Below are 144,179 nucleotides of genomic sequence, written 5' to 3'. Positions count from 1 at the left end.
GTTAACTACGTCCTATAATCTCACAATGTTGTTAGTTGCTTGTTCTTGCTTCTTTCAGTCTCTGTCTCTCTCTGTCTCTCTGTCTCTCCATCTCTCTCTCTCTCTCTCTCTCTCTCTCTCTCTCTCTTTCTCTCTCTCTCTCTGTATGTGATTTACTCTTACTTGCCTTGGCTTCACAGAGTGATGTCTCATTAATTTCTTCACTGTAACTGTAGCATGATTTAGGGGAGGCTAAATAATAGATATGTGTATTCAGACTATTGTTTCAACAGAAAAGCTTAATCTCTAACAGACTATTAAAACTATGGAACTTTCTAGGTCTACAGTGAAATAGAGAGAAACCTTCAAGTTTCGAGCGTGACATCTATGCCCCTATGCCTCACCATTCTCAGACCAATGTGCATCTATTAAGTCATACAGTTTTGATAGTCAACACCGAAAGCAGTCTTTCTTTGATTATAGACAGCTCTTTACTATGATGCTCATTGAATACTAATTGACCAATTCTTTCCATGTGTTTGGACTGAAATGTTGTAGGAGGGGAGATGGCACAAACAGAGCAGGAAAGAAACTTAGGCCAAGAGAGGGTAAAGCTCCAGGTTACATCTCAATGAAGGCATTACACATTTCTTACACCTTCTGATCTGTTTGTCCTTAAGATCATCACAAACTTTAACTTGGGAGAAAACTTTGCAGAACTTTATTTTGTAACTTCACAGAAGAAAAACCTCAAACTTACTGACTTTCACTTCATGGGTAGCAATTAAACACTTTTACATTGTAATTTTGCACTCCTACAGAATCATATTTTTCTTCATTTAGTAAGTATATACCTTAAAGATGATTTTAGTGGTGAATTTTACTCGAACTAACCCATGTTATCTCTATTACAAATTATTCTTGAATGAAAAGAAAAGAAACACTTAATAAATATTAATGTTAGTAAGATCCTTGAACATTTCATAAATATTCAGACATGAGAACAATCCCAGAGCCAGTAAAATATGATAATTTATGTATTTATTAACTATCTTGTGTGAATGATTAGTTCTGCTATCAAACAAGAGCCACAGATTATAATTTTATGCTTCCTAATAAGTAACGACAGTGTTGACTTTTTATAAACCTGAAAAATAACTAAGTATTCTAAATAACTTTCTTTTTAACATGTTACTTTTAAGTTACAATCGCCATCCACTTGTGTGTTTGTGCACATTGTGTCTGTGTATGCGTGTGCACATTTGTGCGTGGGGTGCACAGGAGTGCTTGTGAACGTACAGGTAACAGGAGGGGAACTGGCAGGGGATTTGCTAACTAGGCTGTGTCTGCCTCCCTCGCACTGGGATCATATGTTTGTTTGCCACATCAAGCTTTTTTAAGTGTCACCTAGATTGAACTCAGGTCATCGCACTTGGAAGGCAAGTAACGTACAAGCTTGTCATTTAGTCCTGTTCCTTTCAAAATGTATCATTTACACATATGTGTACCTTAAATTTTGAGTTTCTGTCTATCTCTCTCTCTGGCTTGCTTTTTGGTTGTTCATTTTGAGGCAGCTTCTCACGACCCATTGCCTAGGTTCTTGAACGCACTTTGTAGTCGGGCTGTTCTTGAACTTCTCGTCTTCTGCCTCAGCCTTCTTTAGTGCTGAGATTGCAGGTGTGCATCTCAATGCCTTGCTCCTCACACCACTGCAGCCCTTCTTGCAATGTGGCTGGATCAGTAAGTCTTTATCCCTTCAAGGGCCATATCTTTATAAATTCAGATGTCTTTATAGTACTAAAATGAGTGCTGTGGAGGCATCTGGAGAGTAATGGGAATTCACAATGTTTTTGGAATTTTGGGGTTTTCCTAAATTTTTAATGTATTTCTTCTGTATCTAATTTCATGACAATTCTATTTTAGTAACTCATCGTTATTAACTTTTCCAAAGAACTGAATGTAGTTTTCATAGGAACAGCTGTATTTAGCATGTGCATTTTTTCGAGTCATATTCTAGTTAGAATAATGAGTGTAACTTTCATAAGCTTGTTTGGGTGAAAATATAACCGATTTCAAAATCGGTGGAAACAGACCAGGCCCGATAGAAAATGGCTGAGCAGTTTCCAGTATGGAGTCTGCCACTGGGTTCACCTGCTTTGCATTTAGTGGGACATGGGGATCTTTGTCTACGCTGACGAGTCCAGTGGGTTGGGGTCTTAAAGGAGATCTTTCACTGTGCCAGGTCTCTGAGCATCTTTTAAGGGTGATGAAGAGGTGACAGAAGGAGAACGCCGAAATGATCTTGCAGATGCAGGGTGCTTCCTTTCATTAATATGCAAATCTAACATAGATTTGAGCTTATGCATAATTTAAAATTGCCAACTAAAACAAGTTAGACAAAGTAATTTTATTTAAATTATGTCATATGCTACTACTATTTATCAAGTTTGTGTCATAAAACGTATCTACGAAGCTGAAACGAAAGATTCCCTGGTGCTCTTGTGGAGCGTGCTATTGCTTTTGTGTGCCTCTGTGTCTGTTTGACAGCTGTAAGTGGGGTTATAATGCCTGCATGGAAACATATTTTCTGCACATTCGAACTCAATTTTCTTCGACAATGCTCTGGAAAAGGAGATAGGAACAAATGAATACACTAATCCTGGATATTTACTATTATTCCCTTTGAACTGTCTTTATCTTCTCCTTAATCTGATCTTTCCTGAGCTGCTTAGTCCATTCTGTTCAGATTATCCATGGAAACAATGGAGAGGGAAACTCTCAAGATAGGAACCCATACTAACAATGTTCTCTGCCGTTAAGTAGCATTAATAGCATTTGTATACATTTTTGTTAGAATGATTAACTGAAGTACTGTATATAGAAGCACGTAGAGTCGTAACTTATACGTGATCAACATTACTTCTGCCTGCTGCCTTATCAATAGTGTTGTTATATTATTGTTGTTACAGAGGGTGCCAACCGTGTTCCTCATGGAGGTTCTGAAACTTGTGCTGTTCTCTACAGACCCAGGACTGGAGAATGGATACACCAGTGAATTTGTAGACACACAGTACAGGCTGTTTTTCTTTCTTCTTTCCTTTCTTTTTTCCTTCCTTCCTTTCTTTCTTCCATTCCCTTCTCTCTCTCTCTCCTTAATTCTTTCTCTCTTTCTTTCTTTCCTTTTTCTTCTTTGCCGGTTGCAGTCTAGATGCTGCCCCTCAGCATTTTATTTGCATAACTCATCCTCAGACATACAACAAACACTGTTACTTTATAACTCACAGTTGTGAGGAAGTCTTCCCATTGTGATCATTACAAAAGCTAAGCTTCTATCTATAGAGAATAAACATTCAGAGCTATTTCTTTTTGTTCTTGCCTGATCTTCATGGATGCAAAATTAGAGCACAACTTTAATTATTCATTTCTGCTTTGATGGTTCCATTCATTTTTTATGATTTTGGGGAATCATTTAGGAGAGCTAATTCACTTGTACTCAAATGAGATTTCTGTTTCTGTTATACTGCTAACAACCTTCAAATGAGTGACATGTCTTAGTGTACATTTTAGCTCGTAAAAGTGCCTAGAATTCTTGAGAACATCTAAATGATTTTTTTTGTTTATTGTTAAGTAATACAAAAGATATCCTGAAAAGGAAGGTAGAGAAAACAGAAAATTGGCACAATTGATAGATTTTTAAATGTTTCAACTGTCAATACACTTAAGCTAGATATGTCTATATATATTTTTTTAATACTGTGGAAGTAGTCTTCTTGATGTCCATGTTATATGACACTAATATTATCATGCATAGCGATACCTCAGTTTTTCACATTTTGGCCTCAAATGTTAAGTTTTATATCACATGTGGGAGAAGAGCCAAGCTTTGTCTTGTCTGTAGAATATTTACCTGTGGAAGGCCCTCTTAATAAAACAAATAATAAATTGAAAGAAAAAATTAGATGCAAATGTAAATTTTGTATAGGCCAACAAATTTCAACTTGAAAGTTTAAGCAGCTTCCATAGCATACGCATGTTTTAAAAGCCCAGAAATAATTTGTTATATTAAATAACTGAGTTACAAATTTCTACAGTAGTCCTACATGCACTTTAATGATGTCGTAAAGACGAACTGTCCTCTTGTAGTCTCTATGCGTATCCCAGAAAGGTAATCCATCTTTTTTTTTCTAGTATGATGATTGAAAGCTGTTCATTAATACCATTGGAATTTGTCCACGTGAGGTTTTGCTCTAAGACATATTTATAGCACTGCTTTCGAGTTTATGTGCTGGCTAGTTTTATGTCAGTTTGACACAAACTAAAGTCATCTGAGAAGAGGGAACCTCAGGTGAGAAAATGCCTCCTGGGGTGAGGAGGAGGCTGGAGAGATGGCTCAGGTGGTAAGAGCCTGGCTGCTCTTCCAGAGGTCCTGAGTTCAATTTCCAGCCCCTGCATGGTGGTTCAAAACTGTCTATAACTGTCTGTAGTCCTGTGGGATCCGATTATCTCTTATAGTGTGCAGAATTATATACAGACAAAACAGCCATATATGTAAAATACACAAATAAATAAAATTTAAAAAATAAAATAAAATGCATGCATAATATCAGGCAATAGGCAAGCCTATAGGGCACTTTTCTTAATTAATGATTGATGTGGGAGTGCTCAGCCAATTGTGAGTGGCAGTGCTACTTCTTGGATAGAGATGCCGGGTTCTATAGGGAAGAGGCTAAACAAGCCAGTGTGAGCAAACCAGTAAGGAGCAATCCTCCTTGGCCTCTTCATCGGCTCCTGTCTCCAGGTTCCTGCCTTGTTTGAGTTTCTGTCCAGACTTCCTCCAATGATGGCCTATTAATATGGAAGCCTAATCCTTTTCTTCCCCAGTTTGCTTTTTTAAAAATTAATTTTTTATTTTTAATATTAGTTATAGTTTATTAATTTTGTATCCCAGCTGTTTCCTACTCCCTCATTCCCTCCCAAATGCATTCTCTGTCTCTCATCTTCTCCCTACCCCTTTCTACTGATAAGGGACGACTTCCTCCCCTTTCATCTGACCCTAGCTTATCAGGTATTTTCAGGCCTGGCTCAAAGTCCTCCTCTGTGGCCTAGCAAGGATGCTCCTCCCTCAGGTGGGGTTGGGGGGAGGTCAAAGAGCCAGCCATTGCGTTCATGTCAGTAACAGTCCCTGTTCCCCTTACTAGCATACCCACTTGGACACTGAGCTATCATGGGCTACATCCAAGCAAGGGCTCTAGGCTAAATCCGAACTTGGAAACAACCCAAATATCCATCAACAGAGGAATGGATACAGAAATTGTGGTACTTTTACACAATAGAATACTACTCAGCAAATAAAAACAACAAAATCATAAAATTTGCAGGCAAATGGTGGGATCTAGAAAAGATCATTCTGAGTGAGGTATCCCAGAAGTAGAAAGACACACACGGTATATACGGGTATATACTCACTTATAAAAACTAGACCTATAAGATAGGATAAACATACTAAAATCTGCACACCTAAAGAAGATAAACAAGAAAGAGGACCTGGGGTAAGATGATCAATCCTCACTTAGAAAGACAAATGGGATGGACATTGGATGTAGGAGAAAACAAGTAACAGGACAGGATCCTACCGCAGAGGGCTCCTGAGAGACTCTACCTAGCAGTGTATCAAAGCAGATGCTGAGACTCATAACCAAACCTTGGGCAGAGTACAGGGAATCATATGAAAAAAGGGGAAGTTAGTATGACCTGGAGAGGACAGGAACTCCACAAGGACCAAATATATCTGGCCCCAGGGATCTTTTGTGAGACTGTATCCCCAGTTTGCTTTTGGCCACGTTATTTTCTCATAGTAATCCTAAATAGGATAATGTACAAATATAAGAATTCTAATAAATTCTACTCGGAAGATTATTATAAACTATTATGTTGTGGTGATAATTATATGTATAGCATTACCAAAATATATTCTTGAAAAAACTTGCATTTAAATTTGTAGCAGCTTGATTTGTAATAGCCAGACGCTGGAAACAGCCCAGATGCCCCTCAGTTGAGGAATGGATACAGAAATTGTGCTACATCTACACAATGGAATATTGCTCAGAGATTAAAAAAAAAACAAAACAAGGAAATAATGAAATTTGCAGGTAAATGGTGGGAACTGGAAAAGATCATCCTGAATTAGGTATTCTAGAAGAAGAAAGACACACAGGGTATATTACTCACTCATAAGTGTATACTAGACATATAATATAGGATAAACATACTAAAATCTGTACACCTAAGGAAGCTAATCAGGAAGGAGGACTCTGGCTAAGATGCTCATCCCCATTCAGAAAGGCAAAGAGGATGGACATTGGAGGAGGGAGGGGAACAGGACAGGAACCTACCACAGAGGGCCTCTGAAAGGCTCTATCCCGCAGGGTATCGAGGCAGATGCTGAGATTCATAGCCAAACTTTGGGCAGAGTGCAGGGAATCTTATGAAAGAAGTGGGAGATAGTAAGACCTGGAGAGGACAGGAGTTCCACAAGGACAGCAACAGATCTAAAAATTCTGAGCACAGGGGTCTTTTCTGAAACTGATACTCCCAGCCAAGAACCACTCATGTAGATGGCATGAAACCCCTGCACAGAGGTAGCCTATGGCAGTTCAGTATCCAAGTGGACTCCATTGTAATGGGGACAGGGACTGTCTCTGACATGAACTGATTGGCCTGCTCTTTGATCACCTCCCCCTGAGGGGGGAGCAGCCTTACCAGGCCACAGAAGAAGAAGACAATGCAGCCACTCCTGCTAAGACCTGATATACTAGGGTTAGAGGGAAGGGGAGGAGGACCTCCCTTTTTAGTGGACTAGGAGAGGGACACGGGTGGGGAAGAGGGAGGGTGGGATTGGTATTGGAAGCTGTTGACATCTGATCCCCCTGGATCTGGAGATGCAGGCTGTTGTGAGCCACATGCTAAAGAAGAGGAGTGCCTGCAGGGACAGACTGCATAGACCCTGCTGAGCATCTCCAACCTGCATCGTAATTGGCATCAGTGAGAATGGCACCCTCCACTCATAATTTCATATGTCTGAGAGCTAGCAGATTTCGCCATGAATCAGTTTCTCATTTCATACATTTCAAACCTTACCGATTCTCTCTTACCTATGACTCCTGTACTAGGAATGGTAAGCCCTCCCCCACCCCACTTCAGCCACAGCTGCTTATTCACATCAGTAATGGAACTTTAATGATAGATGTAAAAGGTGAAATATAAATCTATTACAACTAAGAAAATACGTACTCAAACGATCTTCTTTTAACCAGTTTCTGAAATGTAAACGGCGACTTCATTGCTCCTTGGCTCCATGTGATTTAGGATCAGGAAGAAGTCAGAAAGGGGAAAGATAGTAGCTTGTCTACCTGGTTAACAATAAGATACAGTGTTTCTAAAACTTTAGGGAAGAAATTAGTGGTTGTATGAATACTTTGCAAGGGAAAGACTAGAAACTACATAGTCTGTCTAAGTGAGGCAACCAAGACTCAAGCTTCTAGCCTGTAGTCAATTTCACATTGATTTTAGGAACTTGTGAGGGTCAGCTTTCCAAAGCTTTCTCCAAACTTAGATATCCAGCATTGGTCTGTGTGCATGTGTGCATCTCCTGTGCATGTGAGCCTCTGTGTGTGTGTGTGTGTGTGTGTGTGTGTGTGTGTGCATGTGTGTGTTTGTATGTGTGCTCTCACTCTGCCTTTTCTTAAAGTCAAGTAAGTTCAAAACTATATTATTTGTGACCTAAGAATTGTTCAATTTCTAAAGCATTGATACTTTGTGGATTATTCAAATCTGAATGCTTTCAATAATTTAGACAAGAGGAGGTTAGAGAAGCATGCTTTGATCCAAGAAATGAAAGGAAGAGCTAGTTCACACTGCTGAAGGAAAAAGAATGAATGTTGAAAAGCTAGGAACACACTGACTTTACCAAGTGCTCTATGTGCAAAATTAAACAGGATATTGGTCTCCTAGGTCATGAGTCTTGATATTTCCTTGTAAAGTGGGGTTGAATGGATGAAACAATCAACTGAAAATAGCTTGATTCTCAAGAGACCGAAGCATAATTCTAAATATTAACATAATGCAAAATCAAACCCTCTTCAGCCAGAACACTTGTGCTAGGGTTGTAGGGCTTCTCTTCCTATCAATGAGCATGAAAAGCAAGACAGTTTGATTATGAAGGTACCTGGTGAGTGTGAATTAGAGTATGGAGCGAAGTTTCTCAATTAGCAGATGTTGAACCATCATTTACCATGTCTGTTGGCTACAGTTTGCTTTGCTAGATGTAGTGGTTCATTTGTCATGTATTTTCCTTCTGAATAACACAATTTTCTTAATCTTTATGGCATAGCTATGGTTTAAAATACTGAATTAAATTTGAGAGGGCTTTGTTATCCTTTAAATGACACAACATATATGTTTTATGTTTCAACATTTCTTTTATACTTAAGTAGTAACACATGTAGTTGACAAACAAGAAGACTTTTTTTCAGTATGAAAAGGCCACTGGCCCCATTCACTCACAATCCCAAGTCTTTCTTATGGAACAAACCCACACATGTACAAATAACATCCTTAGTAGAATTTTTTGATTATCAGTTTCAGATATTTGCTATTAAGTTTTTTACAAAGTTAAAGATTTAGCTTTTAGCTACCTGGTGATCCTCAATGTTTCTTCCATTCTAGTATGCAGTTCTGCTCTATAAATCTTCTCTTCTGAACCCGTCTCTTTTCTAGCTCCTGTTATTTGTGTTTTGGTTTTTCACTGTCAAGACTGGACAGTTTTCTATAGCATCTGAAAGAAGTAATTAAACCCTAGACTAATAATGTTCCCATTCTGTCCGTGAGTTGACTACTACGAAAAAAAGATTTAGGGGCCAGGAAGATAGATCAAAGTTTAGGACCACTTGTAGCTCTTGCAGAGGACCTGGGTTTCCCAGAATCTACCTGGCAGATCACCACAACCTGTAGCTCAAGTTCTATAGAGTCATTAGTCCTCTTCTGGCCTCTGAGTGCACCAGACATAAACATAGTGCGCGCGCGCACACACACACACACACACACACACACACACAAATGTAGGCAACACTCAGACATAAAGTTAAAAAATAAACAAAAAGAAAAGATTAGAATAAGGTACAAATTGTGCCCAATGCCTGTGGCCTTTCAAAACCCAAATATTTCTTAACTCATAACCTTCGGGAAAGATGTCTCAATTTGTGCTATCCTTCTGCACGCCTTTGCGTATGTGTCCTTCAGCTCTGAGCACAATTGCAAAAGCCTACCAGGTCAAGACAACCCATACCACTGACTTTTTTTTGTTTTGTTTTGTTTTGTTTTGTTTTATATCAGGTAGACAGTGTGATGTTATTTTCAACTGAACACGAGTTCTCACTGACTTTAGCACAGACATCAATAATTTCATGCCAAAATGAAGCTAGAGAACTACATGATTCAGGTAATGTTTTTTCTTTAACCTTGCAAAGTGTGAAATCTAACAACAACAAAAAACAGGATGGTTTAGTAATTATACTTCACTGAGTGCTGTTTTCCCCCTCTTTCGGTTCAGTGCTTTGTCTTGTTGTTACCTCTTGTTCTCCATGTTGTTCGCTCTTAGCAATAATGCTACCCCTCCTCTCTCTGTCCCATTTCGTACACTGTGGTTGGAGTCAACAAAGCAGGATAACTACAGCAATAAACCTTCTTCCTCTGGGAAATCACAGTAACTCTAAATTCAACATGTTAAAAGTTACAGCCATCATCTTACATCCAGTCCAGACCTTCCTGAGACCCCATCTCAGGACATCACATTCCAGTGGTAAGTTTGTAGAAAGCATCCCAGGTTCTGTTTTATTATTATTATTTGTTGTTGTCGTCTGGTTGTTTTTTTTTCCCCCTCTAATCTCCTTCTGCCTGCTGTAAGTCATTCTCTATTGGATCCCATAAAAAGCAGGGGATTAGAGCAGTTTCCTCTGTCTTTGTGACTGCTACCTTGGTTTGGACTGACCTATTCTAAACACTGAGAAATCACTGCTGTTTAACTATGTGGGCCTAAGTCTTACTCTCAGGTAGAATAAACTTTCTTATATCCAGACCTGATTACATAAGTTTTTCCCCTATTGTGTAAAGCCTTATTGCCTTTTAAGTGTATCAGTGGAAATGCCTCAGATACCAGGCCTATCTGAGGCCTTGCATTGTATCTTTGCATAGAATCTATTTAACTCACCAAGTCACTGTTTTATGAACAGACACGAATAGAAGGAACATAAATTGCCTCACTCAGATGGAATGGTAAGTAACTCTCTAAGGCATGTTCATAACTAATGATTGATGTGGGAGGGCACAGCCCACCATGGGTTGTTTAAGAAAGCACACTCAACAAGTCATGGGAATTAAGTCAGTAAGCAGCATTTCTTAACGGTCTCTGCTTCTGTTTCTACCTCCAGGTTTCTGCCTGGATTCCTATCCCCATTTCCCTGGATGATGAATTCAGGTGGTATGATGAAGTAAACCTTCTCTAAGTTCACTTTGGCTTATGTTTTATCACATCAACAGCAAGCACACTAGAACAATACTTTTCACAATCCCCTTACTCCAGCCTCAGCTTTCCTAAGACATGTGGCCATTGCTTGGGATCTGGGTTTCAGGTAAAGCTAGCACAAGTTTGTTGTTCCAGGAGATGGTCGGGGTTTATAACAGCAAGCAGAGGGTTAGGTCATATAGACGTTACAACTAATGATCAGCTATGGCAAGTTCTAGATCATCAACATAATTTTTAAAGGAATATAATTATGGAAAATTTAACTAATCAAGCTGATTTTGAACACTAATAATGTTATGACAAAGAAAAGAAAGAAAAAACAAACAAACAAACAAAAACCAAAACCAAAACAAAGATGTCTATATGGGCAAATTCAGAGCAAATCAGACTACAATTCAGCTATAAAGAACTAGGAAATCATGAAGTTTGCAGATAGTAGACCTAGAAAACATTATACTGAATGAGGTAACCCAGAAAACAAATGTCTCATTCTCTCTTTCAACTGCTTTTCCTGACACCAAATCTTCAGATATAAGTGTAGTTGTCACTTCTTTTCAAAGGACCACCACAGAAAATCACAAATGGACATAATGCAGAAATCAACATATTGTTGAGCCCCACTATATATCTATACTACACTCCTTCATTTATGGTTCAAGGAACACTACAGAAGATGGGGAGAAGGGATTTTAAGAGCCAGAATACCAGGAAGTCTGTTGGGAAATAGTCTTTCCTAGAAATGCCTATGTATAAACAAGACTAAATCAATGGCAATATCATTAGATATGGTAATGTAGACGAGGGAAACTCATGGATTCTGACCCATTGAAAAAGAACTATAGGAAACTAATGACTCTGGGAGAGGGAGAATTAACCTCTTCTAGGGATAAACCCCCGATAAGTTGATTAATACAAAGTGGTCATCCCTAAAACCATGCATACATAAACAACAAAATGAATTCAGCAGGTTGTATTTATATATTTGTGTATACATATGCATCCATATATATGTAGGTAACAAATATAATCAAAGAAAAAGAGGCTATTAACTTGAAAGTTGTAGATGTAGAAAGTGCTGGGTGGAAGAAAAGGAGGAGAAAGTTATATAATTTCATAAACTAAGTAATCCAATTAAAAATGGGATACAGAGCTAAAGAGAGAATTCTCAACATAGGAATATTGAATGACAGAGAAACACTTAAAGAAATATTCAATATCGTTAGTCATCATGTAAATGCGAATCAAGATGACACTGAGATTTCACCTTACACCCATCAGGATGGCTAAGATCAAGAACTCAAGCAACAACACACACTAGAGAGGAGATGGAGAAAGGGGAACTCTCCTCCATTGATGGTGGGAATGCATACTTGTACAGCCATTTTGGAAACCAGTCTGGTGCTTTCTCAGGCAATTAGGAATAGTTCTATGTCAAGATCCAGTAACATCACTCCTTGGCATGTATCCAAAAGAGGCTCCAGTATACAACAAGGACATTTGCTCAACCATGTTCATAGCACCTCTAGGTTGTAATAGCCAGAACCTGGAAACAATCCAGAAGATGTCCCTCATTTGAGCAGTGGATACAGAAATTGTGGTACATTTGCTCAATAGAATACCACTCAGCAATTAAAAATGAAGAAACCATGAAATTTGCAGTCAAATGGTGGGACCTAGAAAAGATCATCTTGAGTGAGGTAACCCAGAAACAGAAAGACACACATGATATATACTCACTCATAAGTGGTTATTAGACATATAATACAGGATAAACATATTAAAATCTATACTTCTAAAGAAGCTAAACAACAAGGAAGACCCTAGGGAAGATGCTCAATCCTCATTCAGAAGGACAAATGTGATAGACATTGGAAGCAGGAGAAGACAAGGAACAGGACAGGAGTCTACCACAGAAGGCCTCTGAAAGACTATATTGATCAAGGTATTGAAGCAGATGCTGAGACTCATAGTCAAACTTTGGGCAGAGTGCATGGAATCTTACAAAAGAAAGGGAGATAGAAAGACCTGGAGGGGACAGGAGCTCCAAAAGGACACAAACAGAACCAAAAAAAAACTGAGCCCTGGGAGTCCTGAAAAGAACGATACCCCAACCAAGGACAATGCTTGGAGACCACATAAAACCCTGGCTCATTGTAGCTCATGCACTCAGTCTCCAAGTGGGGTCCATAGCTAGGGGAGCAGGTGCTTTCTCTGGCATGAACTCAGTGGCTGGCGCTCTGATCACCTCCCCTTTTGGGGTGCAGCCTTGCCAGGCCACAGAAGACAATGCAGCCAGTCCTGATAGGCTAGGGTCAGTGGGCTAGGGGAGGTGCCAAGGTGGGTTGCTACCCCTTGGGGGCCTCTCCTTCTTTGAAAAGAAGGAGAGAAGGGGGTTGTGGGGGGGACCAGGAAGAGAGGAGAGAAGGGGCTGGGATCAGGCTGTCAAGTGATTAAATATAAATAAATAAATAAATAAATAAATAAATAAGTAAAATTTAGAAAAATAAATTCTAATATGTGCTTTTAAATTAAAGTATGTGCTGTTTTGAGGTTTTGAACCAAGATTTAGGCACTGTCTGTCTCTTTAAGATAAAAAAAAAAAAAGACTGTATGGTTGCAGGTTCACTTTACAGGGTACAGAAACACTGAAAATTAGCAGCAACAAGCAACAGATAGTGAAGGTAATTAAGAAATTGGAGAACAAATTTCTTATTCAGAAAGTTTGTGTGTATATGTGAATAAGTTTCAGAATATTTCAAATATCTCTCCGAGAGAATGAACTAGTAGATTTAAATTAAATAAAATGAACTAGTAGATATTAATTTCAAAACCTGAAACAAATTTATCACAATGTAGTATGTCTGAGCATACCCATTAAAATCATTATTTAGGGTCCCCAAAACACAGAAAGCAAAACAAAGACTTATTTCACATTGAAGAAATTAAGATATTAAAGCTTGTAGAAAAGCAGCTTTTTGGCCACATTTCCATTCATAAAAGTCAAGTGTAATGCCTGGTAGTTTAAAGAGGGGTTACAAAAACTGATAAAATATTTAGGGTTAGGGTTAGGGTTAAATTTTATTGCTGCATTTTCAAAGACAACAAATTCTGAATGCTCAGAATAGCAACGAGAATAAAGCTGTTGTCTAATTTATTACTTTCAAAGCAGAAGTCTATTTATACCATCCCAAAAGATACTCATTTTTTTTTCTATTGAAAATACTTTTAGAGAATTGAGCAAGGATATTACACGAGCAAAGGCGTATTATCCATCCTTTCAGGAAGCAGGTACCAGGCAATGTTGGCATCTACATGGGGCTTTAGCGACATACAGTGAATAAGAAACCATGCCCATAAGGAATGCACAGTCCAATGGGTAAAAATAAAACATTGCACTCCCCCCTTCTGTCTTTCTCTCTCTCTCTCTGAGAAGCCATTCTTCTGAAAAGAGGGATAAGTCTAAGGGCTTCTCTCCTCTGCCACATACAAGCTGAGGAGCTTTCCTTGAATACAGACTCTCACTATAAAGTAATTGTTTTTAAAATATCTGTTCTACAACCCGGGTAAAGTGTGCATGGTGGCTACTTCTTTAGGAACAGGGTTTTTGTTCTTTTTCTTTGAGGGGGGATCTGGTACTATCCTGTATGGCCTGAGTATCACGTCCACTCAGGTCACAGAGAGCTAACCTATCAACACTGTACTCAGATGTGAGTCAGAAGTGACTCATTATAGCTAGAATCTTTGAAGGACAGTCTTATTGCCTATGAACTGTTTCAGCTCTTGCTCTCAGCTCTGACTGTCTAGTAAGCATCTCTGAAAATTCCTTCCCCCACTGACAAAGGAAACTGGATTTCTCTTACTAAAACACATCTTTTTTTTTTTTTCTTTTCCCTTAAAAATTGCTCAGATTGGCATAGCATATGCTGATTCTGGTTATCTTTACATTTTACCTAGAAAATTGTTAAACATCTAAAATATGCACAGGCAGTGAAGGAGCGAGTCAGGGCATGGTTCTATTTCCTTCACTCACAGCTTACCTGCTGCTTGCAGAAGATGCCACTTGTTGGTTTTTATCTGAACACAGCAGCATCTCCCTCTTTGCACTAGAACTACTCTTTCCTGTGGGATGATGTTCTTTCTCCTTTCCATGGATTCCGTGAAGGAGTGTCAGTGCAACATTCCATGAAGGAATGTCAGGGCAACCCCTACGAGATCTACCGAGTTGAACCACTAGATCCCACAGGGTGAACAAAATCACTCTTGTGGGATTCATAGTCTAGAGAGAAATAAGTTCCCTCCCCCCAGGCTCTGCTAGAGTGAGATGAGGTGAACCTGGTAATTGCATTCTTTGTAACCAGCAGGTCTGCTCAATTTCTTTTTCTGTGACAGGAGGGATGACTTATACAGGTTCAAGTTGATATTCTTAGAGTGGCAAGGAGTCTATCTCCATCAGAGGAATGTTCTAGAATAACTCTACTTGGGAGAAAGACAGTTTCTACAAACTAGAGAATTTCTGTTTCTGAGGTTTTCAAAGTTGTAATTTTCCCATTTCCAAGCATTGCAGTGTCTTGTTGCTGCAGAATAAGTTTAGAAACTAAAACTAAAGTTTTTGACAGATTTCTCTTCCCACAGAGAAGCAAATGTTCTGTGGTTGAGATAAAAAACAAGCATTTAGAAGTTTCTTCCTTTTTACTTTTCTATTGATTTGGCTAGTGTCTCTCTGCCTTTTAGTTAGTTTGGCTAAGGGTTTGTCTATCTTGTTGATTTTCTCAAAGAACCAGCACTTCATTTCATTGATTCTTTGATTTTTTTTTTATGTAGTCCAAATTGGCCTGAAATTCCTTCTTACACTGTACACTCCTGAGTGCTGGGATGTATCTTTATTTTTTATTATTTTTTATTTTTTAATTTTATTTTTCTTTATTAATTACACTTTATTCACTTTGTATCAGCACCCCCCCCCCCCCGTGGTTCCCTTACTCCTCCTGTCACAATCCCTCCCTTTCTCCACCCTCTGCATACATGCCCCTCCCCAAGTCCACTGATAGGGGAGGACTTCTTTTCCTTCCTTCTGATCCTAGTCAACTAGGTCTCATCAGGAGTGGCATTACCAGGCCACAGAAGAGGACAAGGCAGCCACTCCTTTAAATTTTTTTATTTGTTTCTAATTTATTGATTTCAGCCCTGAGTTTCATTATTTCCAGCCATCTACCCCTCTTGGGTATGTCTGCTTCTTCCCCCGCCCCCCCCCCAGGACTTTTAGGTGAACCATTAATTTACTTGAAAGAGATGTCTCAGATTTCTTCTCTAAGGCACTTAGTGCTATAACTTTCCTCTTAGCACTGCTTTCATTGTGTCCCATAAGTTTAGGTGTGTTGTGCCTTCACTTTCATTTAATTATAGAAAGACTTTAATTTCTTTCTTTATTTCTTCCATGGCCCAGCTGTCATTTAGTAGCGAGTTGTTCAGCTTCCATGTGTGTAACGGCTTTTTGCTATTTCTGTTGTTGTTGAGGTCCAGCTTTAGTCCATGGTAGTCAGATAGAATACAAGGGATTATTTCAATCTTCTTGTATCTGCTGAGGCTTGCTTTGTGACCAACTATATGGTCTATTTTGGAGAAGGTTCCATGAGGTGCTGACAAGAAAGTAAATTCTTTTGTGTTTGGGTGAAAAGTTCTATAGATGTCTGTTAGGTCCATTTGATTCATGACCTCTGTTAGAGTCATTGTTTCTTTGTTTAATTTCTGTTTTGTTGACCTGTCCTTTGTTGAGAGTGAGGTGTTGAAGTCTCCCAGTATTAATGTGTGAGTATCTATGTGTGGTTTAAGTTTTATTAATGTTTCTTTTACAAATGTGAGTGCCATTGTATTTGGGTCACAGACGTTAAGGATTGTGATGTCTTCCTAGTGGAATTTTCCCTTCATGAGTATGAAGTGTCCATCCACATCTCTTGATTAATTTTGGTTTTATTTATGATAATATCATAAATGTATATATTCAAATTGTTTCTATATGAAACCTACAAAATATTCTCTGTAAAAGACATGCTTTTACTATTATTGCCTGTTGATTTTGACAATACCATGGGCCTCTGTGGCACACTTCTAAAGTTAAGAGAAATGAATAAGTGTCTCTGAACTGTTTAGTTGTATGTTTTCCCCATTGCCTGTTCTATGAAAGCAAGAACACTTATTTTGATGCCCAGATTCATGCTTCCCCAGTCTTATGGGATAGTTTCTATCTTTCCAAATATCATACATTCAAAGGAGTCTTCATAACACAAAGAGTGGATAAGGCAAATTGGAATTAAGGTTCATACTGAAGTTACCTGCTATCCAGGTGACCCACAGACTATGAAAAATGATAAACACTTTGTCCATATTGCTTAACTATTTAACTGTGACCTACCACTTCTAGGCCTTAAGATAATATACCACAGCTTGGTCCCAGGAATCGGGACAACAAAGGGAAGAAGGAAAGACAGACACACAGGCACTTGTGCTGACCGATGTACAGATGTGTTCACTATGGTCAAGCGGAATCTTACTCAAGACTTCATTCACTCGGAGCTTTGTCTGTGTTGTAGTAAATAAAAATTGGCAAATATTGTTTATTATTAAAAGCCTATATCTACAATGGTGGTTTTATTTAACCCACTATCAAACAATAAAAGATATAGATACCTTATAGGGCTTAGATAAGCCTTATTTTAACTGGGGCTGGGCAGATATTAGCCCCTAACTTACATTGTTACCTCTCAGCTCCACATCCCATGCAATTTGCTTTAATCATTCCCGTCTGGGCTACTTTTCACAATATTTCCATAAGTACTTGCACATGCGTTTTTGTCTGGGCCACTCCCCTCTGCAACTTTTGGAGTTCAGTCCTCCTCTCCATGGTGACTCTTCCTTCTGCTCCTCCATGCCTGTCTCCTCCGAGACATTTGCGACAACTAAATCCTAAGGAATGATGGACAGGGCTTCCTTGCTGCAATTTGAGATGGCACAATTGGCCCCAAACTTAGAATTTTCTCTCTCTCTCTCTCTCTTTTTTTTTTTTTTTTGCATGATTTTTGTTTGAATATCTTTGTTTTTCTCTATAGCGGGAAATCGAAAGTGTTTTTATTTGTTGAAATTAGTAAAGTACAGGAGACAGAGACAGGTGTATCTCTGTAAATTGTACAGCAACCTGGTGTACACGATGAAGTCAGAGCGGGCCCCCTGCTGAAAAGATAAAGGCCCTTACGCAGGGCAGTCTAGGATTCAAAATGACACCTTTCCCCGCTAAAGTTACTAGGTAAGTTTTTCTTAATAATGAATAACAATGTCATTACTCATCTAGAGGAAGGACATACACCGATCTTGGGTTTATATAAGGGGAGGATGGGTCTGTCATCTCATTCTATTGGTGTTTGGTCCTTTTTTTTTTTTTTCTGGGGATATACGGGTTCTCACAGGTAACATGCAGTTCTGTGTTTATATACGCATGGGATGGAGAGGTAAAATGTCACGCTGTATTGCAAAGCCAGCCAATCTTCTTAGGAAGTGGGGCTCCCATGGCTAAACTGGTCCCGAAAAGCAATTTGGCCTAAAAGGGATATTCTGCTGGTCAATATAAGTACCCAAGTTAGGCTGGGAGATGAACATGAAAGCTGCATGCTTTCCACAGCCAAAGACTATTAAATGCTGACTGAGATGTGTGACGCTGCTCTGGGCAGCCGGCTTATCCCTATAGATGCAAGGTTCTTGTGGGAGACAGGTGGTGGCTCAGCCTGGTGCGAGAGGTTCCAAGGGCCCAGAGGAGGATATTTAAATAAAATACTGCAATTTTCTCAAAACTTATCTATGCCATTGTTTTAAATGACATAGATAAGTTATTTTACAGTTTGGCTTACAATCCAGACTGGCTTATGGAATAACAGATGTCTTTCTTCTGTTCATAAAAGAGCAGAAAACCATGCTTAATTGATCTGTGCATCCTGCACATCTCATAAATTTATAATTTTAGGGTTGTGTAATACCAGGGAAAACTTATATATTTATAGAACGAAAAAACTAGATACCAGTAAATTTGGATGAGACCTGACAAGATTCGTCCAGAAGAATGCTGAGACACATTCATATATATATGAATATATATGTGTGTGTCTATGTGTGTGTATGTGTGTGTGTTGCACCTCTGCTATAAGGTATTGGACCTACTAAACTCATTTATAAGTACAAGGTTCACTTCTAATGCTTTTAAAGCTGCTTTTACAAACTGTTTACGATAGTTAAGTAATGCAAACTAATGATTAGTCAATCAGACCCATTGACATGTCAGATACTAGTCTAGAGTATAACAAAAATGTACATCCTAGGTTAAACAGAAAGTAAATAGCTAAAACCAAGCAACATGCCTACTCAGATTTAAGATAAATAGAAAGGTAAATATGAATTTGCATTATAGAAAATATATAGATAAACATCTTCAAACACCTCAGAGACCTACAGAATATGACGACAAGACATGTCAACTCCTGGCAGAGCCCAGCCTAACTCGAAAACGATATGAGCATCAGGGAACCTCCAGATGGAGTTGCTTCTAAGTGGCAAGCCAGTCATCAGGGCAAAGAAAATGCCCTCCTTTCTACTACAGACACAATTCTGCCTAAAATGGGCAGGCTTGGATACAGGCAAAGTTGACTGCCAAGCTCTGTCAAGACAGGGTAAGCAAGTCTTTCACAGTTCCTGCTTCACTAATATTTTTGTCAGATATACTGGGCCAGAAGGCTGAATACAATGCTGCAACATTATAGAGAATTTTGGATGACTGTCCAAATAATAAACTGACCGCCATTTTAATTTCATTTTGAAAGTTGCTTACCTGCACTTCCTGCTTTCTCAGATATAATTTTATTCCTTTTCACATCTCTGATGAGGTTGAAGACTAAATAGTTATAGTATTACAATTAACCTTAGTTATTTAGGACTAAAGAAGATATTTTACAGTTCAGATAGATGTTTTTAGGTCTATAGAGACAAGATATGATAGGAAATAATTTAGGTACAAAACTGTAGACTCTCTTAGATAACCTAGACAACATTTTCTTCAAGGCTGCCAAATACACTTAGACCAGGCACACTATATATGAGTCTTACCTATTGGTTTTTATAATTGTTTTGTTGGTATAATGTTCCTGTGGAATGTATACAATTTACCTTTGTTCATTCAAATACTGATTTCTCTATCCCACTCTCTGGTTTCAATCTGGACATTGCATTGTGATGATTATTCTAAGCATCATCTGTCTCACGTTCGTGTAAATATGCCACCATTTGTTCTCTGTAATTATCAATTAAACAACCAGCCAGTGCTGTGCAATGGAGAGAATAGGGTGGGACATCCTGGTCAGGGGGGGGAGGAGAGAGAAAGGAGTGAGAGGAGCCTGGGAAAAGAGAGACAGGAGAGTAGAGGACCTGGAAACACCAGGAGTGATGAACCAGACTTATGATATGAATAAAAAGCAAGTATAATGTGGGGAATCTGAATGGGAGGAAGCTATGTGGGCTTGGAGGCTTAAGATGAAGTAATTATTGCCCAGCATTGTGCTCTAGGTTTATTAAATAAATCCTAGTCTCTGTGTGATGATTTGGGTATACAGCTGGATTAGGAATAACCACTGTTTAACTAAAAGGTAAATCAATAATAAATATTAATAGTCAGCAACATTGTTTCATAAGTTTTCTTACTGTGCATAGTTAAATTAGACAAAAAGAGGGATTGTAATGGTTCGGTCTGTGCTTTGTATTTGATTGATAATTATTTTGCCCCTTGAGGTCTGCTTGCTGTCGTTTACAAGCAGACACTCATGCACCACAAAATGACATTTGTAAACTTTGCATCCAAAATATCCATGAGAGGCTGAATAAATGCTTACATACTTGAGCAGGGCAGAAGTTAGGGAGCTGTGGCCAAGGCTTGAGGCTTGGAGAAGTAGGAGATCATGGGAAGGAGGAAGAGACAGGTAGAGGGGAGAAGAAGGAAGAGTCACTGTGGTTTAGAATGGAGAGAACCACGTGAGCAGGGAGGTGTGAACTCTGAGAATGGCCTAGAGCAGAATAACCCAGACGGAAAGCATGTGCAAGTATTTACGGGCATATTGAATAGAAAGTAACCCAGATAGGAATGGTTAAACAACTGGCGTGGGATATGGACTGAGAGGTATATCTATCCAGCCCCAGGTAAAATAAGGCTTATCTAAAACCAATCTGGTGTCTGTGACTTTTACTGTTTGGTGGTGGGTTAAATAAAAGCACCCCTTTATTTATTTATTTATTCATCTATCTATTTATCTATTTATCATTATAATTTATTCACTTTGCATCCAGCTGTAGCCTCCCCCTCATCTCCTCCCAGTCCCACCCATCTTCCCTCTTCTCACCCTATGCTCTTCCCTTAGTCCACTGATAGGGAAGGACCTCATCCCTTTCTATCTGACCCTAGATTATCAGATCTCATCAGGGCTGGAGGCATTATTTTTTTCTGTGGCCTGGCAAGGCTGCATCCCCCAGGGGGCGATGAACAAAGACCCAGCAGCTGAGTTCATGTCAGAGATGCCTCCTTTCCAAATCACTCGAATAATTATAGGATTTTTAATAATAAACATTATTAGCCATTTTTTTAAATTTACAACCACACTAAAATAATGTATTTGTTAATAAAAGACACAACTTCAGCCAAAAGAGTTTCATTGAAGTGAAACAAATTTTTTGGCAAATGTAATTTCATTCCATCACTAACTTTGTCATTCATCACCTCTCTGTTTTCACAAGGGTAGATGAATTTTGGCAGGACAACTACCCTTGAATATAAACCCCGGGCCGGTACTTCATTTCCTGGGATTGCAACACCACTGCAGCAATCGCCCACCTCTCAGACAACTGAATCCTGAAAACTACAAAAGCACTTTCAAATCTTGGGTCATGTCAACGGATTTCAGATTCACACAGGGTTGCTGGAGTCTCAATCACAAATGCTTTGACGTGACACATGATCTAGGCTAAGAGGTTGTAACACTTTTATTTTTTTTCTCGAATGATGAAGATTCCTTAAAGAAAATGTCTGTTCTCAATGAGGTTTACTAATGAGAACAGCTACGCTTACATTTCAGCAAATAATTCAACTGTCAATAGGTTTACGCAACAGGTGTTTGATGGAGAGATTGAAAATATTGAAATATATAAAAATGTTTATAAATCATATCCTGGAGTCTCCCGTACAGGTCTTTATTAATGTTTATTTATGTAAGATAGATAGCAACTGTAGGTAAAGGGCAACCTTTCCCTGTAAGATTGAAAAGTTCTCATAAATGATATGAAGGAAGAAATGCTAAATATTTAATCTGTATCTGTATTTTTAAATAAGACATAGAAAGTATACATATTTATAGAGAACATGTTATATTCTGATACCTGGATATCATGCAATGATCATGTTAATTGGCATTGCTATCATCTTAAATATTTTTTTATTCCTTACATAGGAACCATTCACAATCTGCTCCAAGGGCTGTTTTGAAATGTAGAATCAGTTGTGTCAATCACATTTCTTCTACTACATCAATATTTTTTTTAATCTAGGCACTCAAAGTTCCCATTGATAGACACCAAGTCTCCACACTCTTCGCCTCTGCTCTTTCCCCTAAGGAAAGTAATAAATCTTAGAGTTGTAACAAAATGGTGAGGTGGCTGTTCCTACTAAAAATCTAAGTGTGTTGTATTGAATGTATTCACATGTTATTGCAATGTAAGGCCATGCAAAATCACTTATATGACTTATAGTGCAAACGTATGATGAGGGAACCCCCAACACTATATCTCATCCTCATTAACAACAACAAAAATATCTGCAGATATTAATATTTGTTGTTCTCACCAATACTATTACTTGTTCACTGGAAAACCATCTCAGGGCTATAATTATCATTATGTTCATATACATTGAGTTCACAATGTATAACTATCTTTAATTCCCAAGACAAAAATATATTGAACATTTAGAGTGGCATAATGAAGATCTCTTGAGGACACAAAACGCATTAAAATGTGGACATATGCCATGAGCATTTTTAGCTTTATATAAGATGTTTGGAATGGTAGAAAATGACAATAGTCTTAAGGTTTCATATTTTTTTAAATAAAGTAAAATAATATCTGTGGTTTGAATACATACGGCTTAGGCAAATCAGATTTGCATCTTGAGGAGGAAAGGTATGAAATAAAAAAATGCTACATAGTCTATTAACCACACTGATAAATTTCCCACTTGTGAGAGAATCTATCTGGTGATTTCATGGGCCATTAAAATATGAGAGAAACTTACATGCAATATGACTTTTGAAGCTCTTTCATACACTTTTCATGAAGAGAAAAATGCAGTGTTTTTCTACAGTAAGTTCAGACCCATTTCTTTTTCTTTCTTTCTTTTTCTTTTTTTTAATCCTATACTTTAAATTTGGCTATTACTGAACATTGGGAGAGAGGCCTCATTATACCACCTAAGGAATTTACCTAAGGAATAAGTCTTTGCAGGGGACATTGGTTTGCTTTGTTTGTTTAAAATCTTATTCTGGATTTCATTTCCAGGTTGGGAAGACTGATGGTCTTAAAAGATTAAAATGGACATCTGATTCCCTGTATCAGTCCTGAAATACTTTCTTACAATTTTCTATCCAAAGTGAAACTCCCATTTCTTCCTAAAGATTAATTGAAACTCCATTTTCTGCACATACCACATTCTTGTCCATTCCTCTGTTGTCTGTTCCTCTGCTGAGGGCCACCTGGGCTGCTTCCATCGTGTGGCTCTTCTGCACAGTGCTGCTCTCACACAGATGTGAAGGTTTCTCTGTAGTAAGTTGACTCAGAATTATTTGGGTCATCTGGTAATTACGTTTGTAATTTTTTGAAAAGCCTCTGCAGTGTCTGTCCATTTTTACATTTTCACTAGCAGCATGTTTCTCTACGTCTTTGCTGTTTGTTTCTTTAAAGGTAGTCGTTCTGACTGGGGTGAGGTGATTGTGGTTTCAATTTAAGTTCCCTTGATGGCTTATAGTGCTGAGAGCCATGTTATGCTATTTGCCGGAAATTAATGAAACTAGAGAACATATTAAATTAAATAAGTCAAGGATGAAAGACAAATATTGTATTTTCTCTCTTGTTTGTGTATAATGGAATCTTTCTTGTATAGATAGATTTAAAAAATGTTCTTGATCCCATAGCAGATGAGTAAAATGGCATGATTCCTGCCAAGATGAGGCATGGCAACACCCTTTCTTGGAGAAGAGAGAACTCTTGAAGTCTCCTCTCACAAGAACTTATTTCCAGATAATTTAGGTAGAGGAGAAGGGTTCACCAGGTCCTACCTTTTCCTCAATATCTACCCTGAAGAGTAGCTGGAGGTGGGACAGAGACTTTCCTCAGTAACAAAATCATAAGAAGCCCTTTCCCCTATAAATAACCCTTCACTCAGGACCCTAAAAGAAATCCTAGCGAATCCCAGTGGTTATGAAAAATTCCAAAACAAAGCTCCCCAAAAGTAGACATGGAAGAAGAAAACAGGTATGTGCAAAGGGAAAGGTGATCAGTGGGAGAAAAACAGGTAAGGGCAATGGAAGGTAAGGATGATAAAAATACACTATTTGTATTTATGGAATGCCACCATGAATCCTATTATTTATAAAATAAACATAGGGCAATGTAAATTTACACATTTATAGACATGATAGGAAGAAATATGGGAATGTGGGAGAAGGGAAAGGACTAAGGAGGGAAAGCTGTAGAGTTTTTAGGAAAGGAATGAGACAAGGAAGAATAGGGACTAAATAGTACTTCTATGTTTGAAAGACATTGTTTTAGAGAACCCAATACTGTGTGTTCTCAACAACAATAAGCTACCATATTAGAGTGTGTTAAATTTGATGAACCAGTGAGAAAAGACAATGACCTGTCTCATCTGTTTTCAGTGTATAAAAATGTGTATACAGTCCAGATATACATCTCTGAGAAGTACCTCTACTAGGGAGTACCAGTTGGTCATTGGCCCTGGGGAGCACCGTGACTCGCAATTCACAGATGGAAGGTACAGTTTTATACCGTGCAGGAGCCATACCCTTCTTGAAGTCAGGTGATATGTGCAAAACCCCAGACTAGCCTCCACCCAGCAGATATGTCTTAGGTGTAACCACAGAGCTTCCACCCTGCTGTGGACCTCTGTTCATGTGGCCCACGCTGGCTTTTTCCTAACATTAAATAATTGATATGGGGGAAAACTTGTTCCATCTTATAACTGATAATTAATCCTTATCATACCAAACAGTGAGTGAGTGTTGTCACGCAAGCAGAAGAGTTTGATTGTTTTGTTTTGCGTTACTGAGACAAGGTCTCACTCTGTAGCCCGGGTTGGCCTGGAACTATGGTAACCCAGGCTAGCCTCAACTTTATGATAGTCAACTTCCATCAGCCTCCTCACTTTTGGGATTACAGGTTTGAGTTACTATATCCAGCTTAAAGAATGTTTTGAAAAAAAAAGTTGGGGGAGGGGTTTCCACTGAAATAGCTCAGTGGTTAAAGGCACCGTGCCATGTAAGCCTGGCATGCACCTGAGTTCGGCACCTACCAACAGAAAACAAGCTGCTGCTTCATTTGCCAAAGCAGAAGCATTTCAGAAAGTTCCTACCACAGATACCTATGAAATAGAGATCCTTCCCTTAAAAGGGAAAACTATATGGGGCCTGCAGGATTCTGCAGTAGGCCTTCTGAGGATGTGCTGTGGCTGTTAGCTTGGTGTTTTTTTGTGGGACTCCAACCTGTGGAACCATGTGTTTCTTTAAGTTTTTTGTCTGTCCTTGGGACTCTTTTCCTCCTATCTCATTGCCTTGTTCACCTTCATGTGAGGACTTTTGCCTTGTTTTATTGTATCTTGCTTTGTCATGTTTGGTTGTTGTCTCCTGGAGGTCTGCTATTTTCTGAAGGAACATGGAGGGGGGGAGTGGATTTGGGGGAGAGAGGAGGTGTTTGTGGGGCAGCTGAGAGGAGTGGAGAAAGGAGAAACTGTGGTTAGGATGTATTGTATGAAAGAAGACCCTGTTTTCTATAAAATAAAAATGTTAAAAGGAAAAATTTTGATATCATTCTGACAGTCAGAAGAGATGGTGACGTGCATTTTACATGTGTTTTGTACTTTGCTTCACGCTTGTCTTTTCTCCTTGCATTTCCAAAGAAAATCACACGATGAGACGTTTCCTTGGAAACTTTGAATATTGTTTGGTAGGAAAAAGTGGTTCAAATATGCATATAGTTTTTTAAATTCTGGAGGTCTGTGAGAAAATCGTAAAGCCATGCCATAAAATACTTCTTTTCTGAGGAGGTCCAAGTATTTTGCATGCTTTCTACTAGTTGGCCTCGTGAATTGGTAATAGATAAATTGAAAGACAGGTGTGTCTGTGGTGCATACCATGTAGGTCCATCCACTGCTTAGAATGGAACATGTTTTCATCATCTGAAATTTCAAGGACTGATTTTTTTTTGTTTATAAAAACAGTTTTCTTAATTTTATTTGCTTTAATTTTAGAGAATTTTTTAGGAAATAACTGGAACAAATAAGTTTTTAAAAGATATCTAACTAATAAATTACTGCATCATACTTGCCAAAAGCTTTTTTTTAATGAGAAAGAAATAACCCATAAATATCTCTATATTGAAGTTTAATTCAAATATTTTTTGTATGAGTTACTTTTCTCTGTGAAAAGTATCAAATTGGATATGCAAATGAGTTGAGTCTAGAGTCAGTGAATGGTTACACACAAAGGAAAATACTCTTAAGTAAGCTTTTTGCAGTATGGAACAGTCTTAATTTTGACAGGTAGAGAACACCAGTCTTTGCCTCTCCAGTCCTGCTATGGGGCTCAACTGGCATTTATTTATCATTGATTTGATATCTTACTATTTTTTTTCACAAACAATAGTCAGAAAAGAGAAAAGTTTTCTTTGAAAAGAATTAAAGCTGTCCACCATGAAAACGTTATTATTTTATCTGTGGGGATATTCCGGATAAAAGTCTGAAAAGTCTAAGGTAAATGTTACAGGGGATTTTCTCTAAGGGCTTCAGAGATACGAAGGGTTTATCACACATTTACCATTGTATCTTTTCCTGATTGTCTTAGCTTTTCGTTTCGTTTTCTTCCTTTTGTTTGTTTATTCTCTTTTTCAATTTTCTTCATCCGAGATCTAGAAACAATTTCTTGTCCATCCTGAGATGGGAAGTTTAGAAGTATCTTGGACCTGAGATGGTTATGGGAGCGTGAAAGCTCAAATAGAGGAACAGTTATCAACAAGGTGAAGGCCCACGATTGCTGAACTCCAGAGCTTATTCTCACTTAAGCTCCTGCCATGATAGTAGAGATCCTTTTGAAAACTAGGCTTCTTTCTTTACCTGACCCTTTTTTGCTTTGACCTTCATCTACTTGCCTTTAGTGAACTTTTGAGCATTTTAGTGGAGAAGAGTTTCAAGTATAGAAATGAGAAAAGTCAAGAAGATGCCTTGGGTACCTGGCTGAATTTGGAGGGTGGAGGAAAGAATCCTTTAATTGTCCTAACAGCTGGTCATTTTGGTGTGCTAGCCATTATGCTCACCAGTGGCAGAATGTGGGAGGTTTCATACTGAAATATGTTTTAGTACAGAATATTATGACAGACATTAAAGACTGATTTCCTTCCTAGAATAAACAGAAAATAATGAACATAATGAAAATAATGTTTGTTTCTGTACTTTTGTTATTTATCATAAGGTATAAATCTACAACTATGAATTTATTTTATTGCTTAATATGTATTTTACTTCCCAATATGTTCATCATCTTCAACGGAGGAAAAAAATTTAAGAAAGTAAAAGTTAATGTCAAAGCAGATATTGTGCTCTGAATTTCAAGGAATCAATGATGATTATGCAAATTTCCCCTAATGTTTTCCCTAATCTTACATTCACCAATGGTATGGTGCTGATTTTTCCAGTCATATAAAAATCAGAAGACATAGATACACTACACAAGCATTAGAATCCACTGAAATGTTGGCATTCATCTTAACACAACTAAACATAAAGACAGAGGTTTGTCATATGGAGTTCCAGAAGGTGAATTTACACAATAATTCTTGAGGTGTAACTTCTTACACAGTTGTACTGAATTCACTCACTCATTTTTGTTTCTAATTTTATGTGCTACACGTGTAGCTTTTATTGTGTCTGAATTCATTACCAGAGTAGATTCACAAATATGTAAAATATGGTGATTTTTTAGCAATGTCACAAAAATAAACATTAATCAAAAAGGAAAGGAAAATCAAATTTAAAAGTAGTTAATTCTAGCAAAGGTTCAAATATTCCTCCAAAGGTTTGTAGTCAAACATATCTAAAACTCTGCTAAATATGAAATAGAAATATTTGACAATTTCACAATTGCTATTGCTTATCCATGCTTAACTTAGATAAAAAAAAATTAAGATAGAATCAGCTACTCAGGGGACTTAGACAAGAAAATTGAAAGAGTCTTCTCTCTCTCTCTCTCTCTCTCTCTCTCTCTCTCTCTCTCTCTCTCTCTCTCTCTCCCTGGCTAGAGTGAGCTCAAAGTTATCCTGGGTAGCTTAGGGAAAACCTGATCTTAAAATCCAAAGTAAAGAAAAGTGCTGGGGAAGGGATAGCTCAGCAATGTGGAGCCGGCTGAGCACACATGAAGCCCCGGGTTCAATATCCGGTGAGAGAGGCTGAGAAAAAGCAGGCTTCTCTGAACACATTGTTGAAGATTACATAAAAACTTACTGAGGTTGTATACTAGTGAAAATAACACTGAAAACTGAGAAAAGTCTAAAAAATAGTTTCACATAAGCAGAAATGGATCTGTCAAAATCACTTCAGAATAGCAGCGAATATTTTCTACATCTGCCAATCAAGTCTCAGTTTTCAAAACAAAATGCTAATTTAAAATGTTAATTGATAATGATATTAGATATTTTGCTAAATGTGGGAAGTTAGCTTAAAATCAAGAGGAAACCATCAATCAAAATAGTCAGAGTGCAGGGAATCTTATTAAAGAAGGGAGAAATGAACGACCTGTTGGGGACAGGAGCTCCACAAGGAGAGCAACAGAAATAAAAAATCTGGGCCCAGGGGTCTTTTCTGAGACTGATATTCCAACCAAGGACCATTCATGGAGATAACATAGAACCCCTGCACAGATGTAGCCCATGGCAGTTCAGTGTCCAAGTGTGTTCCCTAATAATGGGAACAGAGGCTGTCTCTGACATGAACTCAGTGGCTGGCTCTTTGATCACCTCCTGCTGAGGGGGTTGCAGCCTTACCAGGCTACAGAGGAAGACAATGCAGCCAGTCATGATGAGACCTGATAGGCTAGGATCAGTATACTTGGGGCATGGGATGAAAAGAGGGAGGGTGGGTGGGACAGGGAGGAGATGAGGGAAGGGGCTAGAGCTGGGGTTCAGAGGGAATAAATTATAATTAATAAAAAAATAAAACGCTAAAATCATAGTCAATACATAGAATGCAAAGATGTTTTGACTTTTAGATATTCTTAATAAGTTGTAGTTATTAAATAGAAACTTTACAAGCAGGGAAAAACTCAACCAATAAATAACTAGCACGTAGAAACATAGCTGAGGTGACTTTTAACTATTAAAAATATGTTTCTTGCAGTTCTGGATTTTGGTGATACCTAGATCTCGATGATGGCTTTGTAGACAGTTTTTTCGCTGGGTTATTAGATGACAAGTGACAGGAGGGAGTTTGCCTTTTTATAAGAGCTCCTCCTGGCATATCTGCAGCAAGCCATTTAGGACCACTTCTAGTTGCCTTTAACGGTCTTCTCTCATGGTACCATGACGATAGTAACAAGCCACAAGTCTGAGAAAGGGCAAGCAACAAGAGCTCAGTGCTCCTATCAAATGGAATCAGGAAAAATGCACTTTTTTAGTATCTAAATTTGGTTTTGCTTCATAAACTGAATGAACATTTTAGAAAATTTCTAAAATACATTTGCTAAAAAGAGATGGTTAGAGCAGAGGAAAAAAAACTATAAAAATATTTGGACTGATATATTTACTTTGTTTTTAAATAAAAAGTGCATTTAAAATATTTTTCGTTAGTAAAATTTACAGAACTTACCAAGTTCATTGTTACTCACAGAAAGATTTTTTTTTCTCTCATTTAATATGACATTCTGCCAGATGGCACACATCTTTAATCTTGGTCCTTGAGAGGCAGAAGAAGACAGATTTCTGTTAAGTCAAGGCCAGCCTGGTTTACACAGAAAGTTCCAGGCCAGAGAGAGCTACACCATGAGAATCTGTGTCAAAACAAAGTAACAAGCAAAAACTGACTTACCAGGAAAGTCAATGGAGAATATCAACATTTGTAGCATTAACCACATAATTCAACTGGGACCAGGATTGTGGGGAAATTTGTTAAACTGTTAAAATAATAAGAGCTTGTTTAAAATTACATTCTTCTTCAAAGTGCATGCAACATGGTATTGGAGAGATATAAGATTAATGGAAATAGATGTATGAAAAGTTGTCACTGTACTTTTAATGTACGATTAATGCAGACTATATTTTTATGTTCATATAAATACGTAGATCACAAAATAGATTTGTGATGTTACATTTTTGTCTAAAACCATTTTTTTGACATCAATTTTCTGAGTGGAAATATTGTTTCCTAATAGAACTATAAGCCTTTCAATAATAACATTCTAAGAATATCAAGAAAAAAACAGTATGCATTTAGATGTGTGTGTGTTTGTGTGTATATTCATTTTAAAAGTATATGCTTTATAATTATTTTATAACTTTTTAACCTTTAAGACATTATATAATGAACTTTACATGGTTAGCTGTAGCCTGTTTGATAGAGTTACAGCCCGGATGGCTGTGACGTTTTCCCTACAGAACATATTAAATTCCTTGCAATTATTGACATTATCACCATGGCAATTTTGCAATCAAGCTTCTATTTTTCCAAATTCATTTTTAATTGAACTACTTGGGCAGAGATTGCCTGATTTGGCTATATCATCTCCAGTCTTTGATTCTTAAGCACATTTCTCCAATTAAAATGTGCGAGGTGTCAATAAAATCCGTGGGCTACAAAGCAGTAATTTTCTATTCACTTTCTTTTAAACATTCTTGGGGGTTCAAAAATGAAACCAGGACAGTCATTTTCCCTTAGTATGCAAAGCAACACACGACCTCAGTAATGTGTGGTCCCTCAAAGGAAACCAGGCTGTTAAAGGAGATGCCCCGGGATTTAAATGAAATGCCACTGACCTCAGGTTTGGGTCTGGAATAAACACCCTCAATTTTCCTTTGCAGGCATTTAATCTTCTTGTTTGGCCACAGCTATGCATGAACAAGGCAGGTAATGAATGGAGAATGGGAGAGGCAGTAGGTAAATCACCATTAATAATATATCTCCCCAAAGAAGAGTGAGCCTTTTCTGTGTTCATGCTCTGCTGTAAAACACTACAGATGACACCACTGCTTGGGAACCCCAAATCACGGGTGAGAAAAGCCACCGTTTTCCAAAACCCAAGGATAGCGGCCAACCTCCTATTCATAGATTGTGGTCACGGTTTCATTGTCGATGGGGCTTTTCCCCATAATACTTTTTGTAAAACTTAGAGTAGAAGAAGCATGCCACGTTGCAGAAGGAAAATAAACTGGTGACAAATACAATGCTGAATATTTAACAACCTAACATTGAGAGGATAAGGGGAACAAAGGCATAAAGCTGAGATGAAATAATTTAAAAGTTTTACGTTGGTTTCTTAATATAAAAACCAAACCAAACAAAATAGTCAAATGTATCTGAAAAACCTTCAGGCATATCCTTAAGGCCTAGACTCTTTCATTTATTGATGTGCTAAAGGTGACCATGAATTACTGGGAAAAAGGTTAAATCATTCACAATATTTTCACAATATATTGGAGGCAATATGTAAAACTTATTGTATTGATTTACACAAGAAATGGGCATTTATGTCCTGGCTCGAACAAACTAAACATGTTTTAAAAACTTCATATGTCTTATTACCAAATGCATGTGGTACCATTAGAATAGGGTCTATGAAAACATTGCCTGCAAATAAAGTTACTGTTGAAGAAAGATAAAAGATGGCACCAAACTTTTCATACACACACACACTTCACAGGCAAGAATCCAGAGCATAATTAATATAGTGATTCCACAAATAGTTCTAAAGTACATAGTTATTTGTTGTACACATTTTCATTAGTCTTCTCTGCAAGGACCTTCAAAACTCACCTCATAGGGTAATTACTTACTATTTAAATTGGCAGATGAGGAGCGGAGTGCCGTGTTAACTTTTGGACTGAAGGCTTGTTTTACTCTTCTTTGTGGGGCAGGGTCTCTGTAGGCAGGCAGGGCCAGCTTCAGACTACTGATCCTCCTGTTTCAACCTGTCACATGCTGACATTACAGGCATATGCTGCCGAGCCCAGCTTTGAGACAGACTTTGACTATTACGTGGTCACATCTAGATATGGAAATTTTCATTTGTTTGCTTATGTTGAATAGCTGGTACAGTACTATTGCATTCCATAACTGAAATGAAGTAGTTTTCCATTTTAAAGATATGGGGCGCTTGGCAAGGATGTCAGTCAGGTTTGAAAAAGAAGAGACCCATGAGCTGTATAATACACCTAGGGTGATGTTGTGACACTTTTTGATAGAACCTAGAAGAGAGACAGCTGAGAAGTAACACTAGCCTTGAGTGCTCGACTCTGACGCTGCTGACGAATCTCCGTGTTCAAAATGTTTGTCAAGCATCTGTCTTCAGCTGCTTTGAGGCTGGAGAAAAGCCTTAGTTTTGTTGTTGTTGTTCTTTTTTTGTCTTTCAGTATGATATTCCCTGAACTGTGAAGTACCAGGAACTAGAATAATTTCAATCTGCTCTCTTAGCATCTCAACAAAAGGAACATTAAGATTTGCTGTTGAGAAATACTACATTTGTGGGTTGCTTTTTCTGTCCTGGCAGGTTTGTCAGTGATGAAAGCATCACCTTCATGTTTGCAAGTTTATCAGACAAGTGCTCGTGAGTGGCTGAAACAAAAATCTCTTTGATTTTCCAACGTCACATTTGCTTTTGATGCTAAAACTTCCTGTCAATTAATGGGCTAAAATTGAGTATAGCCCTTATGGGAAGTTTATGAAAATATGACAGGTCTTCATTTGTAAAAGTTAAGTGGTGGAAATGGAATTGCACTCTTTAATAAATTGTAATTTAGGGAACAAGAAAGGAAAGATATTTATCAACTCACAGAAAAAATATTTTATACATTTAATTTATAATTTTTCTGAACAGTCTCAAGTCATTAAGTATATAAACTCTTCCCTTTTGCAAGGAATTTAAGTGATAAAATCAAACAGCTTAAAAAATAGTAAAGGCCAAATTACAAATAGCAATTATATTAAAGTCACCCTCTTTGACTTTTCTCCTTGTCTATTCTCATTTCCAAACCTTAAACCCATTACTATCCTCAGGTTGCAGTCTTTGTAAAAAAGCAAGTGGCTCCCATTACAAAACCCACAAGTTTTGAGCAGATTTGAACTATGTGTGTTTCACCTGATGCAGATTTTTACCTACCTACAAATGAACAACTAAGCTACTTAAATTAATCTAAACCTATAACTTTCTCTTCCCACTTACACTGAAAAAAGTTGATGAGCTAGAGCCTCCATGAGCCTGAAGTTTTTTGTACAGTATACCATGACCAGTATTTTATTCAGGTATATAATTAATGAAGCCAGATCTGCATCTTTATAAATCATGAGCTATCCAGAGGAGTGAAGATCTTCTGTACATATCTCAACATTTCTCCTCTTCATACTTTTGCCTTAACTTTTAGTTGACAGTCCTCTTCCTGGATTTCAGGCCTTCCTGCTAATACTTTGTCATCGTGACTTGATGCTTATCTCACTCTTATTGGTTTATTCTTTATATTCAAATGTAATTATTAAATATATGGATCTATATTCCATTCTCACTTATATACCTAACCATGCCTTTTGTTTTTTGAGAGCTGAGTAGATCAGAGTGAAAGCAGAGGAGAGAATGCTTTCGGGAACACTCTGCCTTTGGCTTTGGCTTCTGTGCTGCATGCATCCCAGGATAGCTGTTGAATGCAGCCTAAGACATTTGTTGATGACAATATCACGCTGAATTGTTGAAATGTTAACCACTTCTTATGCTAGTTAGGCTAGCTCTCAACTTAACACAACCTAGAATTACTAGGGACATTCTAAGTACTTTTCCAGATCAAATTGGCCTGCAGGCATGTTGGAGGAGGATTGTCTTGATTGTTAATGGAAGTGGGAGGACCCACCCTGGATGTGGGCAGCATCATTTCACTGGCTGTGCGCTGTTCTGTGTGAGAGTGAAGAAACCTCAGGCAAGCAGTACATTTAATTCTTCCTGCTTTTGCCTGTGATTGGCTGTTTGAGTTTTTGCCTTGACCTACACAAAATGATGGACTATAACTTGGAATTGCAAATTGAATAGACCCTCTCTTCCCCAAGTTGATTTTTGTCGAGATATTTTATCACAGAAACAGAAAAGAAAGTAAGATACCCCTGCAAGACTGTGTGGGCATTATCACTACAGACTTTCCGTTAGCCTAAGTGACTGTCAGTTCTTGTCCTGATACTATTTATAAAATTTGTGCCATGCTCATATTTGAGGGATTTTCTGGGACATGGGGCTTTGGAAGTAGTGAAAACTAGAACAGCCCCGGCAAGACATTGGCACTCATTTAAGAGCTTGTTTTGATCTCAGCTCTGGTCAACCAAATTCTAAAACACCTTTATATGTATGCAGTAGAGTCACTTTCAATGACAAATCTTGACACATTGATTGCATGCCTATGTCTTCTGTAAGTGTGCCCCTGAGGACTTGTAGTCTGCTATTAATGTGATTAAAGCAGTACAAAGTATACATTATGAAGTTCAAGTGACATTTCTTTTGAAATAATTCTAATGGAAGTACTTTAATTAAACTGAAGAGTGTTTTAGACTGTGCAAAGGATCTATTAGGGATCCAAGTAGTCCTTTTTACTAATAGTGTCATCATTATATTCTGAATAAGTGGATATTATACTTTCTTAAACATATTTAACTTGGTACAGCAAGAGTAGTTAATCTGAGAGTGTGTGATTTATCCAACTTACTTCCAAAGAGAAGTTGAGGTTGAGCACAGAGTGAGGGATTTGAGCAGGCCTGGTCTTTGGCTTTTGAGAAATGCCTGTTTGAGACATTTGCATCTCTAACAGTTCAGTGCTCTATAAGGGGCTTTCCATTCCGAAGCAATCTATCTTTGCTAACAGGCTCCACATTTAATGTTGTGTGAACTACCATGTAGCGATCACTAGTAGTGCCGTTAAATGCTTTTATAATTAAATCTATAGCGAGTGGATTTCTTTATCTTTGAGAGGCAGTTTCCCGCTGTGTGTTTAAACTCGTGGCAATTTGGAGTGTTGTCCTAGAAAATGTGAAGCGTGTGGCTGAAATGCAACTACTTCCCTTGAAGGGGAATACATCTTTTGTTAAATAAATAGACATGGGATTGCATTGGTTTACTTAGTTATGTAACCTACCTCATCCTCTGTAGCTTTGAAAAAAAGGCTGTACCTTTTGTGAAATCCATGAAAAATATAATTAGAAAATAACCTGACATACAACCCGGAGAAGTGTGTCATGCTCGCTTTTGCCATCAGAACTTTTGCCATCTCTATAGGAAGCTTGGTTGGCAGAGGTTGGAGATTGGGCACACCAACTCAGGATAGTTTGAGTTGGAGTTCTAATGGTTTATCTGCTCTAAGTACGACAGGGGTCATTTGTTAATGGTTGCTAAGCCTATAAAATATAGGAAGAACAGTATGGGGGCTTACAGTTAGTGCAATTTAACATTTGAATATATATTCTCCTCAGCATGGTGTTAGATGCCTACTCAGTGTCTCTTACTATACTATTACTCGCATCCCAGCGGGAAGTTGATTTGCCTTCCCTCTTAAGAAAACTACATGGATGGACAACATTTCAAATTTAGCCTACAAAGTAAGGAATAGGTGTTCATTAAAAGTACTTTTTAATTTAAAAACCTTTATATTTCTGGTCTCACACGGCTCTGCAGCATTTTGCCAAAAATTGAGCTGTATTAAAGTCTACTGATTTAACCATATATAATAAATTGCACCAATTATCAATTTTAGAAACAGTGCTTTTGTTTAAATCTTAATTTCCTTAAAAAAAAACACTATAGGATAAAGCCTGTAGAATTGTTACTAGGGAAACTGAAAATTATTTTTGGGTTATTTTAAAGTTTGGGTAAAAAAATAGCACAGCATGCAAGCTGTAAATCCTGGCAGTTGCCTGGAGGAAGAAAATGGGAATGAGAAAGAGAAAATCATGTCTCTTGTAATAATGAAGGTGATCAAGCAGCCACATGGAAGAGAGGGAGGGATAGCTTCAGAAAAAAAAAAAAAAGAAGAAGAAGTTTCTGAGCATCAGGAAAGCACATCTCTCCCACTGGTTGCCATCAGAAGTGACAACAAAGACATGCAGAGGTCCTTGCCTGACACAATACTAGCTGTCAGGTACGATGTACTCACTGGTACTGTGGTGGCATGACCCTTATAAAGGCAGCCAACTAGGCTATTGATTCAATTTTATTTCTGCTCCTCAGGAATAAATTCATTCCTGGCCAATCTCCATGGCTAAGGAAGTCATAGGCCTTAAAGGGAAACTTTACTGATGTTGTTTTTCTAAATGGCCATGTCGTTAAACTGCCTTCTAAACAATTGTGTTTGTATCCATAGATTTGTGCTGCTTCCGTCCTTGGTCAGAAAATCCTCTTATTATATCAGTAGCAGTAGTAGCGATAATACAGCTAAGAGAAAGTGACTGCTAGTGCTCAGCCATAGATGGGATATCTGTATCATTTCCTAGGAAGGCTCAGGGATATCCTGGAAGAAGGGACTGAAAAAAAAAATGTAAGATCCAACAGAAGGACAGCAGGGCTATGACGTATCCTTTGATATAATGTGGTTGTTTTATACAGGAACTTATAGCAGCTATGCTTACCTGCACAAAACCAAACCGGCTAAAGATTCTAGCACAAGGGTTTGAAAGACGGCTCAGTGGTTAAGAGCATATATTGCTCTTGCAGAGGACCTATGTTCAATTCCCAGCAGTCATGGCTAGTATTTCACAACCATGTATAACTCTAGCTGCATCTGAGGGCAGATGCTTTTTTCCTCCCTGAACTGTGCTCACATGAACATGCCAAGATACAGGTACACACAGGAACATCATTTTTTTTTTAATCTTAAAAAGAAAATACTAGCATGAAAGTTGATGGTTGCTAGGAGAATTAACTTTTCTTTGGCAATACAGCCACTGATAGACTCCCCATTGCTCTGTGGATGACCTAAACCTATGTGCATATGGGTAATGCTTATTGGACTCAGAGGGTAAAATAAATAAACAAATAAAGACGAGGAGGGCATACAGTTGGGATAAGGAACCATAGGGAGGATTGTGGATAAAGCGAGCAGTGGATATCCTCAAGATACATTATATAAATGTATGAAATTTTCAAAGAATAAAAAAAATCCCAGGGGTCTTTTCTGAGACTGATACTCCAACCAAAGATCATTCATGGAGATAACCTAGAAACCCTGCACAGATGTAGCCCATGGCAGTTCAGTGTCCAAGTTGGTTCCCCCGTAAGGGGGACAGGGACTATCTCTGGCATGAACTGATTGGCCTGTTCTTTGATCACCTCCCCCTGAGGTGGGAGCAGCCTTACCAGACCACAGAGGAAGACAATGCAGCCAGTCCTGATGAGACCTGATAGGCTAGAGTCAAAATGAAGGGGAGGAGGATCCCCTATAAGTGGACTTGGGGAGGGGCATGGGAGGAGATGAGGGAAGGGAGATTGGATTTGGGAGAGAATGAAGGAGGGAGCTACAGCTGGGATACAAGGTGAATAAACTGAAATTAATATAAAAAATAAAATTTAAATAAAAAAACACGTATTTTTCAGCTAATGAACTCCAGGAGTCTTTTTTCCAACATACTAGGTTCTGTGGTCCATGAGATTTTAGAGTATTTTTTTTTTTACATGTCCCTCAACCAAAGAATGGATTTTATTTTATTAATTACACTTTATTCACTTTGTATCTCCCCCATAAGCCCCACCCTCCTCCCCTCCCGATCTCACCCTCCCTCTCCCTTCTGCACGCATGCCCCTCCCCAAGTCCACTGATAGGGGAGGTCCTTTTCTCCTTCCTTCTGGTCTTAGTCTATCAGATCACATCAGGAGTGGCTGCATTGTCATCTTCTGTGGCCTGGTAAGGCTGCTCCCCCCTTGAATAACACGCTCTCACTTACATTTTGCAAACTTCTCTTATAAATGTTTTGTTGTTAGTTGAAGTCCAATTGAGGAGTGACTATTAATATTCTTTGCAAAATGATTTCTTCTATATTTTAATCGTTATATTTTAGTCTCCAGCCCCTACTATTTGATCACAATATGATTCCTTTAGTAAAAGCTTTCATGCTTGCCTTGCCAACCTGAAGACCTGAGTTTAATCTGTAGAACTCATGATCGAAACAGAAAATTCACTTCAGGAAATTGTCTTCAGACATCCACTCATGCCTTATGACACATACCCAAACACAGTTTCATACATGTGCATGTACACATGCATGCACAATAATGATAAAAAACTAAAGACCTCTAAGTTAGTCTTATTAACTTTAGAAAGATAATATAGATATTTTAATGATTATGCATAAATTTAATTAAAATATTTTCTTCCAAAAATAGTTTCATATAGTTTTACAGCAGTATTTTATAATCATGCCTAAAACACATTTCTAATTTTCCTAAAGAACTGATAAATATGTAATGTTTGAATGTACAAACAATTCTTATCTATCAGAGTATTTGGATACAATGTTTAAATAGTTATCTGTAATTAGTTTATTCTTCACGTTGTATCAGTAAATGTCACTATAGTTTCTGTGTTTCCTGGGCAAGGTCACGTTTGTTCTAGGAAAAAAAAAGTGTGACAGAAATAACTGGATATAAATACCTACAACCTGGTTTGAATGGTGTGCCCACAGTGAAAGAAGAATACAACTTCTCTGGGTCATAGTTTTATTTCAGTTTTTAGTAGAATGAAAACTGCAGTTCCTTCTTCTGTCTCACAAGATGTTATAAAAGCGTAATGTGAGATAATGTGAAAAATGCTCCTTAAGCTGAAAAACAGCCTGCAGATGAAGATGGGTATTTTAAACAGTGTTTTCCAAGTTTCCAGTGCTGTGGGATCATTGGATATAAGTAATATTTTTTACCTTCTTGGATTATTTTTTTTTTAGTCATCCAGTAGTTTTTTTTGTTTTGTTTTGTTTTGTTTTGTTTTGTTTTTCCAAAATGGCTGGTGGCAGTTAGGGGGGCAGTCGGTTGCCTAGCAACAGTGTCCCCTGCATGCCCTCTACAGCTGTATAGACTTTAGACACAGGTGTTCACTCTTAAACTATGCTTCCTATTCTCTAGATAAACTTGCGTGATTTTTGTAGCCAATCACGTGACAGAGTATTTGGTGACCGTTACAGAGGACCATAGCTGGGCTATGGAATCTAATAATTCTTTTTAGAAATTGGATTTTACCTGTTTGCTAAGTGTCATTCTTTTTCTAGCTGACACCCTACCATTTTTGGCAACCTTCACTGTTTATTACTAAAGAAATAGCCTTGAATTTCATAAGCACTGTGAAATATACATTGTATGTTTTCTATGTAATTGACAAAAATCTGTTTATTCTGGTGAGCTGAACAATACTTTGGGATTGCTTTTTGTTCTTTTCCAGAGTCTCCAAGACAATCATAGTATCCACTCGCAGAACCTATCATAATAGCAGTAAGAAAGCACCAATTAATTATTAGAGTCAGCAAATAATTACTGTTCACAGTAGACCTCTCAACAGGCTGATACCATTTTGTTACTAGTTGCTGCTAATGAAAATAGTTTCAGACTGCCTTGGCTTTACTAAATGCCAATATTGAACAGTTCTGTCCGCTTATATTATGTCTGGTCCTCTTGGATTTGGGGGAAAGATGCTCAAAATTTGTAGTTCTTAGATTATACGGAAGCAAAAATTTCACCAAGTGCCTATGGAAATCATGGAGGGTGTGTAGGCATTTTTAAGCAATCATATGTGTCTCACTAAGCAGCCAGGAAGTCGTTTTGACAGTTTATATTAGAGTTAATTAGTTTGCGACTGTGTTAATTGCTGCAGAACTAACTGATTGTTGCTTTGGGATCTTTTTTTTCACGCTCTCACTTCACCCCAATCTGTGCACTAATCATAATTCCATTTGCAGAACTTGATGTGATGCTATAGATGGAGAATACCTTGAATTTTGGCATTTGTGCTTTAGCATCTTATCCTGTGGCATTTACAAGAAGGAGGACTAAAATCCAGAAAATTAGCTTTAGTTTCTAAAAAGAAAATTTAGTTAAGAACAAAAGTGTCTAAGGTTTTTTTTTTTTTTTCTTTTCACTTAAGTCGTCATGACTTTTTAAAAACGAATTCTGATTATATCTGGAGTTTTGGATTTTACAGCGCTTGACCATATGTGAACAAGTAATTTTTCCTACCACCTACTGTGACATTCCCTGGTGTGGTTTCAAAAACCAAACTGTTAAAAGGAATGTAGATTAGGGTGAAGAGGAGAGGACTGTGAATGATGTTTCTTAGCTTCCCTAAATATTTAATAATGGTTGCAATGAAGTGAAAACTTCATGACATTGTTACTTCCCTAAGACACGCATGTCTCTTTCCAGCGAATGATGTCAGGCAACAGCTTGATGAGAAATGTCAGCAGAAAAACAATACCCTGCCCCGCTAATACCAAACGTATTTTCTTATTTTGGAAAGTGAACAAAGGACATTAAAAAAAATACTATTCATGCTCATATACTTTTGAAAAGGCATGACCTGCTGCCATGATTAGGAATATACGAACATAACCAGTTATGTAGTGAATCTATAACCTATAGTGTTGGCAATGATGTAAAACTCTAGCAGTATCAAGTATTGATGAGTTTTTCTAAAATCAGCAGCAGAAACAGCTGGGGTTTCATACAGTTAGTGTGAAGCAGATGCACACAACGATATCAGAGTTTGCGTACGGAAAATGTACGCATGACTAGACACACCAATGCTGGGCACCTGCAAAACGCCTTCGCGTATGTGCTTAAGCAATGGGGGTGACCAGTGAACAAACTCTGTGCTCGTCATAAGGGAGGAAGACAGGCAAACTGTGACACAGTTATATAAAGAAATCACCAGCTACAAGACTCTGTGGAAATAGCAGGCGATGTAATCAGGTATTCATGGATGTTAGAGGGGAGGGGAGGAGGAGACAACATCCATGAAATGAAGGCACAGTGTTTAAAGAATAAAACACCAAACTGAAAGTGTGTTCGGGGACTAAGGGCCTGCCGCAGTTCACCAGACACACATATTTAGACTAGAGAGGAATTGGATAGGCTTTTCATAAACCCAAACAGTATTACCTAGCAATTAAAACAAAAGCTAAGCTATAGATATAATTATTAAAATGGAAAAGAGAATGGAGATCACTCAGAATGAATCAATTAGAAACTAATGCATAAAAAAAAACTCCATTGTGATTGCAGTATACAGTATATAGTTCAGTCCTGTCAAAAAGGAGTCCACAGCAGACAGCAAAAGGTAGCAAACTGGTGACATGCTAGTTCCTTACCATAGAACTTATAACCCAAGTATTTAGGTCCAGAAAGGAATTCATTTCTCAAGTAGTTGCATTAAAAAAACTTCCACACTTCCACAAACTATAGTAAAATCAATGAATACAGGATACAAAACAGACTATCTTAAAAATCTCTAGAGAAACACTGATCACCTCAAAGGTATTAACTGAAAGTCTCAACATCTATTGAAAATGAAAGAAAATGGTGGCGGTGTCTCTCATGTGCTGAGAAAAATATTCAGCTCATAAATAAACTTCAGTAGTGACATTGAAATAAAAACATGGAAGTAAAAAGATGCTTAATATCAATAGACTGTCAGAAAAGCAACTTTACCATATTGAACAAATGCTATTGACCTGAAAACAAAATATTTAGGTTTTGGAGTTAAAAATCAAATTAGAATTGAAATACTAGAAAACAAGTTGGAGAATGGTGGGATAGGTTGACACATTCTAAGTAGCTTACATTGTTCTTCAAGAAAACAAAGACACCGATTACTTTTGAAATTTATGCAGACTTAACTATATCTTCGAACACAAGTAGGATAAACTGAAGGAAATAAGAACAATGGAACGTTCAAAAGCAAATTCAATCCACATAAGGTAGGAAGACAGGCAATGAATAAAGGAAATAATGAATCAAAGAGAAAGCACAAAATGAGATGCTAGAATGAATGCAAATCCCATCTCACATAACAAAGGGCATTCTTTGTCAAAAATCAATTAAAACTTCTTTTTACAAGAGGCAGAGCTGAAATATAAAGACACAAAAGGCAAAGGGGCACAAATGGATGGGAAAAACCTGTCAGAATTATATCTACTAAGATAGATCATAAAAGAAAACCAATGCTTATAAAATAGGCTTGAAAGCACAAACCCAAAAAGGAAAAAAAAAAAAAAAAAAGAAAAAAGATTGATTTTTTTTTTTTTACAGGAAACATTCAATACAACCAGAAAATGTATGTTTCAATTAATATATAGCTAATGAAAGAGCTTTAAAACACAGTAAGGTGAAATTCTGGATCACTTGAAAAACAAAGTTTGTTTCATCACACTTTTTTATGTTTTGTATTTTATTTTTCTTTATTATCATTTATTACCCACAATAATTACATTTTTAAATAAAATTAAATTTTAATTCAATATATTCTTATTATGGATTCCTCTCTCCCAACTCCTCCCAGATTCTCTCCACTTTCCCATCCACCAAATTCTACACCCCTTATTTCTCTCAATCTTAAAGAATAAAATACAGGCATATAATAAAATAAAATTTGATAAATTAAAAGCAAACAAACCAGAATAGGACAAACCAAGCAAACAGTTAAAAAAAAAGAGCCAAAGGAAAAGATCAAGAAATACATAAATATTCAGACACACACACATTTGCCCATGTATAAATTTCATAAAACCGGAAACCAGGGAACCCTGGGAAGTGGATGCTGGAAGATTTTCAGAGCCAGAGAGGATATCCATGAAATTAAGTCTTCTAAAACAGGAAGATTGATTGACATATGAACTCACAGAGATTGTGACTGCATGCTCAGATCTGGGCCTGATGGGGTCCCAGTACTGAGACGTTGACACAAGCCAACATTTCTAACCCAGAAACTATCTGCAATGGAAAACCGTTAACAAATGAAAAATTAGTTGTTGTTGTTATTGTTTTTTTCCAGTGTAGTCTCACTGGCTATACAAACAACTCTTCATCATTCTAACAACAATAAAAAAGTTACTCCAAAACTTAGGAAGAGTTTAAGATATTAGCACGTGCATGAAGAAGTTTGATCTATGGTTATTTAGGCAACCATATACTTTAAGAGTGAATAATTAATATTCTTCATAAGTTTTGTAAAATATTTTCAAAAGTGATCATCTTAAACTGTGAACCATTGTCCAGTACAAAAATGTGTAGACTGTCATATCCTCTTGATAGATATTTCCTTGATTAGTCAATATTTAGCTGTTTTCTTTTTTCTAATTTAAAAATATTGCTGTTATTATTAATATATTACTATTATTTATTACAATTTATTCTCTTTGTATCCCAGCTGAGATTCATCTAATTTTTTTGTTAAGTCATTTATTGGGGAAAATAGAACTGCTGAAAGGGCTTGTTTATATTTCTGATAGTCTGGATTATCTTGGCTAATCCTCTCACCCCAAGCCTACTTGTCTTTAGCACTAAAAGTAAATTTCTTATGGCCAATAATTAGATGGGTATTGTTTCTGAATCCAGTCTGTTGCCCTGTGTTTTATGATTGGGAATCTGGATCATTAACATTCACAGGTATTAACAAAGGTATTAAATAGTAGGTATAATTTCCTTCGTTGTGTAACATTTGCTTCTTTCTTAATTGTCATCTGCTTTTTTAGCGTTCTGGAGTGGTTTACTCTTTTCTGTGGCCTTTTAGATGTGTTTATCTTGAATTTTGTAAGGTTTCTGTCAGTACCTTCTGTGGTTCTTGCTTAGTGTTCATGAGTTCCTGCCTTTTATGTTTATCAGAGAAAGCTTCTCTTCTTCTTTACTTAACGTAGGACAGAAAGCTGTGATGAATACAGTAATCTTCATCAGCAATGATCATGTTTCAAATTTTGAATTCAATGAAACCTATCTTTTAAAGTTTTTGTTGAGAAGCTTGTTATCATTCCTAAAAGGGTCCACCTTTTCATGTATTTGGTATTTCTCTTTTGCAGCTTTCAACATAATAGTTTATAAATTCAAGAAATTATAAAATTTTACACAGACACATTCTTAACAAAATGCAAATATAGGTTTAACTACACGCAATTATTTCTGTGCTACCATTTTTGCAAGAACTTATAGAAAACACATGAATTACATAAGTGAGTACTGCTAAAAGAATATAAGAGATGGAGGAAAGAATCTCAGGTATAAAAGACAATGGAAGAAATCTGATGCATCGTCAAAGAAAATGTTAAATCCAAAAAATTCCTAAACAAAATATCCAAAAAATCAAGAACACCATGAAAAGATGAAACCAAAGAATAATAGGAATAGAAGAAAGAGAAGTTTCCCAGCTCCAAGGACCAGAAAATATTTTCAGCAAAAAATCATAGAAAATTTCCTCAATCATAAGAAAGAGATGCCTATAAGCGTACAAGAGGTCTACAGAACAACAAATAGATTAGACCAGAAAAGGAAATCCTCTTTCCATATAGTAATCAAAACACTAAATGTATAGAACAAAGAAAAACTAGTAAAAACTGCCAGGGAAAAAGGTCAACAACATATAATGGCAAACCTATCAATATGACATCTGACTTCTCAGCAGAGAGCATAAAAGCCAGAAGGGCCTAGGCAGATGTCTTGCAAACTCTATGAGACCACCAGATACCAGTCCAGACTACTACACCCAGCAAAATTTTCAATCACCATAGATGGAGAAAGCAAGATATTCCACAACATAACCAAATTTAAACAACATCTATGCACAAACACAACACTATAGAAGTTACTAGAAAAAATCCTCTTACCCGAGGATGAGGATGTTAATTTAAGTACCTCCCCAACAAAATGAAACAAAACAACAACAAAAACAGTATATAAATAATTTCAATACACCAAAACCAAAAGTAGATAAGCAAACAAACATACTACCAGAAACAACATCAAAATAAAAGAAACTAACAGTCACTGGTCATTAATATCTCTCAGCATCAATTGACTCAATGCTTCAACAAAAAGGCACAGACTAACAGAATGGATGAGTAAACTGGACCCATTATTCTGCTGCATACAGGAAACAGAACTTTTCACCCAACACAAAAGAATATACCATCTTCTCCAAAATTGACCATATAGTTGGTCACAAAGCCGGCCTCAACAGGTAAAAGAAGATTGAAACAATCCCTTGTATCCTATCAGACTTTCATGGACTAAAGCTGGACCTTAACAACAAAGAAACAGCAAAAATCCTACACATATGTGAAAACTGAACAACTCTCTGCTCATCAGTAACTGGGTCACAGTAGAAATAATAATAATAATAATAATAATAATAATAATAATAATAATAAATTAAAGATTTCCTAGAATTCAATGAAAATGAAGTTACAACAACCCCAAACTTATGAGACACAATGAAAGCAGTGCTAAGAAGAAAGTTCACAGTAAAAAGTGTATTAATAAAGAAATTGGAGACTTCTCATACAAGCAACTTACTGGCATACCTGAAAGCCCTAGGGGGGGAAAAAAGAAGCAGATACACCAAAGATGGCTGGGAATAATCAGAAATAAATTAGAAACAAATAATTCAAAGAATCAACAAAACCAAGAGCTGTCTCTTTGCGAAAAATTAACAAGATAGACAAACCCTTAGCAAAACTATATAAAAGGCAGAGAGACACTATCCAAATCAACAAAATCTGAAATGAAAAGAGGGACACAACAACAGACACTGAGGAAATCCAAAGAATCATTAGGTCTTACTTCAAAAGCCTATATGCCACAAAATTTGAAAATCTAAATAAAATGGACAATTTTCTTGATAGATTCCAATTACCAAAGTTTAATCAAGATCAGGTTAAAGAATTGAATGATCATTTATCCCTTAAAGACATAGAAAGAGTCATTAAAAGCCTCCCATACCAAAAAAAATAAAATACCAGGGCCATGTGGTTTCAGAGTAGAATTCTACCAGACCTTCAAAGAAGAATTAATGCTGGTACTCTTCAAACTATTTCACAAAATAGAAACAGAAAGAACATTTCCAATCTCATTCTAAGATGCCATAGTCACCTTGATACCTAAACCACACAAAGATCCAACAAAGAATTAGAATTTCAGACTAATTCTCTCCTAAACATTGATGTAAAATACTCAATAAAATACTTGCAAATCAAATCCAAGAACACATCAAAGATCTCATCTACCATGACCAAGTAGGCTCCATCTCATGCATGAATGGGTGGTTCAATATATGGAAATCCATCAGTATAATCCACCATATAAAAAATTTGAAAAGAAAAAAAACCCACATAATCATGCCAAAGGGAAAAAAACAAAACAAAACAAACATTTGACAAAATCCAACACCCATTCATGTTTAAAGTCTTGGAGAGATCAGCGATACACAGCATATACCTAAACGTAGTAAAGGCAATATACAGCAAGCCTATAGCCAACATCAGACTAAATGAAGAGAAACTTTAATCAATTCCATTGAAATCAGGGACAAGACAATGTTGCCCACTCTCTCTATATCTCTTTAACATAATACTTGAAGTTCTAACTAGAGCAATAACACAACTAAAGGAGATCAAGTTGATACAAATTGGAAAGGAAGAAGTCAAAGTATCATTATTTGCAGATGATATGACAGTATATATAAGTCACCCCCAAAATCCTACCAAGGATCTCCTACAGCTGATAAACACCTTCAGCAAAGTGGCTGAATAAAAAATTAACTGAAAAAAAAATCAGTACCTCTCTTGTACAAAACGGACAAAGGGGCTGAAAAAGAAATTAAGGAAACAACACCGTTCACAATAGCCACAAAAAAAAAAAAAAACATAAAGTATCTTGGTGTAACTCTAACCAAGCAAGTGAAAGACTTGTCTGAAAAAAAAAACTTTAAGTCTCTAAAGAAAGAAATTGAAAAAGCTGTCAGAAGATGGAAAGATCTCTCATGCTCATGGTTCGGTAGGATTAACATAGTAAAAATGTCCATCCTATCAAAAGCAACGTATAGATTTAATGCAATTCCCGTCAAAACACCATCACAATTCTTTACAGTCCTTGAAATAACAATTCTCAACTTCATATGGCAAAAAACCCAGAATAGTTAAAACAATAAAACACCTTCAGAGGTTCTCCATCTTTGAGCTCAATCTGTATTGACAGAGTAACAGTAATAAAATTTCATGGTACTGCCATACAAACAGACTGGTGGATCAATGGAATGGCATCAAAAACCCATAAATAAACCCACACACCTACAGACACTTTTTTTTTCTTTTTTACAAAGAAGCAAAACCATACACTGGAAAAAAATAGCACCTTCAACAAATGGTGCTGGTCTAAGTGGATGTCTACATGTAGGAAAATGCAAATAGATCCATATTTATCACCCTGCACAAAACTGAAGTCCAAGTGAATCAAAGACCTCAGTATAAAACCAGACACACTTAACCTGTTAGAAGAAAAAATGTGGAAGAGCCTTGAAATCATTGGCACAAGAGACAACTTCCTGAAATAACACCAAGAGCTCAGGCTCTAAGATCAATAGTGAATGGGACATCCTGCAAATGAAAAGTGTCTATAGAGCAAAGGACACTGTCCACATAATCAAAAGAAAGCCTGCAGACTGGGAAGATGATTTCACCAACCCTACAGCAGACAAAGGGCTCATCTCCAGAATATATAAATAACTCAAGAAACTAAACACCAAATAATCTAATTTAAAAATAGTTGAACTGGCAAACCAAGGAGACCAACACCAGAAGGCCTGCTAATGCTCCCATGCCCGCCCATTCCTTCAGATGATTCATGGCTGCAGCAATCCATGGTGATAATCCTGTGGCTAGTTCTGCATCCACTCTGGTAGAATTTACCGTGACAATGGCCACTCTCAGCTGCTCCATCGTAGTATCGAATTCCCCAGTCCAATTACCTAAAATATAGCTTGACAATTGTTTAGACAGATTTGCAGCACAGGGAAAATTCTCATGTTGTATGCTAGTGACACAAAGTCCAGCATACTTTCATTGATAGCCAGGTTGAGCAGTTTGCCATAGGGTATCAGTTTGCTCCTGCATGAGGTCAATCCTCTGATTGAACCCCATCAAGCCTCCTTTTAGTTGAGCATTAATTCCTTTTTGTACATCTAAGGCATGAGCTACATTGGCTAAAAGATTATTCAGGGTCTGAGCAGTCTGCACAGTATGACTGATGGCTAATGCCCCTGTGGTAGCTCCAACAGCCGCCAATGAGATGGCAGTAACAATGGCAGCTGTAGTTCCAAGAACCCTTTTCTGTCTGAAGAGAGTCATAGCAACAGCGTAATGCAGCCATGATCATTCAGACCTTTACAGCCATTGAAGCAGGACAGTCTCCCCAAGCATGGTTGGCTACCATAAAAAGCTAAAATGTTAAGCTCAGGATGCGAGGCTAAGCACTGCACTCAGGGTCAGCCGCTTTGGACCCAGAGAAGAGCATGTCTGATTGCATGCGGGTTGATGCCCCAGGTCCCGCCTCTGGGAAAAAGGTATCGGACGGGTCCGATGCTCTTTGGGTGGATGACACCTAAATGAACATCGGTACGAAGTCCCAATTTATTTCTAATATCAGAGATCAGACCTCTACTCTTGCCTGATGCGTCTAAAACAAAAAGGGGGAACTGTAGAGAGCTGCGAAATGCCACGCCTTAAAGATGGAGCTGTTTTCCACCTTCCACCTTCCCGATGTTGAGTGCTCTCTGTCACAAACAACTCCACATTTGGATAAGGCTGAGGATCTGGCTTGCTTCCATGTATGTGGACCTATCTGCATTGCCCACGTGGCACGCTGGGGTTGGCTACCCAGAGGCTATTTAAGCTGTGGGCTGGCTTTCCCCAGGATCAGGTGATTGTTCAAGGTTCCTGAATAAACTGCATTGAAAAAAAAAAAAAATAAAAAATAAAAAAAAAAGAAAAAAAATAGTTGAACTGATCAATTATTTAACAGACTTATCCAGATGAAAAATAGTAACTGGAAATAGTTTTATAAAAGTATGTAAATAGTCTAATAAAATAAATTAGGTGGGATGTTTGTTTGTTTGTTTGTTTGGTCATTTGGTTTTTCAAGACACAGTTTCCCTGTATAGACTTGGCTGTCCTGGACTTGCTTTGTAGACCACTCTGGCCTCGAACTCACAGATATCCACCTATATCTGCCTCCCTGAGTGCTGGGATTACAGGCATGTACCACCACACCATACTAGGGATTATTTTTAAAAGCTCATAAGAGAGAATATAAGATCATAGACACAGTTTTGTCACAGAAATTGAGTAATATTACATTTTCAGTAGTGAAGACACTAAGTAAGTTTTCATGAAAAAATATGTGTAATTACATTGATATGATGTGGTTAGCAGAAGAGCTGTGAGCTAAAGTAATCCTAGAACATAAAACGGAAAAGGAGGAATAAAACCTGAAATTGCTAAACATCAAAAAACAGTCCAGGGATACCAGTAACAAAGAGGTATTATTCACGGGAAAGCTTTTGAAAGGGTGGACATGGCTGCAAATGGGGAGTTGTGGTGGTCGATGGTCATCAGGAAGGTTATTCTTTAATGATGTCTCTAGAACTCAGTGATATTATTTAAAAGTGGTTTAAATAAAATTAATTTTGAGGGATAGACAAATGGTTCTTCAGGTATGTGACTGAACTACTCTTGCAGAGGACCTAAGTTCAATTCCCAGCCCCTAAATCAGTCAACTCACAGCTGCCTGTATCTTCAGCTCCAAGGATTTCAGCACCTCTGTCCTCTGTGAGTATGCATATATGTGCTTCAACCCCCTGCTGGAGAGTCTTTCAGAGGACATCTATGGTAGGCTCCAGTCCTCTTCCCTCTCTTCTACCACTTCTGGTGTCTAATTGTCTTTCTGAGTGAGAATTAGGCATCCTAGCTAGGGTCCTCCTTGTTGTTTAGCTTCTTTTAGATCTGTGTATTGTAGTATGGTTATCCTGTATCATATGGCTAATATTGCTTATCAGACATACTATACATGTCTTTCTGGTTCTGGGTTACCTCACGCAGGATGGGAAGCAGGGGCTCTTTTTGATATAAATTCTGTTGCATGCTCTTTGATCACTTCTTCTTGGTGGTGTGGCTTTGCCAGGCCACAGAGGAAGTGGATATAACGTATCTCTGATGAGACTTGGTAGGCTAGGGTCAGATAGTAGATGAGGAGGCGTTCCCCTTTCTGTGGAGTAGAGGAGGGGAATGTCAGGAAGAAGGAAGGAGCATGGGACCTTGAGGAGGAGATGGGGTTCCAATAGGGATATAAAGCAAATAAATTATAAAAAATAAAATAATATAAAAAGGTAAAGTAAAATAGAAAATAATATTGAAAAAATGAAAATTTTACTTATTAAGGCACATGTAGATGGATGATTTAAGTAATCAGGGTCTTATATGCATTGTATTATATTATTTTCTAATGAGAAAAATGTGAAGTTGAAATACTAGAAGCTAAATAATCAGCTTAAGAATTACAAGAAAAGAAAGACAAGCATAAGGAACAAGACAGGCGCCTACCACAGAGGGCCTCTGAAAGACTCTACCCAGCAAGGTATCAAAGTAGATGCTGACACTCATAGCCAAACTTTGGGCTATGAGAAAGAAGGGGGAGATAGGAAGACCTGGAGGGGGCAGGAACTCCACAAGGAGAACAAGAGAACCAAAAAAATCTGAGCCCAGGGGTCTTTTCTGAGACTGATACTCCAACCAAGGACCATGTGTGGAGATAACCTAGAACCCCTGCTCAGATGTAGCCCATGGCAGGTCAGTGTCCAAGTGGGTTCCCTAGCAAGGGGAACAAGGGCTCTCTCTGACAGGAATTCAGTGGCTGGCTGTTTGATCACCTCACCCTGAGGGGGAGGGGGAGTAGCCTTGCCAGGCCACAGAGGAAGACCATGCAGCCAGTCCTGATGAGACCTGATAAGCTAGGGTCAGAGGGAAGGGGAGGAGGACCGCCCCTATTAGTGAACTGGGGAAGGGGCATGGGAAAAGAAGAGGGAGGGAGGGTGAGATTGGGAAGGGGTGATGGAGGGGGCTACAGCTGGGATACAAAGTGAATAAATTGTACTAAATAAAAAATAAAAAGAATAAACCTAACATAAAAAGATGGAAAATTAAAGTATAATAATAAAAACCTGATGAACAAAATTAGAGATATTATCTTTGAAAGGATCAATAAGGCTAGGGCAAGGTATTCTTGAAAGGATCAATAATGCTCAGTCTAATTTCTTTTAGTGTCTAATAATACCATCTTCTGCTAAGAGCAGTCAATTAAAAATCAGGAGAGAAGCATGGAGTTTTGAATTTTAAAAAAAATGGCATTTACAGTAACAGCAAAATCTTAGTTTTGGGTTTCTCTTAGTTTTAAAAATTATTTTACATATATATATATTTACAATTTATTCATTATTTATACAGACTGAAGTCCCCTCCCTCACTTCCTCCCCTCTGTCTTTCCCCCTATCCCCTTCCACTAGTCCACTGAAAGTGGTGTTTTCCACCTCTGCCATCTGGCCGTAGCTTATCACATCTCATCAGGGTTTCACTTAATTTAATAAAGCACCACAGCCAAAAGCAACAGTTTTTTTTTTGTTTTTGTTTTTTTGTTTTTGTTTTTTTAACAACTCTCAGGTCACACTCTATAACTGAGGATCTAGGGCAGGAACTCAAGGCAGGAACCTGGTGGCATAAATTTATGCGAAAGCCATGGAGTTGTATTACTTACTAGCTTGTTCCTCATGGCTTGTTCAGCTGCATGTCTTTTACAACCCAGGACCAGCTGTCCAGGGGTGGCACCAGCCACTTCCCACATCACTCATTCATTAAGAAAATGCTCCACAACTTGTTTACAAGTCATCTGATAAAGACATTTTCTCATTTAAGGTTCTTCTGCTTACATAACTCTGACTTGTGGCAGGTTGATAAAAACAAACAACAACAACAAAAACCAAGGAGGACAAGCAAGTATTTAAAAACATGACAAAGCTAGAGTGTGCTCATGCAGTGTCAGAACCATACTGCCTAGGGAATGGTGGTAAACAGACATGCAGCCCATATCGTGGAGTCTTTTAATCCACTGTCACAATCCCTAGACAAGGTGAGCGCTAAGACAATTTCTAGGCAACTGAGCAGGGTATTTAGGCAACTAAAGGATCTGGTATATTTGCCTTCATTTCTCCCACCCATTTATTATTTTGATACTACCAGTAGGCAAATACTGATGTCTGTAAGCCCATATATTAAAATGCCAGATACATGATTTGATTGCAGTTATTTTGTTTGTTTTTGTTTTGGATAACAAAGGACAATTATTGTCTTATTTAGTCTCTGATCTTTATAGCTCTCATAAGAGCTCTGAGGCTCTTTGCTCTTATTTCCCAAATCTGGGCCCTTCTTTCAAAGGTCATTTTTTTTTTTTTTTTGTTCTAGCATGCGAGGTATTTGTGGATGGTGTGGCTTCAGTTTCTGCTTGATAGAGACATCAGACCAGAGTCTCCTAGGTTTGGTAGTCTTTTAAGGGGTCTGCCTCCAAATTTGCTCCTCCCAGTGTCTCATTGGGAGATTACCAATTTCCTCATTAGGTTTTCTTGTTTTACAACACAATGCTTGTTGCCTTATCCTAAACCTTTAGGCAAACCCATATTCTCTCTATATCTATCTATCTATCTATCTATCTATCTATCTATCTATGTATCTATCTATCTACATCTATATCTATATCATCTATATATATCTTGTATCTTCTAAGGGTTGGATTATGCTTGTGCTTCCTTTATTTTATTTTTTTAAGATTTTAAAAAAATTATTTACTTTTTATTAATTACAGTATATTCCACTTTGTAAACCAGCTGAAGCAGCCTCCCTCATGTCCTCCCAATCCCACCCTCTCTCAGTCATCTCCTCCCATGCCCCTCTCCAAGTCCAGTGATAGGAGAGGACCTCCACCCCTTCTATTTGACCTAGCCTATCAGGTCTCATCAGGACTGGCTGCATTGTCTTCCTCTGTGGACTGGTAAGGCTGCTCCCCACTCAGGGGGAGGTGATCAAAGAGCCAGCCACTGAATTCATGTCAGAGAGAGCACCTGTTCCCCTTACTAGGGAACCCACTTGGAGACTGTGCTGCCATAGGCTACATCTGTGCAGGGGTTCTAGGTTATCTCTATGCCTGGTCCTTGGTTGGAGTATCAGTCTCAGAAAAGAGACTAATCTGTGCCCAGTGTTTTTGGTTCTCCTTCTCTCTTTGTGGAGCTCCTTCCCCTCCAGGTCTTTCTATCTCCCCCTTGACAATGGTGTCATTGGCCACTTAATCAGTGTTGATTCATGATTGTCACATGAATCTTTAGGTAATAGCACAAAAAGAGCTAATCATTCAGGTCTACAAACTGCACTGATTTCAGCTTGATGAATCTCCCTGTCAGAATGAGTCCTGATATATTACTTTCTGTAACACAATTTCCATCTAGATTTCTCCCTGTCATATTTGTGCAGTGTAAATGATTGCTACTGCCTCAGAAAGAGATAAGTGTCAATATATGTCCCTTCATTTAGTCATAAGTAATACTAAAAACACTTTTCATGTGTATTCCCCAGTAGAAACCTAATTGATTATGTTTTCAAAAATCAGTGGATATAATTAAATAGTGTTTACTCATGTTCATATGTGTATATGATGTGCTTCCTAATTTAGTCAATTTATTTATGACATCAATGAGTTATCCATTCATTTTTAAGAGGCAGATTTTTCCCTGGAAAATGCTTGTGTACATCAACAGACACTTGATCCTAAGCCTATTTTGCTCCCCAGAAGAATCAATGGCTGACAGGTAGTCATTTATCAGAATCTATACACTTGTCAATTTGTTTTTTCCCAATAATTTCTGGATCTTCATTTTTTAAAAAATAGCTTGCTTTTAAACAATACCAGAAGTATTGTATTTAAGTATTTAAGTAGTTTAAGTCGTAGGGGATATCACTTCCTATTCATTACTCTCTGTGCATAAAGACAGAATCATGCTTCTTGTTTATTGTTAAATTGGATAAAATAATGCAGCCTTGTATTTTACTACTTTATGTAATGACTTCCAGTTTAAAATATTACAAGTTGAACTGTGTTTTACTGACAATATGTTTATAAATAGTTTTCTATTCTGAAAATGGATTTGTTTATGTGTATCTATGTAGTGATTATAGAGTAATACCTGAATTAGTGAGCATTGTTTGGTTTTAGTATTAGTGTCTGTTTGGTAGAGACATCAGACCAGAGTCTCCTGGGTTTGATAGTCTTTTAAGGGGTCTACCCCCAAATCTGATCCTCCCAATGTCTCATTGGAAGATTTCCTATTTCTTCATTAAATTTTCTTGTTTTACAACACAATACTTCTTGTCTTGTCCTAAACCTTTAAGCAAATCCAGATGCTCTTTATATCTTCTGGAGATTATCAAAGGGTTGGCTTATGCCTGTGCTTTCTAACTATAGAGTTAACAATGGAGTCATTGGCAATTTAATTGGTGTTGACTCATGATTGTCACATTATGGTGCTGTCTTTACAATAGCTATACCATATGGACCCAAGAACAAAGTAACTTGAAATAACCTAAAAATTTGAAAAAAAATGGATTTACAATAATCAGAGATCTTACTAACAGTAACAAACTTATGAATACAGTCTAGGTTACAAGCAATTGTAAAATAGGTGAAGTGGGAGCCTCTGAGACCTTCTTGCAGCTGCAAGAGTTTTTCTTTCTGGTGTCTGGAACCTTCTAGCCTAGGGAAGGAGGTGTGTCCAAATAGGTGTGCTGGTTACAGGGAGTGTTTAGGGCACATGCTTCTATTTTGACTTTAGATAGTATTAAGATTTATCCGTCATTCTTCTGGAAGTTTTAACCCAGAAGCCCATAAACTCGTTGTCGTACAGGAAGAGTCTATGCACACCAGATATAGAGACAGAAACATTGTGTTGAAAGTGTTCTCTAAATAAAAAGATACGTCACTGGTAAATATCATTACTTCATTTATTGAGAACAAGAGGTCAGATTATTATTATTTAATTGATCAGACCTCAACTGGCTCCATTATTTCTTTCCCAGTTATTCTGATTATTGTAACTTACCAGGGATTTATCACAGGGAATCCTTTCCCGCTTTCCTAGTGTGGAAATGGGACTGGCTCGTTCTAATACTTTACTTAATACCCGACATATAGAGCTTTTGATTCTCACTGAGCTTGGCTGATTAGGTGCCTTAATTCTTCAAGAAAAAATGCAGCCCCTTCCAGGGATACACAGTCATCGCATTAAGAACTCCCATTTGAAAATTGAGATGGCAGCTGTCTGCTGCAGGAAGCTATCACATCACCTGAGGTGTTTGCTTCAAGTTATTATTAGAATTCATGTTGTTCCCACACAACGGGTGTGTCGGACCGTGTCTGAAACGGGGCATCTCTGTGTGCTGCTAGATCAGTTAATGAATGTCAGTGGAAAGCTACAGCAACTCAAAATGGGTGGACAGAAACACTGAGATGTCAGAGGCTTCAGAAATGACAAGGGGGAGATTTCTGAAGGCACCAGCCATCTTCAAAGGGAAGGGAGGTGGTCTTTGAAAAAAAAAAAAGCTGCAAATATCAACTAGAGCTACATAGTTAGCTGTGGAGATAAACAAACAAACAGAAATTCTAGCTACAGATGTACCCATTTCCTTCCTTGCTATGTGCAAACATAACATTAAAAACTTTAACTTTTAAATTTTATGTAAGGATTGCTTCTGGTGTGCAGCTTTACAATTTAGTGTGTGTGTGTGTGTGTGTGTGTGTGTGTGTGTGTGTGTGTTATTACAAGTTAAGATGAGCCAGTGCATGGATTTGAGGGAAACTGATGTTGCCTAGACTTGGCCCTGACACTATCATCCAGATTTTAGCCAGTGTTACCAGCCTGTATGTAATCCCTTGTACTTGGGAGATAGGTCATGAGGATTGTAATTTTGTGGTCAGTCTTAGGGGCTGTACACTTGGGAAAGTTTAAAATAAAACAAAAGTGTGTGTGTGTGTGTGTGTGTGTGTGTGTGTATGTGTGTATGTAAAGCAATAACACAATAAAAGCTGTGTGCTTCAGTTCTAAGTTATGGTTCTGCACTCTCTGATGCTGAGCCTGGGACTTTATGTAACACATGGTCTCAGTTTGTAGCGGAATTCCTGTTAGGTTTTGCCATAGTATACGTAAGGGATTCTCGAAAACAGATACATTGAGTCATTTGAGTTATCAACTTTTGAAACATAATTCAATCTAGATATCTGTTTGAAAATGACTAAGAACTCCTCGGTTCTTCATCTAAGCCCCTGTAAAAAGAGTGAAAGGGGCAGAAGCTGTGGAGCAGCAGTTAATATGTTTTCTAGCAGAAGATCAAAGTGTGATTCACAGCATCCACCTGGCAGCCCCATTTGCAGGGAATCAGACATCTTCTTCTGACCTCCGTGGACAACAGACAGGCACTCAGGCATGCACATGTGAGCAAAACGTTCCTACACATAAATTCAAATAAACAAATCTTTAAGAGGAATAAAAAGATACTCATATTGTCACTGAAAAGGTACACTGGAGTAAAAGCTCAGTTGTCCTGTATTTGTTATTCAGTTATTTTAATTGTTGTACATAGTCTTTCACACTGTTTCCTTAAAGTATCAAAGACTGTCCATGAAGATCAATTACTTTTCCTTAATCTCTGTTTTAAGAGGTGGGATTCCTAAACTAAATACAATCATCAGTTGTAACTGTTGGTACCCTTGGCAAGTAACACAAGGTTCAAATACAACCCTCAGAGTTATCATTCCATGCTGTCATAGGTGTAGGGCTGGGCAGGACTGTTTCTCCCCTCCTTTGGCAGCTTGCATGGTGCTTTCTGGCTTATGAAAGCTAATTCTCAGAATGAAGGCTTGCAGGTTGGTCTGCTCAAGGTCCACTGGGTTGTGTGTCTGAAGTCCATGGTGTCTTTAGCAATCGGTACCCCTCTTGCAGTTCCAGGGGTGCAACCAAGGACAATGCAATCATCCTTAATGTTTGGGTAGTGTATTGGCCAGCACTGACTAAGAACTCAAATGAGAACTTTTCATTCCTGGTGTTTCTTCTTCTTCTTCTTCTTCTTCTTCTTCTTCTTCTTCTTCTTCTTCTTCTTCTTCTTCTTCTTCCTTGGTGTTCTTTGGCTGTCAGAGGAAACATTGTCAATCTAGATGAAGAAAGTTTACTTAAACTGTAGATGGTATATTTATATACATATTTAGATGTATTATAGATCTAGACAGTAATAATATGCATGATTAAGATTTTTTCAGACTATTTTACTGATATTTACTCTCCCCCTGCTGTATTTATCTTCCTCTCCCTACCCTAATTAGAGGCTGTCCTTTTCCATTTTCCAAATCATATCCCTTGTACTGTGCTCTTCCCTTCTCTATTGGTATCTCATTCCCATGCCCTAGCAACGATACATTTTTATTTTCCTGGTTTCTATAATTACTCCAGGATATACACTCATATCCGAAAAATTAGAATGAGGCGCTTGAGATGAGAGAGAATATGCACTGTTAACCTTTCTAGGCCTGGGATCCCTCACTCAATACAATATGATCTTATCTAATTTCATTCACTTACCTACAAAGTTCATGATTTTATTATTTGTTACAGATGAGTAGTCTGCACTATGTATACAACACGTTTTTGTTATTCATCCATTGGTTGAAGGACACTTAGGTTATTATTTATTACACAATTAGTGAATCAATATTCTTCTTTTAAACTGGGAATTATTCTAACCATTTAGGAGCATTGCATTGGCCAGTGTCTGTAGTATCTGCGATTTAGTAAAAGCTAGTAGAGTAAAGGACTAGTCACTTTGATCCATCAGACAGTTGGTTCTTGTATAAAACAAAACACTGCGTTCACTGGTGTCATTGGTTTGGAGTGCCTCTGCAGGATATTCTAGAGGTTTCATTTTGTGATAGTATAGTGATGTAACTAAACCAAAATTTTTTTTAAAGTTTGACTATTAAAGAACATTTCCTAAAATATGTATCACAAAGCAAATGGTTGCCAAGGATATACAGAAATAACCCATCTCCTCAAAAAAAAAAAAAAAGCAAATAGTTAATGGGATAATGGGGTTAATGAAAGGCTTAGTACATTCAGTCAATATAATTATATAGAAATTGAGGAAAGACTATTTGAGAAAAAAAATGTTGCTCTTTACTCTCTGTCCAGCCTAACCATTTTATTGAACTTACCATAAATAGTAATAATAATAGTTAATAAATAATAAAAGGTAGAATAGATGAAATGGAATATTGTTAAATCTTTGCCCTAAATATTTTGAGAGGAAGTTTAGGAGTTAATGTTCTAATAGGTTTTTATGTAAGTCATTAAGTAAAGTAATATAACCTTCCCACGCAACAGAAAAGGAGTAAACCCTCTGTATGGTGTTTATTTGAGGTATAAGTTTCCTGTGTCAGAGGAGAGGGTCCTAGAATGTGCAGATAGAGGAAAAATGAAAAGATAATGGGTAATTGATGAGCAGTAGATACACATTTTATTTTCAGTGTGACAAGTGTAACAAGATGTAACATTCATAACTTTAGATAATGGAAGAAGAGCAAACATGTCTTATTGATATTTTACCCAAGAAGCATTTCTTGATGAGAGGCATATGTTACACAGTAACATTTTATGGTGATATATTAGTCCATAGTTTAAATGTATTAGAGCTTTTAATGCCTAATGACACCAAGTAGTTACTATTGTATATAAAAAAATTCTCAATATCATTTTAAAAAATCAGGAAACATTTATTTTCTTGGCTGACAATCTAGGGTGGGCTTGGTTGGGTAATTTTCACACTTGAATGGGGACCCCCTCACGCCTGTGTAGTCTGACAGGCATGAGACAGACGAAAGGATTCACTTCTTCTTGAAGTCTTGGAAAGTTGTTCAATAATGGCAAAGACCTTTTATTATCTTCTAAAACCACTGGGAGTATTAAAGAAATTTTCTCTAATTTTTTTTTTAAAGTCCACATGTGGTGTTCGTTTTCCTGAAAGTAGCAAAGACAGTGTGTGTGGAGGGAGGAGGGGCAACATGACTCCCCAGTGGACGACTGTCTTAGGTGATTTGTGCAAAAGGACTATCACTCAGGTAGCCAGCAGAGTTATCCTTATACCTTCTGGAACATTTCTCAGACAGCTTAAAAATCGTATCTGGTTGTCCCAGCTCCTGAAAGTATCCCCTCAGCTAGGCAGTTTGCACTAGTTTTTGTTTGTTTGTTTGTTTGGTTGGTTGGTTTTTTTTTTTTTTGTTATCAGAAGCCTCCGTGGCTGTAACCACCCCCACCTAGAGCAGAGGAAAGCCTCAGTCTTATGCTCTAGAAGAGGGAGGCTTTGACTGAAGCTGGAAGGCAAGGCTGTGACTGATCCAAGACACGACATTGTGAATGACTCACGATACAAGCTTCAAAGCTTGACCCTAAAAGTTATACCTATGAATGCACCAAAATAAGGGACTCTAATAGGTCTAAAACACTAGCCTAAAAGACTGGTTTGTGCTGCATGGCAAAGACCTGAGTAACTCAATGAAGATTCTGGAATTGGTCTAAACAAGTTGCAACGACTGATCCAACAACCCCTTTTCTCCAGCTCTGTAAGCAGGCCACTGAGCAAGTTGTCTGACAGATACTCTTCTATACTCCCTCACCTCAATTAGACTTGTAGGTCTAATTGTCATAGCAGCTCAGTTCTGCATGAGGATTCTGACACTTTCTAATGTTCTCACCTTCCTAGGGCCATGACTTCCTGCTGCACCAAAGGAATCAAAAATTACCAGAGAGCCGTGTTCGAAGAGCTTCTTGCCTATTCATGATTTGTATTTTATGTTTTATGTTTTTTGTGGTGTTCTTTTGTAATTTTTAAAATTTTTATTAATTACAGTCTATTCACTCTGTATCCCAGCTTCAGCCCCTTCCCCCATTCCCTCCCAAACCCACCCTCCCTCCTTCCTCCTCTCTCATGCTCTTCCTCCAGTCCTGTGACAGAAGAGGTCCTCCTCCCCTTCCATCTGACCCCAGTTCATCAGGTCTCATCGGGACTGGCTTCTCCTTATGTTTTTGAAGAGAAAAGTTAATGGGAAAAACAACAATTGATTTCCTGAGAAGTGGTAATATGAGTACAGTAGTGCTACTTTTTTTTTTTTTTCCCCAAGCAAAATAGTAAACACACCACTCTCTGAAGACAGGAAGGAGATGGCTCTTCTATAATCCAAGTTTAGTGCATAGTATTGCTGGAGAGTTACATTTGACTATACAGTGCTTGGCAACCAAACAGCAATCTTATAACAACAAGGAGGAATTAGATTTTGCTTAAGGTTTTATTAGATCCTGTCAAGCACAAAAAGCAGAGGACATTTTTTTTCCTGTCCTCACTATAAAAATAACAATTATGCTCGGTGGATTCAGTTGAATTGTAGTCATTTAAAACACAGTTAAAGTGTGTGCATTTTGTCTATTGACACATCAACCGCATCACTATTTTCTATATTTTTTGACACTGACCTTGAAGAGGTAAAAAAGTTCTTCTTTTAATCTTTTCTTCTTTATTTCTTAAATTATTGATAATTTATTCTTTAAATTAGTTCACTGAGTGTTTCATGCAATGTGTTTTTTAATATATATATATATATATATATATATATATATGTCATATTCACTATATCCCTTACAACTCTTCCTAGATCCACCCTGTTTCCTACCTACCAAACTTGGTGCCTATTAACCTGTAAGATAATGACTTGCTTTTAACTGTACATGTGTATAAGCACAGAAACACACACACACACAGAGGGAGAGAGAGGGAGAGAGGGCAAGCCTCTAATTATATTGCGTTTAAACACACACACAGCTAATAATTGTATTAAGCTTGTTCAGGTTTCATATATACACGTAAACTTTATTGATAGTTCAACTAGAATGATTTGAATTTAGCTCTTCATAGTGTGAATTTCTTTATGAGTTTTCTCAACACATATGTGGACTGACTTTCAAAGCCTATCAGGGTCTAAGTGAACATGCTCAGCCAAGTCATTTTTTTTCCCATCTATAGATTCATATTTTGGATCAAGATTCTAAATTTTGCTAGTGGAGTTTTTCCTTAAAAAATCAGTAAAACCTCAGGGAAAGCGGATGTGCTCAGTTCTGATGCAACTTGATGTGCTCAGGTGGGATGGTGGCAGGAGTGGGGGCTGGGAGGGAGGGAGGCTTTCCTTTCCTAAGAAGTAGGGGAGGAAGGAAAAGGGGAAAAGTGAGAGAGGGTGGGACCGGGAGGAGAGGAGGGAGGGGGTTATGATCTTGATGTGAAGGGAATGAATAAATAAGTAAATAAATAAACAAATATCAATAAAACCTGTTTGGACACATGAATTAACCACTGCATTATTTTAAAATGTATCAAGTTTAGTTCTTTATCAAGGAGAGAGCAGGAGCACAGTAATATTGTCTACTACCCACATAGCACATTATGAATAGTACTAGAATAATCCAGTTCTAAACACTCATTCATGGAGCTATAAACACTGTGTTAATCTGTGCAGACTCTGTGAACATATCTTTCCATGTGAAGTCTGTCGTGGGCAGGAAGTTAAAACACTCTATATATTTTCTTAAGGCCACTCAATTATTTAAATTTGATATTAAAGTTATAAATAGCAATTCATGTGACAGACAAGGGTGATTTCTATTTTGGTAACTGTATTGCAGTGTTTACATTTTATATATATGTTAAGTCACTGAATTTATCTGGAATTATTGTGCAGTTTGTGCATACTTTTAGAGACTTCTTCTGAGGACGGAGACTAACCTAGTTAGGCTAACATTGCTCTGAGGACTGATGGGATCACACGGGGCAGTCAGTCATGTAATGGGTACTGAATGGTTTGCCCTTTCGACAGTTTCAGCTGGCTGGTCAAGGCATCTGATGCAATTTCATCCTTGTCAGCTGCCAATATAACAGCGTCTGATTTAAAGCTGAAGAATTCATAAAACTCAATGTTGTAACGTTCATCATCTTCTTAAGCAAATATTCTTTCTTGTTTCCCAAATGGAAATCCAGTGTTTTTTTTTTTCTACTTTCCTCAAGGTTTGCTGAGGGAAAGTGAACAAGTAAAAATGAAGTCTATTGTACATGTGACTAAAAGCTGTACTGAGAGAAAGTAATGACTGTCTCTGTCTATATGAAGTACTTAAGCTTGTATAAGTAAGTTTTGCTCTGTTGAGCTGGGGCCAGGAGTCCTTATCAAAGAACATGGCAGTTGATGGGTAAATCAGATAAGGTTCAGTGTTCTTAGAAGCAAGAGCAGCTAAGGCTAAATTTAGCTCAAAAGAAATTTATCGAAAGGTTGGGGAACCAAGCTTAATGGAGAATGTTTATTGGGCACTTAATAGGTATAATGAGCTTGTCTCAGCACTCAGATTGTCTCAATTAATCCTTATCATAGCCCTTTGAGGTATGTAATTATTGGCTTGTTTTATAGCTAAGGAAACGGGTATAGAGAATTGAATAAATTGCCAAGGTTACACGGCTAACATAGTAGAGACCTCAGGATAGGAGCCAGGTCTGCTCTTGGGGAACTGTACATACTACAAACATAATCAAACATCCTACTCAGGACACAAACTTAGAGAAATGCACACAAGGCATCTCTTAAATGCGTCAAAGTCTTTATTTAAAATTCAATATATTGTGAGAGCGACCCATGGAGTTAACTGCACCCCTAGCTAATGAGAGCAACGACTTTGATAGGATTCTTACCTGAAGGCAGAACCTAAGACATGCTCACTTCTCCAAAACCCAATGGAAATGCTGTTAAGAAGGGGAACTAATACAGGGTAGTTTAATCTGTTAGGAGTATTAACACAATATCATAAATGACCTATCTTATAAACAACAAAAAATTATTACAATTCTAGTGGCTGTGAAGTCTACCATCAGGGTAGAGTGATACCGGTTGGAGCCAGTATCTATTCCTGCTTCCTTCTTACACTTCGTATGGTGGGAGAAGCATGGAGGAACTTTGGGCTCCTTTCATGGGTTTGATGATATCATGTCTGAAGACTGCCCCTTTGCCCTAATTATCTTTGAAAGGTCCTGTCACTGAATCCTTTTTCTTTGGGAATTAGGGTTAGGTCATGTGAAGTTGGAGGGGATATAGATAGCCAGGGACTTGAACTGGGTGATCTCCTAAGTCAGTTCCCTCCTCCACTGTGAGACAGAGAAAATTAAAATAAAATATCTCATACAAAGAGGAAGAGTCCTGAAGGCTGTCAATTCCAGATGAACCAAAGGAAGGCAGTGAAACAGATATTTTGAATTGGGAAGGTGATAACAAGCATCAAATGAAAAGTTTCCCAAAGTATCAGTGATGTTTTATAAAGCTTTAAGAAATAAATCCACATTACTCACTAGGGCAATGCCACTGCATTTGCTTTACAGCTAATTTAAACATATTGCCAGTTATGGCCCATATGCAGTGACACTGAAACAGTAGTAAGTCTACATCTTTGTTATTTAAAGCAATACAACCCTTAACAAAGTACACATTTTTCCTCTCTCTCTCCTCTCTTCTCTCGCTTTCTTTCTCCTTTCTTTAAGTTTAGGGAATGTGATATCCCCCATAGACATAGGTGCTTATTCTTGAACTATCTTTCTTCTAAGAGGACAAACTAAAACTTCCACATACACTAAGCACAACTATTACAACTGACATCCTGTTCTTGGAGTTGAGCATAAATATCCCACCATCTTTTGATAAGTCTTGCCATGCTTATATTATCTATGGGACTTGGTAGAAGGCTCTTAGAGGAAGCCTCAAGAAGGCCTGAGAGATCTAGTCGCTGTTCCTTTTAACTCAAGTTCAATTTCTTATAGCTGCATAGAACAGAAAGAAAAGTCTGATGAGGCCCAAGCAGACAGGGACTGCAGGGAGTCCTGTAAGAAAACTATCATGAATGCATCACTCACTTATAACATAAATGTACTTATCACTGTAGTTGTATTCTCTAGAAAGAATATCTTGTGTATTGTATGGATGCATTGCCTGCCAGTTAAAAAAAATACAGCCTATAGAAAAGGATAGAATAGAAGGTGGGATATCCAGTACGCAGACAGGATTCTGGGATAGAGCCAGGCACATGAGATTCACCTGGAAGGATGTGAGAAGGACAGACATATGGTACCTGAGCAGAGGTAACCAGCCATGTGGAAGAATGTAGGTTAGTATGTAAAAATGGTTGTTTTAAGTTATGAGCTAAATAGTGAAGAGCCTAGCTATATGGCCTAGGTATTTGTAAATATATTTTGAGTTTTATGAATCATTATTCTGGGAGCTTGGGGCTGGGAGAAAAAACACACACCCTAGACCAGTGATCAATCATATACATTTTGGTAAAGCTTGTTTTTGAGTTCATCTGCTTCGGTTATAATATAGATTTTTGGTTGCTTTATCATAGTGTTTACATCCTTAATGACATATTTTGGCTGAAAAATATTAATAGGATAATCTTTTGTATTATTTTCTAGGCTTATCCGTGTGTTTGAACAGCTGACATCAGACTGTTTTTGCTTATCCCCCCCCCCTCTTTTTTTCCTGTAGTTTTAGGTTTCTCTCAAGTTGTGATCCTCCTGCTTGGGTTTTCTGACTAATCATGTTACCACATCCATCTCCAGAATTTTTATGTAATTAAAAGGAAGATGTGGTATTATTTCTTCTTTATAGATGGACACTACTATGTTTTTTAAATTAAATTTTTTATTTTTTATATTAATTACAGTTTATTCACTTTGTATCTACTACTACTATGAATTAAAAAAAAGATCCAGTAACTTTGTACCACTTGCCTGAAGTCCCCTGTTCCTTCTCATTGAGGAGAGAAATTGTGACTGAACCCTCAGTGACTACTCTGTAGTATAATTTATTTGTTTAAATAAATTATTTAAGTGATATTTACTTATGCATACATTATCCCAGACAATATATGGGTGACTTACTTGGATAAGCAAAATTTAACCCAGTATAATATATTCTGAACAGCCACTGAGTTTCCCACATTTTCTAAAGAAATTTGCGAAAGACTATAATTTTATGTTTAGGTGAAGTAATTGTAAAGTTTTGACAAAGTTTTCTCATATTTCCGTCTCTATATTGAATAGTATTAACTCTTTCTATCCAGTCCATTGAAAAAAATAAATAAATCACAAACACTAAGAATGAGGGTTAGGGACATCAGCGACTGTGCCTGGAGGGTAGATGGGAAAGAATGTTGAAGCTCTGGTCCAGGCTTGAGTAGACAAGCCTTATCAGTACCTTGATCCAGACTGCCCTTTTATATTGAGAGAATACGTGGTGAGACTTTAGGATTTCTAGAAAAACAGGGGTGATCTTTTCCCCTGCAGCAGTGAGTGAATTATCTGCCTCACTCAGTCAAGCTTCTCAGAGGAGCTTGCTGTCCCAGCTGCACCTCACCTTTTGTGACATTCAAGCAACAGAGCTGCTATTGCGGCCTGCAGTGTTCCGTGACATCACCAGAGCCATCTGGACTTCATGTTACACTAATAACTACAGTGAATTCAATTCTACTAATTTCCCAAGCTTTTATTAAAAACAAAACAAACAAAAACACCTCACAAAATTAATTTAATGGATTCATTGTATTGTTTTTAATTATGTACATATGTGTTCACTTGAGTATTAGTATGCACATATGTGCATACTCACAGAGGACAGAGGTGCTGAAATCCTTGCAGCTAAAGATACAGGCAGCCGTGAGCTGCCTAATGTAGGCGCTGGGAATTGAACTTAGGTCCTCTGCAAGAGTAGTTCAGTCACATACCTGAAGAACCATTTGTCTATCCCTCAAAATTAATTCTATTTAAACCACTTTTAAATAATATCACTGTGTTCTAGAGACATCATTAAAGAATAACCTTCCTGATGACCATCGACCACCACAACTCCCCATATGCAGCCATGTCCACCCTTTCAAAAGCTTTCCCGTGCATAATGCCTCTTTGTTACTGGTATCCCTGGACTGTTTTTTGATGTTTAGCAATTTCAGGTTTTATTCCTCCTTTTCCGTTTTATGTTCTAGGATTACTTTAGCTCACAGCTCTTCTGCTAACCACATCATATCAATGTAATTACACATATTTTTACATGAAAACTTACTTAGTGTCTTCACTACTGAAATGTAATATTACTCAATTTCTGTGACAAAACTGTGTCTATGATCTTATATTCTCTCTTATGAGCTTTTAAAAATAATCCCTAGTATGGTGTGGTGGTACATGCCTGTAATCCCAGCACTCAGGGAGGCAGATATAGGCAGATATCTGTGAGTTCAAGGCCAGAGTGGTCTACAAAGCAAGTCCAGGACAGCCAAGTCTATACAGGGAAACTGTGTCTTGAAAAACCAAATGACCAAACAAACAAACAAACAAACATCCCACCTAATTTATTTTATAAGGCTACTTACATACTTTTGTAAAAGTATTTCCAGTTACTGCTTTTTCATCTGGGTAAATCTGTTAAATAATTGATCAGTTCAACTATTTTTTTTCTGCAGTTATTTTTTTTTCTTGAGCTCCCTAATCTTCCCTTTCAGTATATATATATATTTTTTTTGCGCAGTATGTATCATTTGTTTTAGAAGTTTCTGTGTTTGTCTGCTGTGGTAATTTTAATATTTTTTTTCTTTTATCATGTTTATACATGCTTTCTAAAACTTCCTGAAAATGGAACAATGGCTGGCCAATTCATGAAGATTTCTGCACTGAAGATGTCCTTACTTTCACTATTCACTGTCAACCCTTGAAGAGAAACTGAAGCACAAATTAATTATGAGACAAAAGGATTTATTTGGACTAATTAGGGTTGCTACTTGGGAGACACAAATTCGTGTATGTTGAACATGTCTTCAGGATTGTAGATTTTACATAGATTTTAGAGCAAAAGAATTGTGTACAAAGGTATGCCCCCTCAGAGTAAGTAAATGTCCCCTGCCAGGTAGAAAACACTCCATTACTACACCGATGGTTCCATACATACATACATATATACATACAATATGTAAGTGATTGAATGGGATAGGCTAAACAAGAAAATGAGGACAACTGTGGTAGGCTCCCGTCCCGTTCCCTCTTTCAACTGCTGCCAGTGTCTAGTCTATTTGCCCTTCCTAAGGTCTTCCTTGTTATTTAGCTTCCTTAGGTCTGTGAATCTTAGTATGATAACTTTATATTTTATGGCTAATATCTGCTAATATTCCATGCATGACTTCCCGGTTCTGAGTCACCTCACTCAGAATGTTTATTTCTGGTTCCATTCATTTGCTTGCAAATTCATGATTTCCTTGTTTTTAATAGCTGAGTAGTATTTTGTTGTGTAAACCTACCCAATTTCTTTATCCATTCTTAGGTTGAGGGACTACTAGGTTGTTTCCATATTCTGGCTATTACAAATAAAGCTTCTATGAACAAAACTGAGTAAACGTCCTTGTTGTAATGGTAGAGCATCTTCTGAGTGTGTCATGAGTGCCCAGGAGTGGCATAGCTGGGTCTTAGGGTAGTGCTATTCCCAATTTTCTGAGAAAGTGCCAGACTGATTTCCAAAGTGCTTGTACAAGTTTGCACTCTCACCGGCATTGGAGGAGGGTTCTATTTTCTCCACATCCTCTCCAGCATGTGTTGTCACTTGACTGTTTGATCTTAGCCATTCTGATGGGTGTAAGGTGAAAACTCAGAATCATTTTGATTTCCAATTCCTTGAGAACTAAGGACATTGAGCATTTAAGTGTTTCTCTGCCATTCCACATTCGATATTCCTCTGTTAAGAATTCTCTATTTAAAGTTGCTCCCCCCTCAGAGTGAGGTGATCAAAGAGCCAGCCACTGAGGCCACAGAGGAAGATAATGCAGCAAGTCCTGATGAGACCTGTTAGGCTAGGGTCAGAGGGAAGGGGATGAGGTCCTCCCCCACCAGTGGACTTGGGGAGGGGTATGGGAGAAGATGAGGGAGGGGGCTACAACTGGGATATAAAGTGAATAAACTGTAATTAATAATAAATAAATAAATTTAAAATTAAAAAAGGAATTCTGTTTAGCTTTGTACTCCATTTTTAAATTGGATTTTTGGTTTGTTGGAGTCTTATGGAAGAGTGGGGTGATAAAAAGGTGCAGAAGGAACAGGAGCTCCACAAGGATACAAAAAAAGCCAATAAAACTGGGCTCAATGGGCACCTGTAGAGGCTGATGCACCAACCAGGAACCATGCATGGCAAGGACTTGGACCCCCTGCTCAGATGTAGCTCATAGGCAGCTCAGTCTCCATGTTGGTCCCCTAGTGCGGGGTAGAAAGGGGCTGTCTCTTATATGGACTCTGTTGATCATTTCTCCTGGTAGCCAGCCTTGCCAAGCTACAGAATAGGATCCAGCCAGTCCTGATGAGACTTGATAGGCTAGGGTCAGATGGTAGGGGAGGAGGATTCTCCCTTTCTGTAGACTATGGGAGGAGGATAAGGGGAAAGAAGGAGGGAGGGTAGGACTAGGAGGGAGGGAGGGAGTACAATCAGGATATAAGGTGAATAAATTATAAAAAAATAAATCAATATCTATATAAAAATGAGAATACAAAGTTTTATAGGTAAGAAATGAGGAAGGGGTAGATTTTGGAGGAGTTAGACAAGAAGGAGAATATCAAAATAAAGGTATGAATTAATGAATGAATTAATAAAATATGTATTACAAAAAAGGAATTAAAAAGAGGAGCTGTATACATGATTCAATAGAAAAAGATGCTTGCCATTATTTTTGATGACCCGAATGAACATCGTCCTCTGATCTCTTCATGGACTGTAATACCTGTGGCCCTCCCTCATAAAACATAAAATATGCACAGGGAATTCAAAGGAGACTCAATACAGTCCTCAAGAGGCGGCCAGACAGCGAAAGGAATGAAATTCGTGGGAAAAGGAGCTGGTGACATGATGACCCTGGCGGTTGTATGAAGGACTGGATTTTCATGCTTAAATGAAAACTGTATCTTTCAGCATACCAACAGCAAGATGTAGCAAGTCTTGGCCTGGAGGGGTTCCCAGGGAAAGGGTGTGCACTTTCATCGGTTTGAAAGTTTATTTTGAGGTAATACAACAGAAGTCTGGTCTCTCATGTCCTCCTGGCCTAGTATCCTGGGATACTTCAAGTGTCTTTGCCTGCTTTGTTTTCATTTGTCTACATCTGGGAAGGTTTGCACTGAGTTTCTCTGTTGCTCAGAATCTTGAAAGCATGCCTTCACTGTCTTTTGCATCCAATGGTGCTTTTGAAAAGATGAAGTTGCATCTTTCTATTTTATTTTATTATTTTTTTTCCGGATGACCTTGCTTCTTTCTTGGGAAGCTTTTATAGCTTCCTTTTATCTTTTATTTTGAGATTTTCTAATAGTATGTCTCAGCAGAGGGTCATCTAACATGGGATTTTTCTCACAGCTATTTGGACGCTTGAGTAGAATTGACTTTTTTTAGAGCTTGGAGAGTATTAATGTTTGAGAATATTTTCTTATTTTTTTTCAACAGTTCCTCTTCTTGCCACCTTAACTTTGTTCAGGAATCTCCAAGTGGTTGGATGGTTTACATTCTTTTTTTTCCAGGTGTCTTTTTTAATATAATTTTTTTTTCAATGCAGTTTATTCAGGAACATTGAACAATCCTCGGACCCCGGGGAAAGCCAGCCCACAGCTTAAATAGCCTCTGGGTAGCCAACCCAGGCGTGCCACGGGGGCAATGAAGATAGGTCCACATACATAGAAGCAAGCCAGATCCTCGGCCTTAGCCAAATGTGGAGTTGTTCGTGACAGAGAGCACTCACCATCAGGAAGGTGGAAGGCGGAAACCAGCTCCATCTTTAAGGCATAGCATTCCGCAGCTCTCTACAGTTCCCCCTTTTTGTTTTAGACGCATCAAGCAAGAGTAGAGGTCTGATCTCTGATATTAGAAATAAATTGGGACTTTGTACAGATGTTCATTTAGGTGTCATCCACCCAAAGAGCATCAGACCCGTCCGATACCTTTTTCTCAGAGGCGGGACCTGGGGCATCAACCCGCATGCAATCAGACATGCTCTTCTCTGGGTCCAAAGCGGCTGACCCTGAGTGCAGTGCTTAGCCTCGCATCCTGAGCGTATCATTTTAGCTTTTTATGGTATCCAACCATGCTTGGGGAGAATGTCCTGCTTCAATGGCTGTAAAGGCCTGAATGAACATGGCTGCATCACACTGTTGTGAGACTCTAATCTTGCATATATACCACAGGCAAACCAAGGAGACCAACACCAGAAGGCCTGCTAACACTCCCATGCCCGCCCATTCCTTCAGATGATTCATGGCTGCAGCAATCCATGTTGATAATCCTGTGGCTAGTCCTGCGTCCACTCCGGTAGAATTTACTGTGACAATGGCCACTCTCAGCTGCTCCATCGTAATATAATTTTTTATTTATTACAATTTATTCACTTTGTATCCTAGCTGTAGCCTTACCCTTGTCCCCTCTCAATCCTGCCCTCCTTCCCTTCCTCATTTCCTCCCATGCCCCTTCCCCAGTCCACTGATAGTGGAGGATATCCTCCCCTTCCATCTGTCACTAGCCTATCAGGTCTCATAAGACTGTCTTTCATAGTCTTCCTCTGTGGCCTGGTAAGTCTCCCTCAGTGGGAGGTGACCAAAGAGCCAGCCACTGAGTTAATTTCAGAGACAGCCCCTGATTCCCTTATTAGGGAGGCTGAGCTGCCATGGGCAATCTCTGTGCAGGGGTTTTAGGTTATCTCCACACATGCTCTTTGGTTGAAGTATCAGTCTCAGTAAGGACCATATTTTTTGGTTTTGTTGCTCTCCTTGTGGAGCTCTAGACCCTTCCAGGTCTTTCTATCTCCCCCTTCTTTCATAAGATTCCCTGCACTCTGCCCATGCACTTGGCTATGAGTCTCAGCATCTGCTTTAATACACTGCAGGGTACAGAGGCCCTCTGTGATAGGCTCCTGTTTACATTCTTCATTAGTGTTCTTTCTTTTCTAGTTTTATTTTTTCCTGTATCTCAAGTCCCACATTAAGTATACATGCTTACCACTCATCATAGTTTTCAAATAGATTTCTCTTTTAAAATTTTGTTTGAAATTCTATGTATAAATATAAGCATGTTTTTATCAAATCTACCCCAGGCCTCCCCCACTCCAACTCTTTCTAGATCCTCCTAACTTTGCGCACTGTTTTAAAACCCTCTGAGTACATATAGTGTTACCAGTACATACTTGGGTGTAGAGCTGTCCACTGGAATTCAGTATATCAGGGGCGAAAAATCCTGAAGAAAGCTCACTCTCCCAACTTTCAGCCACCACCAGTTGTCAACAATTACACAGCTAAGAACGGGACTTCACGAGCTCCTCCCATCATGCTGAGATTTTGACCGGCTTAATCCCGTGCAGATCATGAGCATGCAGTTGCAATCTCTGAGTTAATGTGTGTAATATCCCAGTCATGCCCAGAATACACTACATTGCTGTAGTCCTCCACTAACTTGGGTACTTACAATCTTTTCTTAGTCTCTTCCACAACGACACCTGCACCTCCAGCAGAGAGGGTGTTGTGAGGCTTGAGAACTGTGTTAGTCTCTTGGTTAAAAATAAGAATTTAGTGGGCAGTTATTTTCTATACCCACTTAGCAGAATAATAGTACTAGGTTTTCCACTAAGGTCTATGACCTCTCCAATCATGGGGTCTTGGTACAGTTAATGGAACTAGACATGGATTCCTTCTTGTGAGATAGGATTACTTATTTTTAGCTCATGGCTTCACAGCTGAGTGAGACAATTTATTTATTTCTTTTTCTTGTAGTAATCAGCACCTTCCAAAAATATGAAAGCTAGCTAGAGATAAAACTTCCAGGTTGGTAACAGCTTGAGTTCATTTTGTTTTATGATTCGGGTGTGTGGTATCCTCATCAATAGGCCATTACCACAAATTTATGGAGTATAACCAAGAACAATGACAATAATCTAAGTAGTCAGGGAAGCCTATGGCACCCCACCAACCAACAACTGCAAGATAGAGAACCCGAACCTGGCATCTAGCTTTTAATTTGACACCTGAAGCATTATTGCTCTTCTATAGGTTACTCCATTTAAAGTATTTTTACATGTATGTAAGTGTTTATTTATTTCAGGAAGTTTTTATAGTAATATGTTTCCATATGACTTTTTCAAAGGTTTTTCTTATACATTCTCTCCTCTGCTCTTCTCTTCATCTCATTCTTATTCCTCTGCCTTTCTTGTTAGAAGTTCACTTAAATCTATCAGGGCCCAAATACTAAGAAATTGATGGCAAGCTCTGTATATATCGGCAGGGCATGGAGATCACCTTTCTCTTGGTGAAGAGTTCCTATCTCTCTGTGTGAAACTCTAATGTCATTCTGTGCACATAGCTAGCTAGCTCTCTGAGTTGCTAAGTGTTTGAGATAAGAATATTTTCATCGCTTTTGGAAGCCGGAGTTGGAGAGAAGATGGGAGAGTGTGCACAGAGTAGCCATAACCACTGGTATCATGGAACTGGAAGCAGAGAGGGGGTAAACCATGTGTTCATTTTTCCATAAGGAATGCTTTATGTCAGTTTCTGAGTTTGCTTCTATTTCCTGGTTCAGATCCAGTGTTTCACTGTCTACCATGGAATTTGGGGATGACCATTAATTTCAAACAATTTCTTCATTTGATGCTACGCTTGGAAGTTGGCTCTGATTTCCGTTTCAGGGTCTTATGTTTTTTTTTTTTTTAAGAACACCTTTTAGACAGTTTGGTTTCATGTTTATGTGTTTTGGATTCTCTTGAATTCTAAATCTTTGCAGCATAACTGGAGTCACAGTATACTAGAGGACCTCAGAAACCACACCAAAGCCCCATAGGAAAGCTTGCACTGCCTTCATTGAGGATAGTTCCACATAGTTACAGTTGACATGCTGCTGGAGCACACGTGATGCTTGGACATTAAATCACCACACAACATGGCCCAGAACATTGACATCACTCGCTATCATCGTTATGCTTTCCTATACAAGAATGTTGAATGAGGTGATTAAGTCTGGAGAGTGGTTGATTTAAAATTATCTCATGGAATTCCTTAGTACAACTCAAGAACCACCAAGAATGAGCACAAAGCTATAAAAAGATTATTACCTCATTACATTCTCAATTAGCCAGTTTTTGCAGATGTGAACATGAAGAAACCTACATCCTGGGTTCATGGAGGGAAGAGGCAATGCAGAAGAAGGACTAAGGAGCCACTACTAAGTTCACTCTGGATAAACTTGCACAGAAACTTGGTGTAGTGGAACCATCTTGGGGTGGCCTACAAGAATGTTTGCAAGGACATGGAAGTGAGCAACATGAGTGATGTGGTTGTTTGGCTTCTTCACTAAAGATAAATTTTGATGAAGGTCTTGAATTACTGGTGATTCAGATAAAAAATGAAAGTTCTTGGGCAGCAAAAATAGTGTAAATTATTCTGTAGTACTCAGATCTATGCTATATTTGAAAAAGAATGCTGGAGATTTAAGGTTTGGCATGGAGTGACAGGTATATATGGTTTATCCATCTTTCATCTGTAAAGCCACTGATAAATATGAAGTAAGAATGTTCTGATAGGATAAGGAGGTAAAGAGAGAGTACTGTTGGGCAGAGTGAATGGAATTTTATGTAAGAACTGGAAAATAGTAAGAGCTGGAGAGGACAGGGTCTCCACAAGGAGAGCAACAGAACAAGAAAATTTGAACACAGGGAACTTCCCAGAGACTCATACTCCAAACAAGGTCTATTCTTGGAGATAACCCAGAACCCCTGCACAGATGTAGCCCAGGGCAGTTCAGAGTCCAATTGGGTTACATAGTAATGTGAAGAGGGACTGCCTCTGACATAATCTGATTGGCCTGCTCTTTGATCACCTCCCCCTGGGGGGGAGCAGCCTTACCAGGCCATAGTAGAGGACAATGCAGCCACTTTTGATGTGAACTGACAGACTAAGATCAGAAAGGAGAAGAGAACCTCCCCTATTAGTGGACTTGGGGAGTGGCATGCATGCAGAGGGAGGAGGGAGGGTGGGATTGGGAGGGGAGGAGGGAGGGGCTTATAGGAGGATGCAGAATAAATAAAGTGTAATTGAGGAAAAATTTTAAAAAAAGGGGGGGGGAAATAATTTAAGAACCTTAAATGACTTTCAAAAATGGAACAAAACATGGAGTTAGTCAATTGGCATGGAGCATGTCTCGCCCCTGGGGGCAATGGTCTCCTGAACCTACTCAGACCTCGGACACCACCACTGCTAGTTCTAGAACTGAAGCAAGATGTTCCAACGAGGGGGTTAAGGCTTCTCATAATATTTCCTATAAGCCCACACCTGTTTGTTTATATCCCTCATTTTTATTCATTATTAGCCAGATAGAGCCAAGTAATTGTGGTGATGATACTTGCTTTTTTGCCCAATGCTGGAATGCTAGTGAATTTAGGTATGCCCTGGTTACTCGCATGCCTCGCTGGGTGCCTGTGCCCGTTGATGCCCCTCATGCTCTGACTCTCTTCAGACACAAAAGGGATCTTGGAACTACAGCCGCCACTGTTATTGCCATCTCATTGGCGGCTGTTGGAGCTACCACCGTGGCATTAGCCATGAGTCATACTGTGCAGACTGCTCAGACCCTGAATAATCTTTCAACCAATGTAGCTCATGCCTTAGATGTACAAAAAGGAATTAATGCTCAACTAAAAGGAGGCTTGATGGTGTTCAATCAGAGGATTGACCTCATGAAGGAGCAAATTGATACCCTATGGCAAATGGCTCAACCAGGCTGTCAATGAAAGTATGCTGGACTTTGTGTCACTAGCATACAACATGAGAATTTTTCCTGTGCTGCAAATCTGTCTAAACAATTGTCTAGCCATATTTTAGGTAATTGGACTGGAGAATTCGATAGTATGATGGAGTAGCTGATAGTGGCCATTATCACAGTAAATTCTACCAGAGTGGACGCAGGACTAGCCACAGGATTATCACCATGGATTGCTGCAGCCATGAATCATCTGAAGGAATGGGCGGGCATGGGAGCGTTAGCAGGCCTTCTGGTGTTGTTCTCCTTGGTTTGCCTGTGGTGTATATGCAAGATTAGAGTCTCACAACAGCGTAATGCAGCCATGATCATTCAGGCCTTTACAGCCATTGAAGCAGGACAGTCTCCCCAAGCATGGTTGGCTACCATAAAAAGCTAAAATGTTATGCTAAGGATGCGAGGCTAAGCACTGCACTCAGGGTCAGCCGCTTTGGACCCAGAGAAGAGCATGTCCGATTGCATGCGGATTGATGCCCCAGGTCCCGCCTCTGAGAAAAAGGTATTGGACAGGTCTGATGCTCTTTGGGTGGATGACACCTAAATGAACATCAGTACAAAGTCCCAATTTATTTCTAATATCAGAGATCAGACCTCTACTCTTGCCTGATGCGTCTAAAACAAAAAGGGGGAACTGTAGAGAGCTGCGTAATGCTGTGCCTTAAAGATGGAGCTGGTTTCTGCCTTCTACCTTCCCGATGGTGAGTGTTCTCTGTCACAAACAACTCCACATTTGGCTAAGGCTGAGGATCTGGCTTGCTTCCATGTATGTGGACCTATCTTCATTGCCCACGTGGCATGCTGGGGTTGGTTACCCAGAGGCTATTTAAGCTGTGGGCTGGCTTTCCCCAGGGTCCGATGATTGTTCAAGGTTCTGAATAAACTGCATTGAAAAAAAAAAAAAGAGAGAGAGTACTGAAACCTAAGACCACGAAGGCATTTGCAGGTATAATGAGAAGTTCCAGTCCAGCAGTGGGATCATGGTGGCCCACAGTGACTAAGGCATTGAGATTTCTTTGGAGGTCTTTCAGGCACATAAAATGATGGTTGTCATTGCAACTGAGCTGGAATGCTTGTCATCTGTACCATAAACTTATTGGAAAGCATGATCCAGTAGCTTTGGGCTGAGCTCAGCACAGTCCTGAAGAGTACTCTCTAAGGGCTGATGGCATGCATCTCCTGATTGCTTGTTAGGTAGAAAATGCTATCTACCACTTTGAATTACTTGAGGAACTCTTTGTTGGGCATTCGATACCAGCTGTTTCATATCAGGTGTGGGTACAGAGGATGAGGTGGAATTTTCCTTCAGGTGCCTGGGTAGGTCCTTTAAGGCCTTCATCGAGTGTTCATCAGGTGGTCAAATATCACTGACCTATTCCCTTCATTGCCATGACATAATCAACATACTTGGTCAGGTCACATGCTTTTTTGGTGTACAATGACCTCATCACATTTCTCCTTTAAAAAAATGTGGTTTCTGTGTATCTAACATGGTGCTTGATTACTTAAAATTACATTTATTCTCATCAGAAAATGCTGTACATACGGCATCCCTACTGTGACTTTAGAAAAAGATTGAAAACTTGAAGAAGTTAGTTATCATAGTATGGGAAGTGGGTGTAGGATGGTGGAATGTCTCCTTTAGCTTTAGCTACAAGCTCAATGCTGCATTTCCTGCCCAAGCATTTAGAGCAAGCAGGCCAAGTAGAACACAGATGGCAAAGTATGCTGCTTAGTGTTTGCCAACTCTGCATAAACCTAGACTCATCTGGAAAAAGGGAAAACTTAGTTGAGAAAATATCGCTAAAAAATTGGCCTGTAGGCAAGCCTGTAGGGCATGTTAGTGATTAATGTGGAAAGACCCAGCTCTCTGTGGCTAGTGCCATCCCTAGGCAGGTGGGTCTGGATATTATAATGCTAAGCAAGCTATGAGGAGCAAGCCAGTAAGCAGTGTTCCTCCATAGCCTCTGCTTCTGTGCTCACCTCCAGGTTCCTGCCCTACTTAGAGTTCTTGCCATCACTTCCCTTAGTGATGGAGTAAGACCTGAGAGTTGTAAGCTGTGATAACTCACTTTTTCCTCAAGTTGTTTTGGTCATGGTGTTTTATCACAGCAACAGAAACGCTGAGTAGGACATAAAAGCAATATGGACATAACACTCTTATTATATAGAGAAAGTATTCACAGTCACTTTAAGGAAATCTGAAAGCCAGAAAGCTTTACTGCATTTTGTGAAAGGGAAATATTCCACTCAAATAAATAAGTAATAACCCTTGTTTTGGGGAAATGCATTGACTAGGACCTGTCTTTTGTCATATTTGTTATAAATCTTGCCTCCATGATCTCCTTCCCTCTTTATACTGTCTCCCTGAATTTTTCTTCTCAGTATGTTTGTCATTTGTATTTAGAAAGGCTACTGACTGTTGCGTTAATTTTATATCCAGCTACTTTGCTGAAGGTGTTTATCAGTTGTAGTTTCCTGGTGATATCTTTTACATATAAATCATACTATCTATAAAAATACCAAGACTTCTTCCCTTTCTAGTTGTAGTCTTTTGATCTCCTTGTCTTACCGATCTAGCTAAGACTTCAAGTACTATATTGAATAGGTATGGGAAGAGTTGACAACCTTGTCCTTGATTTTAGTGGAAATGCTGGGAAATCAGTAACTCTCTATAAACACTGATAACATAAACATCAGTAACTAGAGAATGTGATGGAAACAGAATACCTCCCATCAAAATTCACGTCAACAACCAGGTGCAGTGGCGCATGCACATAATCCCAGCAGTTAGGAAGCAGAGACATGTAGACATCAGTGAGTTATAGGCTAGCCTGGTCTATAAAGTGAGTCCAGGACAGCCAAGGCTACAATGAGAAATCCTGTCTCGAAAAACCAAAACCAAAACCACATAAAAACAACAAAATATTCACATTAATGTTCATAGAAATAAATTTAGCATTTATTACACAACATAAAAAATAAGACATAATTAGAGTATGGACTCAGGATTTCAGTAGTTTTTCTGGCATCTTCTTCCAGTTTTTTTTCTTCCTTTCTTTCTCTTTCTTTTTCTTTTTTCTCTAACCTATATCTATTTATAGTCTGGTCTCATGATTCCCTGATCATCTTGAAAATTACTGTTACTTCCTAAATAGACAAATTATTGGTCTCCAAACTCTTGGAGATATTTTTGTATAGTGATTTTTACTGTGTTAGAAATTAAAGCAAATGAACAAATAAACAAAAAAAAAATTGTGGAACTGGAAAGGTGGGTCAGTAGTTACGAGCACATAACTTTTTAAAATTTTTAAAAATTAGTCTATCAGTTCTCATCAAAAGTGGCTGCATTGTCCTCTTCTGTGGCCTGGTAAGGCTGCTCCCCCCTCAGGGGGAGGTGATCAAAGAGCAGTCCAATCAGTTCATGTCAGAGGTAGTCCCTCTTCCCATTACTATGTAACCCACTTGGACACTGAACTGCCATGGGCTACATCTATGCAGGGGTTCTAGGTTATCTCCATGAATAGTCCTTGGTTGGAGTATGAGTCTCTGGGAAGTTCCCTGTGTTCAAATTTTCTTGTTCTGTTGCTCTCCTTGTGGAGTTCCTGTCCTCTCCAGCTCTTACTATTTCCCAGTTCTTACATAAAATTCCATTCACTCTGTCTGACAGTTGGCCATCAGGCTCAGCATCTGCTTTGATAGTCTGCTGGGGCTTTCAGAGGCCCTCTGTGGCAGGTTTCTAGTTTGTTTCCTGTTTACTTCTTCTGGCTTTCAGAGGCCCTCTGTAGCAGGTTCCTAGGTTGTTTCCTGTTTTCTTCTTCTGATGTCCATCCTCTTTGCCTTTCAGGATGGGGATTGACCGTTTTAGTTAGGGTCCTCTCTCTTGCTTAGTTTCTTTAGATGCACAGATTTTAGTGGGTTTGTCCTATGTTGTATGTCTATATGAGTGAGTATATGCCCTGTGTGTCTTTTTACTTCTGGGACAACTCACTCAGCCACTTTTGATGAGAACTGATAGACTAAGATCAGAAAGAAGGAGAGGAGAACCTCCCCTATCAGTGGACTTGGGGAGGGGCATGCATGCAGAAAGGGGAGGGAGGGTGGGATCGGGAGGGGAGGAGGGAGGGGCTTATGGGGGATACAAAATGAATAAAGTGTAATTAATAACAAATTTAAAAAAAGAATAAACATCGCTCAGTAAAAAATTAAAAAAATAAAAAAATTTAAAAATTAATTTATTTTTTATTAATTACAGTTTATTCACTTTGTATCCTAGCTGTAGTTCTCCCTCATCCTCTTACAATCTCACCCTCCTTTCTTCATCTCCCCCGATGGCCCTCCCCAAGTCCACTGATAGGGACTCCTTCAACCCCTCCCTCTGACCCTAGTCTATCAGGTCTCATCAGGATTGGCTTCATTGTCTTCCTTTGTAGCCTGGTAAGGCTGCTCCCCCTTCAAGGGGAGGTTGCTAAAGAACCAATCACTGATTTCATGTCAGAGACAGTTCTTAGGACACCCACTTGGAGACTGAGCTGCCATGGGCTACATCTGTGCAGTGGTTCTAACTTCTCTCCATGTATGGTCCTTGATTGGAGTATCAGTCTCAAAAAAGACCCCTGTGCCCAGATTTTTTAGTTCTGTTGCTCTCCTTGTGGGACTGCTGTCCCAGCAACTTTATTCACAATAGCCAGAATCTGGAAACAACCCAGAGGTCCCTCAAATGAAGAATGGATACAGAAACTGTGGTACATCTACACAATGGAATACTACTCAGCAATTAAAAACAAGGAAATCATGAAATTTGCAGGCAAATGGTAGGAACTAGAAAAGATCATTCTGAGTGAGGTATCCCAGAAGCAGAAAGAAACACATGGTATATACTCACTTATAACTGGATATTGGATAGGATAAGTATACTAAAATCTGCACACCTAAAGAAGCTAAGCAAGAAGGAGGACCCTGGATAACATGATCAGTCCTCACTCAGAAAGGCAAATGGGATGGACATTGGAAGAGGGAGAAAATAGGAAACAGGACAGGATACTAACACAGAGAAACTCTGAAAGACTCCAACCAGCAGGATATCAAAGCAGATGCTGAGACTCATAGCCAAACTTTGGGCAGAGTGCAGGGAATCTTATGAAAGAAGGAGGAGATATAAATACCTGAAGAGCATATAACTTTTACTGCTCCTGCTGAGGATCTGAATTTGGGTCCCAGAATACATGACAGGTGGTTCCCATTTACCTGCTTTTCACGCATCAGGAGGCCCTTGTCCCTGGCCCTGGTGGGTAACTGAACTCTTATGCAATAACCCCCATCACACTTACACATAATAGTAAATAAATCCATATTATTAATGATCTTAAATTTGTAATTGTTGCAACAGAAGTTAACATAAATAACAGTTTTGTCTTTTGCCCTTTTAAAATTCTCCCTAGGTTCTTTTTATCCTCTTTTTAAATGATATGTTTCTTTGCATTTACTTTCAAAATTGCTATATGCTTTTGATGTATTTGTCTTTTGTGAGCAAATTTCTTATCTTCTCTTTTTTATTTCAAATGTTAGGGTATTGGGTTTAATTAGTGAATTTAATTCATATTTTAATATTACTAATTCATTTAATGTAGGTACTCAATATTAACTATGAACATGTTATACAAATGGCATGATTTTAGACATTATCCTTCCATTTTATCTCATTTACATTCTCTAATCTCATATTTTAGCTTTGGTTTCTTATTGCTATGATTCATTCTCAAATGAATTTATTAAACTAGCATTTGGAAACTATCTGCTTGTTTTCTGGAAGCCATTTCTTATTTACTGAGATGTGTGCTAATGTTCACTCTCTTTTATTTTATTGTAAAATCTGTAAAGTAGTTAGAGTTTTTGTACAAATGAGATAGAGACATTAGCATATTGTTTGTCTACATTCTCAAACTCATACTCTTCTATTCTTTCCTATCACTTGATCTCAGTTTTTTTTTTCCAGGCAGATATTCATAGGCCATTTTAGGTAATGGTATAGTGTTCCAAGTTATTTATTCCAGTTTCTTTCCATTATAAATTTTAATGATTTCCTGTATTTGTTTATTTTTCTCTTGAAGTTCTGCTTCCCAGAATGCTTTAAAGAGAATGTTTTTGTGATTAGAACTCCTGAGGCATTTGATGCCTAAAAGGGTAGTTTAGTTGTATATAAGTTTTGAATACTAAAGTACTTTTCAAAACATTAATTCACTGCTTTTAAACTTTACTTTTTGACATGTAGTATCAGCCTGACTTTTTTAAAAAACACACAGTTCCTTTCCTTGTATTTCTATGTATGGGTTTTTTATTTTATTTTATTTTTCTTGACACTTATCTTACCCATTCATTTTGAAATTTTACACTGTTCTTCAGCTCTAGGGAATTATCAGTTATACTTTTAAAATATTTTAGATAAATGTGGTGTCTCACCCCTATAATCCCAGAAATCACTGTGGAACTGAGAAAAAGATATTAGGATTGCTATGAGTTCAAGAGAAGGTTTAGACCAGCCTAGGATAGTGGATTTGAACTGTCCAAATCTATGTTGTCCTCAGCAAAAAATTTTCTCTCTCTCCCTGTTAGCCAGTAATCTCAATGACAGATTAAGAGATTTACAGAAAATTATGTGGGTTAGAAATTCAAAGGGCTGTAAAACTTCAGGTAGATGCTGTCAGGTTTTTCACTATATGGGAACACAGATGAATTATCAATAAATGACTAAGTTTCTTCCATTCTAGAAATTAAAATTAATGTGATAGGAGATTTTGGAAAACCTTAATAAATTATCCTAATACTGAGAAGAAAAAAAAATCAAGACTGAGGAATACTAGATAGCAGTATCATAAGTAAGTCTGTAGTAGCCGTTTAGAGTTTGCTTTGTGGTGGATATAATGCTCAATAAAGGACTTCATGGTCTGGGCAACTTGGGCATGGCAGTATGTAAGGCTGCTTACTTGTCTTTGAAGGCTCTTGGTGTGTGTGTCAGTCCTGAATGGAGTGGAGTCATTGTAAATAGGACTAGGCATGAGCAGGTAAAACAGCTGTTACAAAACAGGCTTTGAATAAGCAAATCCACCAGTAAAGACTGCAGACAACCAGAGGGTTAGATGCTGGGGTAAGAATACAATCAACAAAAACCGGGACATCATGGCTTCACCAGAATGTCCCCAAATTAACAGATATTAGAATGCAGCTGAAACACAGGAAAATTATCTTAATTCTATGATTATGAAGTTATTAGAGGCCAATAAAGAGGAAACAAACAAAAAAATAGAGGCCATCATGGACAGCCAGGAATCCACAATCAAACAGGTGAAGGAAATGAACAAAATTGTTCAAGACATGAAAATGGAATTAGAATCAATAAAGAAAACCCTGGAGATGGAAAACTTAGAGAGGAGATCAGGAACCACAGAGGTAAGCATCACCAACAGAATACAAGAGATAGAGGAAAGAATCTCAGGTGCTAAAGATACAACTATAGAAATCTATGCATCTTTCTTTTTTATATTTTTTATTGTTTCTTATTAGTTACATTTTATTAACTCTGTATCCCAGCTCTATCCCACTCCCTCATTCCCTCCCAAACCCACCCTTCCTCCCTCATCTCCACCGTGCCCCTTTCCAAGTCCACTGATGGGGGGATATCCTCCCCATTCATCTGATCCTGCTTTATCAGGTATCTTCAGGGCTGGCTGCAAAGTCCTCCTCTGTGGCAGGACTGCTTCTCCCTTGGGGGGTGGGGAGGTCAAAGAGCCTACCATTGAGTTCCTGTAAGAGATAGTCCCTGTTCCCCTTACTATGGGAAACCAATTGGTTATTGAGCTACCACGAGCTTCATCCGAGCAAAGGTTCTAGGTTATATCCATACATGGTCCTTGGTTGGAGAAACAGTTTCAGAAAAAAACCCTGTGCCCAGGTATATTTGGTCCTTGTGGGGCTCCTATCTTTTCCCCGTCTTTCAAAGTAAACATAAAAACAGAAATTTTCCTGACACAAAATAACCAAGAAATCAAGAACACCATGAAATGAAGAAACCTAAGAATAATAGGAATAAATTAAAAAAATAAGATTCCAGGCTCTAAGTTCCAGAAAATACTTTTAAGAAAATCACAGAAGAAAATTTCCCCAACCTTAAGAAAGAGATACCCTTAAACATACAAGAGCTTTACAGAACACCAAATAGACTAGACTGGAGAAGAAATTCCTACTACCACATAGTAATCAAAACACTAAGTCTACAGAACAGAGAAAAAATTATTAAAAGCAGCAAGGGAAAAACTCCAAGTAACATATAAAGATAGACCTATCAGAATCACATCAGATTTCTCAACAAACACTATGAAAGCCAGAAGGATCTGGGTGGATATCATGCAGATACTAAGAGAACCCAAATACCAACCCAGACTACTATATCCAGGAAAACTTTCAAACAACATAGATGAAAAAATTTCTGAAAAAACTAAATTTAAACAATACATATGCAGCAAACTATCCCTACAGAAGATACTAGAAGGCAAACTCCAACATGATCAACTATACCTAAGAAAACACAGGATAAAGATACCTTCACAATATAAAAGCAAAAGAAAACTAACACACAAACACACAATCATCACCAGTTCCTGAATAAAAGGAACTAACAATCATTGGTCACATGTATCTGTATCATCAGTGGACTCAACTCTCCAGTAAAAAGACACAGACTACCAGAATGGTTGTGGAAACAGGATCCATCATTCTGCTGCATTCAAGAAAGACACCTCTGCAAAAAAGATAGACACTACCTCAGAGTAAAAGGTTGAAAAACGTTTTCCAGGCAAATGGAAACAAGAAGTAAGTTGGAATAGCCATCCTAATATCTAATAAAATAGATTTTCATCCAATATTAATAAAAAGAGATGGGGAGGGACATTTCGTTCTCATCAAAGGGAAAATGCTCAAGGAGAATATCACAATTCTGAACATCTATGCCCCAAATACAAGGGCTCCTGCATTTGTAAAAGAAACATTATTAAATCTTAAATCACACATTGATCCCAACACCTTAATAGTGGGAATCTTCAACACCCCACTATCACTAAGGGACATATAATCCAGACAGAACCTAAATAGAGAAATAATGACACTCACAGAGGTCTTAAACCAAATGGACATAATAGATGTGTACAGAAAATTTTACACCAAACACAGAAGAGTATACCATCTTCTCAGCACTTCACAGAACCTTCTCAAAATTAGCAATATACTCCATAACAAAGCAAGCTTCATAAAATACAAGAAGGTTAAAACAATTCCTCTTATCAAATCAGACTACCATGGTATCATCAGACCTCAACAATAACAGAAAAAAGAAAAGCCTACACATGCAACTAAATATAGAAACTAAATAACTAAAGTATAGAAACTAAATATCTAAAGTATAGAAACTAAATAACTCTATACTCTATAGGTGGGTCAGAAAAGAAATAAGAAAAAAAAAGAAATTAAAGATTTCCTAGGATCCAATGAAAATGAAGGCCCAATTTACCCAAACTTATGGACACAACGAAAACATTGCTAAGAGGAAAGTTCATAGCACTAAGTGTTTTATTGAGAAATCGGAGACATCTCATACAACAACTTAACAGCATACCTAGAAAGCTCTAGAAAAGCTATAGAAAAGAAAAGAAGCAGAAACACCCAAGAGGAGTAGATAGCTAGAAATATTCAAACTCAGGGCTGAAATCAATAAATTAGAAACAAAGAGAAAATTCAAAGAATCAACAGAACCAAAAGTTGGTTTTCTGAGAAAAATCAACAAGATAAACAAACCCTTAACCAATCTAACTAAAAGGAATAGAGACACTATCCAAATCAACAAAATCAGGAATGAAAAGGAGGACATAAGGACAGACACTGAGGAAATCCAAATAACCATTAGATCTTACTTCAAAAGCTTATATGCCACAAAATTAGAAAATCTTCATAACATCCATTTACCAAAGTTGAATTAAGATCCTGTAAACAAATTAAATATTTATATATCCCCTAAAGAAATAGAAGCTGTCATCAAAAGTTTCCCATTGAAAAGAAGCCCAGGGCCAAACAGTTTAGGCACAGAATTCTACCAAATCTTCAAAGAAGAGGTAATTCCAATACTCTTCAAACTATGATGCCCCAGGTCCCGCCTCTGAGAAAAAGGTATCGGACAGGTCTGATGCTCTTTGGGTGGATGACACCTAAATGAACATCAGTACAAAGTCCCAATTTATTTCTAATATCAGAGATCAGACCTCTACTCTTGCCTGATGCGTCTAAAACAAAAAGGGGGAACTGTAGAGAGCTGCGTAACGCCATGCCTTAAAGATGGAGCTGGTTTCCGCCTTCTACCTTCCCGATGGTGAGTGCTCTCTGTCACAAACAACTCCACATTTGGCTAAGGCTGAGGATCTGGCTTGCTTCCATGTATGTGGAACTATCTGCATTGCCCACATGGCACGCTGGGGTTGGCTACCCAGAGGCTATTTAAGCTGTGGGCTGGCTTTCCCCAGGGTCCGAGGTTTGTTCAAGGTTCCTGAATAAACTGCATTGAAAAAAAAAAAGGAGGAACATTACTATACTCATTCTATATGGCTACAGTCACCTTGATACCTAAACCATGCAAAGAGCCAACAAAGAAAAAGAATCTCAGGCTGATTTCTCTTATGAACATTGATGCAAATATACTCAATAAAGTACTCACACACCGAATCCAAGAATACATCAAAGATATCACACTCTGACCAAGTAGGCTTCATTCCAGGCATGCAGCTGTGTTTCATTATACAGATATCTATCAAAGTAATCCACCATATTAACAAACTGAAAGAACTACATGATCATCTCTTCAGATGCTGAAAAAGGATTTGACAAATTCTAACACTGGTTCATGTTTAAAGTTTTAGGGATATCAGGGGTACAAGGCACATACCTAAACATAGTAAAATCAATATACAGCAAGTCTGTATATAGCCAACATCAGACAAATCAGAAAGAAACTTACGTCAATCCTACTGAAATCAGGGACAAGCCAAGGCTGTCCATACTCTCTGTATTTCTCCAAGTTAGTACTGGAAGTCCTAGCTAGAGTAATAACACAACTAAAGGAGATAAAGGACGAAGTCGGAGTATCACCATTCAAAGACCATATGATAGTATACATGAGTGACCCCCAAAATTCTACCAGAGAATTCCTACAGCTGAAAAACACCTTCAGCAAAGTGGCTGGATCCAAAATTAACTCATAAAAATCAGTAGCCTTACTCTCTATAAAAGACAAACAGGCTGAAAAATTAGAGAAACAACACCCTTTACAATAGCTACAAATAACAAGTACCTTCACATGACTCTAAGCAATCAAGTGAAAGACTTGTATGAAAAAAAATTTCAAGTCTCTGAAGAAAGAAATTATAGAAGATATCAGAAGATGGAACAATCTCGCATGCTCATGAATGGATCGGTAGGATTAACATAGTAAAAACGGCTATCCTGACAAAAGCAATCTACAGATTCAAAGCAATTCCCATCAAAATGCCAACACAATTCTTTACAGACCTTGAAATAGCAATTCACAAGTTCATATGGCAGAGCAATAGTCAAAACTATCCTGTACAATAAAAATAAATCTGGAGGTATCTCCATTCCAGATCTCAAGTTGTACTATAGATCAATAGTATTAAAAATGGCATGGTACTGGCACAGAAACAGACTGATGGACCAATGGAATGAAATCAAAGTCCCAGAAATAAATTCACACACCTATGAACTCCTGACTTTTTGTCAAAAAAGCCAAAACCATACAGTGGAAAAAAAGATAGCATCTTCAATAAATGGTACTGGTCTAACTGAATTTCTAAATGTAGAAAAATTCAAATAGAACTATGGTTATCAACCTGCACAAAACTAAAGTCCAAGTGGATTAAAGACCTCAACAAAAAAAACCAGATACACTATATCTGTTAGAAGAAAAAGTAGAGACGATCCTTGAAATCATTGGCATAAGAGATAACTTCCTGAACCAAACACCAAGAGCTCAGGCTCTAAGATCAACAATCAATAAATGGGACCTCATGAAACTGAAAATTTCTATAAAGCAAAGGACATGGTCAACAGAACAAAATGTTAGCTTTCAGTCTGGGAAAAGATCTTGATCAACCCTACCTCTGACAGAGGGCTAATGTCCAGAATATATAAATAACTCAAGAAATTAAGCACCACCAAAAAAATAATAATCCAATTAAAAAAATGGGACAAAAAGCTACACAGGGAATTCTAAACAGAGGAATATTGAATGGTGGAGAAACACTCAAAGAAATGCTCAACATCCTTAGCCATCAAATCAAAATAACTCCAAGATTCCACCTCACACCCACCAGAATGGCTAAGATCAAAAACTCAAGTGATAACACATGCTGGAGAGTATGTGGAGAAAGGGGAAACTTCCTCCATTGCTGGTGGGAATGTAAACTGTACAACCACTTTGGAAATTAATCTAGCACTTTCTAAGAAAACTTGAAATAGTGCTACCTCAAGACTCAGCTATACTCCTCCTTGGCATATACCCAAAAGATGCTTAACCATACAAGAAAGACATTTGCTCATCTATGTTCATAGAAACTTTATTTGTAATAGCCAGAATCTGGAAACTTCCTAGATACCTGTCAACTAAAGAATGGATACAAAAAAATGTGGTACATTTACACAATGGAATACTACTCAGCCATTAAAACAAGGAAATCATGAAATTTGTAGGCAAATAGAACTAGAAAAGATCATCCTGAGTGAGGTATCCCAGAAGCAGGAAGACAAACATGGTATATACTCTCTTATTAGTGGATATTAGCCATATATTATAAGATAAACATACTAAAATCTACAGACCTAAAGAAGCTAAACAACAAGAAGGACCCTAAGGAAGATGCTTAATTCTCATTCAGAAGGGAAAACAGAATAGACACGAAAGCAGAAGAGAGGGAACAGGATGGGAGCCTAACACAGGTATCCTGTAAAAGATTGCAACCACCAGGGATTGAACCAGATGCAAAAACTCATAGCCAAACTTTGGACAGAGATCTGGGAGTCTTATGGAAGAAGGGGGATGTGGAAGGACCAGAAGGGAACAGGAGCCACACAGAACAACAAAGAAAAAAAAAAAAAAGCAGGGCTCGGGGGGACTACAAAGACTGATGAATCAACCAAAAACCATACATAGAGAGGACCTAGACTGCCTGCTCAGATGTAGCCCATTGGCAGCTCAGTATCCCTTATTAAATGGAGAAGTACTCTGACATGTACTCAGTTGCCTGTTCCTTTATCACTTCTCCCTGGTGATAAAGGCCTGGTGTAGCCAGGCCACAGAGGAAGATGATCTAGCCAGTCCTGATGAGACCTGATAGGCTAGGCTCAGATAGAAGGGGAGAAAGACTTCCCCAATTAGTGGACTAGGGGAGAGATAAGGAAGGAAGAGCGAAGGAGGGTAGAACTGGGAGGAGATGAATAAAGGGGCTACAACTAGGATACAAAGTGAATAAATTGTAAATAATAATAACATGGAAAAATAAAATCATGCATATGTGTAAACAATCATGAATAAAACCAATATTCAACAGTTTGTTATACTCTGTTGCTTTCCATTTTAAGATGTGTGTTTTTTTTTTGTTTGTTTGTTTTCTAAAATGAAAATTGATTAGAATTTCCAAAGAAATAGGAAATTCTGTTCAAAATTAAATCAAAGTTTAGTGATAAGTATACTTACTGCTAAAGAGTATGGCCAGAAGATGATTCATTTGTAATGACAATAATCACAATATCATGCCAGTAATGTGATCCACAGCAGAGAGCCCACCGCCACTAGGATTTGTCTAGAAGTTTAGTCGATACAAACTTTCTCTACATGTAATTCAACCTCTGCAGAGTTCACCAGTGATAAACATACACACTTTTATGTGGAAACGCAATTAAGTAAGTAGTTACCAACATCCTCCGATTATTGTTCAGAGGTTGAAGTACACCCAGGGACCCTGTTTCTTGGTTTCTAGTATTGTGATCTGATAGCCCTTGCCAGTGAACAACTAAACAGACAGAGGGTTGGGGATGGATGAAGTCACATGCCAACCGGATCAAGCCCTGAAATAACACAAGGCACTCCTTTGAGAATAAGCGACATGCAGCAGTTACACAGCAATGGGACTGTGTACCAGTTATTTTAGCAGATGTCGGGAAGGTGAGGAAGAAGCCATTCTTGTGACCCAGCTGTAGCCTCTCTTCATATTTACCTACCTATCTGCCTGCCTATTGGGGATCTATATTAGTTCATATTTTTCCATAGTGGAATAAGACAAATCACTTCTGTTGTCTACGTTACTATACTTGTGTACTGTTACTTGTGTATGTCACTGTACACTTTCATACACACCATCATTTTGGCAGCCTCTATGGCATGTACTTAAACACTCTGCTTAATGTGTGCACTAGGCCACCAAACAGAATGTGTACTAGCTTCTTTTTTTGGGAGGGGGGCCTGAATTTTCTTGTTCTTATTGTGAGCAACAGGTCTGAAGGTGAATGCTCCAAGTTTCTCCTTACAGGGACATGGTAGGATTGTACTGCATGATACAATCTGAATTTTTTTATCTGAATCAGGGTCCTCTTCCTTACCTTGCCTTGGATTATGAAACACTGAATGAACAACAAGATCACATCTCCCATCTCCTTTTTTCTGGTCGTGGAATTCATTAGAGAGCAAGAGAGGGTCTTTGAATAAATGAAAAGACTGGAGTTCTCTTACAAACCTGCACTGACAAAAGTCAGTAGGTTGCTGAAAATTGGATGTTTATTTCTATGTATTTATTTTATTTATTAATGGCCATCCTGCCTGACTTTATACTCTCAGCATTTGGTGATTCTGCACTGGCTCGACAAGTTTCACCAAACACAAAAAAGGCATAGGGTTCTACAAGGTGACTTTTAAAAAGTCACTTTTTAAAAAAGGGAAACCAGAGAACTTCTATTAAACAGTTTCAATAAATAATATTTTAAGAGCTATTTTATCCTCAGAGTAAAAACTCAATTTCCCTTTTCACTGTGTTTAAAATTTACCTTCAGAGAAGTTTCCAAAAGTTCAAATAAATAAATATATGAAATTCCATTATCCCAAAAGAAAGATTACATTATCCTTCTTTTGTCTTAGAAGTATCTTATTAGCATAAGACATGGGTGGGTGGGGTTGCTGTGTAAATCTGAAGGGCACTTCCACCATTTTGAAGGGTTAAGTTTTTCTCATTAAACTGATATCTGAGTTTGTCTATAAAGCAGGATAACAGGAAGGTGCGGCAGTTTCCAGAAGACCCATGAAATTGGTGGGTGAGCTGGGCTCTAATCACGTTTGTATTTTCTTCTCAAGATTTCACTTTCAGTTGCCTCTTTCACTGAACAGTGCCTTGCCTATGAGTCAAGAATAACTCATCTCAATTAAAATAGTGAGTTACAGTCAGTTTGGCTTTTTCTTTTTTCCTTTTCTCTCTCTGTTTTGTCCTGTCTGTTTTCTGGAGACTTCCTTCCTTTCTTCTGTAATTATTAAACATGCAGGCACAGTCAGGATTCTTTCACAGGTCCTCACCAGTGATTTGCACCCTGGCACAAAGAAAAGCCTGTCACTTTTCCTTCCTGGGAAGGTGAGCATTCCTGGAGTGTCTTTGATTGTAAACAAACAAAGAAACAAACAAACAAATACTCACTTATTCCTTGAATATACAGAATACACACAATTCACAATTCTCAGAAGAGAGTTTTGGGGGGTATGATGGGTTCTTCCTAGGACCTCAAAGATCATACTCCAGTGGAAAAGTCGTAGCCAATGGTAAAGAGCAGTTAGCTTTGATGCTTAGAAAAAGCCAGTTGGGAATAAACTATCTTTACTTGCATAAATAGTCTTATTTGTATTCAAGGCTGTTCCAACGGACTTTCTAACCTTTTAAAAAACAGTGTTTGAAATTCATTGCACCACACTGTACCTTTGTGTAAAATTCAGAGTAATTCAAACAGAAACTCCCTCTAGCTTCACAAGACTGAACATTTGATTATAATTACAGAAGCTGACTACCAGGCAACTCCTTCCAGCTCTGTATGGAACATCTGCCGAGGTAAAGCCTTTAGAAGTCAGACAGAATTGAAATGTCATGCTCTGGAGGGAAATACACAGGACACAAAATTAAATAATGGGAATGAACTGGAGTGCTAAAAGGTGCGGCAATATGGAAGCTGACAAGATGGTGGCTAAATGCAGGGAACAGGCAGCAGGAAAGATAGGGTTTGTAAGGTGTCTTTCTTTGCTTGCACTAGTCTAGTAGAGTGCAATGTTACACGCGATAAAAATCACAGTTAATATAAAAACAGAAAACAAAATTATATCATAATTCATCCTAAAGCTTATGTTCAAAAATAGCAAAATTCCAAGAAACCCATAAATGTATAACTGACAATAAGTTGTCAATAAATATTTTTAAAGGTGTGTGAGGCCACTTAGCCAACTAAGCTAGAATGTTGCTATAAAAATAAATGAAAGATGTTGAACATTAAATCTATTGAAATCAAGTGAATAGAGGCTGCTGCTTTCTTAATTTTATGGAAAAAATATTACCAATGTCAGTAGACATTAATAACATATCTAGCAGCATTGTTCTAAGGTGAAACTAAGCTTGGCAGGACACATGTAAAATCATGTTTGTTCTGGACTTCTCTGTCACAGACTATCTTGGTGGTCAACATCAACCTACTTAATGCTGGCTAGGTTGCTTTGACTAAGGTTTCAAAATTGCTGCATATATTAAGTTTTGAATATTCAAAATTATTTTGATAATATATTTAAAATAGTCTGATTTATTTTTTAATACTGAAAAATTATTTATGATTTTGTCTATTCGACAGAAAAAGCTGTCTATAGACTCACACATACACATTAACATGCACACACACATATACATACGTATTTATATACACAGCTTGATGAGTCCATTCACTGTTCTTGTATGTATATGTCTTTAAAGGTTGACAGCTTGGGATTGGTATTTGGGGGTTGTCTCTGGATCAGAATGATTCTTGCTTCAGTTGTTATTAAATGGCTATAGTGCTTCATCTTGTCCTTTGTCTATCTTGGGGTATCAACTGGTGTTTCTATTGTGCAGGTCTTGTTTAGATGACCATATTTTTGAGATTTCATGGATCCTGTAATATGTTGAAGATGGCAGTTCATAGCAGATGTCCAAGTCATACGGTTCTTACTTTTTTTCTGTCTGCTTTTCCATGATTTTTTTTTCCCTGAGCCTTCATAGTAGGGGTTGCAGTTTAGGTGTATAAGTTTGAGTTGGGTGTTCCACAGCCATTAGTTCTTTGTCTTTGAACAGCTGTGACTCCTATGAAGCATCTTCAAAATGATGCTCCTTACATGAAGGATGAGAGCTACACTTACTTGGCATAAAGTTAAAACATGCGGTTAGAAATTATTTTGGTTTAGAAATGCTGCAGTAGTAGCATCTCCTATGGGGTCTGTAACTTTTACCAGCTATGAGTAGTTGTTAGGGTTTCCTGCATCAGACACAGCTTCTCTCCTACAGAATGGACCTTAAGTCCAATTATATAACTTTTTGTTACTCCCAAGAGGCAGTTGCCATTCTGCACCATTGTGAGATCTCACTGTCCTGATCATGGTTGCTGTTTGTAGGTTTTAAAGCCCGGAATGACTCTTGTTTGCTTTTCTTTCTTGGCATCTTGCATAGAATCTTTTGAGTCTATGAGAGCAAATCCTCAAGTCTTCCTCGTCATTTCCAGCTCAATCCTTCCAAGAAGAGGAACCCTGAACTTGGTTCCAGAATTCACAACAGGTAGCTCACACTGCTTGTAACTCCAGTTCCAGATGATCTGCTGCACTCTTCTTTTATCTGCGGTGCCTGCCCTTACAGACATGGGCATTGCCAGCTCTCTCTCTCTCTCTCTCTCTCTCTCTCTCTAAAATACTCAGGGTCAAATTTCCAACACTTTCAATGGATTGGGGAAAAGAAAAGTACAACTTTTAAATTGGACAGCTAGTACAGCAGAAAGGCACAAGGGAGAGAAAATAGTATAAATTTATGATGATCTATGTTAGTCGTTCATTTGTTGAAGTTCATACAGCTCATTAACCAGCAAGAGTAAAGGCAAAACAAAGGTATGAGATTACAGAGATGGAAGTACCCCTAGGTCAAAAGAAACTTTTTTGTTAATAGCTATGTCAGGAAATTTCACTATAACATATGCTTTACTAAAAGTGCTTTTATGTGTTTATGCAGAAATTCATATATTCTTGTGACTGCTTTTTCTGTCTCTTAAGAAAAAAAAACTTTGACAGTTGCACATACGTATACAATGAATTCTGATATTTTCACTCTTAATTTCCTCCTTAACCTTCTCTTTTTCCAGTAAAGCCTTTCTTCATCCAAGCAAGACCTCATCTTACTATCATGTCTTTTCTCTGTGTGTGGCGCAGTGGTTTTATGATGGTTGTCTGTAGGAATATACTTAGTAGAATAATTCTTTGTGAGAGTGGACAATGTATGAGTGACTATATCACTGAAGAAAATGATTCCCTTAGCCCCACCATCATTAACTCTTAATAACTGCCCTAGGGAGGGTTAGGCCTCTTGACTCCTGCCAGGTCCTATAATGAAATGTTGACAGGCTCAATGTTGTTCAGGTCCTCTTAGGATACCACAACTAGAGTGAATTCTTGAATACACACCATGTTCAGAAAGTATCTTTGCACAAAGCACCTCTCCATCCTCCATCTCTTACATTTATTATGCGACCTCTCTTTCAGTGCCTTTTTTTTTTTTTTAAGAATAACTTTATTGCCCTAATAATCTTCCATGGTCTATTAATTTTTTCTAGCCCATAAAGCCTGGCAACTACTGTTGAATTTTTATTTTCTCTATTGTTTTGCCTTTTCCAGAGTGTCATATACTGGAATTGTGCAGTATATAGTGTTTTTTGTTTTGTTTTCTTTTGTTTTGTTTTTTATTTGAACATAGGGTTTTTCCCAGAGACTGATACTCCAACCAAGTACCATGCATGGAGATAACCTAGAACACCTGCACAGATGTAGCCCATGGCAGTTTAGTGTCCATGTGGGTTACATAGTAATGGGAAGAGAGACTGCCTCTGACATAATCTGATTGGCCTACTCTTTGATCACCTCCCCGGAGGGGGGAGCAGCCTTACTAGGCCACAGAAGATGACAATGCAGCCACTCCTGATGTGATCTGATAGACTAAGATCAGAAGGAAGGAGAGGAGGACCTCCCCTATCAGTGGACTTGGGGAGGGGCATGCGTGAAGAAGGGGGTGGGAGGGTAGGATCGGGAGGGGAGGAGGGAGGAGGGAGTGGCTTATGGGGGATACAAAGTGAATAAAGTATAATTAATAAAATAAAAACAAAACACTGTTTCAGTGCCTTTCTTAACAAAATCTTTCTATTTCTGTTTCTAACCGTGTCACTGCTATAGTTCATTGTCTCAGGGCATAAGTCCCTGGAAACTTGTGGCAACCCAAGGACTCATCTTTTACAACAGCTATGTAAGTTGTGGCTACCACTGTTGCTCAAAAGAATTAAACTTTAGGATGTTATTTTCTAAGATGAACTTTAAACTAATATCACATATGTTCATGAATATACATTAGGTAAATTCAGGTTCAGGGAAAGACTGAGGGAATTAAAACTTCAGTCTCTGTGTTATCTATGTGCTAATAAAGTAGAGGTCAAAATATGTTAAAGGAAGGTTGTAGAGTTGTTGTTTTTCTCCAAGAAGGGAAATGCATGCTAACAAATATAGAAAAGTTAAGTATAATCATGCAAGATGTTTGAAGAAAACCACCCAAGTTCTCCAAATTGAAAAAAAAAAAATTGAGTCTGTGTTTGCTGCCCACATGCTTGATGCGGAAGCATGTGGGTAGATGTGGAGGAATGTGGGGGATGTTGGAAACTGGAATTCAAAATGAAGGTTAGATATGGATCTGCTTTTCTAAGAACTAAGAGAATAAAGAAATGGAAATGCTTAATATGATTTCAAAGCACATTAGGTGTATGCGTCTTGGCTTCTTACTGATGTTGAAAGATAAAACTTTATTATCATTATTTTCCATGGAACATGCCCTCTATAAATCAGTTCATAGTGCTACTAGGAAATAGATGTAATAAGCAATTATCATTACAATATGTCCCAAATTGCACCTAGCAGTTTGAGTTAAATTGTACGTTACTGAGAATTTATAACTGCATTATAAGGCATTACTCTTCACTTGTATAAAGCAGAAAAGTGATGAAGTCTAGAAAAGTCATACTACTTATTAATTTTGTCTTAGTTGATTCCTTAATGAAGTTAATGAATCTGTAAATTTATGTGCTCTATTTGATAAAGTTCTAAAATGGTTTTAGGAGACTAACTTTAAATCAATGCTTAGATTGTAACAGGCAACTTTTTGACTAGATACAAACCAAAGGAAAAAAAAAATCAAAGTTGATAATTTTCTCATTTATCTAAGCTATTTAATCAACAGCAGATTTATAGTCTGAACTTGATATTACTATTATTTCTTTTACTATAAACGTCACTCATGGCAATTATGTTTTGATAAAAAGAAAATAAACTATAATAAAGTATCCACATGTGAAATTTTATTTTATTTTTTCTTTAACTGTGGAATTCTTTTTGAAGAACATCCATTCAATAAAAATCACTCATTGAAAAATACTACAAAATTTACCTTATTATTCCTCTAGAAAGATAAAAATTATATTTTCTAAATTACATGTTTATTTTTCTTTTTCTCTGGCATAAATATTGATGTTGGTATTATTTTTTTAAAAATCTGATTCATTTGTAATAGAAGATAGTAACAAGGTCAGAACTATGTGTCTCAAAAGATAATATCTTCATTCTTCTCAAGAACCTGGAGGTAGACAACTTGTCTTTCTTTCTTTCTTTCTTTCTTTCTTTCTTTCTTTCTTTCTTTCTTTCTTTCAGATTTTATGGATGTGTGAAAGTAGGCACAATTATTCTTCAACTTGAAAATAGTCATTTCAGATAATGAAGGCCAGAAAAGCATATTTGGGTTTTACTTCATGTATCCATAGAAAGTTATGTGTCTCAAAATCAAGAATATATTAGTTGAATTGTGCAAATCTGAGAGAGAGAAAAGTGAAAAGTTAAGACTCTTTGGTAACTGTTGATATCTCACTTGTAATTTCAAATGATTTTATGTAAAAATCATTTAATCACAATTGCATTGGTTAAAAGAGTTCAGTTCCCAAGCTGTTGTCTTGAATTAGAAACTATATATTTTGGGTTCTATCCCCATGCTTTAATAAGCCGAGATAAATATCAGAGAGAGTTTCTGGGTGCTACTTCAAAAGTCAAGGACTAGATCTAGGCTGAGATACAGCTCTGAATTCTGAGGCTCCCACTGACTTTGTGAAATTTGTTACCACACTAAATTCTGAAGTTCTCACACATCAGTTTCCATCAGAAACAGTGTGAAGAATGACAGGCTCATGTCATTCTGAATATAAATGTAACATAAAAGAAATTTAATCAACATTGAATGAATGATAATTTTTTATATATGATATCTTGTATTTTTTGGATGAACAAGAGATTAGTATAGTGTCTAAGACATAAAATATAGTGATTTAATACTAATTTCTGACTTTCAATCAAATTTAATTTTTTATTTCAGGAACTTTTGACAGCAATATTTAGTCTATCCTTCACATAAAGCTTAACATTATTTATACAAAGACTATCACTGCTCACTGATAGGCTGTTTTGGAATAAGTTATTGTGATTAAAAGAAAAAAACTGGGGGAAAATTATTGGCAAATTGTACGACTTTGGCCAAATTATCAGTGTTTCTGAGAGTCAGTTTATTCTTAGAAAGAAATAGAATAGCGATAGACATCATCAGCAACCTAACAAGGATGAGAATAGCTCTTTTCATATTCAAACAAACATCTCAAAGTTTGAAGAACGGCTAGTCTTCAGTGCAAGCATTTATCCACTACACCATATCTGTCAGCAAATATGCTCATCCCCACCCCTGTCTGAATGCAGAGGGACCATTGTTGTTGCTGCTGGTGGAGTTTGTTTTCTTCTGTCATTGGCTTTTTAAGTAAGTTTGATTTGTCTTCATTTGTATTTTATCAGTTACCTAATGTTAACTGAGAAACTTACATTGTGTTGCACAGACATTGGATTTCATTTATGCTCATCTAAAAGGCAGTGACAGACCATAATAGGTTTAGGGACCAAGGTACTCAAATGATTACACAAAGACAGGTTCCAGCAAATGTGAAGATGCTTAGAGATAGTGTCCAGAGACACCTTTGCTCAGTTTGACTGGGGATGGTGCCGGATGCTATCTGCATGTCTAAATTCGTAATTTTTGACATTTTTTTCCATAAAAAACAAATTTGGAATATCCTAAAGAAAAAAAATCTGACTTTTAAATAATTCTGGTAAGGCCTTGATCAGTTTACATATAGAGAAAAATGAACTTGAGTCACACCAGATGACGATGATTCCCGAGTGAAATTTGTAGAAAAAAAAATTCTTGATATTGTATTTCTTCTGCTTTGGTATCAATTTATTGACAAGACTATAGTGATTTTTTGTGAAAGTCTGTGCTGAAGAGTGTTAGGAAAAATGTGAAAATCAGTACCGATAATAAATCATAAAAATACATCCTCACTTGTAGTTCTTGGGAATTTAACTTGTTCTGTTATTTCAAAGGTTACCTTCAACTGAAGTTAAGACACAAAAAGACAGAGAAAAATGAGAATCACTTATTAATCACCAAGGAATACTTGTGAGTAGCAATCCTGGAAGATGCTGACTACCAAAGCACACCTAAGCATAAAGATAGCATCTGTGGTTTGCTGTGGGGAATATTTCCCAAGCACCACATGCTAATATCCTTTTGTTTTGCTGAGGATTAGCTAGCTGAAAGCTGCTTTTTTTTTTTCTTGGAATGCTTTTGCGCAGTTAGGAGCACAATGGTCTCTACACCTTCCCCCAAGCGTAAAACAGTATTCACTGAGATACAGAATGTCAGGACAGATACACCAATCAGATTTTCAAGCTTAGTAGTACTTTTTAAAATATTTATTATCCCTGCTTGGTCATCAACACAAGATGATGTACATAGAAGAGATCAAATAAGCTACAGGCTTATGTGAGCTTGAACACCCCTCTAAGTAGGAAGGTTAAAAATAAGTAAAATGTGGTATGCGGCTATGAAAGTCTAGAGGAATCAAAGAACCTTAAATTTTCTAGGAGATACTTTATGAATGATTAGGAAAAGTCTTCTACGTAAATTTTTAAAAGCAAAAAAAAATGTAGAATGTTGATTTCCAAAAAATAACCCCAAAGACAAAAAATATAGTTAAATGTTAGAAAAATATGGTTATTTTGAAATTCATTTACTCGATCATCTGAAACAAAAAAAACTCACAAAATTTATTGATGGAAATGATGATGAAATCTTATTTGTAAATCTTGAGGAGATATAATGTCCTTAGGTAAAAGCCATAAAGGTTTGTACAGTGGCTTATGAATGGTTACAGTGGCTATTTGTTGGAAAAATAAATGAGGATTCAAAGCCTTTTGCTATAGGATGCTTTTGAAACTCACAGTTCTGGAAACTTTAGAAATAAATAAATGCTTAGGTTATGGAATTTCTGCACTGTATCTTCAAATGCTGAAGAAATGCTACCTGTTATCCTTATAGCAACCCTGTATGAGAGGATTCATTGCTCTAGGTAAAGGTATGCAAACTGTAGTTCAGAAATAGCAAGTGCCTTGCACATGTTAAGTAGATGGGAAGTGAAGAGTCCACTTTTGAGGTCAGTCCCATTCTGAAGACAGTACTCACACAACTGGTGCTATATGCATTTCTATATTCAGAAGAAAGACAACAGTTACATCTCAACTCGAAAGTAATGGGCAAGATTCACTCATTCAAAAAAATGTTTAGTGGGCGAGGGTGCTGGCTGAGTTCTTAAAATGCTTGGCTTGCAAATGTGAGGATCTGAGACTCATAGCTAAACTTTGAGCCGAGTGCAGGGAATCTTATGAAAGAAGTAGGCGACAGGAAGACCTGGAGGGGAGAGGGGCTCCACAAGGGGAGCAACAGAACCAAAATATCTGGGCACAAATATCTTTTCTGAGATTGATACTCCAACAAAGACCTAGTAAAGAGAACAGGGATTGTCTCTGACATGAACTCAGTGGGTGGCTCTTTGATCACCTTCCCTGGAGTCAAAGAGGAAGACAATTCAGCTAGTCCTGATGAGACCTGATAGGCTAGGGTTAGAGGGAAAGGGTGGAGGACCTCCCCCATCAGTGGAAATGAGAGGAGGGTGGGATTGGGAGCAGATGAGGAAGAGGGCTACAGTGGGGATATAAAGTGAATAAAGTGTAATTTATAAAAAATAAATAAACTAAAAAAGTGAAATGTGGAAGGCATTTTTAAGTGATGCTGATAAAATGTTGGTAATTGTGGCAACATTAAGGGCACATGAATCTGAGCTCTTTCCTGTAATTACAAATATCTGTGTCATTTCTGATGTCCACTTTAAACAACAAATCTAAGGCAAAGTTTTCCAAACAATAATCCTAAACCTCTTGAGTAGAAGTTATGCAGAAGAACATAATGGCATCACAGAATTAAAATCAACCAGAAATATAGAGACAAAGAGTTCAAAATGGACCTGAATATCAAATCCCAAAACAACCCAGTAGTGGCATCCATTTCTTCACTGTGAGGGGTGTTACCAAAGGAAAATGATACCTTTGATCATTGTATCATCAAAACTTTGATCATCAAAACTTCCAACCTGTTTTGTCTTGATAACATTATTCAATGGAGTTTCTAATTTGTCCTATTCAGTTAATTGTTTCTATTTTTTTTTGACACCTCCCTCCGCTAAGTGTCTGATACTGGCCAATCCCATTTATCTCCCTTTCCTACAGAACTTGTAAATCATCATAGTATTGAATCAGGTCTCAACCAGTAGTCAGGCAAAATTGTAAGAGGGGAGATTATGGGTATCTTTGCTCTTCTAGGACTTATCAAGTACCCCAGCAATTAGCCTTACTTTAATAAGTATTTGAAAATGAATGAATGTATGTTATGCGAATATTTTTTTCTGTTTTTCCAAAACAATATGTTTCCATGTTTAATGTAAGGTAAGTCCTAGATAGAAATCTCCTAATAGGTGATGTTTATACAGCCAAAGGGTTCAGCGATCACTTTAAAGGCATTACACACTGAATTCACAGAACTGTAAATTAATGAATTTGTTCAATTCTATACTTGAGAAAACTAAGGGGAAGTAGACAGCCTGACATTTTGTCACCCAGTAAGAGGTTCAGTTAGAAACAAATAAGAGACACAAAAAAGTGTCAAAACGGCAGCCTTGATTTTCCAGACTTTGAATTTTGTCTTATGCCAGACATTTTCAACTGTTATTTTTGATACTTTTGATACTTTCAGAAACTAAAGACAGTTAATTATAGGTGCTATTTTTCAAATGCTACTTTATTTGGGGGTTCCTTAAAGTTTATTCTTCGAATCCTCCAGCCCCAGGGAAAGGAAAAAAGTTGTTAGGGAAAGGGCATGTAGCCCTTTTTACTTCTTCCTGCTGGGTAGGCTCCTAGGATTCTTTTGTAGGCAGTAGCAATGTCCATTCTCAGGATATCTGGAAGTCCAGGTAAGCAGCACACCATTTAGCCAGAAAGCAAAGCAAGTGGTCTTCCTCAGCCTCCTCCAAGCCTCCATGCTTTCTTCCTCTGGGCTACCATATTTATATACCTTCAAAGTTCTCAGAATTCAACTAATTCCAGCTGGCAAAGACCATGCCCCTGTACCAAGCAATAATCAGTCATGAACTAACTAAAACCCAACACTACAGATTTAACAAAAACATGTTTACATATCATGAAACAAAACATCTACAACAGTTAATATTTATGGAGATGTGGACCCTCTTCCACAATACCAGTGAGCCAGGGGCTGATGTCTGTCCATTTGCTCAAGTAGTGCTGTGTTGCTTCAGGCTTAACAGCTTCTACCTCCTGTCTCTCAGAGTTCTGAGCTATCCTTGAAAAATCCAGGCTCAGCTGGTGGGGTGGGGTGGTATATGGTGGTGAAACACACCTTTAATCCCAGCATTGAAGAGGCAGAGGTGAACACTCTGAGTTTGAGCCATCTGGTTTACAGAGTGAGTTACAGGAAGGACAACCAGGCTACACAGAGAAACCCTGTCTTGATAAAACAAACAAACAAAAAAACAAAAGAAAAAGAAAAGAAAACTCCAGGCTAGAGAAAAAAGTTACGTGCATGGGGATCTTCTGGTGTGTGAAAACAAACAAACAAACAAAACTTTATCCTTTATTATATGGCTAATATCCACTTATGACTGAGTATATATCTTTCTGCTTCTGGGTTACCAGACTCAGGATGATCTTTTCTAGTTCCCACCATTCGCCTGCAAATTTCATGATTTCCTTGTTTTTAACTGATAAATAGTATTCTATCGTGTAAATGTACCACACTTTCTGTATCCATTCCTCCGTTGAGGGACATCTAGGGTTTTTCCATTCTGGCTATTACAAATAGAGCTGTAATAATATGGTTGAGCAAATGTGCTTATTGAATGGTGGAGCGTCTTTTGAGTATATGCCTCAGTGTGATATAGCTGGATCTTGAGGTAGCACTATTCCTAATTTTCTGAGGAAGTGTCAGATTGATTTCCAAAGTAGTTGTACAAGCTTTCATTCCCCCAGAAATGGAGGAAGTTTCCCCTTTCTCCACATCCTCTCCAGAATGCATCATCCCTTGAGTTTTTGATATTAGCCATTTTGATGGATGTGAGGTGGAATCCCAGGGTTGTTTTGATTTGCATTTCCCAAATGACTAAAACTGTTGAGCATTTCTTTAATTGTTTCTCTGCCATCCTATTTTAAAATTTATAGCGTTAAAGAAGTTAAACAACAAGGAGGATCCTAGAGAAGATGCTTAATCCTCATTCAGAAGGGCAAACAGTATAGACATCAGAAGTAGGAGAAGACAAGGAACAGGACAAGAGCTCTCCACTGAGGACCTCTGAAAGACTCTACCAAAGGAGATACTGAGACTCATAGTCAAACTTTGGGCAGAGTGCCAGAATCCTTATGGAAGAAGAGGAAAATAGAAATACCTGGAGGGTTCAGGAACTTAGAAACAAAATACAACAGAGAAAAAAGCCAAAATACCTGGGTCTCCGGGGGGCCTGCAGAGACCAATACTTCAACTAAGGACCATGCATGGAGAGGACCTAAGTACTGTGTTCAGAGGAAACCTATTGGCTGCTCAGTTTCCAAGGCGGTGCCCTAGTAAGGGATGCCAGGGCTGCCTCTGACATTAACTCAGTGGCCAGCTCTTTGATCACCTCTCCCTGTGGGTTGTAGCCTTGCCAGGCCACAGAGGAAGATGATGCAGCCAGCCTTGATGAGATGTGATAAGATAGGGTCTGAGAGAAGGGGAAGAGGTGCTCCCCTATCAGGGGACTAGGGAAAGGGCAAAGGGGGAGAAAGGGATTGTGGATGGGACTGGGAGGAGAAAAGGGAGGGGACTGCAATGGGGATACAAAGTGAATAAATTGTAATAAATAAATATATAACATTAAATAAAAAAATTAAAAACCATCTTGTACAACTCTCCCTGCAAGAAAGACTACAAATGAGATCACCCCCCCACCTTTACTGATGAATCCACACACTTCTTACATCTGGCAATAAATTGCTTTTTGATTTTTATTGTAAAACAATTTTAAATTTAAATACAGTTTGATCATAATCTCTCTGTGGGTGTGCAGGCAATTAAACTGGTCTGCCCTCTGGAGCACTTAGGGTCCTGACAACATTATATGTAACCACCTGTGTCCTACGTGATCATCTGTGCCATGTGCTTATGATATAACTCACCTGCTACCCCTGCCCTTTCTCTCTGGCTCTCTTTTGCTGTCACTCATTCTCTCTCTCTTTCTCTCTCTCTCTTTCTGACTTTCTTTCCTGGTGCACTCCACCCATTCCCCCTCCCTTCTCCTATGTTCTTCCATTGTCTCTAAGAAACCTCTTTCTATCAGACCTGTTGCATGGCATAAAATTTCAACATTTTTACACTTCCCCTCCCCCAAGAACATTAGATCCTCTCCTTTAATCCAACTTTAAGTTTTTTCAAAATATAAATGCAAAACTCAATACAACATCAAAATTAAAAAAAACAAATACAACACTCAAAACTAAAACAAAAATATCAACCAGAAAACATCAAACTGTAACCAAATAAAAGCACACACACACAAACAAACATGCACAATAAATAAATACACAAAGAACAGGTGGAGTCCATTATTTGTTGTTCAACTACTGCTGGACATGAAACCTGCCCTGGAATGGTTGATATACCCACTGTCATTCCATTAGAGAAAATTTCTTTTTCTTTCTTTTTTTTTAAAGCAGGTATTACAGTTCTGTTATTAACCTTTACCCTAGTGCTGGGTTTATGCTCATACATTCATTTTAAACTGTAACAAGATAAAATAGAAACCATTACATTAAAGTTGGACAAGACAACCAAAAAGAGCCTAAGAAATGGTACTCATTTGCACAACCAAGAATTCTATAAAAAACACTAAACTATAAACCATAAAATTACACTGTTAATTTCTTTTCAACCATAGAATTTCATTCTTTACTTTAAAAAATGCCTATAGTGCTGACTTAAAAGTAATGAGAATAATAATCATATTTTATTAGGTAGAACCACATGAAATTGCCACCATGTAATGATTTTTTACCTACAAAAGTAGGAATTTCACTGCATTGTGTGTGAGATATGTTTTTATTCAAGTCATTCAGCAACTTTAGGCAGCAAGGCAGGCAAAGATAGTACATACACTCTTTCACCGAGGAGAGAAATCTAAATGCTAAGTGACATATTTTATTTCATTGCTAGAAAGTGACAGAACTAGGATATGGGCTCGGGAGATCTAAAAGTGTGCTTATTAATTTATACCTTGTTTCCTACAGTAATTTAGTACTGTTACCTAACTGTTACCATACATTGATCTTTCATTGCTATAAAATTTTTACAATTAATATGTCAAAGTTAATATGATCAATTAATCTGTTATTTCTAAATGTTCAAATATAAAAAAGACAGACACAGATGAGATTGATTTTAGAGATTTAACATAAAGTACTTTGTTGGTAGGTTTGTAATTAAGCCAAGAAGACTGAAAATCTAATGTTTCTGTAAAGAATAAGATTTGTGATTTGTAGGAAGGATGTTTTCTGTCTCTCGTCTGAACATAGGTCACTATCACAATGCTCTTGATATCTTCCCCATTGGCTAGAGAACACAGCCAGACCAAAGGAGACAAAAAAAGAAAAAGTATGAGATCCATCAAAACCCCCAAACCAGCATCTGTGATTATCAGGAAGTTTCCTAGCAAAACAGCTGTTGTAGGAGGCTTCTGCATAAGCTACACAGTGACTGGACACTGCTGATCTACCTTAAATGATGTGGATGACTGTGCCAGAGAGAGCAATGCAGCTGGGGAAAAATGCCACTGGTGAGTAATCAGAGCAACAGCTGACATTATTGGTGCTCTCCCAATCTAAGAGATTTACTGTCTTTGTGTATGACAACACCTAAATGGAGTAATACTGTTCAGGACCTTGCACTCAAAGACTATGTGGCTTTGTCATATTATGTACTAAATGCTTGTATTCATTCCTATTTCCCGGCCCTGATTTATTTAGCTCACACGGGGCTTTTCTTCTCTAATTATTGTTCTCATCTAAGATCAGCTCTCTGAGCCATATTTGATTCTCTCTCGAAAGTGGTGTCTGCATGATTCATTCACACAATGTGCCTGGAAAAACCTCTAAGCTTTCCCCATACATCCAGGCACTAGAACTCACAAATACCAGAGAAAAAGTATTGCCTTGTTTTCTCCCCATCTTTGATTTATATGACACCTCTGTAGGGTTGGGGACTTAGGTATAGATACTTTTTTCTCCCCTTTTATTTCTCTTTTGCATCTGAGATTATTTTTTCTTTTAAAATGGATTTTATTCCTGAAAATGTCATATTTGGGAGCCCTAATACAATAAAAGTTATTGTCATTATACTTGGTTGCCCACCAGAACCTGAAAGTAACACTCTGTTGTTGAAGATACCACACATTTAACATTTTGGCTAAAGGTCATGTAGAAAGGAAACTGAAACTTAACTGGAAGCTTCCTTTCTGTTAGCTAGCTTTCACGGAGATGAAGGTGCTGTGCAGCCTTCTAGGTAAGAAAAAGCATTAAGAGTCCTACCCAGATGTTATCTTGTGAGCTACAATAATAACCATCCTGGCAAGAGATTCCTACTTGTGCAATTGTAGAATGAATGTCATAGGAAGAGCCAACCATGTTCAGATTGCTCTACAAGAGGAAACTCATGCCTACTGTCTTAGCTACTGTCTTATTTCTGTGAAGAGATACAATGACCAAGGAATCTTATTTAAAAAGCATTTAATTGGTGCCTGATTGCAATGTCAGAGGGTTAGTCCAGAATCATGGCAGAAATCATGATGGCAGGCAGGTATGGTGCTGGAGTACAGCTGAGTTTATGTCTTATCTGTAAGAGAGGCAAACATACTAAGTAAGATTGGGCCTGGTAAAGACTTTTGGATCCTCAAAGCCTTCCCCTAGTGATATAACTTCTCCATCAAAGGCCACACTCCCACTCCTTCATAAACACTCTGCTAACTGGGAACTAAACATTCAAGTATATTAGTCTATGAGAAACATTTCTATACAAATCACCACATCTGGCTTTATACGTCTAGCACAAAACTCAAGGCTTGGAAAGTCCCAGGACTTGAGGAGAGCCTATTCCTATTACTGAGTTGCAACTAAACTTTGTTCTAAATGCTTATTGTTATATCCATAGGTTTGTACAGTTCTTAATCCCTTCTAGAGAAGGGTCTCTTTGCAGTGGTCAGCAGTTATATAAAAATCATGATCGGTCAAAGAATAGAGCAAAAGTGAATGTGGAGTACTTGTCAATAAATATGACTTTTATACCACACATTGCTCCCTGCATCTGTCCATCATGGTTTCTGCTACATCTCAGAACTGAGTACAGAGAGATGATAAGAACCATAGATTGAGGAGGACTGCTGAGAACATGTCTTCTGGACACGACACAGCTAATGAGATCATGAACTCACAGCTTCTGTGGTTACCTGCACAAGTCCTGCACAAGATTTCCTTACTGAGGGGAGGAGAGTTCACAAGGATCCATCTTACCCTGGAGTAATACCCACTATCAATAGTTAAGGATAGCTAAAGGAGGAATGCCATTTTGTTCTGTGGTGTGCTCACTGATGAGTTACCTAATCTTCAGCAACAGCTTCCTTCTCATGCTCATACAGAACAGCATATTTAAATCCAGTGGTTCACATACACTTGAAGGGGGACTCATTTGGAAGAAGTGTATTAATAGAAGAAAAACAAGATGAGACAGGGAAACACGGGGTTAAACAGACTACATTCATTATAAAAATGTATGGAACTCTCAGGTCACAAAATCCACCCAATCCGCATTTAAACACCTTTTATCATCCCCCAATTTATTTTGCCTTTGGATGTTCAAGATTATATAACAAAAGTTCCACTACTATTCTATATAAAATTTAGGAATCTATCTGAATCATGACATCTCTCTTCTCTTTCTCTGATTTATTTTCCTCCATAATACTGAGCCTCTCTTAACATTTACCCATTTTTCTCCTTGCCTTTTTGTCTTCTGGGAATTTTTACAATGACAGTCACGGAGGAGTGGATATCTTTGTTGATCCACTACTCTATTATCAGTGTCAACACACGAAAGCTCCACAGTAAATATTTGCTTAATCAATAAACTTACAAGGACATCTGTGTCTTTGTATGGGGACTTTTAATAATGAAAGCACAAGCTGCTCTTATTAGCCAAATTGTTTCCATTTTTTTTTTTTGCCAAGAATGTTTGATAGTAACTTCCTGGACACTGGAGAATCCTGAACCTCACAGTTTTAAATGAGAGAAATTATAAGCTGATCTCCAGAGACCAATCAAGCGCCTATAAAAATAGTCTTTAATATCTCACTGACAATTCGCAAATGATTTCTTGATGACATAAAGCATTTGAACCATGAACTACTACATAAAGCCACTAGTAAGGATGAGCCTGTGCAGCACATACTACTACTCTCTGCTTCCTTTTTCCACAAAAGAAAAAATATCCCTGAATACACTTGTAAATCTTTTGATATTGACTCCTTATAAAATATGTTGCAAATCACTGCATCAAACAGATGATCAGGCATTGAAAATCAAAAGTTTAATTGTACATTCTTTGAAGATTTTACTTATCTTTATTCTTTATATGAATACGGTTCCCTTTCCCTCTATTCATCCCATTTGCTCCCCACATCCTCTCCCATCTGTATCTACTTGGTTCCTGTCTCTCATTAGGGAAGAACACACTTTTAAGAGAAAACAACACATCATAACAAAATAAAAAAAAAATCATAAGATATAGCAAAAGCCATCATGAGGAAATTGGACAAGTCAAGCCCACAGAAAAAGAAAAGATCCCCAAGGAAAGGCAGAAGAGTCAGAGACCCACATTCAGGAGTCCCATAAAAGTGTCGAGCTGGCTCAGTCTCTGTGAAGCCCTATAGGCCCCTGTTAGTTTGTTTGTAGTTGTTCTTGTTATGGCCTCGATCCCTCCAGCTACCTCAATCCTTCGCCCAACTCTTTCAGAGGACTCCAGGAGCACCACCTGTTGTTTGGCTGTTGATTCCTGTATCTGTTTCCATCAGCTGCTGGATGAAGCCTCTCAGAAGACAATTATGCTAGGCTCCTGTCTGAAATCATAGTAGAGTATCATTAATAGTGTCAATGGTTGGTTCTCTTCCATGGGGTGGTTCTCAAATTGGGCCAGTCTTTGGTTGACCATCTCTCATAGGCTGCCTTGTCTGACCTCAGTGGGAGAGGATGTGCCTAGTACTGCTGTCACTTGATCTACCAGGGTCCCTTTGAACCCCCTTAGAGGGGTCTCCCTTCTCTGAGGAGAAAGAGATGGGAGAACGGGAGAACAGGGAAGGCGGTATGAGGGTGAGACTGGGAGGAGAGAAAGGAGGGAGGACATGATTAGGCTATAAAATGAGTAAAAACAATTTAAAAGGTACAAACTGAAAACTATGATAAATATGTAGAAGACAGAGTGCAAACCTGTATAGGACCTGCATGTGCTGCCTTACTGTCCGTAAGCTCTTATGAGCTTTGCTCAGTTATTTCAGAGGCCTTTATTCTCCTGGTATCCTCCATCTGCTCATTATTTGGAGACTTCAATAAAATCGTCTTCCTATAGTACAGGAAGTTTCCACTGCATTAGTTTATCATACTGCCGTTCAAGTACTCCCCAAATACTTTTCAGTTCAAGCTGTTTCTCCCCTCATTCCCTCCCTCAATTCCATCTTTCCTTCCTCTTCCAAATGAACCTCCCATTCTTGTCCCTTTCCTGGTTCTACGCCACCCATAAAATTTACTCCATTTTCTCCTTCAACGGAGATCCACATGTCTTCCCTTGTCCTTTCCTCTATGCCTAACCTCTCTGGCTCTGTGGATTGTAGATTGCTCATCATTTGTTATTAAATAAATATCTGGATATTTATATATTAATATCTGGCTATTATATAGATATAAAATTCATACCATATTTATCTTTCTAGGTATAGATTACCTAGAAAATTACATAGGGTAATTTCTTCTAATTTTATTCATTTACTTGCAAATTTCAAGATTTCATTTCCTTCCAGAGCTGAGTAATACTTCATTGTCTAAATGTGTCACATTTGTTTTAATCTACTGTTCTGTTGAAGGACATCTAGGCTGTTTCCATTTTCTGGCTTTTATGAACAATGAACATGTTTGAGCAAGTGTCACTGTGGTAGGGTGAAGAATGCTTTGGGTGCATATCCAAGAGTGTTATAGCTGTGTTTTGGGGTAGATAAATTACCATGTTTCTGAGGAACACCCATACAGATTCCCATGGTGGTCGTACAAGTGTGTATTCCCATCAACAACATCCTGCCGGATGAACTGTCACTCTTGATATTGATACTAGCCATTTTGACATATGTAAGATAGAATCTCAAAGTGGTTTTGACATTCATTTCCTTGACCACTAAGGATGTTGAACATTTCATGTGTTTTTCAGCCATCTGAGTTTCTTCTGCCGAGAGTTCTCTGTTTAAATCTGTTCCCTATTTTAAAAATTGGACTATTTGTTTTTTACACCAAGTTTCTAATTTTTTATATATTTTGGATACTAGCCCTCTATAAAATGTGTTGCTGGTAAACATCTTTTCCCATTTTGTAGGCTTCCACTTTGTGCAAATGATGATGTTCCTTGCTTTACAGAAGCTTTTCAGTTTCATGGGGTTTCACTTATTAATTGTTGATTTTAGTGCCTGTGTTGTTGGTGTTCTGTTTACAAAGTTATCTCCTATGTCAATGTATTCAAGGCTATTCCCACTTAACTTCTATCTGTTCAGTGTGGATGGTTTTATGTTGAGGTCTGAGCCATTTGGAGCTGAGGTTTGTGCAGGGTGATAGGTTTGCATCTATTTCTGTGCTATCTGCCCCACTCTGTGAGAGAGTTTCCAAGTTGCTAACTGAGGTGGGAAGACACACCCAAACTGTAGAGAGCACCATTCCTTGGGCTGGTCACTAAAAAGGAAGCTGCCCAGCACATGCACTCATCTTTGATTTTTGGTGGCAACTGCTTCATAGTCTCGCTTCCTCGTCTGCCTCATGACCAGTGGAAGCCAAAGTAAATATTTTTCCCCTTTAAATTGTTTCTGGTCAGGTATTTTTGTCACAGCAATGAAAAAAGGAATGTGACTGGCTGCTCTCACTTAGATGTCTTCTGCTGTCACTTTCTGTGTTTTTCTGTGTTTATGTGATTAATTACTTCTAACACTTTCAAACCATCTTTGGCAATTTACATTTAATCTGTTGGTGCAAAGTTTCTTGATTATTCATCCTTGAGAGACCTTTGACTTCCCTTTTCTGAATGCATACTTTTCTCTTAGAGTTGATATATTTCTGTCAGGCTATCTATCTATCTTTCTATCTATCTGTCTATCTATCTATCTATCTATCTATCTATCATCTATCTCTCTTTTTCTTTCTTTCATCTATCTACACATATTTCTCTATCTGTTTATCTATCATCACAATTATTGCTGTTATTAATTAAAGTTTTCTGTAATTTTATTTTTTTCCATCTGAAGTGGGTTTGCTTGGCCATAGCACACAAATACCTTCATATTTTAATATTATTTTTTTCATTCTATAGAATTTTTCTTCTTCAGTTTGGTAATTTCATGTGACTAGTCTTCAACATTGAGTTTTTCAATTCGACTTTTTGCGTTATTTGTATTGTATTATGTGTTTCAGAAGTCTCATTTGATTTTTTAAGTGTAGATGTCTTTGTTAATGTTATAATTTGAGTTATTCTTTTCCTGAAGTTTTATTTATATCTTTGAATTCCTTTGTAACTCATTAAGCCTTCTTCACATAATTACTTAGACTCTTCATTTTAGGATATTGTTCCATCACCAGTTTTCTTCCTTCCTTCCTTCCTTCCTTCCTTCCTTCCTTCCTTCCTTCCTTCCTTCCTTCCTTCCTTTTTCTTTCACCTTTCTGTCTTTCTTTTTTCTTTCTTTTGAAATCCTTATAGTTTTAAGTTGTTGTGTGTACGTTTGCAAACAGATGTCTCTTCCCATCTTTACACATTTAGAAAACTTGTACCAAGTACACCAAATGCCTTCCTAGAAATTCTCTGTCCCACTAAAATATTGTCTATGATTGTATCTCCTTTATAGTTAGGCAAGCCGTGGGTCAGGACCTTAAAGAGATGCTACACTCTTTAGTGTAGAACTCTTTAGTTCTATGCCTCAACTGACCTTCTTAAGCTTCGTTGGAAATGGCAGGGTTATTACATGCTTTTGGTGTTTTCACAAATTTATGAAGACTTTTACTGACACTACAGATAGGATGCAACAAAAATCAGAGCAATCTAAAAACTGAGACAACAGGGCACTGCTGAACCCTTCCCACTGCCTCTAGGGGCAGTAGCTTGGGTTTCTGCATATTTTGATCATCTTACATGCTGGCCACAGTGTTTTTATCACACATTTCTTCATGTGAGTATTGCTATCTGCATTAACCTTCCCACCTAATTCTTCATTTCTGTCTTAAGCCATACAGTTCAGTCAATACATCATTTCACTCTTCTATGAAATTATACACATAATAGGAAAAGCAGAAATTTCTCCACCTCCAAGTCTCTAATCCGTGTAGTAAAATAAAAGTTATTATGAGTAAAAAAAAATAATAATTTTAGTCAGACACTAGAACCCAAAGAAGAATATTAACAGAATATTAACATCTAATATGAAAAAAAAGGTAAACTGTAGTCACATTAGGTTCACATCCAAAGGAATGGTTCCATTTTTTTTTTAAATTTTACTTTTTTCTTATCAGTTACATTTTATTAACTCTGTATCCCAGCTGTATCCCGCTCCCTCATTCCCTCCCAATCCCACCCTCCCTCCTTCATCGCCACCGTGCCCCTTTCCAAGTCCACTGATAGGGGGGACCTCCTCCCCATTCATCTGATCCTGTTTTATCAGGTATCTTCAGGACTGGCTGCAAAGCCCTCCTCTGTGGCCTAACAGGACTGCTCCTCCCTTGGGGGGGTGGGGAGGTCAAAGAGCCAGCCATTGAGTTCTTGTTAGAAATAGTCCTTGTTCCCCTTATTATGGGAAACCAATTGGTTACTGAGCTACCACGGGCTACATCCGAGCAGAGATTCTAGGTTATATCCATACATGGTTCTTGGTTGAATGTCAGTCTCAGCAAAGACCCTGTGCCCAGATATATTTGGTCCTTCTGGAGCTCCTATCCTTTCCACATCATACTAACTCCCCTTCTTTCATATGATTCCCTGTACTCTGCCGAAGGTTTGGTCATGAGTCTTTGTATCTGCTTGGAAAACACTGCTAGTTAGAGTCTTTCAGATAGGAACCATAAAAATATAATTAAATATGTTAAAAGTAAAAGTGAAATCATGTGATTATCAATTCATAAAAAATATTTTATAAAAATCACTCAGTAAAAATATAAAATAAGTATTAGAATTAACTATTTTTGTTATATTCTTTTAATACTTAATTATAATCCAAAATTTGAAACATTTAAGAAATTTATTTTGCAGTCAATCCTCATAATCTATACATATTAACTTCATTTTGCACTAGAAGAAAGATAATTGAGAAAGACTTTATGACCACATATGCCATATTTATATGGAAAAACTTAGACTTTGCTAACAAATTATTTGAGATAAAAAATAATCAAAATGAATAAACATAAATTTAGATTATAGGCTGAATCATATTAACTTTACCTTTGATCATTCTAACAAAAAAAATCATGCTACTTTTGAGTTTCATATAAAACATATTTTGACTACTAAAATGAATAATAAGAAAGTTATTACTTGTAGCATCATTTAACATATTAATTAATAATTTTAAATGTCTATAAATGTAGTCAACTGACACTGTACATTATAGTTAGTGCTAAGTGACAACCTGGCAGATTTTAGAAGCATCTGAGAGTCTACCTGTGTCAATGCCCGTGGAGAAATACCTTCATTACAGTAATGGTTGTGGAATGATCTATCTTGACTGTGAGCGAGCCATTTCTCTGGATGGGATTCTGAGTAGTAGAAAAGAGGAGAAAGGGAGTGAGCAGCAGCACGCATTCATCTCTCGCTGATTCCAAGATTGCATTGATAATAACATTTATTTCTTCAAAAATTAATTAAGAAATATTCTTGTCAACATTGCTAGATCTCCATATGCCTTACTGGCGTGAAGTTTCAATGGTATGACAGATATTGTAAATGGTCTGGTATTACCACAGATCCCATTGTTTATGGAGTCACATTCCAAGCTCTTCGATAGATCCCGGAAATCACAGACGGCATCTACCCTATGTGTTCTGTGTTTTCTCCCTGTGATAAATGGATTAGTACTTCTCATTTCGGGAAAACCCATATTAAAATTTGTTTTAGGTCAATCTTTTGGGTGCATCATAATGTTACCAATCAGAACACATTGTTTGTTTCATCCACACATAAATTTAATGCATTCTCTATGCCAGCTGGACAATTACTATGTACTGGCTGTGACTTTTATAGTGTGTGATGTGGTTTGAACAAGAATGAACCATATAGGCTCATATATTTGCACCTATCAACAAAGAGTAACACTATTTGAAAAGAAGTAGGAGGTGTGGCCTTGTTGGAAAACTTCATTACTGGGAGGTGGGGGGATTTGATGTTTCAAAAGCCCATGCTTAGATCAGTTCAGTTCTAGTCCTGCTACTTAAAAATAAGGATATAGCTCTCAGCTACTGCTTCAAAGCTATGTTACAGCCATGCTTTCCACTATGATGATAATAAACTAAACCTCCGAAACTGTAAGCAAGTGCTACAGCCATGCTTCCCACCATATTGATAATAAACTAAACCTCTGAAACTGTAAGTGAGTGCCAAAATAAATACTTTACTTTATAAGACTGGTCTTGATCATGGTGTCCTTTCACAGCAATAGAACAATGGTTAAGAGAGATATAACACCAAAAAAATGCCCTTTTTATTTCTTCCTGAAAATTTTACAGATAGATGTTTCATTCTTACTATGGAGCTTAACAACATCTGCATTCAGTATTTTTTCTTTTATTGTAAAGTCAAAAATTTCACCTTTTTTCTTAATTCTTTAAGAGTTCTGCTTTGCAGATTCTCTTTGGCATATCTAAATTTCCAGCAATACTTAGCACCAAAGTAAGTGATCATTACTTGAACACAAATATAGCAATGCTGTGATATAGATCTGATAATTAAATAGCTACAAAGAGTCCTTTATTTCTGGAAATTTCCATTTAATATTTTTGTGTTGTGTCTTATCTTGAAAAACTAAAAGTATAGGAAGTAAAACTTTATGTAATATACAGATGATTTTTCATCTCAAAGATTTAGATGGTCCCAGGCTACATGCAGGAATCAATAGATATATATTCAAGGGAAAACCTTGCAACTATAAGGTAGAAAACTACACAGTTGCATTCACAGTGTCACATTTCACAGACATAGGAATCTGCAAAGGCAGAGAGAATAGGTGAGCTAGTGAGAAAGGTTTTGGAGATTTAGACAGGACAGAAATAAAGCACAGCGGTTGTCGATGTTCTTGCTTTTCAAGGCTTACAACTTTCATGGAAAAGAAAGTAGAAAAAAAAATCCAAAGTAATGAAATATAAATGAACTGATAACGATGCTCTAGGTAGTTTCTTAATAAAATTAATTTAAAATTTAAAGATGCTTCCTAAATTTGTGGCCATACTATGACAATGGAGAATGCCTAAATGCATGAATTAGGGCAATGAAGCAGGACATATCAGGTTTTCAAAACATTTTTGTTGGAATTGTGATCAATATTTGTTAAACTAGTAAAAGTGTGAATCTACATAGAATACTAACAAAACAAGGGCCATATAAAAATTTATAAATTTACTAAAAAGATAAAAGAAAGTTCCCCAAGTTCTGTCATTAGAGATTATACCACAGAAGATAGAGATCTGAACAAATCTGTTGACATAAATTTTCAGCCGATGGTTATTACCATCATAAGTGCTGCCCATGAATACTGTATATTTATTTGCATATTTATATATTATATTTAATATCACATGTATATATGTTATTTACCACTGATATTTAAGGTAATTTATTAATATAAATTAAGAAGTAACAGGTAACAATACACTCATTGTATATTGTATATCATTTTTGTTGTTTTTCTGTTTGTTTCCCAAGAGGAAATTTCACTATGTATTCAAGCTGTCACTGAACTTACTACATAGCCATGCTGACATCAGATGTGATGTACTCTCGCCTCAGGCTCCTGATTACAGGTGAATGTCACCATCCCTGGCAGCTTTGCTTTTAAAAATGGTTTTGTTTTAAATGACATGCTCATTATGACAAATACTGTGATGACAATTCTTGTTAACAAATGTATTTTCAATCTTTCTGTCTTTCTGGTTTTTTGAGACAGGGTTTCTCTGTGTATCCTTGGCTATCCTATACTCACTTTGTAGACCCAGGCTGAGTGCTGGGATTATTAGCATGTGCCTCAAGCACCTGGCTCAATATCTCTTGATAATACTAATTTTTTTCTTTTCTTTATTTTGTTCTGCTATTGTTTATCATCTTTAAAGGGACATTGGATTATAATACTAACACTTTCTTAAAGATTAATAAATTCTTTTAAAACACAGAATTAAACCTTAATGATGCATTTAAATTTGAGATTATATTGACTTAGTCATAAATTGAGATTTTATACATGAATAATATATATAACACACACATCCAGGCAAAAAGAATATGTTCTAGTTGAAGTAATACATATCTTAGAAATATCAAACGTTAATTTTCTCCCAAAAATTAAATACAGAAAATCTCAAGGAATCAATTATGCTGAATGAAAGTTTTGCAAGCCCAACTATACAATCATCTAATTTGCCTACTTAATGACTCTTTTTGGCAAGAAATTATTATTACTATTACTATTATTTATTAATAAGGCTCCCATTATATAACTCTAATTAGTCTGGAATTTGCGATGTAGACCAGACTGGCCTTGGACTTGATCTTATAGAAATCCATCTGCTTCTACCCTTTGAGTTCAGGGATCAAAGGCCTGCTCTACCATGCCTGGCTTCAGATAAGAAATTTCATAGAAGGTAGGAAAGGTAGGGAATGATATATCATGAACATGTCAAATGACAAAAGAAGTCTAGAATCTGCCTACTTCATTTTAAAAGATTGTTCTATCTGTTTTTCAAATTCTTTGGCTACAGGGAAACATGTATCCTAAAGTCAGACTTCTCACGTATTTTAAGTAAGTATTAAGGAATTGAAATGCATGTTAAAATAATATTAAATATTAAAAATGATAAGCTATTATTTAAACATCTCTAATTATCCATGCTACATAAAGTATACGTAAGTATATGAATGGAAAAGCATATTGCTGCATGGCAATGGATTGCAAGAGTCCATTTTTAGTGATTCAACTTCTAATATTAATAAATTATTCAAGAATAATTATAGGAACTTTTCCATTTGGTAGAACTGGAACAAAATATGAATATTACAGCAGACATTTATACAGAAGATAGTCAAGACAGGTAAAAATATTTGTTATTTTCTTTTTGAAAAAAACAAGAAATTTGAGAGTAATATATGGCTAAAGAATTGATTGCAATCAATGGTTTTATATACTATCCACGTGATATACACACCATCATATACAGTATATTAAATTAAGAACAATAACTATTATATGCTTGAAAAACATCTATAATGCTTATTTTGTAGGCAAGAACTTTTTCTTTTCCCTTGGGCTGAGGAGGATTCTGAGCTTACTCAGTAGATAATAAAATTGAATAAAAAAGGCAGAATGCATGGGATTTTATGAAAGAAGGGGGAGATAGGAAGACCTGTAGAGGACAGGAGCTCCAAAAGGAGAGCAACAGAGCTAAAAAAGCTGGGTCCTGTGGGCCCTGCAGAGAATGATACCCCAACCAATGACCATGGAGAGGACCTAAAGCCCCTGCTCAGATGTAGCCCATAGACTCAGTCTCCAAGTACATTCCCTAGTAATGGGAATAGGGGTTATCTCTGGCATGAACTCAGTGGCAGGCTCTCTGATCACCTCCTTCTGGGGAGTGAAGCCTTGCCAGGCCACAGAGGAAGACAATGCAGACAGTCCTGATGAGACCTGATAGGCTAGGGGCAGATGGAAGGGGAGGAGGACATTTCCCTATCAGGGACTAGGGGAGGGGCATGGGGGAAGAGAGAGGGAGGGAGGGAGGGAGGGAGGGAGGGAGGGAGGGAGGATGAGTGGGATTAGGAGAAGAGGGAGAGGGATATCCAGGATTCAAAGTGAATAAATTGTAATAAATAATAAGTTAAAAATGCAGATAATTTTTATTTACCACTGTAAAATCTGAATCTCACCAATGACTATCCAAGAGGCTGATATAAAACAATACACATGCACACACACCACACAAACACACACATACACACAAAGTTGCTACAAAAGGTTTTAAATAACATAAAACAACTTATGTCATTTTATATGTCTTTATAAGTGTTCAATCTTCTTTCTTAATAATAAATTCCATTAAGAGCTATTTTGATACCAACCATTTTTTTTTTCAGGGGTGTTTTTTTTTTTTTTCTGCTATTTTTTTTTTAAACCTCAAAGAAACATTGCCTCTTGTAACATGGACTTTATGATATTTTTTTTTTTAAACATGGCATTGACTGATCATTGTTCAATATGCACCTATATTTTAGGTAATATTCATAGACTGTGACACAAAAGTCGGAGATCTGCTTTTTTGTCCTCTCATTCTGGACTCTCGTGCTGTTGTGCTCTGTTGCAGTTTCTCAAGGTCTGTTGCATTTAGAACGTGCCCTGTCACTGCACACTACACGAGTGATTGGTTTTCATTCTCTGTTCTCACCGTAGAAGCACTGTATTGAGTAATAAAAAAGATCCAAATTTGTGACTTGGAGAATCAAATCACTTCTAGTCAGAACAAGCAGGTAAGCTGTGAGGCTTGGAGGGGCACAGAGAGGAGAGCTGACACCCCTGAAGAGCTTCGGGGCCCAGTGTCAGGAGTCTAAATGTCACTTCCAGCTCCACAGAGGAATCTGCATTCATGTATTTTGATTGCTCATATATCACATTGTTTTTTGTCACAAAAGGTATAAGGAGTTAAAGCAGCTACTTCTCTATCAGCTTAATTGCATATCTATATCTATATCTATCTATCTATATCTATATCTATCTATCTATCTATCTATCTATCTATCTATCTATCTATCTATCTATATTAGTCTTCAATACTTCTCTAAATACACTGAAGATAAAAAGGGACTCTGTCTCCTTCCTGGATGGAAAACAGGAGAAATATGCTGCATATAAATTAATGAGGGAATGAGGCAGAATGCAGTACCACAGAGAAAGAGTAGAACTGCTGGGAGCCATGGTTCTGTGCACTGCCTGAGGGGGATTCAGTTTAATTTTTCTAAAAAAACACCACATCTTCCAGAGACATTTTTTTTTTTTTGGAACAGGCACATGCAGACACCTCTACCTTAATTTGAAACTCGACCTTTAAAGATAGTATCGATGGCTTTAAGATCTGCAGCCTAAAACTTACCGAGAAAAAGCAAAAATTAGCTAACTGGTTCCCAGAGTCCACACGAGTTTTTATACAAGCTATCTGCAGCACAGAAAACGGGCTTTTGAGCCAATGATTGCCTTTTCTTGGGCAGTGTTCATCTGATCCCAGATACCCTCTGCCAGCATACTGCACTGTGAGGGCAGGTGCCATCCTCGCTAGCTTTGCTCTGCTGCCTGCTGCATTTCCTCATATTTCTTTGCACTCTCCCTCTGGCTCTTGAAACAAGATAATATAGGTAATTTACTTGAGAGAACAGCAGAGGTTAAGTAAGGACATGAGATGATTAAATCTGCTAGTAAAAGCTGGACCAAAGGCTCCATTTCCATACACTTCTCCATCGCTGTTTTCAGCCATAATTTGGTCTTTTTTTTTTCCTCTTCTGAGCCTGATAGTTTCTTATCACTTTCTAATGGACTGTGAGTGTCTAGAGTGTTTAGTTTCTGTTCATACTGAGCCTGCAGTGAAAAAGCAATAAAAGAGAAATGGAAAAACCAAAGCAGAGGCTGGAGGCAAAGGAGACTGCTGTCCTCAGTAGCATCACAATGATGCAAGAGAAGAATAATGGAAGATGAAAGGACTGGTACCTCATAACTGAGGTATCAAAAATAAGATCAGGCAAGAGAACATTTGGGGAGGACTGTTTCTGACTGACTTCAAACATAAGGACAGGAAAGCTCCAATTGGTTTTGACAACCACACACCTAGTCATGACCATGATCATTTCTTTTTCTAAATTTACCTCTTGATGCCTTTAATCTTTACTAATTATTATGCTAACCCCTAAGTAGGAAAATAGTGTTTTTGTAAAATACTTGATTTTAATTGTCCATTTTAAAGAGTTAGGATGGTAGTCCAAAGACCAGGTCCTATTTCATAAGAAAAAGGGAGTGATGCACTCATTATTTTCGCAACTGTTAAAGAAAGCGCTCTGAGACCCATAGAGAAAAAAAAAATTTTTTTTTAATAACTAATCAGCTTTTCATTTAAGGAAAAATACAGTGACTGATTTTTTGGTAATTCTTGCTGACAAAGTATTTTCTTTTGTCTACTTTCAAGTACTTTGTTTCTGCTTCATTTGTGCGTGTGTGTATTATGTGGACAGACACTGCTTTAGACTGTGTTTCCTCAACACCATGAGTAACACAAACCTTATTTTCAGGTTCACCACTTTACCGTACCTGGGTATCCAAGAATTATAGACAAAGGAGTAATAGAGTTATGCAGTTAAAATTTGTCATTGTGCATATGCACCACCACTAAGATGAAACAGGACTTTCAGCATCCTAGACCCCGAAATGTTTTTAAGGTATTTGCTTTTAAGGAGTTAGGTCAGAATGAGTTTCTGGTTAAAGAATCTCTTAATATAAAAACTTCTCTGAAAAGTATGACTCGACAAAATGAAAAACAAAAAGAGCAACATGCATTTCTTCCCCAAGTAAGTGATCATAGGACTTAATTTTCATAACACTATTGTGCCGACTTTTAGTGAAAAAATAACATACCTAAACTCTTACCTAATGGTTTGCCTTTCTTCTTTTGTATTCACTGTATCTACCTTGACATTTAATACTTTTAAGTTGCCATTACAAAGAGCCACCTTCTCTTCATCAGCATTTAATTTGTTATGTGAAATGGACGGGCATTTAACCTTCTCTGCACAGCCTTGCTTTCTGTGTGCAATAAAGAGAATAATTAAGCAATGTTCGTAGTGTGGCAATCTGATTTTGGTACTGTTAGTGTGTGTGTTAGGTGCGACGAGTTTTATAAGAATGTCTACATACTTTATCGACATAACCAAAACTGCTCTAACTTGAAGTTATACTTACCTCCTCCAGGTATGTTCTTCTGGGCCTGTAGTATTTATGTACTGAATCTTCTCTGTCTACACTTGCTCTATTACTCTGCCTTTCCTGCTGGAGGTGTTTCTGACATGAACTCATGAGCTTCCCCTCCCTTCTGAGGGAGGAGCAGCCTTGCTAGGCCACAGATAAGGACCTTGCAACCATCCTGAAGATATCTGATAAGCTAGGGCCAGAAGGAAGGAGAGGAGGACACCCCCTCTCAGTGGACTCAAAAGGGGGTGGGAGGAAATGAGGGAGGGAGGGGAGGAATGGGAGGGAAAGAGTGAGTGGGCTACAGCTGGGATACAAGTGAATGTATAAAATTATTTAAAAATTAAAAAAAATAAAATAAAATAAAGATGAAAAAAGAAAATGTCAGCCTCAAGAAAACAAAAAGCAGTTGCTTTCATATGCAGTTCTGAGATTTTGATTTGTGTGAGTAGGATACATAGAATGATAAGGGGAACATTAGAGGGAATAAAAATCTTAAAGGGAAGGTGGGCTTAATTTGTAAATAAAGGAATACATGTGACAAGACAGCAGAAAAAGAGATATTGTGGGGGAGGATGGGGACCAGCAAGAACAAGACAGGGATGAGGGAATTGTGAAGAAGGACCAATAAGAACAAAGCATATGTAATAAAGCCAGAAGGAAACATCTTAGTTTGAATAAGAACCAAAAGGGGGAAAAAAGAGGCCATGAATCTGAAAAAGAGCAACAGGTGGCAGTTACAGGAGGGGGTTTCAAAGGAGAAAGAGGAAAGGGAAATGGTGGAATTATGTTACCATCTCAACAACTAAAAGAAAGTTTAAAAAGAAAATAAAAACAAATTGAGGAATACTGTTTTGAAAAGCAGGAGTCTTTATATCCAGAGAATAAAGCTTAAAATGTATTATTATGGTAATTAAAAAAATTAAAGAGAGAATGAATATGTTTCGTGTTGGGTGGGATAGGGAAGGTGACGTCAGGCATTTGGTGATGGATAGCTTATCAGACAGCAAGTAAAAATGAAGCCTGATGATGATAGAGTCCACAGAGAGGGGATGGTTAACATTACTGCATCTGAAAGGTGGTCCAGGGAAACATGGAGCCATTATCACTGTGTTTGGGTGAAATGGAAGTAATTGATGATCTTGACAAACATACTGGTACTTGGAGTGATAAGGGCAGAAATCCCACAGCTAGCGATTTGATTTGATGATATCACTTGAAAAATTCCCACTCTTGAAGTTGAAATCTGTTAATAAATCCTATGACTCTAAGATTTGTTTATTGACTTTGCTCTTGGTTTGGTTTTCCCATGACACTATTCGATGTTTGTATCCATAAATCTATTTATTATGCATAATTAATTGTTAAAGAAAAACAGACTTCCCTAAAGTAGGAGAAAACCTCAAACATAAGTTAACCTATAAAATTAAACACTTAACTAGTTAGCTGTACAATTCAGAGTTAAGCCATTAGCATTTAAAACGTATCAGATTGGAGGAAGGTTTGTTTTTTTTATTTCCTCCTGGATGTTTCCATTCACACATTTATTGATATGTATAATAGAATAGGAAATAGTTATTTTTAAAGACGGTGTGAACCTACAATATTTGGAAGGGATAATTGTAATTTACTCTTTCAATGCTTGCCAGATGGCAAATATCAGTAACTAATTTTCCTCATTTGAAGAAAAATACATTCATTCTTTCAAGAGCATGTTTGTTTGTTTTTTAATGAAGCTCAGTTTAAATCCCCCACTTGCTCTGACTGGCTGGGTTCCTCGACTTCCATGGAAGAATATCGTGGGAACAGCATCAACACAATGCCCAGTTACGCTCTGAGGAATAAATATTTACCATTTAGTTGCAGGTAGAGACAATCAGGTTTCAAACTCAGCATGAGAGGTTGTCACCTCTTTAGCAGAGGACAAGAGAGAAGAGAAAGCATCAAGCATCGTACATTAATTTGGCTCATTAAACCCTCCTGACATATACATGCATGATAAAGCCTGCCACTTCAAATGTTTGCCATTTTCCTGCTTGCAGTGTTCCATCTGTTTAGGAAGGGCTCTTTAAGTGCCTGAGCTCAGAGAAAGAGAGTAACAGCATGGTATCTGAAAGTTTCCGTTGAGGTTTTGTGTACTGTATGGTGGGGGTCAACATAATACACATCGGAAACAAGGACTTTACAAATGAAACTCATTTTCCTTGTCTTTTAAACATCACAGCTTGAGAGTGTTCTGTACATAGAAAAATACAGCATAAAGTGCTCTATGGAAATGAGTTGTGTAGGTGGCAAAATACCCTTGCACCAGGGGGCAGATGACTGCTGAGGACTAGCCAAATGTAATTACTGTTCATCTCTCAATTATAAATATGTTATTTTTTTTTCAAAAGGGGTATGTTTGTAAAGTGTTTTTAAATATCTTAAGAACAAAACACATCTTTTCAATAGCGAATAAATGTTTTTCAAACTATGAATTATAGCACTAGGCATAAAATACAAATTAGAGGGAGATAGACAAGGTCTAGTGTTCACCAGGCACGAACTGCACATATAGTGATTTCTATACAATTTAATAAGCAATTTCCTTTTTCTCAAAATAGAACCTGTAATTGTAAAGCAGAGTATGTTTAAATTAATTCCAGAAAGCATCCATGTAAAACTTAGTGTTCATCTAGCAAAGATACACATGCAAAAGCAATCTGACCACTATAATTTCCTTTTCTCTTGCATTTGGTTACTTTTTGAGGTATGATTTATTTTATTTTGTATGCGTCGCATACTGTGCATGTTCTATGTATACATGGTGTTTGCCTATGACTGTCCAGTTGCCCATGAGCCTGTGTCAACATGAGGAGGCCAGAAAGCTCTTCAAAGAGGTCTTCAGCTGGATTCTTCATCTATTTTCCCTTTCTTACCATGACGAAGGGATTCTCACCAAACTGGATGCTTGCTGTTTCAGCTAGCCTAGCTACCCAGCAAGTTTTGGGGAATCCAGCTGTCCTTGTTCCTCAATACTGGGTTGCAGGCATGTACAGCCATTCCCTTAAAAATGCACATTCTGGAATTTTTTTTTTTTAATCTCAAGTCCTCATGCTTGCGTGAGAGCTCTTTTACAGTAAGGCACGTCCCGAGTCCCTCATCCATTTAATTTCTATGAACACTTTCAGAAAGCTATTTTGCAGAGCCCTACAACTGTCTCTGGGCTTGGTTCCACATATTAAATTCAACAGACAGTACAGGAAAGTTGCCTGAGAAGAGTTGCCAGTTTTCACTTAGATCTATTATTCTTGCCAAATATGCTTATATAATGTAAAGCTTATTGCAAAAAGAATACAAACTATTTATTTCAAAGGCATTTTCAACAAGCTGTGACTCACAAGGCCTTTTCTTATCCATATGTCCCTTTTAGTGTTTTTTTTTTTTTCTTTCTAAGCCTGTGGCTGTTTGATTGTCTGCAATCATTTCATGATCCTCTCCAGTGGAAGTAGTCCAAAACTGTAAAATAATTAATTATATTTGTTTTCAACATTAAATGATTCATGAAGTTGCACTACTATGTCTTTTTGAAATGTCATTGTAAAAAGGGAAAAATAAAGAGAAAAGTGGTGCTCAATTAGTAAACAAATTGCATGAATTTGGTTAAACGTACTGTACTAAGAATAATGATTTATGTCAGCAAAGATAATGCATCCTATGCTAAGGAGAAAAAGAAACTCTTTTCTTTTCAAAATGAGAAACTATGACAATCTTCTGATAATATGAGTATCTCAGAATAGAATTGAATTTCTTTAATCCTCACTTTATTCTATTTCTTTTAAACAGTTTTCCATTTGGGCATCTATTTAAAATACTCGGCACTTTAAGACCTGACCTATGATTTACAAATGTTCAGTGCCCATGATGTACAGAAGTTTTTGAAAGTAAATTCAATAACTTTGTCATGTACAACCAGACATTTTAGAAATTAATTACAATTGTTATATATTGTCAAACATTAAAAAACTAAACAAAAATCTGTCATATTTGCCTTATTAATCTTCAATTAGAAATAGGAATCAGATTCTAATAAAAACTACTCCTGAAAATAAATGGTAGCTGAAGTTTTCTATCAAGTATTAACGTATAGTTGATGACAGGATGCAGGATCAGGAGCTGCTTCCCTATAGTGCAATTAATAGAAAGTCATGTCAGAAAGGAATACAGACTCCACAGAGACAGTAAGTGGATGGACAAGGGATAGCGAGATAGCTTAGTGTGTAAGAGTAGACGAGCAACTACCTATAACTCTGGTTTCAGGGCATCTAACAGGGGTTCCTCTGGCCTCCTTAGGAACTTGTACTCAGGTACACACACATAGTCTCATGACTCAAAATAAGCAAGGTGCTTTTTGTTTTTGTTTTTGTTTTAATAGAACTATGTAGGGACTTGCAAAGGTTGAAAAGTGACAATAAAAGGGGGGGAGACTTATTAAAATAGGGCAAGTAGCAACGTGACTTCCTGGTGGTGGCGGGATGGGACATAGGAGTCTAATGCAAAAGATAAACCAGGAGGTCCTGACGAGAGACTAGCATGGATAGCCACAAGATATGCAAACTGTTCTTCATACCATCACTTCAGCTAGGGGTGCTATTGAGACATGGACTCCTTTAGTATATTTTGTCACTCCCTATGTTTTGTAGGGTTGTGGCTGAGTGCCATTCTGAGAGAGAACCTACAGTTTAAGGCTTAACTACTCTCGAGCCAATTACAGTCACTAAACCTAGAATAAACTTAAACGTCCTCAGTCCTTTTGTAGAAGGCAACGGAACAAGACAGTTTTGGATGATCAAAAGCATGAAGAGAGAGAGAGAGAGCTATACAACAAAGATCAGATGACAAGAAGTTTAGGTGATGAAAGGCTCAGTGGTAATCTTCCTAAACCCTCAACCTTTAACAATGAGGTCATCAGTAACTAATAGGATTAACCTTGTAATGTTGTGTGAAACTATTTCTGAGGAGAAGTGAACAAATATCTTCTCACCCCGGATATGGAACCGATAATTGACCAAGGTAAAGATACCATCAAAATCTATCTCTGCCCAGTGCATTTTATCAGGGTAACTTACGGGAATATGGGTGAAGGATTACTCACAGAAGTCAGAATGACTCAAATACAGTGGTATCATCAAAACCCAACCATCTGATGGGCATCAGTTAATGAAAGCAGAAATCTTCAGTGCCCCGCATATCTGCAGGCAGCTCAGCAGATCCCAGCCTCTTTCAGAGAACTCCTCCGGTATCTACTTCTTTCAGACAGCTTGGCAGCTCTCTGTTTCTTCCAGGTGACTCTGCTGGTCTGCTAAATTATTCCACCTCTGATCATCTGTGTGTGTCTTTCAGGAATCCTAGAAGCTCCTATTTGACTGAGTATAGAGACAGGCCTGAGGTATCTGGTTAATTTCAGGGGCTTTCTGAGGCCTTTGAGTTGTTTGCGTTCTGAGCTTAAGAACTATCCCTGAAAAATAGAATGTTTTACTTCACCTTAGAAAATTCTATTGTCTGTGAATTTCAAACAAGGACCATGCATGGAGAGGACCTAGACCCCTGCTCAGATGTAGCCCATAGGTAGCTCAGTCTCCATGTGGGTTCCCTAGCAAGGGGAGCAGAGGATGCCTCTGTCATGAACTGGGTTTCCTGCTCTTTGATCACTTGTCCCTGGCAATGTTGTCTTGCCAGGCCACAGGGGAAGAGGATCCAGGCAGTCCTTATGAGACTTGATAAGCTAGGGTCAGATGTCAGGGGAGGAGAACACCCCCTTTCAGTGGTTTAGGGGACAGGAATAGAGGGGAAGAGGAGGAGAGAGGGTGGGACCAGGAGGAGATGAGGGAGTGGGCTACAGCCAGAATATAAAATGAGTACATTAAAAAAATAACAAAACAAAACAGAACAAATGAACTGTACCTTTTATCTTGTTCCTTAACATTCTCACTTCTTCGATGATTTCCATATACTATAATCTACCTACACATAGATAGAATTGGAAAGATACAGAAAGTTGGGAGAAAATGCCTAATACAGTGTGCATCTGTGCTAAGCAATCTGTTTACGTTATGAGACTGCTCTTCAGGTTTTGTTGTTTCTAAACATACTGTGACTTATCTTCTGCTTTGCCTGAAAAATAAGCAATGCTGACAACAAACTGTTCTGATTACATAATTGTTTTCTTTCTTTTTTTTTAGACACCCCCTGTGAGATATGCTAAGTAGACACAGCTTATTTATTTTTACGTATGATCTTGGGAGATTTTATTTTGCTATCAGAATCCTAGAAATACAGTAGTGTTTAAGTGTCATGTTTTTTTTTTCTTTCTTTTGAGTTTTGTATCAGGAAAACATCACATTATCAAAGCAATCTATTATACTCACATGGAAGAGAGTGAGTTTCAGGTGGCCATGATGATCAGTAAGAGCTGAGACTGTAAGGTTTTTCCCTATGACGAAGGAAGGGGCTGGGCCTGCTGTATAAAGCCATACTGAAGCCCTGCTTTCTTGACAGAGGGACTGGGTTTGCTCCACAGGGGGCAGGATTGTAATGTGCTTCACAGCTTAGTTTCCAGAGTTATATCTATGAGGATTTAAAATTTTTATCTCTGTGACTTACTGCATGAGTCAGCATAGGCAAGATATTGGATTTCTCTAAGTACCACTGGGTAAACACATACATGCATGCACGCACATGAACTCATCCCCACACTTGAAAAACTGATAGGTCCTGTGTTCATATACTTTAAGAATTAAAAATGTATATATTGTGTGTGTATTTCTGCTTCTGGGACAGCTCACTCAGGATGATCCTTTCCAGGTCCCACCATTTACTTGCAAATTTCATGATTTCCTTATTTTTCATTGGTGAGTAATATTCCATTGTGTAGATGTGCCACATAAACATGTAATATAGGATAAACCTACTAAAATCTGCACATGTAAAGAAACTAATGAAGAGAGAGGACCCTGACTAAAATGCTTAATCCGAATTCTGAAAAACAAAGAGGAAGGACATCAGAAGAAGGAAACAAGCTAGAAACCCACCATGGAGGGCCTCTGAAAGGCTCTGCCCTGCAGACTATCAAAGAAGATGCTGAGACTTATGGCCAACTGTTGAGCAATGTGCATGGAATCTTATGTAAGAAGTGGGAAATAGTAAGATCTGGAGAGGACAGGAACTCCACAAGGAGAGCAACAGAACAAGAAAATTTGAACACAGGGGTCTTCCCAGAGACTCATACTCCAACCAAGTACCAGGCATGGAGATAACCTAGAGCCCCTGCACAGATGTAGCCTGTGGCAGTTGAGTGTCCAAGCAGGTTACATAGTAATGGGAAGAGGGACTGCCTCTGACATAATCTGATTGGCCTGCTCTTTGATCACCTCCCCCTGAGGGGGGAGCAGCCCTATCAGGCCACAGAAGGAGACAATGCAGCCACTCCTGATGAGATATGATAGACTAAGATTAGAAGGAAGGAGAGGAGGACCTCCCCTAACAGTGGACTTGGGGAGGGGCATGTGTGAAGAAGGGGGTGGGAGGGTGGGATCAGGAGGGGAGGATACAAAGTGAATAAAGTATAATTAATAAAAATAAAAAATAAAAAAACAAACAAATAAAAAAAGAATTAAAAATGTAAAAACATAAAATTTAAATATTATGTCCTTAAGACTTTTTCATTGCATTTAAAGCATAATGCTGATGGTTTGGGCTTCATGCAGCAAGTGAATATTCAAATATATTTTGTCTTCCCAATTTCCTACTAAAGTTAGCTGGCCTGGTCAGCAGATTTAGCAGTCATAATTTTATTTACAATATCTCTAAAAAAGTGATGAATTATTTTCTCTTCTTATAAGAAAGTGTCACACAGTGAAAGGGATGCTATAGACTTTAGAGGCTGTGTCTTATACAAAAAACCTGCTATTTTTTTTTCTCATTCCTGTGATTTGCTATCCTTTGACTCATTTGATATATCGAAAGAGCTCAAGAATGTAAACAGAGGAGAACTGGGGCTCAGGACTGAAGACTTCGGTGTGTGGTAGTTGACAGATAACTGCTACTAGCCAAGTCATTGAATAAGTCAAATGGAAGTGGATGCTTAACTTGAATGAGTCAAAATAAATTGTCCTTGCTATTGTTGAATGGATCAACAATGATCTATTCTTACAAATTTATATTAAAAGTAAAACAAAATGAGTACAGTCTTTCCCCTCTTTCTTGCCTTCCTGCCTAAAGATTCACTGTGACAAGTTGACTCTAATGTATATATATATATACATATAATGCAATACATTTATGCATATTGTCTCTGTGTATATATATGATTTCAGGGCTGACCACTTTGTACAGGATGATAAAATAGGTAACTCATCCCTGGGAGAGACTAAGTCTTTCTTTCTTAGCAGCAATTAGTTATCTGCAATTCTTTGTCTACATGAAAATTTTCCCTTCCATCTTAGCATGTTATTGTTGTTGTTGGTCAACTTTACACACATCTAGACATATTGGAAAGTGTGAAGCTTAGCTGAGAGATTGCCTCAATTATAAGGCATTCTCAGTCATAATATTGACCTGAGGCAAGCCTGTGGGTCACTTTCTTACTTAATGCTTGATGTGGGAGCACCCATCCCATTGTGGGTGGTGGTATTCCTGATCAGATGGTCCTGAACATGGAGGAAAAAAACTGAGCAAACTAGAAGGAGCAAGCCACTAATCAACATCCCTCTATAGCTTCCAACTCATTTTCTTCCTCCCATCTTGTCTTTGATCATAGTGTTTTATCACAATGGAAACAGGAACTAACTTACCCCCTTGGGACCCCAGCTTATTCAGTCTATACCTGTTGCCCTTTCAGCTTTTCTCTCTAGTCCATCTCCATTCATTTTGACTTCCACCAACCCACACAGCAGTTCTCTACCAGGGACCTCACAGAACCCACACTTGGCTGGTACTGAGGGACCTACACAAATACCACACTTGGCTGGATCTCCGAGTAGGTAACTGCAACCAAAGAACAGAATACCTAACCAACAAAAACAAGATCAGATATCTCTGCTGAGAAGTATTTAACTAACTCCCAATGCCTAGATCCCAGTTCAAAAACAGAAAACATGAACAACGAAGACACTATGCCTCCACCAGAGCCAGCAACCCTGTTGTGTTAGGCCTTTTAAGAACAACTTAGCTGAAGCATATGACTAGAACTTCAAAACAGCAATTATGAGTGCATTCAAAGATCTTAATGAGGATCTGAGTAAATGCCTTAATGAAGACAATGAAAACGAAGAAATGAGGAATGGATGAAATAAGGAGAACACCTCAAGACATTAATACAGTCATTTGATTCTCCCCCCCCCCAATTTTTCAATACTACCTGAGCTATACTTTCAAGAGTTGTGTTGCAGATGTATATACTGGGGCTGAACTCCTCACTATCAGTTGATCTCTGCATTATGGCCAGCTACAGTTTTCTATGATGGGATCTGTTTTCTGCAAAGCAGGAGGTGAAAATTACTCTTCTGTACCCTATTTTCTCTCATGTGCTTCATACTTTATGGGACCTCACCTCTAAAAATCTACTAAATAGCCTCTATTATTAGAAATGTAATTAGTATTGTAGATAGAAAGTATTTTAGGTGTAAAGGTGGACATCTCATTCTTGAATGATCATCCATGGTTACTTTTCATGCATTGTGCCATGTGATTAAATTGTGGATATAAATGATGATGGTGTCTTTCCTACTTGAACTACAGAGAAGCTCAAGTAAGTTGACACATGATTAAAATGAAATATATAAAACAAAGCACAGCATTTGCATTGTTTGTGGCAGTAATGACAATGAGTGGGGCTGACCCTTAGGCAGAAAATAGAGTGCTATCAGGTTCGGATTGATTGCTTAACTGATTTAAAATCCTTTTGCTTTTTGACAGTCAAAAGAAGTGGTTTAAAGCTAATTTGACTCAGATTGTTACAGAATTTTTCAGTAAAATTGGTCTTCCCTATTGTGATTGGGGATGACTGTACAGAATAATAAAATTACAATAGTGTGTATCTATAAATCTTAGTGATATCTTTTGGGTATTTTGAGATGGCCTAATTGATAACAATCCCTTAACTGCAAACAGTTATGATTGCATTTTATTCAGTGTCATGGTAATAAAAATCAAAAGGTTTTCCCCACAGATACTTTAGTTCTTTTTCTGTATATTCTTGACACAAATAGTATATTATACCGACACCCTGATGTGGCCAGGTGACTTGGTTAGCCTCTGAAAGGCTCTAGCCAGTGGGTATCCAAGAAGATGCTGAGACTCAGAGCCGAACTTTGGGCTGAGTACAGGGAATCTTATGGAAGAAGGGGAGACAGAAATAATTGGAGGGGACAGGAGCTCCACAAGGAGATCAACAGAGCCAAAAAATCTCTGCCTAGGGGGCCCTGCAGAGACTAATGCTCCAAACAAGGACCTATGCAAAAAGAAGATCTAGACTCCCTGCTCAGCAGTAACCCCTGCAGCTCAATCTCCAAGTGTGTTCCCCAGGAAGGGGAGGAGGGGCTGTCTCTTACATGTACTCAGTGGCTAACTCTTTGATCACCTTCCCCTGAGCGGGGAGCACCCTTATCAGGCCACAGAGGAAGACAATGCAGCCACTCCTGATGAGACCTGATAGTCTAGGTTCAGAGGGAAGGGGAGGAAAACCTCCCCTATCAGTGGACTTGGGGAGGGACATGGGAGCAGATGAAGGAGGGAGGATGGGGTTGGGAGGGAATGAGGGAGGGAGCTACAGCTGAGATACAAAGTGAATAACTAATTAATAAAAACTAAAGACTGTGATATGGAAATGTAAGCAAACATACACTCACACCAAAACAAAAAGAAAAAAAAACAAACAAAAAAAAAACCAACAACGTAAAAAACAGAATGAACAACAACAATAACAAAAAAAAAAAAACTCTGCTCTTTCAAGTTGCTTTTGGTTGATATTTATCAGAGAAACAGAAAACAAGCTAATGGAAGTATTGATGGATATGTGGGAAAATGTACATTGACAGATATTTAACTGAGATGAAATTTATATTCCATGTGATTCTCTGATATAATGTGAAGGTTCTCACACACCTTCACCACAGTTTCATTACCCTAGAAACAAAGTGATTGTCTGCGTTTGTTTCTCCACAGTTTTCATAGCATTAGGCAAGTACTAATCCACACTGTCTTTATCAGTTGGCTTATTCTGGAATTTTTACATAAATGGAAGACAACATGACAGTTTTGAGACCAGCTTCTTTCACTTAACAGAATGTTTTCGAATGCTTTCTTTCACAAAGCAAAATGAGTTTTGTAACAAAGTCAGTACTTTGGAAGGGAGTGAGGGAGTAAATAGATTTCTGAATATACAGCATTTTATTTGTCCCTTCACAGTCGATACATGGGTTATTTCTCATGTTAACTGTTATGTATAATACCGTTATGAACATACAAGTTTCAGTATTGAACTTTGACTATTCACTTTTCTAAGCACAAAGTGATTGGCTTAATTGTGGCATTTTTACACATATATGTAGTTAAATTTTGTAAAAGGAAGTTCATTTTTTCCTTCCTTATGCTTTAGATTGAGTGATTTCTATTAATCTACCTTTAGTTCACTAACCTTTTCTTCTTCCATATTCTGTGCCTTAATGCACCCAGTAAAATTTTATTTCATTTTTTTTACAATGTTTTGTTTTAATCACTGCATGTGACTTGTTTGAAAGGCTGTTTCTTTTTTGAGGACTCCTGTCTTTCTATTTGTTTGAAGTATTTCATCTCATTGACAATAAAAATAATGTCTGCTGTACAGTTTTGTCTAGAATTTCTACATTGATTGTCTTGAGGCTGAATGCTGTCACTATTCTTCAGAATTAGCCTCATTTGCAAGTGTTTCAGTACCTTTCTTATTCTGTGTGATGTTTTTATTCATGACTTAATTAGAATAAAGTAATTTTATTAAATAATAATTAGTTCATCTCATTGTTTTTCTTTTAAATAGTGTTTACTAATCTTAAATTATTATCCTGAATATTCAAGTATTATGGCCCAAAAGCTCTAGTCTACATTTTGAGGTTTTTGTAGAATATTTTATTGCATTTAGTGGATGATTCTGTATGCAGTGTTTTGACCTTAAGAGCAATCTCTTCTGGAGACAGTTGTTTCAAATTTAACTCAGTTATCAAGGCCATTTTTGCACTTTTCCTATACTTCTTAGAGATGAACCTACATCTTTTGTCCCATCCTAGGAGACAGGGGGACAATCTCATTTGCACACCAGCTCTGTAGTATCCCTCACACTTAGGATGTAAGGAATTTTATTAAAAATCTTCCGTGTAAGTGTTAGGATTATATGCCTCAATAACTCAAGTTCCTTCAGTTTTGTCTGAATGAGGTCTTACTTGGGCAGAACAGTGAGAGAGCAGAGAAAGAAAAATAGATGGACAGGGAGAGGGAGAGAGGTTTATTTTATCCCTTCGTGCCTTTCATCCTACAGAAGCCTTGTTTTATTTTTTATTTGTTTATTTTTGTTACGTTCTCTGGTCAGAAAGGCAGACTTCCGTTGGTGTCTGGGACACCTGTGTGTCTAGCAATACTTTTTACATTACCTTTTAGACAATACAGAAACACAAAAACAAACACAAACAAACAACAACAACACTCAATGGCACTCCATCCCACTGACTTAAGGTTTTCAGCATTCCTTCACTAGTGTTCTGGATATGAAGACAAGGTTTTTGTCTGTACGTTGTCTCTGTACTGTTTCTGCACTAGGCTGCACTGTGACTCTCTGGGTTAAATCTGAATTTAAAAGAGGGTAAGGGAAGAAGACTGAAATTTTGCCTTTATACAGGTGATCGTAAAACATTGCCTCCTCTTCTAAGTCTGTTTATTCTGTTTTCAGAGTCCTCAGAGAGCCCTTGTGTGTTTTGCTTATCCCAGAGTTTTCAGCTGCACTCAGCAGGAGACATAGGATAGAGGTGGTGTTTTCTCAGTAGACCATCATTATATTTAGACTAATCTTGCTTCCTGGTGGTAAAACAAGATTGAGACACTAATGTAGATAGTTCCAAAGTCCTTGTCTTAATCAGCTTATCCTACATTTCACCTGTGATTACTGTACTTCATAAATTATACAGAAATTTAAAATTTAAGCTTATTAGTTCAGCTACGTTACCTGAAATAATTGAAAAGGAAAAAGAGCAAGAGTAAGGCCAATGTAAGAAAAAGAAGCTGGTGGTACATGCCTGTCATTCCAGCACTGAGAAAGTTGAGACAGGATTGTGAGTGCAAGCCCAGGCTAGGTTGCATAGTGAGAAACCTTCAGAAAAAAAAATATAGAAGGAAAGACATAGAAAGATGGTGGGGGAAGAGAGAAAGAAAAGTAGATCAAATAATGTTGCTGTATATTGGTTAACATCAATAAAAAGCATTCACCTGTAATGTCTCTGCCACAGATCAGACAGGGAACAGAAAGTATGTGGAACGAGTGGCTTCAAGGACTTTAGTGAAGGTCCGGTTTTCAAATAGGTACAAAGTCTACAGATGCTCCAAAAAGAAACTGATGAAGAGCAATGGCTGAGAACGCTTCCTATCTCTGAATGAGCAGATGAAGGGAAGATTATTAAAATCGCTATAATAGAGACTGTAATCGTGAGCTTGTTTGTTTAGCTACCTTCAGAGAGTGATGGAGATACAGCCACTTTCACGTTCTTTCAGAGAAGACGTAGGGAATAAAACTTCTGTCTTTTTTCTCATTCTGTTTTTCCACCTCATGCTAGTACCCATCATTTTGCGGGCTCCTCCAGTTGTCAGCCAAGGAATTCACCATAGATGGTCAATTTTTACCTCAGCATGCAGATTACTTTGAAGACAGGTGCCGATTAGCTCTCTAAGACAAAGGACAAGCAACCACATTTGCACTACAGAATATCAATATAGTCTGTTTCATAGTTTCCTTTAACATATTAGATCTACATGCCCTTATAAAAAGTAAAAAGGGAACAAACGAGCAACCAACAAATCATAACACTTTAATGATCTCTTCTGTATTTTTTTTTTACCTCTACTAGTACATTTGTTAAAGCTTTGCTCAGGTAGCTCAGGGTTTATATTACCAAATGATATGAATTTGTAGGTTTTTTTTTTTTTAATTTACTAGTTGCTACAGTTTACTCACTAAATATTAAGTACAGAAGTGATGCTAAGTGTCCTTATAAGTCTTCTTCATTTCAAAAAAATACATTCTTGAATAAGTTGTAAAATATGGCTTGGACAAAAAAAAAAGTTTATTTATTATTTTAGTAGATAACTTTATTTTATTTTTAGCAGAAGGAATCTCAAATTGCCAAAGTATATTGTGATTACAGAATAGTAACCCCTAGCGATGACCATACCCTAATGACTGCTCTTTTTTATATGAAGATATTTCTATTCATGCATATGAATGCTTGCCTGAATGTGTACAAGTGCGTCATGTGTATGCCTGCTGCTGAGGATGCAGGTATCAGATTGAGTGACAGGTGGTTGTGGACTGCTATGCATGTGTTAAGAACCAGACCTTGGTCCTCCGTAAGAACAACGAGTGTTCTTAGCTGCCACACCATAGCCCCAGCTCTATATTCTCCATTCTTTTTATATGATACTAGGTAGATTTTTATTTCAAGCGTTAATGTTGTTTTCAGGAACTAAGTTTTCTAATGAGTAGATGATCATGCCATGGAGAAGTTATCCTTGAATATCTAATGATAATCACAAAGGGTTTGACTGTAGAAGGGAGAGGTACAAAGAAGTGAGGGCCTCAACTGAACTTGGGTGAAATTTTGACTTACAAAACTGTCAAACTGTTTACCTATGCTCGTCTTTTTCAAGACAAGGTACTCTAGAGTAATAGAAAGCCAACTGGTATATTCTCATTTCCAATAAATGAGCTGACTATGTTTTTCAGTTGAAACATTTCTCTCCTGAGAAATATGTACTCCGTACCTACTGGACCTAAGTAGCCAGGAACAAATATGAATTTGCTCAATCATTTAGTTCCCAGATCTATACATTCAAGCTATGAGAGACTAGTGCCTCTCAGATACTGTCTTTCATATACTGTCTATCAGTTTCTAGCTTAAACGGCTTTCTAAGTTCCATCATACAATGCTTCAGCTTCCTAGCTGAAAGCTGATTTTGTTGCGATTCCATTGTTCTGTCAGCCTAATTGTTTTTAGTGTTGGTTTTCATGTGACCACTGAACCGTGTAGTAATGAGCCCATTGCCACACCTTCCTACTATAAAAATACTTTCTTATTTAGGGGTAACTGTGATAGTGTTTCAAGGAGTTATATAAATATGAAAATGGTGGCATTGTCATACTGTCCTGATAATAAATCAAGACACCATCCTGTAAAAGGAATTCAATTTCATTAAGATTTGCCCAAAGTATTCTTGTTATTTTGGACCTGGAATGCCTCCATAGCAGAAGAGCTATAGTTTTCTTTGCATTCAGTAGGTTTGGTATCAACCAAAGCCTATTATTATTTTTTTATAAGTTTGCCTGCTTTGTCTGTATGTATGTGCACCATACATAGAAAAAGAAGAAGACACTGGATCTGTTCTTAGTTACTTTATACTGCTGTGAAAAGGCAAGCTCCTGAAAACTTACAAAAAAAAGAGAATTTTAACTGAGTTCTTCCTTAGTGTTTCCTAAGTGAGCGATAACCATCATGTTGGAGAGTGTGGAAGCAGGAAAGTAAGCATGACACTGAAACAGTAGCTAGTAACTTAGATCTGATTCAGAGGCCTGAGGCAGAGAGAAAGGGATACCACCGACCATGGCATAGGCTTTTGAACTCTCAAAGTCCAGGCCCGGTGCACACCTTTGACCCCAAAGCCACACCTCCTAATTCTTCTCAAACAGTTCCACCAACTGAGGACCAAATGTTCAAATATTTTGAGCCTATCAATGTCATTCTCATTAAAACTACCACTGATTCCCTGGAGCTGAAGTTACAGATGATGTGAGCTTAGAATGATGTGGGAGCTTGGAATTGAAACTGAGTGTTTCTGACTCTTTCTTTAAAAACAAGCATCTGAGCATATAACATGAGAATTTTTCCTGTGCTGCAAATCTGTCTAAACAATTGTCGAGCTATATTTTAGGTAATTGGACTGGAGAATTCAATACTATAATGGAGCAGCTGAGAGTGGCCATTGTTACGGCAAATTCTACCAGAGTGGATGCAGGACTAGCCACAGGATTATCATCATGGATTGCTGCAGCCATGAAACATCTGAAGGAATGGGCGGGCATGGGAGCGTTAGCAGGCCTTCTGGTGTTGGTCTCCTTGGTTTGCCTGTGGTATATATGCAAGATTAGAGTCTCACAACAGTGTGATGCAGCCATGATCATTCAGGCCTTTACAGCCATTGAAGCAGGACATTCTCCCCAAGCATGGTTGGATACCATAAAAAGCTAAAATGTTATGCTCAGGATGCGAGGCTAAGCACTGCACTCAGGGTCAGCCGCTTTGGACCCAGAGAAGAGCATGTCTGATTGCATGCGGGTTGATACCCCAGGTCCCGCCTCTGAGAAAAAGGTATCGGACGGGTCTGATGCTCTTTGGGTGGATGACACCTAAATGAACATTTGTACAAAGTCCCAATTTATTTCTAATATCAGAGATCAGACCTCTACTCTTGCCTGATGCGTCTAAAACAAAAAGGGGGAACTGTAGAGAGCTGCGGAATGCTGTGCCTTAAAGATGGAGCTGGTTCCCGCTTTCCGCCTTCCACCTTCCCGATGATGAGTGCTCTCTGTCACGAACAATTCCACATTTGGCTAAGGCTGAGGATCTGGCTTGCTTCCATGTATGTGGACCTATCTGCATTGCCCACGTGGCACGCCTGGGTTGGCTACCCAGAGGCTATTTAAGCTGTGGGCTGGCTTTCCCCAGGGTCAGATGATTGTTCAAGGTTCCTGAATAAACTGCATTGAAAAAAAAACAAAACAAAACAAAACAAAAAAAAAAACAACAAGCGTCTGTACTCACTGCAAATGCCTGGGATAATAATATCAGGAATCCTGCTGTCCCACTGAACAGAGACTCCATATAATTCCCATAAGCCCTGACTCTGTTCAGCTTATGACAGGCATTTGTTTTCCCTGGGTGTTGGCATCTGCTCACAACTAATGTCTATTATCTTTTTTTAAAGTCTTTTTTTTTAAAACTATACTTTAATGTTCAGTCACCTTGACAAGAATCTACAGTTCCTTCCAGAGAAAATTCATAAGAAGACTTGAAGGATATATATTGCAGGCCCATTCATCAAATAGACATGGCCTCTTTTTCATTAAAGGGGCTTTCAGTTTATAGAAAACCCCACAAGTCCCAACTACTGCAGCTAAACTTCTGCCTTCTGCTCTTATGTTTTCTCCACTAATTTTTTTTTCTGTCGAAAATTACTTTCACAATCTAGGTTATCTAATAACTCAATCTTTTGTTAAGAAATTCTGATTATGAGCTATTACTACAGCTCCAACTGTTCTAATAGTTCTGATGATCATTCTCCCTACAGCCTGGTCCAATCTTATAGGATATAATGGCAAAGACTGTTAACTGGCATGTGCCATTGTAGGATCTTATTACCTTCACAAAAACCAGAAACTTTTTGTCAAGGTACAGCCCAGTATTACGGCTACAAGTTGTAGTTTATAAGTCCCTTTAAACTTATATGTTTCTTAATGTCTTAGCAGGGTTAGTGTCTGTGGCCCACTAAGAGGAATATATATAGTTTAAGGGGTGGTCCAATAAATTCACATGATGTATGTATTCTGTTTCTTAAATATTTGAACTCCTTCTCATGAGATGTTGGTGGAATTGTGGCAGCTCAGAGGGCTGTGAGCGCCACTGAATTTGGGTTTCATTCATTCAACACAACAGAATATTTTATTGACATAATCGGGTGCTGTCCGTAACACAATAAAATCTGAATTATAAAGGAGAGGGTCTAATTCAATATTTTGATTTTAAATACATGAGGAATATATTTTTTACATACTCTCTCTGCAGTTGCTCCTTCAAATTAACTAGGCTTTGCCAATTTTATCTTTTTGTATTGTTTTTAAAGAACTCATCTTGTATATTTTTCTCTGAGATACTGTGGTATCAAATTCTATTTATGGTCCTAGAAGCATGGGTTAGGTTAGAGGTTCCTGGGATATCTGGTCTTTCTTTCTTTCTTTCTTTCTCCCTCCCTCCCTCCCTCCCTTCCTTTCTTTCTTTCTCTCTCTCTCTCTTTTTCTTCTTTCGTTTTTCATTGGGTTTTTTTGTAATATTTTTATAACTCATTCACTTTATGTCCTGATTGTAGGCACCTTTCTCACCTCATCCCATTCCCACCCTGCCTCCCTCTTCAACCCTATCCACCTCCCCTAGTCCTCAGAAAGGACAAGACTTCCTCTCCTATCATCTGATCTCCTACCAAGTCTCATCAGAACTGCCTGTATCCTCTTCCTCTGTGTTGGCAAGGCCACTGCCAGGGGAAGTGATTAAAGAGCAGTCAACAGAGCCCTTAATCCCCTTACTAGGGACCCAACATGGAGACTGAGCTGCCTATGGGCTATATCTGAGCAGGGGAGGATTAGGGGACCTCTTCTTGCCTGGTCATTCATTGGTGCATCAGGCTCTGTATGCCCCTGTGGGCCCAGATTTGTTAGCTTTGTTTGTCTCCCTGTGGAGCTCCTATTTTCTCTGGGCAATTCTATCCCTCTGCTCTTCCATAAAACTTCTTGCTCTCTGCCCACAGTTTGGCTGTGAGTCACAGTATCTGCTACGATCCCCTGCTAGATGGAATCTTTCAGAGGATATCTGTCTTAGGCTCCCATTCTGTTGCCTCTCTTCAACCATTTCCATGTCTATTCTATTTGCCCTTCAGAATGATATTTAAGCATACTCCTCAGGGATTTCCTTGTTATTTAGCTTCTTTAGGTCTGTGGATTGTAGTAAGGTTATTCTGTATTATATGGCTTAAATCTGCTCATAAGTGAGTATAAGCCATGCATGCCTTTCTGGTTCTGAATTATATCACTCAGGATGATTTTTTCTATTTCCATCAATTTGCCTGCAAATTTCATGATTTTTTTTTAACTGAGTGGTATTCCATTGTGTAAATGTACCACATTTTCTGTATCCATTCTTTGGATGAGGGACATCTAGATTGTTTCCCGATTCTGGCTATTATAAATAAACTGCCATGAACATAGTGAGCAAAAGTCCTTGTTGAAACCATATAGCCCTGGGCTTTTATTTATTTATTTATTTATTGGATAGGAGATTTTGATGACTGCTTCTATATTTCCTTAGGGGACATTGGACTATTTAATTTGTTTACCTGATCTTGATTCAAATTTGTTTAAGTGGAATATATCAAGAAAATTGTCCATTTCATTTAGATTTTCAAATTTTGTAACATATAGGCTTTTGAAATAAGACCTAAATGATTCTTTGGGTTTCCTCAGTGTCTGTCATTATGTTCCCCTTTACATTTCTGATTTTGTTGATTTGGATAGTGTCTCTTTGCCTTTTAGTTAGTTTGGCTAAGAGTTTGTCTATTTTGTTCATTTTCTCAAAGAACTAGCTCTTGGTTTGTTGATTCTTTGTTCTCCTTGTTTCTAGTTTATTGATTTCAGCCATGAATTTATTTCCAGCCCTCTACCCTTCTTGGGTGTGTCTGCTTCTTTTTTATTCCCTCCCTAGAGCTTTCAGGTATGCCATTAAGTGGCTTGTATGGGATGTCTCCAATCTCTTTATGAAAGCACTTAGTGCTATGATCTTTCTCCTCTTAGCATTGCTTTCATCGTGTCCCATAAGTTTGGGTATGTTGTGCCTTCTTCAGTTTGTTATTTCATTGAATTTTAGGACCCCCTTAAAGTCTGTCTTTATATCTTCCCTGACCCAATTATCTTTAAATAGAAAGTTGTTCAGTTTCCATGCATATGTAGGCTTTTTTAAAATTTTATTTCTGTTGTTGAATGCAGCTTTAGTCCATGGTGGTCTGATAATATACAAAGGGATTATTTCAGTCTTCTTGTATCTTTTGAGGCTTGCTTTGTGACAGAGTATATGGAAAATTTTGGAAAAGGTTCCGTGTGGTGCTAAGAAGGCATATTCTTTTGTGTTTGGGTAAAATGTTCTGTAGATGTTTATTAGGCCCATTTGAATCATGACATCTGTTAGTGACATTATTTCTCAGTTTAGTTTCTGTTTTGTTTACCTGTCGTTTGTTGAGAGTGGCTTGTTGAAATCTCCCACTCTTAATGTGTGGGGAATTGATGTGTGATTTAAGCTTTATTAAGGTTTCTCTTACAAATGTGGGTACCCTATTATTTGGAGCATAGATGGTGAGAATTGAGATGTACTCTTCGTGGAATTTTTCTTTGATGAGTCTGAATGTTCTTTTTCATCTCTTTTGATTAATTTTGGTTGAAAGTCTATTTTATCAGATATTAAAATGACTACTTGAGCTTGCTTCTTAGGTACATTTGCTTGGAGAGCTCTTCATTCTCAAGTAATGTCTATCTTTGTGGGTAAGTTGTGTTTCTTGTATGCAGCAGAATGATGCGGCCTTTTTCCTATCCATCCTGTTAGTCTGTGTCTTTTTAATTGGAGAGTTGAGTCCATAGATGTAGAGTAATATTAATGACCAGTGACTGTTACTTCCTTTTCTTCTGATGGTGGTTACGGTAGTGTGTTTGTGTGCTGATTTACTTTCAGTTTTACTGTAGTGAAGGTATTTATATCCTGTGTATTGGGGGGGGTGTAGTTAACTTTCTCTGGGGGAGTTTTCCTTCTAGTACCTTCTGTAGTGTTGGTCGGCACAGATATTGTTTCAATTTGGTTCTTTTGTTGAATATCTTGTTTTCTCCATCTATGGTAATTGAAAGTTTTGCTGGGTATAGTAGTCTGGACTGGTATCTGTGGTCTCCTAGGGTTTGCAAGACATCTGCCCAGGCCTTTTTGGCTTTTATGGTCTCTGCTGAGAATTCAGGTGTGATTCTAATAGGTTTACCATTTTGTGTTACTTGGACTTTTTCTCCTTGCAGCTTTTAATAATTTTTCTTTGTTCTGTATATTTAGTGTTTTAGTTATTATGTGGTGGGAGGATTTTCTTTTCTGGTCTAATAAACTTGTTCTATAAGCCTCTTAAATGCTTATAGGCATCTGTTTCTTAAGATTAGGAAATTTTTCTTTTATGATTTTTGTTGAAAATAATTTTTAAGTTCTTGGATCTGCGAATCTTCTCTTTCTTCTATTCCTATTATACTTAGGTTTCTTCTTTTCACTGTGTCCTTGACTTCTTGGATGTTTTGTGTCAGGATTTTTTTTTTAAATTTTTTGACAGATATATCTATTTTTTCCATTGTATCATCTATAGTTGAGATTCTTTCCTTTATGTCTTGTATCTGTTGGTGATGCTTACTTCTGTAGTTCCTGTTTTCTTCTCTAAGTTTTCCTCTCCAAGATTTCTTCAGTTTGTTATTTCTTTAATGTTTCCATTTACAACTTAAGATCTTAAAGCGTTTTGTTGATTTCCTTCACCTGTTTGTATTTTCTTGCCTTTCATTAAATGATTTGTACAATTCTTCAATCTGTTTGTTTGTCCTTTCCTGTATATCTTTCAGTGATTTAGTTATTTCCTTTCTGAAGGAATCAGTCTGTTTCACTGTACCTTCCTGTATTTCTTTATGGAATTTATTAGTTTCCTCCATTATCATCTTCATAAGCATAGATTTAAGGTCCTTTTATTGTGTTTAAGTTGTGTTAGGGTATCCAGGGCTGCTTGCCTTGGGAAACTGGGTTCTGGGATGCCATATTGTTCTGGTGTTTGTTGATTATGTTTTTACACTGCCCTTTAGCCATCTGGTTGCCTCTGCCATTGGCTGTTAGATCTTGTTACCTACTGGAGTTCTTGGGGATGTGGAAATAGCCCTGGAGAGGAAGCTGGATGTTCCTTCAGGAACCATTCTCAGACTAGTGCAAATGATCTTAGACTGGCAGGTAAATCTCAGGGACTTGCCAGAGGCTCTCTCATGGTCCTGGGAACCAAGTGGATTCCTCAGGAGCTCGGGGATCCTGCTTTCACAAAGGGAAGTCTTGGAGTCAGCTGCTCAGCCTTTGGCTTTCTTGCTCTTAGGTTAGTGAGTCCAGACACTGCATTTTCTGTGTGTATCAGTTTTAGAGAACCTGTGATCTCGGGGGTCCTGCTGTTCTCCTTGGGGAGACAGGTTGAGCCTTGGAGGGGCATATGGAGTTGCTAACATGGGTCCCAAGTGTCAGGAGGCCAAGGTTGGAGCCACTCACTCAGGAAGATGAGAGTGGGCACCTAAGGTTGGAGTGGCAAGCTTCTGGTACCTGGAAGGTGTCCACAGGTGGTGGGACCAGGTGGGTGGTGTAGGGCCGTGGTGGTACTGTGCAGGAGCCTGCGAGCTTTTTCAGGGAATAATCGGGTGACCTGGAGTTAGACACTCACATTTCCCTGTGGAATATCCTCTCACGTGTGAAACACGGGGTTTTGTTCTCTCTGTTGAGCTCCTGTTTGGACACCATGTATGGTTCGAGCCACCATCTTGGATCTCCCTGATCAGATATTTCTTTAGAGACACGTTTTCCAGCTAAAATGAGTATATGATTTCTGTTCACATGAAGCGGATGAGCTGTTTCCTTCAGCAAAGATGTGTCTTTCTTTGCCAAAGAGGCACTGAAAATCAAATCTTTGCTGCCACTATATAACTGCTTTAATAGACACCTGAATTGGATTTCTCATTATAAGTGAATTATTGGTAATACATGGTCCTTTAAAGATTATATAGTTTCTCTTGTTTTCCTTTTGTGCTTTTAATTTTGAAATATGGTTTTAATAAGAAGTTTCCTTTTGTACTTTATAAAGAGCATTCATGGTACTCTTGACATTGTCATTTTAATATCCATAAGCTATAGGCCAGAGATTTTTGCAACTAGAAGCTTGTGTGTGCCACGGATCCAATTGTCCCATTCTTTAAAAAAAAAAATAGTCATCAAAGGCAACTGCAAAGAAATTCCAGATTACATTTTTTAATTTTATTTTTTTCTTATCAATTCCATTTTATTAACTCTGTATCCCAGCTGTATCCCGCTCCCTCATTCCCTCCCAATCCCACCCTCTCTCCTTCATCGCCACCGTGCCCCTTTCCAAGTCCACTGATAGGGGGGACCTCCTCCCCATTCATCTGATCCTGTTTTATCAGGTATCTTCAGGACTGGCTGCAAAGCCCTCCTCTGTGGCCTAACAGGACTGCTCCTCCCTTGGGGGGTGGGGAGGTCAAAGAGCCAGCCATTGAGTTCCTGTTAGAAATAGTCCTTGTTCCCCTTACTATGGGAAACCAATTGGTTACTGAGCTACCACGGGCTACATCCGAGCAGAGGTTCTAGGTTATATCC

This window comes from Meriones unguiculatus, chromosome 6, assembly GCF_030254825.1.
Source record: "Meriones unguiculatus strain TT.TT164.6M chromosome 6, Bangor_MerUng_6.1, whole genome shotgun sequence".
NCBI lineage: Eukaryota > Metazoa > Chordata > Mammalia > Rodentia > Muridae > Meriones > Meriones unguiculatus.
The sequence above is the reverse complement of the archived record's forward strand: the minus strand, read 5'-3'. Positions refer to the sequence as shown.